This window comes from Schistocerca americana, chromosome 11, assembly GCF_021461395.2.
Source record: "Schistocerca americana isolate TAMUIC-IGC-003095 chromosome 11, iqSchAmer2.1, whole genome shotgun sequence".
NCBI lineage: Eukaryota > Metazoa > Arthropoda > Insecta > Orthoptera > Acrididae > Schistocerca > Schistocerca americana.
In genome coordinates, this window is record NC_060129.1 from 32,476,423 (window position 1) to 32,620,601 (window position 144,179).

At 41.5% G+C, this 144,179-nt stretch overlaps 1 protein-coding gene across 2 annotated transcripts; it reads right to left on the reverse strand.

Annotated features, from left to right (window-relative positions):
• Positions 1-5,868: 5,868 nt before the first annotated feature.
• LOC124553775 (zinc finger protein 708-like) lies at positions 5,869-98,936 on the reverse strand. 2 transcript variants are annotated; one of them, XM_047127710.1, is made up of 7 exons: positions 98,690-98,936; positions 96,948-97,036; positions 82,488-82,550; positions 60,292-60,384; positions 59,325-59,417; positions 33,750-33,787; positions 5,869-10,274 (listed from the first exon to the last, which is right to left on the reverse strand). In XM_047127710.1, exons 2-7 carry the CDS (start codon positions 97,017-97,019, stop codon positions 8,363-8,365), a joined length of 2,271 nt encoding a protein of 756 aa, XP_046983666.1. In that variant the 5' UTR covers positions 97,020-97,036; positions 98,690-98,936; the 3' UTR covers positions 5,869-8,362. The 2 variants fall into 2 exon arrangements, with proteins under 2 accessions (XP_046983666.1, XP_046983667.1); XM_047127711.1 differs by lacking the exon at positions 5,869-10,274 and adding an exon at positions 33,462-33,571.
• Positions 98,937-144,179: the final 45,243 nt, after the last annotated feature.

Genomic DNA, 144,179 nt, shown 5'->3' on the forward strand with positions numbered 1-144,179 from the left:
GGTGCTATTCTGTTATTCTGCGCAACAGATTAATCTGAGATGTACCCTTTACCCTGTGGCTCCTGCAAGATGCAATTTCCACCCCCACATTACTACAGAAGTCAGACAGACGCTCCTAACGTTCCATAGACAAATGCCTCAAAAACTTTCAGCAATAAATATCTTCTGGAGTCGTCCGCTGTAAGGAAATGACACAAAAATTCACAAATTTCTTACGTAACTAGTGTGATACTTGGATACTGGAGTAGCGCTAGTTAGTGTAAGAAAAACATAAAACTAACGAAAACTATTATTTATTTTGCAAAAATTCTGTGAAATCACAATGGCACTTTTAGTTATGAAATGAACAAGTTATTTTGGGGCTCTTTTCGGAATGTTAAGTTACCTCTTAAGGATAGGATTCGCTAATGAAATTTCTATACACAGTTTAAGATTGTTTCCAGCTCAGATGGTAGAGCACTTGCCCGCGAAAGGTCCCGAGTTCGAGTCTCGGTCGGGCACACAGTTTTAATCTGCCAGGAAGTTTTTTAAGATTGTTATTGACTTGGCAGAATGGCTGAGAGTCGCACCTACTCAACTTGAATAATTATCTGTTAGAATATTGCTAGGTACGGTCGAGGCTGTCGCATGTGAAATGCAGTGAATTGTATTGTTGTGGAGGAAATATGGGGCTTGGAAGAGCTGTAGCGCACAATACCGTAAGCTGTGATGACTGCTGTCTGCGCCACTCGCTGACAAATAAGATAACTCTCGTTCTATCTGGATTGACCTTTGCCAATCAAACTCTCCCTACACCTTGATGAAGTCAAGGACTCCTATTCGCCGCTAGTCAGATAACCAGTCCACCGTGATGCCACTCAAAAATTCGCTCGCAGGTGTTTAACTATAACTCTGTCCGTTCACACCGCAGAATAAGTGTGGTGGCCATCACAGTGAACAACACTTAATTGCAAGGACTCAATACCGAGTCGCACTCCGATTCGCTCTCGACAGAGGTGCTCTCCCAGTGAAGTACTGAAGAGAGACTTGTTCCTCGCTCTTTGAGTACACTTACGAGCGCACACACTCTTGTTACGTGTTCTCGCTCCAAGAGCAGCAACGGAACAGCCCCTTGCCAGACTTGAAGGGGTATAGCTTTCGGCCTCTTCCATTACTCCTTCAGCTCAAGGCATCAGAAATATAGTCTGCCAATCAGCATTGCTCTTCTAAAATGGGAGAATGACGTTTTGTTTAAGGCGACCAATCCAGAAATCTGTAGCATCGGCGTTTGGCGTTTGCTGTCTCCCTGCGAAAACCTCTGAAACTGTGTGCTATGTTTGTAAAGAATGTGTAGGCTGGGTGCTCTCATACAATGAAGCGGAATTTGCTTTTAAGCCAAACATGGGGTCGTTCTACCCTTTCACTCGGGAAAATGCTGTCTGCTCCATGCGCAGTCGCCATCCGACGTAGATAGGCTGAATCGTCCTCTGAAGGGACCAGCCTCTTGGCGTGCAGTCCGCCTATCTCAAACTAAAAGCTCTTGTGACCACCGTGTCTTGAATGTGTGTCTGTACGCCAGCCTCGAGTATCTCAATCCCGGTGCGCCCTTGTTATTTGCATATTGTGTACATGAATTCATACAAAACTGACTTTATCTTATCGAGTTTGGGTTCGAATGAAGTGTCTTGATGCAGAATATGATTGTGAGGGCGGAATATGTAAGCAATGAAGGTCAGGAGACCACTACGTCTGACAACAACTTTTATGATGATCTAGTACTCTAACTTTTAAACTAATGGTGTAGTGTTTGTGTACATGAATAATTTGCAAAACACGTTGCACACCAGGACTGGACAAATAATATACATGTATGCAATCTGACGATATGCATGAACTGCTACCATCATCTCAGCATTTGTAATTCCAGGTCGCTAACGAAAGGAATGGAGAACTTCACTCTCGCATTTCGAACATAAGCAAGCTTAACTACGCTTAGCCACACTTGTCTCAATTCAACCAGGTGGTGGTCTTCAAATCTACAGTGAACTGTGACAAGGAAAGGAAAGAAGCATCTATCATCTCCAGCTGATATCCATCGTTTACATTTCACACAATGATTGAGAAAAGCCTTTGCGAAAGTTTCGTGGTGTTTTGTGACAAACTAATTACTCAGCGTTTGCAGCACTATAAATAAAAGTTTTGACATCATTGTGTCATGCAATTAATAAAATTAATGTCATTTGCTCAGAAGGTCCTGTAATGATTGTACTTCAGTGTTGTTAATTTATACTTACCGTTGCTAAATGGCATATGTTTTATGGCCAAATCAAAATAAGATGTAACACTACTGCCCCCAAACTGTATACTGGCGTTGTCCATGATTACTGGACGACAGTATGCAGTAGCAGTGCATTTTTCGAACGGACATAACATAAATAATCAAATTTGACGTGTAAGTACCGCTGAAACTACTTTTTGTCCTGTCTGGGGATCAAATCGTCGTAAAGTTCTGCGTCTTACGCCACTACAAAGGGCAGTTACAACGTTTCATCACTGTAGGCACATGCAAGTTTGATCACTGCTTCAGATGAGGTATTTCTCATTCAACGTATATATGTATATCTGTAAAGACTTTACTACCAAAGGTGTGTCCAAAAGAAATGTTGGTGGAAGAATATTTAGATAAGCTCTGATCATGTTTAATTGTCTTGAACACTTGTGTTCTGCGTTCATATCTGTTACTTCCATTCTTCAAAGTATGATCCCACCCTTTTATGCATCCTCTGGTAGAACAGGACGCCAGTATCATTTCACAACATTTTACACACTGTACCTTCTTTATCTTCCCCCCATGAACCATAGACCTTGCCGTTGGTAGGGAGGCTTGCATGCCTCAGCGATACAGATAGCTTTACCGTATGTGCAACCACAACGGAGGGGTATCTGTTGAGAGGCCAGACAGATGTATGGTTCCTGAAGAGGGGCAGCAGCCTTTTCAGTAGTTGTAGGGCAACAGTCTGGATGATTTACTGACCTGGCCTTGTAACACTAACCAAAACAGCTTTGCTGTGCTGGTACTGCGAATGGCTGAAAGCAAGGGGAAACTACGGCTGTAATTTTTCCCGAGGGCATTCAGCTTTGCTGTATGAATAAATGATGATGGCGTCCTCTTGGGTAAAATATTCCTGAGGTAAAATAGTCCCCCATTCAGATCTCCGGGCGGGGACTACTCAGGAGGACGTAGTTATCAGGAGATAGAAAATTGGGGTTCTATGGATCAGAGTGTGGAATGTCAGATCCCTTAATCAAGCAGGTAGGTTAAAAAATTTAAAAACGGAAATGGATAGGTTAAAGTTGGATATAGTGGGAATTAGTGAAGTTCGGTTTGATCCCGGCCTGTCTTTTTTCCTTTAAGCTAATATTCTGCTTCAACCAACATTCAACTAAATCTGAATGAGGCCCTTCCTCCACTACTTCAGATAGGATGCCAAACGGATTTGCTACATGAATTTTATAAGTTTTATCAATTGTTTCCCTTTTTCGCCCTTTGCTATCTACCTTTTCCTAGCGCCCAGAGTCCTTTTCGTCCCTTAGCTTACATAATTCCAAATTCGCGATTTATAATTGAGCCTTAATGGCACAAATCTTTGCCTCCTGTTCTGCGATTTTTCTATCCTTTCTATGTAACCTACACTGCCATGCAAGAGTTTCATTATCTACCCTCGTTTCCTCTCCGCTGCACTCTCCCCAATGAAACCACAACCTACACTCTATACAGAACACTCCCTCTTTCTAGTTTCTATGGCAACCACCACACTTATCACACGTGGTTTGATAGTAAAACTTAACACAAAAGCAGAAAATAACTACAACAGCACAATAGTATTGTAAGCTGTACTAATATGTAACTAAACATTAATGTAAACAAACTTACAAATTTCCTTCAGAAACTTTTAATTAACCACACAAATTCTGGATGAGAGACACGAATTAACTTAACTTCGAAGTGCTAAGTCTAGTCAAAAACAAATATCTACACTTGTACGAAAGATACGCTTAAGTATGTAAACAAACTCGCGACTGTTGGCCTTTACAAAATACTTCCTTTTCGATGTAATTACGTTTAGAAAAGCGAAACCTTCAATAGATAGATTAGATAAGAAGTAAATGCACTAGTATAAAATGTAATATTAACTAAATTAGCTCTTATTTCAATATTAATCGCTTAACTTAGTAAGAGCTTTGTACATGCACATCCGCCTGGCTACAGGGCTGTCAACCTAAGTACATGAAATAACATTTCATAAAAGAATGAAAGTGTTACAGTTGTCTTAATGAGATTAGTTTATTACGGATATATATTCAGTTTGTAATGTATCCTTTAATAACTTTGTAATTTTAACTTTTATTCTACAAACTGCAGAGATTATAGGGAAAGTGATGAATCTTATTAATATTATTGAGCTAGACCACCTTTTGTATGGAAATAACCAGCCAGCCTTCGATGATGCACCCATTTGATGCAGTGTTACAGCCTTTCATGATCTGCGAGGCTAGACCTTCATAACTAGTAACATTTGCTGGCCCCAATGCAGTCATTCCGAACCACAATACTCCATCACTGCGCACTGGCATCACCATTGCACCAGCTTAGCCACTGCCTAGCTGATGTATCTTGGCAGACCTCATACTGTCCCTGCTGACTCAGTACATGGTCGGCACACCTGTTGCCTTGGCACCACCACCACACCACTGTATCAGCGCATCATTCAGTTGACTGCATATATTTCTACAATAGCAAAAATTATTTCTACAATAGCCAAAATTGGCCAATTTGAACTCTAAATTATTGTACTATTACTTGTCGCTTCTTAAATACTTTGGAGTTTTCTATTCTTGTCCAATTTTTTTACTGCATTTTGGAAATTATTTGTGTCCCCTATTAGAATGTTGCATCCCTTAGCAAGAACCACCGGTCCAAAGGAGCATTTTCTAACATTAAACTACTACTTTTGCAATTTTGAAATAATTAGCCTGCTGGTATGGAGGGGGAGTGAAGTGTGCATGGTAGATTGATAGACCGAGTGGGGGAACACTTTATGAAATACGTTTCACTGCAGAGCTGTGGTTAGGCAGGGGCTGGTTCTGTATCAGTTACCGCTGTATGTGCCTTGTTCACATTCATACCATTCTGACAGTGAGGATGCTGATGGGGAGAGACTCCCAAGAAGCATCGCTAGTGAAGGAAACCTTCTAGACAACCATCCAGCAACCAATCAGACTGCTGTTAATGGTCACATGGGGCCATACAGCATAGCTGGGATCAATTTGGCTCACTATTGGCAACCAGCTTTCCGTCTGATCAGAGATGTGCTTCTATCCCATTCTCCAGCATTATGCCCTCAGTCTGTCAGTGGCCTTAGAAGTAAAGTTCTGATGTAAACACCAGTCAGTTGTTTTAAAGTACTGCATTTTCTTTAAACAATGTGCTAGATTACCCTGTGCTCCTGGATCCACAACCTACAACTGACTTGTCCTTGGCAATTCTTATACAAGTTTATTCTGTAGTGATTAGCTTAGGCTATTATTTTAATAGGTGCAGTTACACATTTAATTTATGGATATGTACTGTGTTTATGTAGACTCAGTTATTTGGGTGGTTTTCCAAACAACCACTGAATGTGCTTATTTTCTGCTTACATTTCGTGTACCAGAGAAACACCATATGACCCATCCTTAGCTGACGCCTACAGATATTCAGTCCATATTGTGTACCTTTCTTAACATGTTACTACAAATTTTACAGTTTCTTAGAGATTCATAATATGTATAGTCGTCACACTTTGTAGTACATTTTCAGATTCATCTGAATATAAAGCTATTGTCCAGAAACCCAGTTTTTCTTTCCTTTTATTGGAAAATAATATATAATACAAATTTAATATTTAATACAAATGTATATGGATGTTGGCTATTATGAATAACCTATACAGCAGTTGTGGATGTACTATCATGAGAAAGATGGGATACAATGTAACCACATCACTACAAAGTGTCACAGCTAAAGTGTAGCAACACAGAACAGTGCCAATCAATTACAACTATCTCCCATTGTTACACATATGATTGAACATACTAAACCACTTTCAACAATAACAAATAGGTAGAGAATTAAAAACAATCGTTCTGAAATTAAAAATGAAGCATAAGTACAGATTTCCAAAAACCTCATGTATATTTACACAAATTAAGAAAAATACCCACAATGGAAACATCTTTGAATATAACAAGAAATATTTGGTGCTCACGTTCTGAGCTCTCACAAGTATTGTTCTTGTGTATACAAATAACTGGAATCAAATCATAACACCTAATGTTTGTTTACCTTTTTCATTTTTTTTTGTAGAACTTACACAGTATTAAATGCTGAACAAATAATTAAGAGCTTTGGTGCATAACACTTATCTACATGATCTCTGAATCATGTACAGAGCTTTGTGAAACAAAAATATTTCACAAAAAAATACAGCTATTGTGCACTGGTGTAAATGGCAACCAAGCATGACAAATTTCTTAGATTACAGTTTCGCATCTGACCGATTTACGTGAAGATGCACTAACGGGCAAAAATGTCATGAACACTGCCCATGAGGAGAATGAACGCCACATATTGTATGCACATGATGCAGTAAGCAGATTACAAGTATATAAGCAGACCAGAGATTTACAAGGAATTGTTCTACCATTTAGACGGGTTGCAAACATGTAAATCCAATGACATAAGTGACTTTAGCAAACGTGAATTACAATGGCATGGCAGTTGGGAACGAGCAGCTCAAAAGTGGTGAAGCTGGTTGGCTGGATCTATGCTACTGTTGTGAACATCTGTGGAAGTGGCTGAAAGGTGATAAATCCATAACCTTATGAAAAGATGTAATACATATACACTTCAACACCAATCATGGAAGTCAGATGCTTGCCTGCTCTGTAAAGCTGGACATGAGGCAATGTGTGGCATATCTAATGAGGGATAACAATGCTGGAGCAGCCGTACACGTTTTTGAACCCACAATTTAATGTACATTGTTGAACATGGGGCTCCACAAGATATGGTCACTGTATGTTTCCATATCGATCCACCAAAATGTTAAATTGCAACTGCAGTGGGCAAGGGATCACTGAGGCTGGAATGAAGGTCAACGCAAACGTCAACTGTCAGGATGGGTGACATTTCCTGTTACACCAGGTCAGTTGTACGTCCAGATATGCTATATAGGTGAATGGCGCCAGATGGAGGGCGCATTACGCTATGGGGGCAGTCACTTTGGCTCCTTTGGGACATTTGGTAGTAATAGAAGGCATCATGGTAGTTGCAGACTATGTGACCTTTATTGCAACTGCATTGCTGATGAGCTCTCCCATGCTGAAGGTATCTTTCAGCAGGATACTTGTCCATGTCACATGTGCAGAACAACTCCACATTGGTCTGAGTAACATGGTAACTAACACCGATGTCTTGACCACACCATATAGCTGATATCAATGTGTGGCATACAACTGGTGCAACATAAACCCAGAAACATGTAAATGATGTGTCAAGTACTGTGTTCCAACGGTGGACAAACATGCTATTAATCAGGTTGCTATATTTGTTGTTACATGTACTTATGAAGGATTAGTACTAACAGAACATAAATGTACACACTATTAATGACACAGCAAATCCCTTGAGAAAACATATCCAAGTAAAACAATTATTATAATTGTGTTTCTCCAGTTTTGAGGTTACCAGCCCGAATGAAGCAAGTGCCATGAATATATATTTCTAAAATACATAGATACAAATACTACATGATGACTGTGGAATAATAAACAGCAAGTCATCACATTTCCTTGGCCTTATACTGAATATTGCATAGTACTTATGATTACCGACAAATGTAAGGATTTATCACAATTCACAATCTTCTTATCTCAAGATCGATAGGAAAAAGCAGCAAAGCTAATGACAAAAACACATTTGATTCATGTTTCTGGAGTATTTAGGATTACCATTTCTTGACATGTAAAGCGGCAGATACGGATTTATATAGTGTCACATTATTGTACATTTTTTCACAATCCTACCACATTTTAATTTTATTTCACAGGCAATACAATTTACTGTCCCCCTGCCACATCCATTGTTTTATAGGCCTTTAGAGCACCAACCAGGAAAATCTGTTTGTCGTAATTTCTTTTTGATGTGAAGTAGTGCATGTGTGTTAAGAGTTCCCACCTGAATGAAACTTTTGTCACATCACATTTGTGAGGTCTCCTACTAATGTGTTCTAATGTATGTGTCTTGAGATCACCTGATCTAGCAAATGATTTGCCACAAATCTCAATTGTGCAGTTTCTTTAAAGTGTGAATTAATATGTGACTCTGGAGATGACCTGAATGGGCAAAAGATTTCCCACAAATCTCACATTTGTAAGGTTTCTTTCCAGTGTGGATTATTGTGTGTCTCTTGAGAGAACCTGATGTGGCTAACGATTTGCCACAAATATCGCATTTGTGGGGTTTCTTTTCAGTGTGAATTAATGAGTGTGTCTTGAGATCACCTGACCTAGCAAAAGATTTCCCACAAATATCGCATTTATGGGGTTTCTTTCCAGAGTGAATTAATGAATGTTGCTTGAGAACGCCTGACCTAGCAAAAGATTTCCCACAAATCTCACATTTGTGAGGTTTCTTTCCAGTGTGAATTAATTTGTGTTGCTTCAGATGACGTGACTGGGCAAACGATTTGTTGCAAATCTCACATTTGTGAGGTTTCTTTCCGATGTGAATTAATACATGTGTCTTGAGATTTCCTGACCTAGCAAAAGATTTCCTACAAATATCGCATTTATGGGGTTTCTTTCCAGAATGAATTAATGAATGTTGCTTGAGATCACCTGACCTAGCAAAAGATTCCCCACAAATCTCACATTTGTGAGGTTTCTTTCCAGTGTGAATTAATGAGTGTGTCTTAAGATTACATGACCAAGCAAAAGATTTCCCACAAATCTCACATTTGTGAGGTTTCTCTCCAGTGTGAAGTAATAAATGTCTCTTGAGAACGCCTGACCCAGCAAAAGATTTCCCACAAATATCACATTTGTGAGGTTTCTTTCCAGTGTGAATTAATAAATGTCTCTTGCGATGGTGCCCCCTAGCAAAAGATTTCACACAAATTTTACATTTGTGAGGTTTCTTTCCAGTGTGAATTAATGCGTGTTTCTTGAGACCACCTGACATCCTGAAAGATTTCCCACAAATCTCACATGTATGAGGTTTAATTCCAGTGTGAATTAATGTGTGTATCTGGAGATTGCTTGACAAGGCAAAACATTTCCCACAAATCTCACACTTGTGAGGTTTCTTTCCGGTGTGAAGTAATACATGTCTCTTGAGAGCACCTGACATCGTGAAAGATTTCCCACAAATCTCACATTTGTGCGGTTTCTTTCCAGTGTGAATTAATTTGTGTGCCTTCAGATTACCTGACCGGGCAAACCATTTGTCACAAATATCACATTTGTGAAGTCTTTTCCCAGTACAAATAGAACCATGTCTCTTGAGATCACCTGATCTAGCAAACAATTTGCCACAAATACCACATTTGTTGGGTCTGTTTGCAGTAAGTAGATCAGCCTGGACACTGACATTAACAGCTATAGACGAAGTTCCATAATTACTTTTTTTCTCTCTATCATTTGTCATGTGTGTGTTACACATGTCATTAGAGGGCTTCTTTGACACTTTCCAAGTTTCCTTACATGACGACTGCCCACTGTGCTCTGTGACAGAAACTTCTGGCTCGCTATCCAAGAAGGTACTGCTTTGATGCTCATCACTATGGCCATATCTTTCATGACTGTCAGCAGTTAAAAATTGACAATTATCACTCATTCTCATATGCTTTTTCAAGCCAGCATTACTGTCAAATACCTCACCACACCACTTACAAACATACAAATGTGGTTGTGTTCCATCATTGTGCATAAACACATGCATAATGAGTCTGTATTTTGAAGGAAAGCTCTGTTGGCAGAAATTACAGCTATATACATGTAATTCCTTTTCCCTCGTACTGCAGTCATATCGGGTGGCAACTGAGCATTCCTTATCAATAGTCACATCTTCTGTATTGGTACTGAACCCATGTGTTGACTTCTCCATGTCTATCACCAACTCTTCCTGGACAAGTCTATGGTGACAAGTTTCCTCACATGATTTGCTGCAGATCCCACCAGTAGTCTGAGTAAATCTGAAGAGTGAGAAGGATAATGCTAAATAAGATATACAACAAAGAAACAATATTTGAGTGACCATAAATCCAGTACTATAGGCCACAAGTCATAAAAGTGAATAAGAAATTACATATTCAGTAACTGTTACTGATGTAAAATTACAATATTCCACCAGAAGCAAAAGACTGATGAGGTAAAAATGGTTTAAAACGAAAGTAACCAGATGAAATTCAATAATGATTAATCTGAGTCACAGCCTACTTGATCTGAAATTTTTAGATGAGAATTAAAATACTTCACTTTCATGTGTTACAATCTTTCTAAAATACAGTGCTAATAGTTAGTAATCTACACCAATTTATTAAAGGTATCAAAAAATGTATCAGTTACAAGTTTTAATTCAAAATTCTTAAGTTCATGGGATTTCAGATTTATTTAAGAGAAATAATTTTTAAATATTACTCTTCCATTATCTTACCTCTGTAAGTGCATTCTCATTGTTTTGTCAACACTTTCACCATTAGAAACGATAGATTTATTTCACCTAGTAAACATTTTTTTTGTTTGATTCCCAATAAGTCAATGACTAGTGCAAGCATCAATATTTTGATTAGGTATCTAGAATGGATGCTGATCAGCTGGATAATGACGGTTCATGAACAAGAATCAATGTCACATCAATCAAGGGAGAAAATTTGCATACTGATGAATGAAAGTGAATGACAAACTTTCAGATGGTTTTAATCTAAAACTGTTTTTGGCACTGCAACTTATATGAAGCCTTGCACAAATGGAAATACTGTCTGAACAGATGGAAATGGTTGCAAATTTTCCAGTACACTTGGAGTGAGCCTTTTTGAAAATTTTTACATCTTCCCAACATCTGGTCACCTAGCATTGCAGAAAACTGTTGACTGAACGACACACATAAATGGCCACATCATCACCCATCGAACAATGAAGGCTAACACTACATATCGAGTGGCGGTGATAACAGCTGATGCATGAGCTACACCTGTAGTACCTGGGTTTCATTATTATACCTGCAGTTAAACCGTTTCCCACAGAACAGAAACACGTGATGCACTTCAGGCCCCCGGTATGTACATCGTGTTGGACATGAAAGATTAAAAAATACTGAGGGCATGCATGCTTCAGTAGTTTCCTTGTATTCTGATTGTGACATCTGAATCTTATTGCAATGTGTTTGATGTATAGTTTTGTTTGGTATGGTATCTGACAAAATTCGAGTGTTTTTAACTACTAACTGGGATCACACGTTTTTTCAAAGTAACTGGTATTATAATAAAGTGTCAGATTCCAGAAGTTAACAACTGTAGAGGACAAGTGGTTATTTTTAAGAAATACTGTGCGAAATTGTGATTTAGTGAGTTTCAGTGCGCGATGTGCCAGCCTCACGGCAAACAGCTGATGAAGGCCGGCCAGCATGTTATGCAGGTGACACAGTTTTGCAACGAGCGTCAGTATGTGTGTGCGTACGCGGCAGCCATCAGAACGCAGCATTAGCAGAATTACGTAGGCGTGGGCCGCGTGTGGCAAAGTTGCGTTAGCCAACTCATCAAGAACCCTCTAATAAACACGCCGCTGTGTAACCGGCGGATTCAGCAGCGGTCTGCACTATTTAAGGACATCAGAGGTGGACGTCGGCATTCGGTTCGACCGATTAGGCGTTCGGTTGCTGTTAAGTCGTCATCACTGATGCTGTCCATGTCCCTGTCCCTGAAGACCCGCCGCCGGGGGGCGTTGCCCGCTGCTGCACCGTCGACTCCCGGCGTCATCAAGAGCCACCGCGTCTGCGAACTGGGCTGTGCCTCATGCTGCTAATCTCCTACCTCCTGCACAGCTGCTGACCAAGCACAGTGTCGCATTCCCCGGACTGCAAGCATCAGCACGTCTCCACCACAACACAAGGGGTGGGGCTGCACTACCGGAAAATGTATTGGAAGAACCAAAATAAAGAGGAAGAGTGTTAAAAACAGCCACCTTCTTCTACCCAGCCACGCCCTACAACCCTGACCATGTCACCCGCTCCAGTCATCCTATAACAAGTGGTGTCAGTCATGCAACCTGAGCATCACACACTCCTGTTACAATTGGTGACAGTAGTGGTGTTCTCCCTGTATTTGCACGAAATTGTGGCTGGTAATCGATGAGGGTATGTGGCATTTGAGAAGGGTAACAATGGATCAGCAACTCCTGCAACATGACAAGTGCCAATTTTTCGTTTGGTGGTTTGTCTGAACCTGTAGCATAGTCCGTCTTCACTTCTTGTTCTTCTTTCTGGGCTTACTGTAGTCTTGATTCGATAGCTGGTAGTAATGGAGCAGTCTGTGTCAGCCGAAGTGGCTATTCAGCAGCTAATTGAGTGAGTGTCGGAATTAGAGATAGAGCTTGCTCGGTCTAAAGAAGCGAGCAAAGAATGGTTTCCTGTTAACGCAGTAATTCTTGACACTAACGCTGCGTCTTTGGTCACCCCTTTCTCAGGAAAAGCTGGGGAGGATGTTATGATTTTTTTTTTTTTTTTTTTTTGAGAACCTTAGCACGGCCGCTAAATTGGGAATCTGGGGTGCAGAAACGCTTTTGGAAGTGGCTAAGTTGAAAGCAACTGGGGATGCCAGAGTGTACGTTACATGCCATAAAGCATTAAGGGATGCTCGGACATTTAAAATATTCGAAAAAGGGTTGCTGGAAAGATATCAGAGGAAAAATACATCTAGATATTATCGGGAACAATTGTATAGAATGTACCAAAGGAATGGGGAATCAATAGAAGCTTTTGTAGATCGAATTCGAAAAATTAATGTTAATGCCTATGAGCTAACGGATTCTCATAGGGTTAATGAAGCCATTCTGCAGGAAGCTGAGCAGAGGGCACTAGACGCATTTTTGCAGGGAATACAACCCGAAACCTTCCACAAGATTAGGATGGAATTCCCTAAGACTTTCAAAGAGGCAGTCGGAGTCGCTGTGGCGTTACAGGAAGTTGAAGCAGTAACAGACGCAGGACAGGAAAGCAGTGTTTAATGCAGAAATAAAAAGTTGTGGATGTGGCCGGATGGGACACATTAGACGTGTTTGCAAGGAAGTGCAGTGCAGGAAATGCAGATGTTGGGGTCATATGGAGAGTAATTGCAATGGATCCTGGCAGAAACATGATAGGAAACCGCAAGGTGAGCCTCATCCCCCTCAGTTAAATGGGGCATGGGGTGGTGTGTCCACTGTGCAACACCCCCGGTAAGGATTAATGCTAGTGCAGAATCAGTGGCAGACTTTTTTCTGACCGGCTTGGTGAGGGGCAGACCATGCAAATTTTTATTGGATACCGGGTCTCAGGTATCTGTGGCGAGTAGAAATGTAGTCGGTAAAGTAGAATTAAAACCACCACACTGGGCGTTAAGTGGCGTGGGTGGGGGACAGGTGAAGTCACTCGGATCAGCGGTGTTAAACTTCCGAGCGGAAATGAGGAACTTCCAGGTGAAGGTAGAAGTTCTTCCACTTGTTGGCAGCAGCTACAATGACATACTCTGATTGGATTTCCTGGTTGTGCACCATGCAAAAGTTAACCTGGAACGGCGTACAGTAGAACTGGATGGAATACAATTTCGCCTAGGTTCTGCAGCCGAAAAACCATTACTGTCGCAAGGAAATGCCCAGATATCGGGTGGGCCATCTAAACTGCGTACAAGGTCCCTTAGGGTTAATTCGCGGGATACTATACCGAAAGGTGTGAGGAGGGCTATGCGAGAGGCATTCAATGAATTCGAAAGTGAAGTTCTATGTACTGACTTGGCAGGAAATCCTAAGAAATTTTGGTCTTATGTCAAAGCGGTAGGTGGATCAAAACAAAATGTCCAGACACTCTGTGACCAAAATGGTACTGCAACAGAGGATGACAGACTAAAGGCCGAAATACTAAATGTCTTTTTCCAAAGTTGTTTCACAGAGGAAGATTGCACTGTAGTTCCTTCTCTAGATTGTCGCACAGATGACAAAATGGTAGATATCGAAATAGACGACAGAGGGATAGAGAAACAATTAAAATCGCTCAAAAGAGGAAAGGCCTCTGGACCTGATGGGATACCAGTTCAATTTTACACAGAGTACGCAAAGGAACTTGCCTCCCTTCTTGCAGCGGTGTACCGTAGGTCTCTAGAAGAGCGTAGCGTTCGAAAGGATTGGAAAAGGGCACAGGTCATCCCCGTTTTCAAGAAGGGACGTCGAACAAATGTGCAGAACTATAGACCTATATCTCTAATGTCGATCAGTTGTAGAATTTTGGAACACGTATTGTGTTCAAGTATAATGACTTTTCTGGAGACTAGAAATCTATTCTGTAGGAATCAGCATGGGTTTCGAAAAAGACGGTCATGTGAAACCCAGCTCGCACTATTCGTCCACGAGACTCAGAGGGCCATAGACACGGGTTCACAGGTAGATGCCGTGTTTCTTGACTTCCGCAAGGCGTTTGATACAGTTCCCCACAGTCGTTTAATGAACAAAGTAAGAGCATATGGACTATCAGACCAATTGTGTGATTGGATTGAGGAGTTCCTAGATAACAGGACGCAGCATGTTATTCTCAATGGAGAGAAGTCTTCCGAAGTAAGAGTGATTTCAGGTGTGCCGCAGGGGAGTGTCATAGGACCGTTGCTATTCACAATATACATAAATGACCTGGTGGATGACATTGGAAGTTCACTGAGGCTTTTTGCATATGATGCTGTGATGTGTCAATAGGTTGTAACAATGGAAAATTGTACTGAAATGCAGGAGGATCTGCAGCGAATTGACGCATGGTGCAGGGAATGGCAATTGAATCTCAATGTAGACAAGTGTAATGTGCTGCGAATACACAGAAAGATAGATGCTTTATCATTTAGCTACAAAATAGCAGGTCAGCAACTGGAAGCAGATAATACCATAAATTATCTGGGAGTACGCATTAGGAGTGATTTAAAATGGAATGATCATATAATGTTGATCGTCGGTAAAGCAGATGCCAGACTGAGATTCATTGGAAGAATCCTAAGGAAATGCAATCCGAAAACAAAGGAAGTAGGTTACAGTACGCCTGTTCGCCCACTACTTGAATACTGCTCAGCAGTGTGGGATCCGTACCAGATAGGGTTGATACAAGACATAGAGAAGATCCAACGGAGAGCAGCGCACTTCGTTACAGGATCATTTAGTAATCGCGAAAGCATTACAGAGATGATAGATAAACTCCAGAGGAAGACTGCAGGAGAGACGCTCAGTAGGTCAGTACGGGCTTTTGTCAAAGTTTCGAGAACATACCTTCACCGAAGAGTCAAGCAGTATATTGCTCCCTCCTAAGTATATCTCGCGAAGAGACCATGAGGATAAAATCAGAGAGATTAGAGCCCACACAGAGGTATACCGACAATCCTTCTTTCCACGAACAATACGAGACTGGAATAGAAAGGAGAACCGATAGAGGTACTCAAAGTACCCTCCGCCACACACCGTCAGGTGGCTTGCGGAGTATGGATGTAAATGTAGATAGATGTAGGTACAGGGAAAATAATCTGGGCAGATGTTGGAGCTAGCGTGCCGGTAAATTCGTTGTGTGTCGTTGAACCTTTGAAATTGAGCCGCTGGATAAAATGAAGTGTTTTACACGCTGTAGCGTGACCTCTGTGTGGGAGATAGAAGGCAAAAGGTTGTGACTGTCAGTATTGATAATTTTGGCCTTGAAGAGGTGCAGTTAGCATGGGGTACCGTAATAGCGAATCTGAAGATAATAGAGGAAGATGAACTGGATAAGGATTTCACAGCAGATTACACAATGCCGGGAGAGTCTGTCAGCTGGTCCGCACTGAGGGATAAAGTAGCACATTTAGAAGGGCAAGACAGAGAAGTCATGGAGAACCTTTTGACGGAATATAAACAGTTATTTAATTCTCATGGTCCACTGCCTGTCACACCAGTAGTTCAGCATTACATCCCCAATGGGAATGAAGCACCTGTGTAAACGTCCATATAGTGTTCCAAAAAGTTTACAGCCTGTCACAGAAGAATTTATTAACAGCTTAGGGATGGGATAATAGAAACCAGTAGTAGTCCCTGGTCCGCTTCTGTCGTAATAGTGGGTAAAAAAATCACCTGATAGGGGCAAGGCATATCGTTTTTTTTTTTTTTTCAAATAACTTCCGGGAATTCAGCCAGGTAACACTTTCAGCGAAAGTGTTACCTGGCTGAATTCCCGGAAGTTATTTGAAAGTTGTATACGCCAGGAGAAACTCAGGTCTCACATATCGTTTTTGTTGTGGTTATCGTTTCCTGAGTCAAAAAACTGTATCAGATGCATACCCAATGCCTAATATCACTGAAACTCTGGATAATTTGGGTCACTGTCGGTACTTCACGACGTTGGATCTTCGAAGCGGGTACCACCAGTTGGTGGTCGCCCCAGAAGACCGACCGAAAACAGCTTTTTCAACACCTACAGGTAATTTTTATTGTCGGCGATTGCCTTTTGAACTCAAAAATGCTCCGGCAACATTCCAACGGTCACTACATAGCGTGTGACGAGGGCTGAAACCTAATCAGTGTATGGTATATTAGGACGATATAATTGTTTCCTCAAAGGACGTGCAAGAACATGTGCGCTGTTTGCGCGAAGTTTTCGATCGTCTGGAAGCAGTGCGGTTAACTCTTCATATGGAAAAATGTCATTTTTTGTTGCAAGAAGTCCGTTATTTAGGTCATATTATAGGACAGGAGGCTGTCCGCACGGATCCAAAACTTGTAGAGGCGGTAATGAATTTTCCGACACCTACAAAAGTAAAGGAGTTGCAGTCTTATTTAGGTCTCGCCAATTTTTACAGGAGGTATATTCCACAATTTCCGGAAATTGCAAGGCCCCTCACGCAGTTGTTGAAGAAAGGAGCAAAATTTCGCTGGTCAGCAGCATGCGGAGAGGCTTTTCAAAAGTTAAAAAAGATGTTAACATCTAGTCTGGTTTTGGCTTTTCCAGACTTTAGTAAAAAGTTTATATTATCTTGTGACTGTAGCAATTTTGCTTTGGGTATAGTATTATCTCAGGAAATAGATGGAGAGGAGCACCCAATAGCATATGCTTCCAGACATTTAAACAATGCAGAAAAAAATTACTCAACAACTGAGGAGTTATTGGCATTAATTTTCGGAATAACCTATTTCCGGTGTTATTTGTATGGACGACGTTTCAAGATGATTACTGACCATGCAGCACTTAAGTGAACTATTAAATATTGCAACATATGGTTTCATACATATGAAAGTGAAGCAACTGAACATTAAGAATGAAGAAAAAATCCAAATAATATGCAAGTAAGGTTTCAAATAAATATTTTCGTATGTTTCTCAAAGTACTACAAATAAAAATTTTAATTAAAATTTTTTTACTGTGCCGATCTTTCATTAACAACCAAGTACAAGATAAATTTCTGGAAAACCTCAAGGATAAATAAATTTTGATGTTAATTATTTATCAATTGTTTGAGAGACCTCCATGTAGGCATTGTGTAGGAACTGGGTACTTGTGTCATATCCTTAAAATTTACTGCACAGCATTTCGTGTGGCAGGTACATAGATAAACTATTCATCTACATCTACGTGATTACTCTGCTATTTACAATGAAGTGCCTGGCAGAGGGTTCAATGAACCACCTTCAAACTGTGTCTCTACCATTCCACTCTCGAACAGCACACAGGAAAAACGAGCACTTAAATTTTTCTGTGCGAGCCCTGATTTCTCTTATTTTGTCATGATCATTTCTCCCTATTTAAGTGGGTGCCAACAGAATGTTTTCGCAATCGGAGAAGAAAACGTGATTGAAATTTCATGAGAAGATCCTATCGCAACGAAAAACGCCTTTTGTTTTAATGATTGCCACTCCAATTCATGTACCATGTCTGTGACACTATGTCCCCTATTTCATGATAATACAAAACGAGCTGCCCTTCTTTGTACTTTTTCAATGACATCCGTCAGTCCCACCTGATGCGGGTCCCACACTGCACAGTAATACTCCAGAACAGGGTGGACAAGTGTAGTGTAAGCTGTCTCTTTAGTAGACCCGTTGCACCTTCTAAGTGTTTTGCCAATGAATTGCAGTCTTTGGTTTGCTCTAACCACAATATTATCTGTGTGATCGTTCCAATTTAGGTTACTTGTAATCCCTAAGTATTTAGTTGAATTTAACGCCTTCAGATTAGTGTGACTTATCACATAATCGTAATGTAGCTCATCTCTTTTAGGACTCATGTGAATAACTTCAGACTTTTACTTATTCAGCGTCAATTGCCACTTTTTGCACTATACAGATATCTTATCTAAATCATTTTGCAAGTCGTTTTGATCATCTGATAACTTTACAAGATGGTAAATGACAGCATCATCTGCAAACAATTTAAGACTGATACTCAAATTGTCTCCTATGTTGTTAATATAGATAAGGAACAATAGAGGGCCTATAACACTTCCTTGGTGAACGCCGGATATTACTTCTGTTTTACTCGATGACTTTCCGTTTATTACAACGAACTGTGACCTTTATGAAATGAAATCACGAATCCAGGCGCACAACTGAGGCGATATTCTGTAGGCACACAGTTTGGTTAGAAGACGCCTCTGAGGAACAGTGTCGAAAGCCTTCTGGAAATCTAAAAATATGGAATCAAGTCGACATCCCTTGTCGATAACACTTATTACCTCATGAGTATAAAGAGCTAGTTGTGTTTCACAAGAACGACATTTTCTGAAACCGTGCTGACTGTTTGTCAATAAATCGTTTTTCTTCGAGGTACTTCATAATTTTTTAATACAGTATATGTTCCAAAACCCTACTGCAAATCGACGTTAGTGATATAGGCCTGTAATTCAGTGGATTACTCCTACTTCCCTTTTGGGTATTGGTATGACTTGAGCAATTTTCCAGTCTTTAGGTACATATCTTTCTGTGAGCTAGTGGTTGCATATAATTGCTAAATATGGAGCTATTTTATCAGCATATCCTGAGAGGAACCTGACTGATATACAATATGTACCGGAGGCCTTGCCTTTATTAAGTGATTTAAGCTGCTTCGTTACTCCGAGGATATCTACTTCTATGTTTCTCACCTTGGCAGTTGTTCTCGATTGGAATTCAGGAACATTTACTTCGTCTTCTTTGGTGAAGGAGTTTCGGAAAACCGTGTTTAATAACTCTGCTTTATTGGCACTGTCATCAGCGACTTCACCGTTCTTATCGCGCAGTGAAGGTATTGCGTCTTGCCACTGGTGTCTTTATGTATGACCAGAATCCCTTTGGGTTTTCTGCCAGATTTCGAGACAGAATTTCGTTGTGGAAATTATTGAAAGCATCTCACGTTGAAGTACGCGCCATATTTCGAACTTCTATAAAACTTTGTCAATCTTGAGGATTTTGCATTCTTCTAAATTTGGGATGCTGTTTTCGTTGCTTCTGTAACAACGATCTCACCCACATAGTGTACCATGCGTGGTCAGTACCATCACCTATTATTTTATGTGGTATATATCTCTGAATTGCTGTTGATACTATCTCGTTGAAAACATTCCACAACTTTTCTAAACTTACATGATCAGATCAGGGTTGGAGACTGTCTTTTAAAAAGGCTTAGGAGCATTTTTATCAGCTTTTTTAAATAGATATACTTTGCATTTCTTTTTGATGATTGCAGTAATGATGGAAGTGAACATGTATTTTATCAACACACATACTACAGCCTGGACAATAACACTGCTGATGGTTTACACCACATCTGTTAAAGATTTTGGCATGATAGCTATTACCTCTATTTTATTCCTTCCTTTGTTCTCTCAATTCTCCAACTAAAGAGCTGTCAGTATGAACAAAAACAGTCTCTTACATTCGATCTATCTACGCCGATAACCTTCTACCCAACAACTAGTTGGGTTGGGGGATCAATGGGACTTCACAACCTTTACTCAGTCTTTTGGCCGAGGCTGGTTGCGAAGTGCCATTACATATACAGGGTAGTATTACGATGGGGTCGCCACTCCCAAAGACTAGCCCTCCCCACCTCCGGGACATAATTAGTCTACCCAAACTGTTTGCACCAAGTGTAATCCATTGTAAAATGCAAATGTTTGCAAGCTGTGTAACTGAGGCAGAATGTGGGGACCAGCCTGGTATTCACCTAGCAGGATGTAGAAAACCACCTAAAAATCACATCCAGGCTGGCTTTCACACTGGCCCTTCATTGCTAATCTGCCAGGTGGATTCAATCCAGGGTCAACACGCCTACCGGAATCCAGGAAGTAGTGCGTTAGTGCTCTCCGCTACCCTGGTGGGTCGTTTCTTACATTACCATGAAAATATTACATTTGGTTCCACCTACTAAGGAAAGATTGTCAATGCACTTGATGCCAGGGTTGGAGACTGTTGTGAATGCAAGCAAGCCTATTAAAGCTTTTTCTCAGAAACATCAATATCATGCAAAGAAGGTACATTCTTTTGAACATTTTTATATTATCAAGATTTTGTTTCATCACTGTTGAATCTCATCTAAAATACCTTCAGGGAAAGTACACCTGATTTCTAGTTCAATGTCTCTATTCCTGCCCAACGAATTACCACTCTGTCACAGGGCAGGAATCTGCAAAGCAATGTTATATTGCCTAGCATTAACATTGATCGGATTGTGCATCTATCCATTTGAGTTTCCCCTACCATAAAAGCAGGAATCATGGTGATATCTCTGTTATCATTATCATTTCCACAACGACCACTACCACCACCACCAAGCCATTTTCTGAATTTGTATCACCAATTTCCATCATGTAATCTTGATGAATATTACTGTCATCCACAACTTCATAGATCATTTATCCACATTTACGTTGAAGTTCTCTTACTCTCGGAATTCATGTATGATGCTGATGATGGATTTGTTGGGCGCTGAACTGCATGGTCATTAAGTCCCATTTTTTACACAGTCCCTTCTTCCACGGCCCCTTCCTACACAGCCCCTTCCTACACAGCCCCTTCCTACACAGCCCCTTCCTACACAGCCCCTTCCTACACAGCCCCTTCCTACACAGCCCCTTCCTACACAGCCCCTTCCTACACAGCCCCTTCCTACACAGCCCCTTCCTACACAGCCCCTTCCTACACAGCCCCTTCCTACACAGCCCCTTCCTACACAGCCCCTTCTTACACAGCCCCTTCTTACACAGCCCCTTCTTACACAGCCCCTTCTTACACAGTCCAATGTAGCCACTGTCACGAATGATGATGATGAAATGATGAGCACAATGCAAACACCCACTCATTAGGCAGAGAAAGTCCCCAACCCAGCCAAGAATCGAACCCAGGATCCCATGATCCAGAAGCAGCAATGCTAGCTACTAGACCATGAGCTGTGGACAGAACTCATGGAGAACAATAAGTCCGATCAGGCTGGTTTGAATGGTTACAGAGACATGGGGCACACTGCACATTGTAAAAGACACTGACGCAGGTCACCATAATTATTATACCATAATAACAATAAACAAAAGCTGTTGATAAAAACCCCTGCTGAGTGGCAATCATAGAACGAGTGTGGTATCTGCAAGACGTCATAGCAACTTTATTATGAATTTACTGAGGGTAAATTTGTCTGAAAAGCACCTTGTTTTCATAACAAGAAGTCGATCCAAGGTATTTTAAGTGATTATAATGAAACTGACAGTGTTCCAGGTGCTGCAGTGTGCACTCTATACATTGCAGAATGCTGTAACATTGTAGGATGTATATGAAATGGTGTCCTCACCGAGCATGCTGAAAAATAATTTTTCACTTTCTGCCACCAGGTGAAAATATGGCGCTAAAAGGAAAGAGAATGAGGTATTAGATAGGAAAAGATAAGAACCATAGTGCAGGTAAAATAACTGCGGTTTAGCCTGAAAGACTAAACAATCTACTTCTAGAATATATAAATTATGGTAACTAAATGGAAACATAGATCGATTACGACTGTTTACAGCTTAAGCTGGTGAAGAGAATGCAGATCACATGAACAAAACATTATCGATCTTACCTAGGCTTCGAAAATTATGCATTGTTGAGTAAGTGTGGAGAGAGTTGTTCATGAGCTTTACAGACCTGCATGCAGAATATATCTGATAATACGAGGAATGGATTATGCATGGCAGGCTGATCACTTGGATATGCAAAACTACTTACTATCACATAATGGCTGCAAGTATGTTCTCACAGTCACAGACACACACACACATTCCAATTTCGCTTGGGCCTTACCTTTGAATGTAAAGGCAGGGAAGGAGGTTTGAGAGGTTTCTGAACAATTGTTGCAGACAGGACTAAATCGACTGTCCATCAACCTTGAAGGCATATGATGGAAGTGAATTTTACAATAGACATTTCTAAGCACAATTCGAATGATGTGGGATAAATCACTATTCAACATTCTCATATTTGGAAACTAGTATTGCCATATGGTTGAACTGGACCATCAAAAATGGAATGTGAAAGCAATTTAATCTTCAATGTATGTGCAAATGGTTGAACATACAGCCACAAATCATTGACGAGTATAATCCCATTATTCACCATAGAATTAAGAGCAAACCTATTGAAGTCACAAACGAATTACAGGAAAAATTTGAACGCATTATGTTCCTCATAGAGCGGGTCATAAGATGTCAAAGGAACTGGGCACTGATGAAATGGCTTAGTTTCTCATCAAAGCTCAACAGCTGTGTAAACACCCAGAAATTGCTATGTAATTCGAAAAGCAAAGCTCAAACCGTGCTGTAGTGTGAGATGAGTGCTAGGAAACGTATCAAAAAAGTTGGAGATGGTATTCTCGAGAATCTGCCATCAGAAGTTTGTATCTCTAGATACAATTTCTGTGGAGCTGGAACAAAATTGAAATAGCACCTAGCTTGTGGTGACAAGGGTTTTAATGCCTTGGACAATGCATACAAAGTGCACATCATCGCCTACACTACCGACAAATATCACCGTATTGCAGGTATTTCAAGGACCGGATATTCATGTAGCACAACCTATTTCTGAATATGTGGTTGATAAGGCAATGTTTGCTAGAACTTAAATTAGATACTGGACTAACCTTCAACCAATACTGAATGCAGTTCACTGTATTCTAAAGAAGAAGAAAAACCTATGGGATGTTTAAAAAATTGGTGACAGCTGCAAAAGGTGCCTTGAGGAAGAAAGGAAGGAAATGATGTGTTAAAAGCCCAGGTTCCTACAAATACCAAAGACATCTGGTGGAATAATTCTGTTTCTGATACCTCCATTTGCTGGGCTGTCAGCTACTGGTTTCATTAACAAAGAGAGCTGATATATTTCAAGCAGTACAGAACGCCCGAAAATGCGAAAATTAATTACAAGCAGCTAAAAGGCATATGACCATGGAGGCTATCGCTATAGGTAAAGGCCTATATTTACAATACAGGAAATGGCTTTGGTTGTACATAAAAAAGCCCCACAGCAATGGTACTGCAAAAAAGGATTAAAAACACAGATCTGGCAAAACTCGTCAGATAACTTAAAATCATGAGATTTTACAGTGTCTTTATGAATGATATGCTGCCTGAGACAATGTGGAAATTCAAGAAACATGGAACTGTCAATTTAGATGTTGTTTGGGGTACGGAGCTCTTGGTGATTTAAGGCCACCTGAAGAACTGTGTTGTCACTTCACCAATAGGAACTAGCTGCTGTACAATGTTCGACGCTCCCATGACTTCAGTTCATACCTCTGAGGATATTTCTGCCTGATATTTTTCCTCAAAATTGCATAAAAACAAGCAGTATGTAAGTCTCCACATCATTTGAAGCTGCGATGTAATTATGTTCACTCTAATTCTAATTGGTTTAAATTGAAAGCAACCCTACTTTCCTCCAATATATGAGCAGGGGGTAGTGATGTACAGCATTGACTGGCAGGAAACACACGAAAGCAAAGCTAACTTCACTGATTTAATAATAAATTGCATCTAGGGAATTGGGAAGTTGTGTCAATACCTCTTGGCACTTGCAACATTGACAATTCATATGTATACTTGAAACGTTTTGTTAAGAGATTTGAAGTATGGGGTCCACGCAAACGTTCATATGTTTAAATCAGAGATAGAAACAAAATACATTGAGGACTTCAGTCACAAATATTTAATAGGATGGCTACTAGGTTTCTCAGAGGGACAAGTGATGGTGCATAATACTGAAAATTTGAGTTATCAACTGGTGAACCAACTGCCAGTCAGTACAATTTGTGTAGAGTGTAATATTGCAATGAATTTTGTACCTTGACGACAGATTGGTCCATACTATTTATGTATTTTTTTCCTACAGGGGGTCCTGCATATAAAAGTGAAGAAAATGAAGTCCACAATGAACATGGGTTGCTACACGAAGCCAAGGTGGCGAAGGGTTCACAACCATAAGGAATGTGGCAGGTACTGTGAAGTTAAGCTGCAAAGAAGAAGCCAAAAGCAAACTCCAAGAGGTAACTGAGATGAATGGCATTACCTGTACTAGCAGGCAGAGGAGTAACCGAATAAGAGGGAACAGGATGAGTGGTGAAAGAGAAATGGCATGCCTATCCACTGAGGAAGACATCATCATGCCAATATGACTAGTTGTGCAGCATCTTCTGCATAGACTCTAAACCGGGCTCGGGTGAAACCCACCAGTGGTGAAACATACTCCATTATGGTGGAGTGTGTTGAGACAGCAAATGATGGACAGAGATGCAGAGGAATGAACTGAACACCCACAGTCTAGTTATGACTGGACATGGGATTTTTTTTTAAAAAAAATGGAGAAGGGTGGTCTGAACCACTCCCCTGGAAGTACCACTTAGGAGATGTAGGACACTGAGGAACTGGGTACCATGTACAGCCAGGTAAGAATACATGGGAGGACCAAGGAAGTTTCCTACCAAACATGAGCCCCAGGAATTTTCTAGTTTCAATGAATGAAAGAACAAAAGGTGCAAGATGTAAAGATGGTGTAAGAAACTCATTATGCCGTCAAATATTCATAGAAAAGGTTTTGGCAGTGGAAAAGTGAAAACCACTGCCCATGCTTCACGAGAAAAGACGATAGGAATGATGCTGAAGACGCCACACAAGGAGACAGGTTGGTGTGGAACTGTAAAAGACTACAAAATCCTTGGTGAAACTGGAGATGCCTGTTGGGTAATTCCATAATATGGGTAATGGGGATAGGAAAGAAAATGATACCCAGAACGAGCATTCAGGCACCCCGTTTTCCTGAATAAATGTGTCTGACAAAGTCAAACCATATAAACCTTGAGAAAACTTTGTGTTTTCAAAACTTCCTCTAGTAAATGGGGCAGATGGCCTCTAAAGCGCCACATGTACGGACTACAGAGGATACCAGCCCTCCAGCAGATGTATCAGGATGTGGAGAGCACATCTCTGCAAGTGAATCACATCGCTGCATGCCTCAGTCCACCAGGGACCAGGACACGCTACAGGAAACTTGAAGTGCACGGTATGGAACATTCTTCGGCGGTAAGGATAACATTTGGAAGATACTTTATGTGGTCATCACAGCTGTGTAAAGGTCTTGAGGGAGGGGTAAAGCCCCCAGTCGGCCTTAGAAAGCTGCCAATTAAATTTCCACTCAGGTATTGGTGCATGGATAGCACAGAGGAAGTGATCACTTGCGTATGTTAGAGGGAATGGGTCATTCCAGGTTGATATGGCGTGCATTGCTGTGCTCTGATCTTGTTTAGAGCACATGCTATAATCGATTATAGTTCGCTGTTTTGGTGCTAGTGACACTCCGGTGGTGATTTGCTATTACGTCGCTGGCGTGTGTTCATGGTGGCTGGCGGAAAGCGAGATGGTAGTCTGTTTCCGGGTATTGCACGGAACATGAAGTTCACTCTGCTAATCTGCTGGTGAATAGCGCTAAGGTGGTTGTGCCTCCCAATACGAGCAAAGTGGTCTGGGGCGGAGGCACCTCGCCACTGTGCTGGCCATGCGGTGGTGATTAATTGGAGTCGGTGTACTTGTTCTGCCTGCCTGTCTGATGTGGAGGTCCGGTCATATTTTCTGCTGGAAGCTCCAGTAGCGGTTTCTCAACTTCATTCTGATGTGGGACGGCGTTGTTGGAAGTTTTTGGTGTGTGTGTGTGTGTGTGTGTGTGTGTGTGTGTGTGTGTGTGTGTGTGTGTGTGTCACGTTACGATATTTGTTGGTACTAATTTACTTGCTCAACTGGAGTATCGTATGGTTATTCTGCTGAGTGGGTCGTTACTCACCCAGTCTGCTCAGTGGAACCTTTGGTGTGGCCTGTATGTTTCTTTTTGAAGGAATTCACATAGGTGGTTCCTGTTACCTGCCTGGGGTTGCGTTCATGTATGGTATATTTGGCATTTGATGTGTTGGGTAAAGTCTGCGTAAGAAAAGCAGTTTATCTTGTGTTGATATTATCTGTCGTGTGTTACAGAACATAACCAAGGTGCATAAGTGATGGGCAGATGTGATAGGCATGTCAGGGAGCTCTCAGCGTTTATTTCAGGGACTGTTTCTAGAGGGAAGCCTGTGAAGTGTTGAGAACTCACTCATCTGTGATTGCGTTGGGAGTTGCCCTTGCCTTTTGTTTGTATCAAATTATTAATTTCTTCGGAATACACATGAAAGATCAAGCGACATATATTTGGAGTGGCGTTGTTTTAGTTGCAGCTCGCGCAATCATCTTATTCGGGCCTGTCCGGTGCCGCGGACACCCCGTGATGCTAAATGACACCAGGGGAAGAGGAGAAGGATTTGGAGATGCAGGAAGATAAATTGGCCAGTTAATTGCCGGGCCATTCGTGTTGTCTCTCGCCCCTCCTCTCCTTACATTTGCGTGAAGATTGGGGATGAACAGATTTGTGCCCTATTGGATACTGGTAGTGCCCATTCTATAATAGATAAGAACTGGTATTTTGAGTTTAATACATTGGCCCATAGTTCAAATTCGCTTCTTATTGAGGTAAAACGTCGTGTGGCCAATCGCCAGTTGTTGCCTATCCTCGGGGAACGTAAGGTTAGCTTATCTGTCGAAAAATTTTCTTCGCCGGTGAAGTTGTCGGTCGCCGAGCAGTTAAATATCCCATTGATCTTGGGATGTGATTTCATATACAAAGCGGGTCTTATTATAGATTGTTCTAAAGGCACATTTCATTTTCGGTTCCAACCTGGAACGAAAATTGCCTTCTGTGATTGTAGACAGGGAGGAGGTTGCCAGGTGTTCTCTGTACAGGAACGACTCCCTGTTACGGCCCATTTAAACCATAGCCTGACTGACGCATTACAAGCGTTGTTGATGAATTACCCTGATGTGATGACTGATAAGGTCGGGGTAACTAGCTTGATTCAGTACAAGATCCGACTTATTGACAACACTCCTGTGTAAGACACCGTATAGACTGTCCCCTCTGAAGATGTGCATTTTGAAAGACAAAATTAATCAAATGTTAGAAATGGGGGTCGTTCATTATTCCACATCTCCGTATGCTTCGCCTGTGTTCTTGCTCCCTAAGCCAGGTAAAATGAGAAGGTTATACTAGAGTTGGTACCCTTGCCTGATCTCCATAATTGTTTCACCTGGTTTTGCGGCGTGAAAGTATTTACTGTATTAGATCTAAACCAAGCGTATTTTCAAATTCCCCTTAGTGAATCTTCTAAACCCGCCATGGAATTTACCACCGATTGGAACTTATTTGAGCAACAAAGTTCCATTCAGTTTGGCTACGGGTGCCACTGTTCTTTCAAGACTTCTGGACAGAGTCTTGGGTGATCTGAAGTTTCAGCGCGTCTATAATTATTTAGACGATTTGGTAATTTACAGCGCGTCGTTTGAGGAACACCTTACACATGTGCAGTTGGTATTTGAAAGATTGCATAATGCAGGTCTGACGGTTAAGCCTTCCAAAATAAGTTTGTGTAATACTAGTATTGTCTTCTTGGGGCATGTTGTCTCAAAGAGGTGTGGAGGTAGATCAGGAATGCACATGAGCTATTAAAGAGTTTCAGCCTCCCTGCGATAAACAATGTGTTGCCCGTTTCGTAGGTATGTGTAATTTTTTTTCGTAAGTTCGTCCCTGATTTTGCCTTGTTAGCGGACCCCTCAATCAGTTACGAAAGAAAAATGCTAAGTTCCATTGGGGCTCAAAGCAACAAACTGCTTTTCTCACTTTGAAACAGGCCATCGCTAATCCTCCAGTCCTTGCAGTACCTGATTTCAATTCGTAATTTACTGTGCAGACTGATGCCTCCCGGGGAGGAATTACCACCGTATTACTACAAGGCCAAGAAGGTAGTCGATGGCCTATTGCTTATGCATCGCGTCGTTTATCCGATCCAGAACAAATGTACTCTGTTTATGAGTGCGAGACTTGGGTGGTGGTGTTTGCCCTCGAAAAATTTTCATTTTACCTGGAACATCGCCCGCTTGTACTGGAGACCGACAATCAGGCTCTCAGTACAGTGGGCAGTTCACATATCTGCCTTTTGATTCGAGGTTAGACACATTTGTGGTGCGGATAATACTGTCGCGGATGCTTTCAGTAGGATGTTCATGGATGGGGAAACGGAGGAGGGAACTGAGATAGGAGTGGGGGCCTTACTGACGGATGTTCTGGGGTTATTTTGCGACATACCCCAGAAACAAATTGATGATCTATATTGGGGACCGTTATATCAGTGTCTTAAAGAAGGTGAATAGGTACCGGGTCTTCAATTTCACAATGCCATTTCATGTAAACAGCAAAAGGGTTCTGGGGAGTACAAATTGTGTATCCCTAAGGAGCTCGTAACTATGGTTATTAAATTTTTCCACGACACTGCGTCAGGAGGGCATATGGGATTTAGTAAAACCTTGAACCACGTGCGAGAACATTTGTACTGGGCGGGTTTGTATACAAACAGTAGGAGTTTTGTTGCGAAATGCAATGAATGCAAGTGAGGCAAACCTGATTTAGGACCCCGTACTTGATTTCTTCGGTCAGAAAGGGAGTCCAGACCCATGGAGCGTCTCTATTGATTACATCGCCCCCTACCTCGAACTAGGAAAGGTAATAAGTACATGTTGGTGGTAGTTGACATATTTTCGCATTATTCCTGGTTGTTGCCGACCAAGGGAGTCATGGCAGATATTACTGATCAGCAACTTGTTCGTGTTTTTTCTTGGTTTGGCCCTCTGAGGACCTTGGTTAGTGATAACGCCCTGGCTTTCATGTCAGGGTGATTTAAATATTTTCGTTTCTCTCAAGGGGTAAAACATAACCACAACACCGTATTATCCCAAGGCCTCCTTTGCTGAATGAGTCAATCTTAACTTGAAAGCCACCTTGTGCATTTTTCATACTTGTTCCCCTAAAAGCTGGGACACGTCATTGCCAAGCTCAATCAGGTGTTTCACTCAGCGCGTCACGAGTCAACCGGCAGTACACCTAATGTGTTGATGTTTGGGCATTCGATAAATTCCCCTGTGTCTAACTTGACGAATATTAATGGTTTACTGCCCAGGGAAATTACTCCGGCACGCCTTCGTGAGAATAGGGACACAGCGAGGCGTAACATTCTGCATGCGCACAATAGACAAGCCAAACAGTATAATCATGGTAGATGCCCCTTTAGAGGGAAGGTGGAGGGGCTTAGTTTTTGTCAGTAACACATCCTCTTTGGGACATAATTATATAAAAGGTAAGCAGCAGCCTCCTTTCTGTGGACCCTATTGAATAGAAAGGATTTTAGGGCCGGTTAATCTTTTGGTTAGGCAGTTGAGTTCTTGGAAGTTCTACTGCATCCATATAAGCCAAGTTAAGCTGGCTAGGGAACACGTGTAGGCTTGGCACAGGCGTTGTGTCAGAGGGAGCTCCATTCAGGGCATTTTTGCTCCCCCCCCCCCACCACCCGTGGGTTTTGGGGGGAGGAGATTGATATGGTGTGTGATACTATCCTGTGATCTTGTTTAGAGCGCACGCTATAATCGATTATAGTTTGCTGTTCTGGCGCGGGTGGCACTCCGGTAGTGATTTGCTATTATGTCCCTGGCATGTATTTGTGGTGGCCGGTGGAAAGTGAGAGGGTAGTCAGTTTCCGGGTATTGCACAGAATGTGAAGTTCGCTCTGCTTGACCTGCTGGTGACTAGCGCTATGGTGGTTGTGCCTCGCAATATGAGCAGAGTGGTCTGGGGCAGAGGCGACTCGCCGCTGTGCTGGCCATGCAGTGGTGATTAATTGGAGTTGGCGTACTTGTTCTGTCTGCCTGTCTGATGTGGAAGTCCGTTGGGGTCGTATGATACTCTGGCCTGGAGGCAACTAGTTGCTAAATTTTCGAGTCGCCTGCCAGGTTAGGGTGTGGGCTCGGTTGGCTCTTCACATTTTCTGCTGGAAGCTCCAGCAGCGGTTTCTGAACTTCATTCTGATGTGGGATGGCGTTGTTGGAAGTTAATGGCACCATGGTTATGTTCTGTTGGGATGTTATATTGTTATTTGATTTTTTAATTTTATCTTGTGATGATATTATCTGTCGTGTGTTACAGAACATAACCAAGGTGCGTAAGTGATAGGCAGTTGTGGCAGGCATGTCAGGGAGCTCTCAGCATTTATTTTGAGGACCATTTCTAGTGGGAAGGCTTCAAAGTGTTGAGAGCTCGGTCGTCTGTGATTGTGTTGGGAGTTGCCCTTACCCTTTGGTTGTATCAAATTATTAGTTTGTTATTATGTTTATTGGTTGTGTGTTGTGCTTCTTTTATTTTATGGTGCCAAGTCCCATTATCTTTTATATAAATGATTTTAAATTGTATTGTCAAGTTAACTTATTATTGGATTTTGTCTCTTGGGTAAACTCTAAAAGCTGTTTTGATATTATTGGGTGGAAATCCTTGGATAGTTGTCCTATAAGAACACACATTCCAAAGATGACAGGCGAGCTGGACAGTGCAGAACGAGAGGTCCAAATGGTAATAAATGCGCATGGAATCTGAAGGGAACGTGGGTGCTCCAGTGCTAAGAGATGATTCAGAAGGTCAGCTAAGAGGGAACCTCTTGGACAGGCTCTCTAAGAGCCCCAAAGAAGATGGTGGGCAGTAAAGTCGCCAAGCAGCAAAAAGGAGTGAGGGAGCTGACAAATGAGCTAGAGTAAGTCCAACTTGGTAACAGCAAATGATGGAAGGGTGTATATGTTGCAAAGAGAAAAGGTGAAATGAGGAAGGGCAATGCTGACTGCAACAGCTAGCAGTCGCATGTTAAATCAGATGGATGGCCAGCATGGCTACCACGTGAGGTGGAATGCCGTCCTTGGGGGAAAGGTCACAGAGGACCAGAAGGAAACATGAAAGGTCAAATGGGTTGTGAGGACAATTTTTTTTTCTTGGAAGCAGAAAACAAGCGGACACTGCAATTCCAAGAGCAGCTGTAATTCCTCCTTGAATCTAATGCCATGAATGTTCCATTGGAGAAGAGTCATCATGGGAATTGGGGAGGAGGGAACAAATTAAGGTTAGCCATCTTGGTAGCTACTGAGTGACACCCCTAAAAAATTCACTGCTACAGGGGGAAGAGGCAGCAGAATCCTGTTCCATGAGATCTACAAACATATAGGCACTCTCCCGGGGTCAGTCTGAATTCCATGGCAGAAAATTTGTAGGCAGTGGGCAACAACAAAATGGAGGTCAGCCAGGTAAGGGTACATGTGCCAACACCACTGAAGAGGATCTCCAAGTCAGGGAAGGAGAAGACCATTTGTTTTTGTTTCAGTTCTTAGAACTTTCTAGTTGACAGATGAAGACTTGTTTTTAGCTGTAGAAAGTCTTTGCAGGAGTACTGTTTCTGTCCTTTCAGCCTGACAGTTGTGTAGCAGGTTATTTCGCCACCAAAGGTAAAGATTTGATGGCTTGTTGCATAGCTGTAGGAGGGGACAGGGATGCTATTGTGACCTGCGTGATTTCACGACTGCAACATTGAATTTTAGATCAGGAGTCTGGGTGGGCATATCCTCCATTATGCATGGCATTGCAAAAGCGATACTGTAAATGCCAGCTGGTAAAATGCATGCATTTTGAGTAGCTAAGAACTGCAAGTGACGGTGGGGTTTGGTGTCCTTCACTCAGATCTGCTGGATGGCGTGCTCATTAAGACAGCAGAGAGGAGGCAAACAGCTGCCCTCATGAGCATCTCTGCCAAAAGTAACACACTTGGCCATGTTTTGACAGGACACCCATTTTATTATAATGTTGACACTTGTAGGAACTCAACTGGTTTCGAATGTATGGTTGGACTGTGTTTACTTTATAGCTTGCCTTAATCTTTGAGGCAAAAACTACTTGAGCAAATGGTAGAAAATGAGTGCATGTGGGCATTAACTTTGCCTCATTCTTTTCATAAATGAGAAAAAAATTTCACAGAGCCTCCAACTGCAACACCTTCCAGAATAAGGCACGCATGAACCATAGTAAAGAACTGACCCTTTCCAGTACGTGATACCATGAGGAACCAAGGGCCTTCAAATTTATAGCCTCATTCTGTTTATGTTTAGTAGACACACACTAAGATGGTGATTGATACATTGCAAAAAAATCACCCATGATTGCCAACATCTCCAATGGCATACTCTTTCCAACTGGGAACCACCTCAGAGGGGGATTCACCTACCGTAAATTACTGTTCACACGTCAGGTCACACCTCCCGAACTCCTGACAGAGGGACCAATTGGCATTTGGGAAGGTAACAGCTCAGGCACTCACCCTTCTGGGCCTGACCTGTATAAGAGGGTACGTGAGAACCCTGCCCGTTGACCTGGAGCTGCCAATTATGCATTACCTTGTCACCTGTAATGTGTCTAACGAATGGGACAGCCTTCAGAAACACACCAGGACAAAGGAGAAATGGAGATAATGAGGATTCACCAGCTAAATCTTCACAACTTTACTGAAACTGGCACCATTTACTTACATTTCTTCTTGATGGTGGCCTGTAATGTCACCACTACAAGCTTGTGTGTTACCTGAGCACCACTGTGGCACCACATTGAAACAGATGTTCAACACTATATTCATTAATCTGAAAGGCTGAGAATCAGCTCCAATTTTTGGATATATAGCCATTCACCCTTTCTTCTTACTTGTTCTACTGCAGTATATTAGCTTGTGCCCATCAAGAAGAATCTGTTCAATTTGCAGTGATTTTCATGTGACGTTCTGCATTAAACACGATACAGCTGCTGATATGCCACCTGAACTTTTATTTTCCTGTATGGATATCAGACGTTTGCTCTATTTATCTAGGAATAGTCACATAATGGTTGTTGTGAGGAATAGTACTAATGAATAATTACAGTAGTGCATTTTATATCTGAAGTACTCTCACAGTTAATAAACAAAAATTTATATTTCTGAAAAAGTTCTGCAGTGACTTATGAAAACTTACCTTGCACTATCAGATGCATATCTTGTTGAGGTTCCCACCTGAAAAATTTGAAGAAATGGCCAGTGATTTACAACTGATGAGCCAGTAAATAAATAGAATTCTATTAACGCCCCACCAACATGTGATTGGTCCACAATATGCTGTAAGTTAGGCTTGAAAATATCATTAAAGAGGACATGATAAACTGTTGCAGTTAATGAAACAGAATGTTAGTAAGAATTCTTTCTCCATTTTCTCACTGTGTTCAGTACTGTAAATAACTACACAAGCCAGTAATTTGTTTGTAGCCATACTTCCTACTAGACACTTCACTAAGGAAAGTGACCAATAACATCTTTAACCTGTCATGCACTTACGCCTTGTGTAAAATTTTCTTTCAATTTCTTTCCATTATTTAAACTGCCATTCAATGACAGATGAATCCATCATCATAAGTGACACATTTGGGCCTTTGTGCTCTGGGCAGCCCAGACCAACCTGCAGAGTTGAGGGGTGACTTCTAAACCGAACCGTAAATTCACAACCGGAACTACATACAGGCTTGGACCATTAAATATACAAACATTAATAAATATTGGCAAACTCAAAATAGTTTCAAACATTGTAAATGCACAACAAGTTAAAATTGGCATTACAAAATAACACATTCACAGATGAAGAAATATCACAATCAGAAAACTGTAGATTCTTAACAGAGAACACAGGGAAGAAATTTGCTTAACTACTCCAGAACTAGGATCTGCATTCATAAATGGTAATTATGATGCAAACGGTGCCAAATTTTTCATTACCTCCAGAAAGTCTCTCTCCTGCAATAATTCAATATTTAGGTGAGAGTTACACAATAATTAATGCACATGCACCAATAAATCAGGATAACAAGAACAATGCAGAAAGTCTAACAGTCCTAAGATCAATGATGAGAAGCATCTGATGAAGCACCAGAGGAAAACATACAAATTTTATTAAACATCTATCCTCAGACTGGTACAGAATGGAGACGAGAACATTTTCTGCCTAAACTGCTATTAAATTTATTTATTCACAACTGGAATTTTGACTGTTATGCCATTCTCAAGTGACAGCACACTATGAACTAAGTCAAAGTTATTAAATGTCATGCCTAGTGCTTGGGGAGTGGATATTAAGATGTACAGTATGATATGACTAACAGAAATTAATACACGAAGTACTACCATTGTCTAGATATACAGATTACGAAGATTCCCATCTTGTAATGAATATGGAATTTGTAAACATGGTTAACACAAGGAAAGTATTACCTCAAAAGGAATTATAAAGGATTCAGACATCACACTGAGCTACCACGTGAGAATTGTACAGCTGCCAAATTAATTTTGAATAAGTACATTCCATAACACTCCTGCTCCTGAGAGAAAATGTTTTAATTTACGAATGTCTGCCTGACTGGATGTAAGAAAAAAGGAAAATTGGCAAGAAAAAGACATTTAGCATACACCACTAAAAAGATATGAGGACAACAATAATATGATTTGAGAAAATCAGACAGCTTATGTGCCAGTAGCAGAGCACAATTCCAAAAACATGAAGAATTCTAGAGTCAGAAATAGATATCTGTTGAAATTGACCATTACCACTGAATAATTAAAGTAAGATTCCTGGCCTAGAATAACTGATAACCATGTGCTCGTAGGATTCAACGAAATTCCATGAAAAGTGCAAGGAGAAAACTACAGCAGTAATTCTGAAATACGAGGTATATCAGAGATGGCTTAGGGCAGGATGGGCCTGTGGAGTGCAAATTGATAAAGGACTGAAGGAGCAAAATACTATTGGAATACATCCGTAAAATTTTAGAAGCAAGACTGCTTTTATTCAAAATTCTTAAAGAAGCTGAAATACAGAAGACAACACAGGTCGTCTTAAAAGAACTACAGCCTCATTTGAGATAAGGACAGACTTTAGCCAAGGCAATGTACTAACTCCATTATTCTTTCAGACTATACTAGAAAAGTGAATATTGAACAGATGGAGCAGTTGTCAGTATCTAATACCCATAAGTTGACTACTACTTAGTTAGAAAATTGATAATGTCAAAATTGTTTGTTCAACTTTTGTAGATAATTTAGCAATGCTGACAGTGTAGAAAAACCACAGAACAGAGAGAAAGAAATACAGTAGGAAAAGCATGACTACCCATCTCTTCTGATAAGAAGCAGTGAAGCAGTATTGGGTAACAACAGGACTGGGAGGGTCAGGGGAAGACAAATTGAAGGATGTATGAGAAGTCATGTAGCCAAATGGTGGGAAAACGGAACCACAAGAGGAAGACTATGAAAGATGGACTTTGCATTTCAGTTAACAGAAGACATTTATAATAAAAATTCATTCTACAAAATTGCAGAACCTACAACTTGCAAGGCAGTCATTTGGCCAGAATACTCATCTGTACCACAAATACCTGCTTTAGAATCAACAAAAGATAGTGAAAAGAAAAGGTATTAGGAAACAGAACACCAGCACAAACATTTAAATTCAGAAACAATACAGAAATATACATAAAGATGCAGGAAAATAACTGGAGACAAAATTTGGCAAACAAGGCTAATGAGTCTTAGCATACTGAAAAGAAAAACTGTGCAGCAGTACTAAAACCATAAAAAAAGAACTTATTGGCTTACAGGAGTGCACAAAGACCTACAAGAAACTTGTATAAATTAGCAAGATATTTAAAACCAAACCAAATCCAGAAACAGGATTGAGCTGGTAAATTGTCCACAGCATAACAGTTCCAAAAAGACAAGATAGAAACTGGACGTCAGGTGCGTGGAAAAAAAAGTGTGTACAGATCAAGGAGTAGCATACATAAATGTAAAACCTTAGCTTGACTGTAATTGATCAGTAAAAAAAAATTGTTGCACATTTGTACCTTCTCAGTAAAGCATAGCAATTATGTATGTACTGCAAGCAAGTTGTAGCAAGCAGGTCAAAGAGTCTCTGCAAATATGCAGATAATAGTATTTCGAGTGTTTTGTTAGGCTACAGGAGACCTCAGAAATATTTTGCAGTGGTGGTGTCATGCTGTCAGTACTGCTTGCATGCAGTCACAAAAGAGCAATGCATGTAAGTGTCACTCCATCAAGAGCTGCATGCTGCTGTGGTTACATATCTAGTCAACAAACAAGATCATGCAATAACAATATAAGTATATATTCCTTTAGCTTGAAAGTATGTAACTTGCCTTGATGGTATGGTATCCATTAACAACTATGACTGAGGTATTTACTCAGTGATTGCTTACTTGTAGAGAACTAGAAGTATAGCAAAACAACACCTGCTTGATGTGAGACAAGCTGTTTTGCATGTCTTCAAGATTGGGAGGTAGCAGTGCAGTACTTCTAGGGACTATGGCATACCACAACCACAAACAAGTGTGCATAGTCAATGGCAAAAACAGGAAACAAAAGTAACCAATAAGCCAAGGTCAGGTCATCATTGAAGAGCGAGGAGGAAGGACAAAATGGTTCAAATGGCTCTGAGCACTATGGGACTAAACTGCTGAGGTCATCAGTCCCCTAGAACTTAGGACTACTTAAAACCTAACTAACCTAAGGACATCACACACATCCATGCCTGAGGCAGGATTCGAACCTGCGACCGTAGCGGTCATGCGGCTCCAGACTGTAGCACCTAGAACCGCTCGGCCACTCCGGCCGCGGCCGGCAAGGATGGACAGAGAGAGTGTGTGTGTGTGTGTGTGTGTGTGTGTGTGTGTTGGGGCTTATGGGCGCTCAACATCGAGGTCATCAGTGCCCTGACACACATTAAAAGGAATGAATTTGGACAGACCTAATAAAACTGAAGCACTCACTCAAAGAAATCAGGAAAAGAAGGAAAATGCTGCACAAGAAAGTAAAACCCAAGGAAAGGGAAAACATAGCAACAAGAATGCCACAGGAAATTGTCATTGGCTGGCCACTTACATAAAATATGGCGAGCTTGTCACATAGTGAACAAGTTAAAATCCTCTCCCTAAAATCTTTGTAAAAACATTTGACATGGCACAGAATTTTAAAACTTTAACCACATTGGGCCGAGTGTTGCCTAAAAGAGATGGCAGGTCCGCCGGCAAGTCAGCTGTGGCCCGCTGGTCAGAAAATAAAACGCAATCCAATAAAACGTGGCACACAGAGACCTGGACGCCGCAAGCATCACACATTGGAGGGTCCTCTCGCTGGAGCAGGAAGCCATGCGTCATAGGGCTGTGGCCTATTCGAAGCCGCGTGAGGAGAACCTCATCCCGTCGATGGGGCTGAAAGGAAGTACACCACACACATGTGGTGGGCTTGACTATACGGAGCTTATTGTCAGTCACTTCCAGCCACTCATCCTCCCACCGACGCATGATTCATGAGCTCAACAGTGAGGTGAGTGCGTGCAAGGGGATAGCACACTGAGATACTTGTGGATCGAGACACGCCTCCTTGGCTGCTAGACCTGCCCTTTCATTCCAGCAATGACGACATGACCCGAAACCCAGCAGAAAGCTACAACCTTCCCCAGTCCCTGTAGTCGGAGGAGGGCATCCTGGATGGTCTGGACTATTTTGTTTGCCGGATACAAACGTTGTAATGAGTGAAGGGCACTGAGTGAATCGGAACAGACAAGAAATTTAGGAGAGGAAGAAAGCCTCATCTGCTCCAGTACCCGCAAGATCGCAGACAATTCCGCATCAAAGACAGTAAAAGTCTGAGGCAGTCGGACCTTGAGGACACAATCCGGAAAAACAACTGAGCAACCAACGGAATCCCCTTGTTTTGATCCATCCGTAAAAACAGCTACATAGTCGTGGCGCTCAGATAAAATGGCAGAAAATGCTGCATTAAAAACGGTGGTAGGAGTGCAATCTCTCTTGTACTGCAATAAATCTAAAATCACTCCGGGCCTTTTCAGTAACCAGGGTGGCAGGCGGTTAAAACCCAGGATTTGGGGTTGTACAGACTCCACACCAAGGGATTCTAGCACACATTGGAGCGTCAAGGATCTGCAAATAAGACGGCCTTGCTGACCCATATACTGTGCACCCATAATCCAGCCGTGAATGCATAAAAGCACGATAAAACTGAAGGAGACACGCCCTGTCCGCTCCCCAAGACCTGTGGCTGAGGCACTTGAGGATGTTCAGTGCCTTCAGAGTTCTGGCTTTCAAGTCACGTAGGTGGGCAGCCATGACAACCTGGAGTAAAAAATTAGGCCCAGAAAACGCACTGTGTCTCTAAAATGTAGGACAGTATCCCCCATATGCAAGTCAGGCAAAGTAAAAAGACGACGAGAACGATTAAAATGAACACAAACACACTTATCGGCAGAAAACCGAAAACCCGTCTTTGCAGCCCATTCCTGTAACCGCCGCACTGTTAGCTGCAACTGACGGCTCACGGTTGCAACACTGGAGGAGGAACAGAAAAAAGCAAAGTTGGCCACAAACAAGGAGCACTATACTGGACTCCTCACTGTAGACGTTATACTGTTGATGGCTATGGCAAAGAGGGTAACGCTTAAAACACTGCCCTGGGGGACACCGTTCTCTTGCACAAAGCGATCAGACAGTGTGTTACCAATGTGGGTCCGGAAAAACCGCTGAGACAGGAAAGACCGAATGAAAATGGGGAGGTGGCCACAAAAGCCCCATTGATGCATTTGTGCAAGAATACAGTGTCTCCTAGTAGTATCATATGCCATACTGATATCAAAGAAGATACCAATACAGTGATGCTGATGGAGGAAATCCTGCTGAATAGCCGCCTTCAGGAGGGTCAGGTTGTCGACCGTGGACCGAAATTTTCGGAATCCACACTGAAAGCGGCTAAGGAGCTGTCTGGTCTCTAACAGCCAGACCAGACGATGGTTAACCATCTGTTCCAGGGTCTTTCCGACACAACTTGTCAAGACGATACTACGATAACTACTGGCACATGTGCGGTCCTTTCCTGGTTTGAGGAGAGGTATGAGGATTGCGTCCCTCCACGAGGTAGGGAACACTCCTGTCTGCCATATGAGATTAAAACATTCAAGGAGGATTTCCTTTGACGCCGCTGGCAGATATCGCAGCATGGAGTACCGGATGCAGTCGTAACCTGGTGCAGTGTCAGAAGTCTTATTAAGTGCCGATTCAAGTTCCCACATGGAGAAAGAGAAGTTGAAGGCCTCAGAACTGTTCGACCGAAAGTCCAAGTTCGCTCTTTCGACAGTCGCACGGTAGCGACAAAACGCTGGATCCTGGGTTGCAGTGGCAGTACTTTGTGCAAAATGCTCTGCCAGCGTCTGAACAATGGCTCTGGGTGTCGTTTGGAAGTATCCCTGGTTCAGGACTGCAGCTATTGGTAAACGGCTGCGTTTACCGGAAATCCTCTGGATGGCTTCCCATACTTTTGTGGAACAAGCGGAACGGTTGATGGAGTCCAGGAACTCCTGCCATGACCTTTTCTTGCCCTCTTTAATGACACGGCGTGCCCTGGCTCTCGCGATTCAAAAGGCAGTAATATTGGCCGCTGTTGGGCGGCATTTAAATCGTCGAAGAGCCGCAAACCTGTCCCGGATGGCTGAATGGTACTCTTCTGTCCACCAAGGTACAAGGCGCCGCTTAAGAGGGCCAGAAGACCGTGGTATGGACAGATCAGAAGCATGATGGATCACAAGTGTGATGTGATCCACCCATTCCTGTACGCTGTTGTGGCGTTCAAAGACAGCCAACCGAGTGAACAGTGGCCAGTTTGCTCTGCCAATCATCCACGATGGCGGCCTCTGCTTCATCAATACACCATCCAGGAGATGAATGCGGATGGGGAAGTGATCGCTGGAATGAAGGTCGTCAATGACCTCCCAGTGAACAGAGTCAGTGAGGGTTGGAGAACAGAAAGATAGGACAATGGCTGAGAATGACCCAGTAGCAGTAGAGAAATGAGTCTGAGTACCTGTGTTGAGGATGCACAACACTTGGGATGTTAGGAGGCTTTCCAAAATTCGACCTCGAGCGCAAAGAGAAGTGGAGCCCCACAGGACATGATGGGCATTGAAGTCTCCCAGGAGGAGAAATGGGCGGGGGAGTTGGTCGATAAGATCTGTGAGAGCATCTAAGTTCACTGCATCCAGAGGGGGTAAATAAAGGGAGCAAATGGTAAGCCTCCGACGTGAATGAATTTCAACTGCAACTGCTTGCAGGTCAGTATCCAGGGGGAGAGCAGAGGAGTGGTGGTCATTATTGACAAACACGGCGACTCCACCTTTGGCCCTTTCTCCAGTCAGGTCATCTTTGCGATATAACGTATAGCCCCTTAGTACAGGAGCATCAGAAGGTTTGAAATGCATTTCCTGTAAACACAAGCACAGGGGACGTTGCCGTGCTAGGAGGTTAAGTTCCTCCACATGTGCCCGGAATCCATTCACGTTCCACTGTATAATGGGAGCCATCTATCAGGGTGGGAGTACCTTCAATCTCACTTTCTGTCAGGGAGGAGAGCCCACAACAGGTGGAGGCTCAGTTTTGGGGCGAGATGATTGCCCCAATCTGACATCAACCTCCATCGTCTCTGAAGAGGAGTCGAGAGAGACGTCAGAGAGAATGACGTCAACATCAGCAGACTGATTAACTTCAGTCTCCTTCAGTGGCGAGTCTTCACCTTTGGCTTTGGTTTAGATTTTCTGGCCTGAGGTGGCATTGGAGCCAAAACCTCAGAAGCAGTAGGGGGTGTAGCAGCGCTGGGCAGTGCACAAGACTGGACCTGGGAAGGGGCAGGAACTTCCTTAATGTCAGCCACCACAGCCTGGTCAGAAGGCCGGGGGGAGCAGCAGGCTTCACAGGAATGGCAGCAGCACATATACATTGACAAATGCAGGTGCTAGTGCTGACAGTAGCAACCTCCGTTTGTGTAGCGGCATCGGTTTTCAAGACTGGCTGTTTCAGAACAGAAGAAAAGGAGGCAGCGAACGTGGGCGGCTGCATGGAGTTTTAGATTTTCTTTGCCTCACCATACGGGATGCGTTTAGTGGTTTTAAGTTCCTGGATCTTCCGTTCCTCAAGGAAAACTCTGCATTCCCTAATCCACACAGGGTGACCCCCAGAGCAGTTGACACACTTGGGAAGAGAGGAGCAACCAACTCCCTCATGGGCGGCTTTACCTCATTTCTCGCAAGTGGTTCCCCTTTACAGCTGAGAGTAGTGTGGCCAAAGTGTTGGCATTTAAAACACCACATGGGGTTGGGGTAATAAGGCCATACACTGAGGCGTAGGAAACCTGCTTTCACATGCTCTGGCAATTTGGTGCTGTTAAACATAAGGATAAATGAGTCAGATTTCATGAGAGCACCATCCACCCATTTCATAACGTGTTGCACGTTGACAATTCCTTCCTGGGACCATTCAGACTTCAGTTCGTCCTGGGGAATGTCAACGAGATCTCTGCAAGTCACAACACCCTTGCTGTAGTTCAAGGTGTTGTGAAATTCAGTCTCTATCGCAAACTCCCCAAGAAATTGTGCCTTCTGAAGGTTCTGGACTTGCTGGAAGCTAGATGTTTCAACCAGCAAGGTGCCATTTTGCAAGCGCTTTACAGACTTTAACGTGCTAGCAATACCTTCTAAGCCCTTCTCTATATAAAATGGCGAAACTTTTTCAAAACTCCCATCTTTTCTTTTAATTATGAGAAACACGTTCTGCGAAGCAGCATGCATTCTGTTACTACTACCTGTATCAGGAGGACTGGGTACATGAGCCCTCTTGTTAGATTGGGTGTTAAAACCTATCAGCGGCCCACCCTTTCCTCTGGGAGGAGGAGAAGAAAAGTTCGAGGTTTCCATCTCGGTCCCACGAGCAGCTAGGGAACTAGAAGTCCACATAGACAGAGCCCCGCATGCCTAGGTAAGCCTTATACCACTGAGGTGCAGCAGGTTCCCCAGAGGTTGCCCGCTAACGACTGTTCCACCTCAACAGCCATGCATCTCATCAGCGCGCAGCACACCTTGAGATTGAGGGGTCGTTTATAGAGGTTTATTCCATCCTCTCGATCCGGGCGATCAAGCCAAGATCCCCATTCCCTGAGACACACAACGTTCCACAGCCGCGCCGCACGGTGGTCGCCGAAGTATGTCCAGAGCTTACGGTGACAGGGGACTAAAGGTGCTTACCAGTCCCCAGCTCAGGAACCCCGGGGGCGCCAAGCCCGTACCCATCAAATGAATGCTGAGCCCCTGGGGGCAAAGGAAGGACAGAATGATTTGTAAGCGATCAGCTGCTGCTCCAAGAGAAACATCTCAACAAATCAGGGATGACCTGAAGCAACATAATGGACTGATTTGATGCACATCTACTGTAAAAAGTCACTAAGTAACAGATGATTTACATGATAAATGACATAAAACCACTCATAAATTCAAAAAAATAAGGACAGGATAGAGTTTGCAAGGAAACCTCTAACTTGGAATGCCAAAGATAAGTCTAAGATTTCATGGAGTGACAAAAATTAATTTAACATATTTATTTTGTGATGGTGTCCAGTATACAGGGTGAGTCACTAAGAATTGCCACCAAGAATAACTCTGGAAGTATGGTAGGAGTTGAGAAGTTTGTGGGACAAAAGTTTCATGATACAACAGGTCCATAATATGACGGTTTTTACTTGCTTCAGAGATATAAAGGTCAACTTTCTTTTCTTAAATGAGATGCTATAGTTTGTTACATATTTTCTGATAGCAGCTGTAGATACAAATCCAATGATGTGTAACAGTAAGGTCAAAAAGTGGTCCAAAAAAAAGTGGTCCAAAAAAAAGTGGTCCAAAAAAAAGTGGTCCAAAAAAAAGTGGTCCAAAAAAAAGTGGTCCAAAAAAAAGTGGTCCAAAAAAAAGTGGTCCAAAAAAAAGTGGTCCAAAAAAAAGTGGTCCAAAAAAAAGTGGTCCAAAAAAGTGGTCCAAAAAAGTGGTCAAAAAAAGTGGTCAAAAAAAGTGGTCAAAAAAAGTGGTCAAAAAAAGTGGTCAAAAAAAGTGGTCAAAAAAGTGGTCAAAAAAGTGGTCAAAAAAGTGGTCAAAAAAGTGGTCAAAAAAGTGGTCAAAAAAGTGGTCAAAAAAGTGGTCAAAAAAGTGGTCAAAAAAGTGGTCAAAAAAGTGGTCAAAAAAGTGGTCAAAAAAGGTCAAAAAAGTGGTCAAAAAGGGTCAAAAAGGGTGGCATGAACGTCCATTTACAGAAGGTGTTCAAAGTGATGATCATTGGTGTGCATGTAGTGGCTGAAATCTTCTTATGATGTGAGTGGTATTCCTTATCACATTGGCACTTATCGAAGCATAACCTCTGGCAATTCTCTCTCACATATCTTCAGGTGTAGTTGGAACATCGTTATAAACAATGTCTTTTACAAATACCCACAAGGAATGCTCCAGAGGCATCCAGTCTGGTGAACCAGCTGGCCATGACACATCACCTCCATGTACAATCCAATGATTTGCGAACTGTCTCTGCAACTCATTTCTAGCCATCAGCGAAAAATGTGCTGGGCACCCATCGTTTTGATACCACATTATGTTCCTTGTTCCTAAAGGTATTTCTTCCAATAACATAGCTAATGTTTCTTGCAGGAATGTGGTGTACTTCCTACTAATAAGACTGACTTCGATGAAATAGGAGCCTATAATTCTGTCCTCCAGAATCCCACACTGTATCATCGCTGACCATGGTTTTTGATGTGCAACTTGCAGCATACAATATCGATTTTCAGTTGCCCAATAATGCATGTGATGCAAATTAACATTTCCATGGTTCATGAATGTAGCCTCATCAATAAATAAAATTAAATCAATAAATGTGTCATCCCTCTAAATCTGAAGTTGAGCCATCAGCAGAATTTAATGTTGGTGAAGAATGGTACGGTAAGGATGATGTTTATGGCAATGCAGAACACGTAAAACACTACTCTGGCTCATGCAAGATTCCCTTGTGATTTGACACAAACTAGATCAAGGATCTCTAACCACAGTGCAACAGTACCAGCTCACTGAATTTCTTAGGCATTCTCCATAAATGAGAAGCATATCAACTTGTTCTTCAAAGGAATACATCATTCACATTTGCTTGATTCAATGATACTAGTCTTACCGTTCCTGTTAGTGTTTTATTGCAAAACCATCGAAAGGCTTTTACACGTCAGTGGCATGTTAGATGGATATGCCCTATTTGGCGAATATTTACTATTAGTACGAGATAGGAGAGAGAATTGTAAGAGCAAGTGCTTTGATAAGTGCTGATGTGATAAGGAATACCACTCAATCCATGATAAGAAGATTGCAGCACTGCACTGATACCAATAGTCATCACTTCCAACACATTCTATAAATGGACATTCGTGCCAACTTTTTGATCTTTGTCAACCTTCAAAGACCTCATTGTTGCACATCATTGGATTCATCTCAATAGCCGATATCAGCAAATAAGTACCAAACTATAGGATCCTATTAAAAAAATTAAAAATCAAAGTTGACCTTCATGTCTGAGGCAACCCAATCTAGCAACACAACACCAATGTCATATCATGGCCCTCCATTGTCCCATGCAACATTTGTCCCACAAACTTTTCAGCTACTCTCATATTTTCAGAGTTATTCTAGGTGACCATAGTTACTCACCCTGTATACATCACAAGAAAGCTAAAGGGACAATCAGGTACAGATCACTAAGCATCCGTACCAGATCTGTACCAGATCGGTCTGACGGAGGAGATAGAGAAGATCCAAAGAAGAGCGGCGCTTTTCATCACAGGGTTATTTGGTAACCGTGATAGCATTACGGAGATGTTTAACAAACTCAAGTGGCAGACTCTGCAAGAGAGGAGCTCTGCATCGCGGTGTAGCTTGCTCGCCAGGTTTCGAGAGGGTGCATTTCTGGATGAGGTATCGAATATATTGCTTCCCCCTACTTATACCTCCCGAGGAGATCACGAATGTAAAATTAGAGAGATTAGAGCGCGCACGGAGGGCTTTCAGACAGTCGTTCTTCCCGCGAACCATACGCGACTGGAACAGGAAAGGGAGGTAATGACTGTGGCACGTAAAGTGCCCTCCGCCACACACCATTGGGTGGCTTGCAGAGTATAAATGTAGATGTAGATGTAGATGTAGATGTAGATGTAGAAGCATGGTGGTGGAAGTGTCATGGTGTAGGGATGTTACGTGTACAGTCACATTTTACAAAAGAATACGATTCCTTGTAGGAGACACAATATGTCACATAATTGGATATTTCAGCTGGTCCACAATTTGGAACACACCTCTGTCTATTTTCTAATTCTTTTCAGACCAAAACTGAAAATTTTTGAGTACCTAAGCCAGAGCCTGGGTCTAAATCCAACTGAACACCTCTGATCTGTGCTGAATTGATGTGTTCATGGTAGAAGCTACTTAAACAAGAATCAATTTGCTGGTATCTCACTGGACCCATGATCTGAACTCCCAATTAACCTGTAACAAAAGCTTGTAGATTCAATGGCAAATTGATGTGCGACCGTGATCAAAGCCCCTGGGTATGCAACAAATACCAATTTATTCTTCAGATCTCAAAATAGTTTTATTCTTATATACTTAGACCTACAAATTATTTTTGACTCAAAAGAATTACTTCTCTCTTGATGCAACATAACCTTGTTTAAACTTGTACTAAATAGATCACGAATTCATATTTTTGAATTACCTAATGGAAGCTTTTTCTGTTACACACTTACGTTTACGTAATTGTAATTAATGCTTTCTATAAAACAATTTTGAGTGATACTGTAATTGGACTGTATTTAGACGCATGGTGAGATGAAAGGAACAGATAGTAAACAACAGTGGTAGAGTACAAATACTGTTTTGTTCTGCAGATCACTATATGCAATCTGATAACCCTCTGGGCAGCAGCAACAATTCTTAAGTACAGTGTCTGATGTGAGCTCATCAGATAAAATCAAAATGCATTCAAAGAAAACAACTAGCATATTATTTAGACTGTAACGTGCACCTTAATTTTCAAGCAATTTTTAAGGAAAGTACATTTTTATAATTTTTTATTAGATTACAAAGTCTGCATAAAAATTTTACTTTATAACCAAAATGACCTTTAAATTCACTGAAATTCATTATCTGAACTGTCCTCTTTCCTCAGTATCGTTGTCCTCTTATATCTAAGATGGTCTTCACTATCATCAAGAGCATTATTTATGCTGACCTACTGAAAGATTTAACAATGACATTTTCTCCCAGCCTACATCATAACTGCTTTGTTTACTGACACCTGTTTGTTTCTAGATCATTTTAGAACTCCCTTTGTCACGAATTCTTGTTGGGCTTAAACCATCATCAATTTGTTCCAATCCTCTTCCATATGCAATTTAAATACACTGAAGTGCCATGGAAACTGGTATAAGCATGCATATTCAAAGATAGAGATATGTAAACAAGCAGAGTATGTCACTGCAGTTGGCAATGCCTATATAAGACAACAAGTGCCAGACAGTAGATGTATCAGTTACTGCTGTGACAACAGCACATAATTCAGATTTAATCAAGTCTGAATGTGGTGTTATAGCCAGAGCATGAGGATAAGACACAGCATTTCTGAGGTAGCAATGAAGTGGGGATCTTCTCATATGACCATTTCATGAGTGTACAGTGAATATTAGGAATTTGTTAAAATATAAAATATCTGACATCGCTGTGGCCGGAAAAAGATACTGCACGAAGGAGACAAACAACAAATGAAGAGAATCATTCAGCGTGATGGAAGTGAAATCCCTGTGCAAATTGCTCTAGGTTTTAACGCTGGGCCATCAAAAAGTATCAGCGTGCAAACCATTCAACAAAACATCACTGATACGGCCTTTTGGAGCCAAAGGACCACATTATTGAGTGTATCAGCGATGTCTTGCAACAAGGTCTTCAGAAAAGATTTCCACTCCCTCATACGCTTTCTGAATTATGGTCAGCACTGCAAGATTCATGGTATTAATCCTCCCCCAGCACTACTTCAGACATTAGCCGAGTCCATGCCATGTCGTGCTGCAGCACTTCTGCATGCCCACTGGGGACCTACATATTAGGCAGATGTACCAAATTCTTTGGCTCTTCAGTGTCATGTATTTGTCAAGACATCAAGAAAATGCAATTGTGTAGTAAGCCCTCCTGCAATAACAGCAAGTTCTGTATGTAACTGTCTCAATCTCTCTTTCACCGAATTTTATAAATGACTACTAAAGTGATCTAGCACAGGAAGAGAACTATTCTTCAGTGAAGTGATTTTCCTTTGCTTCAACACACAGTTAATCCTTAATTTCATACCAGCCTCATCCATCCAACCTTCGTCACATATGTTAACAACACCTGGCAGTATTTCATAAGGTTTTGACATTGTTCAGCACTTGGAAATGATCACTGGATTAAGTTTAGTGCCATGAACACAATACAAAAGAACAACAGTGTAGTGCATTTTTTCAAGTTCACCTGTTTTAATAGTTACCGTTTTAGCACTTTTCATGGCAACAACTTTGTTACTTGGCACATCAAGTCTTTATGCACTATTTAACTTAGTTCCATACTGGATTTCTTTCTATGTTGTATAATAATGTGATGGAAAGGTAATACTCTCTTCATACTCTTGTGGAATTTTATGAGATGTTTTGGTCTTGGTTCACATGCTATGTCCATGACACTTTATAAACCTGTAGCACCAAACATTTTCACCCTTAGTATCTGTTAAGTTCCACTGTAGCACTAGCTTACAAGCATGTATTCGAGACATTTTTGTAGTAATTCGAATACCATTTGGATGGTGAGCTTGAATCCATTTCAGTACAGCATCTTCTAGTTTTCGCCATTTTGTATTCAGTCCCCTATTTGCACATTTGGCCTTCCTCATGTTTTTCTGTTCTTCTTTACTAGCCTGCCAATAGCAATTTTTTTTTCTGTTGCTGGAGGACTGGAATGCTGCTCAGCTGCTGTGTTTCCACATTGTTCTGCATATGCTTTTACTTTCTATTTATAGCCTGCATCATATGAGTACCTTTTATTTTTTCCACTGTGAAGCTAGCTACTAAAGAAAATATTCATCTGTTACCAATAACACAAATCACTTTCAATTCAAGTTTGCTGGCACTGTACACTGCCATGACACATCACAGGCTAGACAGTGCTCTGGGTTTGTGATTGCTGGGTGTGTGGGAGACACTGTTAGCAAGCTTGTGAATCCCTGTAACATGTTTGTTACACTGGTGCATTTCTGCTGCCAATTGAATCCAATGTTACTAGATAGAAATAGATTTCTTGCAGCATTGAATATATGGCCACTTTTAAGGCAACTGGGAATTTTGACTGAAACACTGGACTTGTTATATTAAATTTGAGTATAACACACCTCAATTTTGGAGGCAATTTTTTTTGAAGAAACAAATTAATTTTATAAACCGTAATATATGGTATCAAGTCTTTGTAAGCACCAATGGAAATTAATTTGAACAAATAATTAAGGTAACTGAAAATTTGTCATGCATTCAAACTTTCAAATACTACACGTGAGATAGTAATGTGAATCTACCATCAAATGCACAGGATTGATTGACACTTAACATTTCCCATTTAACATTGAAACACAAACATCTATACATTTAATATTTTGCTCTGGTGAACAATGTTCCTCCTAAGCCAAGAGAATTGCACATAACCTGCTATCCATTGGGAATACTTGCCTGTGAGAAAAGGCAGACAACTGTGAGGCAGTATTGAAATTCATATTCATACAACTTTTGCAGTTGTATCTTTGAGCAATTTTAGGACTTTCCCAAGGTCGGTGCTATGATGGCAAGTAGAATTTTTGTCACACATTTAATCTTAATCATAAACTCATTGACAAACAAAAGATGAATGCGGCCAAAATAAGTGAGGGACAGCAATAAACAAAGGATGCAACAAATCAAATATTCTAACTCTGCTGACTGATCTCTCAAAAAATCAGATGCATAGCCAACTGCTAATTTTTCACTTTTCAGCAATAAAATATTATTCACAAATATTATATAGAACAACACTAAAATTGAATTCAACAGTACTACATCAAACTGTGCAGCCCAACTTCAGGAGTTAAATAGAGCCCTGTATAGTTTTTCATTAATTAATTTTATAAACACTGATTACAATAATGCTAAATTGTACTACTGGTAAGCCAAAACTGCCACAAGCATAAACAATACATCAAACTGTACAGCAAATACATAGTTTGTCTGGAACTCAACTGGATCCAGGGTATCTAAAATTTGACTAAAACTACTCAATTAATTTGACCAGAACTAAATATACTCCACAATCCCATACACCAAAAGACAGCATATTTTACACTACACCATTATCCTTATCGAATGTGTATTAGATACGTTTTTGACAAATTAACTATTACGCAGTGTGATCAAGACGTGTCAAGTTCAACTGGTTGTAATTCGAACTTGGTAAGTGCTACGCAGTAACCTAAAGCACCACATGTAAATGAGCAGGAAATTACGATCTCACCTGATATGACATGTTTGTCTGTATAGAAATATTTCCTTGTATTTACTTACTGTAACAGTTGCATATGATGGCAGTTAATCATGTTTTTGCTGATATTTAATGTAATATTTATCTCAGAATGTTTCGTAAGGTTCTAAAGTGACCAGCATGGGAAGGTCCTTATCTCAACCCAGGCTTCACAAAATCCTCACTAGAGTACCAACTAATCCACGAGGTACATTGAGGAAGGAGGATGGGGAATATACAAAGACAGCACATGAGACACTGGAACTGCTCCTCAAAACTCATTTTCCTCAATATGCTCTGGCAGATAACATAGACCAGAATGCAACCCCTGAAAGACAATGGTTCTCAGGCACTCGAAGAGAGGACTGGGAATCGGCCAAGGAGTGTGTCAATTTCAGTAAAATCCAGTGAGTGGTGAGAACATTCCTACCGTTCAAGTCACGTGGCCCAGACAGAATCTTTCCAGCTCTCTTGAAACAAGCATGAGAGAATCTTATAAGAGTCCTGTGCAGGTTACTCAGGGTTAGCCTAGCAGTGGGAGTCATTCCCAATGCCTGGAGGGCAGTGAAGGTTGTCTTTATTCCAAAGCCAGGGAGAATTGATCATACGAAGGCCAAGGATATGAGACCAATCAGTCGAGTTAATGTACATGCTGGGGAGAGGAGGCTAACTAGGGCTCCTCTACATTCAAACCAACACTCATAACCAGGTAAATCAAGTGAGACAGCTCTCCACCTATTTGTTGGGAGGGTGGAGAAAGCACTTTGCTTTCAAGAAATAGCCCTCTGCATCTTCCTGGGCATCAAGGGGGCTTTTAGTAACACAACCTTCAATTCCATGGCTAGGTCCACAGAGGTGCATCCTAGTGACCACTATATGTAGGTGGACTAGGGCCATGCTTAGTGGAAGGAGAGTAGGGGCCACATAATGAATGAAAAAATGGTAATTAACACCACTAGAGGTTGTCCAGAAGTAGTAGTTTTGTCCACTTTATTGTGGAATCTAGTGGTGAACAAACTCATTGAGAAACTAAATTCCAGACATTGCTTTTGCCATGGATACGCAGATGACCTCGTCATAGTAATACCTGGAAAATTTGCTGACACGGTTAGGGATATTGCACAAGGTGCACTGCACATTGTGAAAGATTGGTGCATTAAATAGGACCTAAACATTAATCCTAACAAGACGTGTGGTATCAATCATAAAGAAGCATATCCAACACAAAAGCTGGAATCTAAAGCTTTTCGATGAAACTCTCCCTGTGAAGGGGATAGTGAAATATCTAGGGGTAATCTTAGATGAGAAACTAACATGGACCCCTCACATTAAAAGCATCTGCTCCAAGGCGAATTGTACTCTAGTGAGTACCAAAAGGCCTTGTGGCAAAAACTGGGGCCTAAGATCCTGACGTATGCACTGGACACACACAACAGCAGCTAGACTTAGAATCTCCTATGGGGCCGTAGTGTCGTGGAAGAAGGTCCAACAGCAAGTTGCAGCTAAGGAGCTTGCGAAGGCGCAGATACTGGCACGCTTTGCCACAACAGGCAGAATTAATAGCACACCAACCACTGGGTTGTAAGCCATGCTGGACATGCTTCCACTACATCTTTGGGTTAAGATGAAGGCAGCAGCTGGTGCATACAGACTCAAAACTGGTAAAAACTGGATCACATTGTGATATCCAGACACACACACTTACATAGTGAGGCAAATATAGAACTGGCTTGGGAAATGCCGCCCGACTATATAACAACTCCCAACTGTTTCAACAAGTCTTACAATACAATAATTGGAAGCAGGGAGCAGTGGGAAAACAGTTAGACACCATACAGGGGACGTTGTCTAGTTCACTGATGGGTTGAAATCAGACCAAGGCGATGGGGCGGGGGTATACAGGGTTCAGCCAAGACTGGAGGGCTTCATCTCTCTAGGAAAACTGGTCTCTGTATTCCAAGCTGAAATTACTGGAATTGAGGTGTACTTGGAGGAGAATATATATAGTTGCTACAAGGACTGTAGCATCTACATCTATTCAGACAGCAAGGAAGCCCTGAAATTATTGGGAGCTCCTGCAACACAATAGAAGATTATTGCATAATGTCACAGGGCTCTGGTGGAGTTAGGGGATGCAATAGCGGAAACTTAATATGGGTCCTTGGTCACTCAGGGATCAGTGGCAATGAACAAGCTGACAGACTGGCCAGGATGGGGGCAAAGATTCCATTCAGTGGACCGGTACCTGTCCCGATAATCACAAATGCTGTGATCAAACTAGAACTATGGAACTGGCTTAGAAGCAGCACATAGAATACTAGACCAAGGTCTATAAGCGAAAACATGGTAAGGTAATGATTCCAAAGCTGTGTTAAAAAGATGCTCTGTAACCCTGGGCATGAGGAGAAAGAGATTAAACTCATGGTTGGACTGATGATCAGTCATGGGAATTTAAAAAAACACCTACATACAATGGGTATAATGGAAGAAGACCGTAAATGTAGCATCTGTGATGAGAGTGAAGAAACTGCATCACACCTAATCTTCCAATGCATGACATTGGAGAGCAAAGAGAGAGAGAATTTTCAGTGCAACTAGAAGTGAAGAAATTGTGTCTAACAAAGAACTGGTAAGAGACTCCTTGCACTATCTAAGGGCACTGGTTGGCTTTACTAGATATACAGGGAGCAATACTGCACAATGAACTGTTTCAGTGCAAGGTTAGACCAAAGATGTCTTAGCTTCTCTGCCAAAATCAAAATAAATCCATCATCCTTAGTGAATTGGTGTTCAGGTATTTTTGACAAATTAACTATTATGCAGGTTTTAAATAAGCAGTGCTGCTGTACCTCATAGTCTTTGGTAATGTATGTGTGTTTCTCACATAGTCTGGGCCAGTGAGCTGTTACTGTTAAGTCTGCATAGGGTTTGACAGAAGTTGAATGGAAGTCTCTGGGCAGCCAACCAGTTGTGCCATTTCAGCTCTCTAAAACTGTATGGATGGTAAGATTTTGAGCAATACGTGAGGATTTTGACATTTTCTCACTACATTCAATTGTACGTTTTTGTGACTGACGAACTTTCACTCTACGCAACTGATAGTTCTGTTTTGTACTGAGCTTTGATTGACAGTGACAGAGCATCACTGATGATTAACACTCAGTTGGAATGTAGATTTTAGTTCTGATTTCACATTAGCTTATGTAACTGGGGAATCTGTCAAATATTCATAATTATTCACATAGTTGAACTGCATTATCTTCAATCTGAAGTGTTCAACCTTGCTATGTGATCCTATATAATTCAATTTAATGATTTTAAGTATGGCCATTTCTATTTTTGTGTCTTACATTGACAGTACACACCACTCAACTTAACTTTGCCACTGTGTTTACATTTCCTTATTTAGTTTTCACTGCATTTAAATTCAGTTTAAACAACATGTTTAAGTATACATTAACTATTGCAATATATGCCTAACTTCATACTTTTAGATGTTGCTTGACTAATAAAATCTATTGTAGGCAGCTGGTGGTTTTAACAGGGTAGATACTGAGTGGTAGATGGCATTGACCCATGCATGGGACTGCAGAAATACATTCTGAAATCAGCTCTGTTCACTACCCTGAAACTCAATACATGATACGACCCATTTCAAAGCATTAACATTACACATCTTGATTGAATTTTCACACTAAGGAATCAGCTCACAGTGTCAGTAGCTGGACTGAAATCACTATCAGTTGCCCTATTGGCACACAAACTGAAGATAACAGACAAAAGGCCAAATATTCAATTTTCTCTTTAAAATCTATTTCATCGTGGAATATTGTAATGGAGTTCCTCCTTTCTGTACTGGCATCAACATCAAAATGACAGATTTTGAGATCAATTTTTGTTGATTTTATACTGTGTAACCACTTAATAAGAAAAAAGGCATCTGGGCGATATGAGATGGCTGTACAACACTACTCATATTACACTAAACTTGTTCCTTCTCTAACAGCAGCATATCAAACATCTCTCAGCCCATGGAAGTTTCCTAGTGGTTGGAAGAAGGTACCAATCAATCATATTCTAAATTAGTGTCACCTGATAGATGCACATAGTCATAGCAAAATGAAGCATGTGCATGAATAATGCTGTATGGCACATTTCCAAGTTTTTAGGAAATCGACACAAACTGTTAATAATAAAGTAATAGCAGATATTTATTGTTTGCAGATGCAGACTGTTGAAAATAGTTGGTTGGGCTTTTTAAAATTGCACTAAGGATAGGTTTTAGAAAATACATAACTATTAAAATGGGAAGACAGCATATAGCAACTTATGTACAGCATTACTGTATATCACACTCTACTATAACTATAAGGTTGCCTCGAGTCTCAAAGTTTTACGTAAAAATATTATAACAAGATACAAACTAATATTTATAGTAAACTGATTACTTTGGTCTTAAAAAAGTAATAGAACATAAGTTTGTTATCAAGTTGAGACCCAAAGCTGGCACATTACACTTAGTTGGCACACTGAATGTTTTCATAAAATGCCTGGATTTTGATTCCCTGTATTTCGTCACATCCAATAGATTGCCTTTCTTCTCCTTACAAGTTTCAGTACCCCATTGTAGAGCAACCAAAAACCAAAATGCAACAGAAGGTCTTTTTCTTCATGTTTAAAACTATGTTTCACAATACAATGTCTTTCACCTGGATGAAACATTCTTATGCCTTGAGGATCATCACTGCATAGCTTCAACCAGAGCACAGAAGTAATTTTCAAAGTAGGTGGCATTTTGAGAACCAGCTCAATGGATCCAATGTCCTTGAAGTCTTCCATCATCTCCTAAATGGTAAACTTTGAAGGTTCTACAGAGGCCTAAGCAATGACATGCTTCCATTCTAAAGGAGCCATAACTTTTGACACTTTCTTTCCTCAATCACTGCGAAGTTCCTGTCACAAGGCAACTATGACTCTAACATAAGAACTTTTTATGTATTTCTACACAGTACTTGCAGTTGACCAGACAGGAATATAGTGCTAAAATTCTCCAGTTATTGTTCTGCCCAACATGGTGGTCAGACCACGTAATTAGTTTGTGTCCCATACCTTCTTCAAGCATCACAAATTTAATCAGATAGGAAACTATTTTGGCTGAACCAAACCTTGCACCAGATCCATCACCTAAATTTACCGTGTTAGTTAAGTACCAAAGTCATGAACCATTAAATTATATGACAGCAGCTGTTTCTGGCAGAATGCCATGGAATGTGCCAATGTATGACAAAGTAGAACGTCCACACATGTAACATATATATTGTTGTTCCTTTGTAGCCATTTCTGTGTTGTTTTTCAGCAGTTTGTATGCTCAGTTTGCTTTTGCATGACAACTGACTAAGTTCTATGTTGTGCATTTGTATCTCATCTGAAGCTGCGATCATAAAGAATCATTAGTTTCCGCATAAATTGAGATTGTGGTACAGACATTCTTTCGAAGAATTATTCTTACTTAGAGAAACTCAAACTGAGTTCTTGAATCAGAGACCTGTCATTTGATATGACATGTGGCCTACACAAATATTTTTCTCAACCATCTTCAGGAGTGGTCACTCCACTTCACAGTTTATGTTGAAGAGTGAGTTTTCATTGCTGGGTGATGCAAAATATGTCAAGCAATGTTTTTTGACACACTTATTTTGACTGGACTTCATACTTTAAAGTAGCTTCTTTCAATGAAGTACTATCTGTCTTGCTTCCTTTTGTCTGGCTGGCACACCTATTGACATGGAGTTTATGAAGTAAATTGAATTTCATTGTGCATCAATGCATGGTATTCTTTGTACAGCCTTAATTTACATATTTATGCCCTAGAATCCTTATTTTGAACACACTTCTGTATTGCACACATGGTCTTGAATCATGCTGTCAATATTACTACCCAATATTCAACTGAATTATCATACTCTACATTCTCTTTCAATAATATAGCAGTGTGTATTCTACTTTTTCATCGCGGATAATGACAGAACTGCAGTTTTATTCATGGTATTAGAATTATGGGACAAATTTCAATGTCAGATCAACAACAAGTAATGGAAAATCTGGGAAGGAATGTAACAATATTATAAAGAGCAAAGTTGATTGGTTGGTTGGTTGGTTTTGAGTATAAAGGGACCAAACTACAGGGTCATCAGTCCCTTTTTTCCTGACGGAAGCAAGACTCAATGTATAAAAAAACTCAGCACAACACCTAAAAAGAAAATGAATGGAATGAACAAATAATGTGGGAAACATACACCACAAAGAAAAGCAGAAGGTATTAAAATCATAGAGCATATGGTCTGCACTGGCTGATCACAATAATAAAAAGAGGATGAGCCAGCCACTCTGCAACAAATTAAAACGTCCACCTCAAAAAGACAAGGCGAGATGAGCACATGTAGGGAAAAGATGACCACAAAGACAAACAAATGCAAAGGAAATGTGACAGAGTTACAATGGAGGGAAGGTGGCGACCTCAGCTCTGGCTAGAGATGGGGCATGAATGTTATTCATTTGTTCATTCTTTGATTTACACATTGCATTCCATAAATGAAGATGTGGATGGGTGTGGGATAAGCCAGCTTGCAAATCTTAAGGCAGAAGCTCCCACAGGAATTTACCTCTGTGAAGTATAGTGACAACCAGCTGTTTGTGACAAGTGCTAATCTACTCACATGGCTAATTATGAGAACTGTTAATAGATTATTTTGTATGTATGTATATGTACATTTACTACTATGAAAAATATCATTGTTGCTCCTACTACATTGGTCAGGCACTTATTTTACCTAGTTTCTCCACAAACTTCTATACTCCGCTATCCACTTAATGGTGCATCATGAAGGGGACCCCATAACCCTGCTGGTCATTTCCGTTCCCATTCCACTCACAAATACAAGTGAAAAAGACTGTATATGTGCCTCTCAATCAGCCTTGACTTCTCAAATTTCACCTTCATAGTCTTTATGTGCTGTGTATGTTGGAAACAACAAAATCATTCAGTAGTTTGCTTCAAATGGCAGTTCTCTACATTTTCTCAATAGCGTTTCTCTAAGGAACATCACCGTCCCTCTGGGAATTCTCATTTGAGTTCCTGAAGGATCTCCATTACACTTGTGTGTTGCTTGAACCTACAAGTAACAGATGTAGCAGACTAGCACTGAAATGCTTCTACAACAAAGTACTACTTTATCTTGCTAGCTTGCTCTAGCTTCTCATGCAATTACCTAATAAAATTCCCAATTCCACAATTAACACAGAATCTTGCTGGCCATGTGCCAGTATCAAAATTGTCAGCCCTATTTTTCTGCTACATTATTAAGCCCTTGCATTTTATGCTCCTGAGACCACAAAGGTTGCATGTCACTCTAGCTGACAGAGCTAAGATATTCACTGCACAACTACATGTATTACTCAGGATCACTGTTATGGTCACACATCCTATTCGTAGATTTCTCAGGTGTCTACCACTCTTTAATCTAAGTTAAATATTTTCAAAGTAACAAGTGGGGTACACGTCAGTGATTTCAGTGTCAACCACATGACATGGTTTTCCAGACCACACAACCAGCAACACACTGTTCTGAACACTTGCTATGGAAGCAGCACTCCATGCAGTGGACACTATCCCTGAACCTCTGGCCCTGGTGCCATGGAGACATCTCTATCGATCTGTGATCTCTTGGGCTGCAAACAAAGGTCAGTATGGTCTTTTGTATTTTCATGGTAAGTGGTCACCAACTACAATCCAGCCACTTTGACAAGTACAGCTATGCCCTAGGACACCTTACAGATCGCTGTTTTAGCCAAACTACCCATATGCATATCCCTTACTACTATGTGTGGCTTTCTCATTTCTGTAAAACCCTTCTTGTGGAACAACACTACTACTGTTTCACTTACTGTCCTGTCTACTTGTGATGCCAATGCATCCCTTTCATTTGTTTAAAATGGTATAACATGAGTCTCTGTGACATTAAGTCTGGCCTGTTAGCTGTGAATCAGCTACACTCCTTTACATACTCTCTGAGCTGTCCATAGCATGATAGTTTGGATCCTTGACCTGTATGCTTGTGTAATCACCACACATTCCAGTGTCTGATGAAGCCAACATTTCAGTGCCTGAAAAAATCCTTTATAACTTCAGAAAGTTTGTTTATGAACAATGAGATCATGAGTGAGCCAGTACCTAACCTTCAGCAATTGTATGTGGAATGTTCCCCAATCTTTCTCTAATTTCATTCCTGTGACATGTTTATTAATGTGAGCATCTCCTTCCCTTAGCAAGGTCATAAAGCATACTTAATAAAATTATCTTTTTTCTTTAGATCTGCCAGGACTCTAATGGTGAGGTCATACATGGCTTCAGCTATGTACAATCATTCACCAAAAGCCATATACAGAGTTTTTCTAATACTGAAAATTTTATAATTAATACAACAGGTACCACAGAAGCTGCCACAATATGTGCCAACGTATCGGGGCTGATCTAGAACACACAAATTTTATCTCTGTTTTCCAAATCCGAATTTTTTTTAGGAAAACTCAAGAAGAACTATGATTCACACAAAAGATAAGACAGCCAATGTTCTTTTGAATTCTATTTATCAGAAGTTGTTGAAAGGAGGAATATTTCTCAAATGACCTACACTATTGGAACTTACACTTCATCTAAATGTAAATTTCATGACCATCACAGACAACCATTATACAATGCAGTTAATATCAACAAAGGCTACAGAGAACAGGATTATACCAGCCACTAGTCCCGTTCCACTTCTATTTAAAACAGTGAGAATGTAAGAGGTGATATGACATTCAAGTGCAGGAGTACAAGAATACTCTACAATTACGAACAGCAACAAATTCCAGAAGACTGAATCTGTGACAATTCCACTGCAATACAACTTTTACTCTACACACTTACCAAAAGACTTATTTGACTACAAACAATACATCAGACATGTAAATACTTACAGTATTCTCAGTTATATTCATTTCCAAATTTAATTCAGGATCCTCCTTGATGAAATCAGTGGACCAAAATATTCCCAATGGATCTTCAACAGACTGAAAGAAGAAAACAATCTGTGAATTATAACTATTTGCTATCTTCTCTGTGTATATGACAGCTCTCAATATTCCTTTCTCATGAGTATAATCCAACTTTGCAGATTCTTATCGATTGGGAAGTGTGTGTCAGAATGCATCCAAATCAGTTCTATGGGCCCTGATTTTGCTATCAGCCATTGTGCAGTATTTATTTGGCATACTGTCACTTTCTATTCCTGTCACATAATCCACTCTGATTTCAGAGGCACTATGGCCTACTCTATCGGATGGTTGTACTCCCATATACAAATCTGATATACGTGTGTGGCAACATTTCAAAATTAAATTCAGATAATATAGAGATGCAAATAATCTTCTAGCTGTAAACCCATAAACAGGACATTTTGGTCATTAATCAAATGAATATGGCATCATATCAAAATTAGCCAAATTTAATGTTATTTACACAGCTTCTTGCCATATTTTTTTAGGGAAAAATGCAAATTTGTCATGTGTACTGGAGGGAAATCTTAATGCAGGATTTCAGTAATGATGTAAATACTACAGTGAATAGTGACTAGTAAATCTAGAATATACACCCGTCACATGTCTTAGTTCCACATCTGTTACAGCACTGTGACACTGACATATAACAACATTAACAATTACTTACAAGAGGAAGTCTTCCTTGCTGCGTTGACACCAAATATGTACTTAAGGCATTCATTACATAGAATCATAACCAAAACTTCATGCAAGGGTAACGGTCCGTAAAGATATAATTGTTAGAAGTGCTGTTAAAATACTATTGGTAATAACCTACAAATAACACATCTAACTAGAGTTTCTTACTACACTTCCTACACATTACAGTGCTTGTGTGAAAACTTACATTATGCTCAGATCCAGCAGCATGTTGTTTCAGTTCGGGATCTTGCTTTACCCAAACACTAGGGTCGTCAGCCCTTAATGGGTCTTCAAGAAACTGAAAAACGAAGAAAGTGAAGTATCAGGACATCTGTGTCTTGTTCCTACATGGCACTGTCATACAGAGAGCGAGGGGGGAAGATAGGGAGAGAGTGAGTGAGGGAGGGAGGGTTGGAGTGAGGGCGGTAGGGGCAGAGGGAGGGAAGGAGGTGGGGAGAGAGTGTGGGAGGCGGGGGAAGAAGGACAGAGGAGGGGGAAGAGGGGGCAGAGTGAGGGAGGGAGGCGGGGGAAGAGGGGGCAGAGTGAGGGAGGGAGGCGGGGGAAGAGGGGGCAGAGTGAGGGAGGGAGGCGGGGGAAGAGGGGGCAGAGTGAGGGAGGGAGGCGGGGGAAGAGGGGGCAGAGTGAGGGAGGGAGGCGGGGGAAGAGGGGGCAGAGTGAGGGAGGGAGGCGGGGGAAGAGGGGGCAGAGTGAGGGAGGGAGGCGGGGGAAGAGGGGGCAGAGTGAGGGAGGGAGGCGGGGGAAGAGGGGGCAGAGTGAGGGAGGGAGGCGGGGGAAGAGGGGGCAGAGGGAGGGAGAGACATGGGAGAAGAGGGAGGGAGGGAGAGACATGGGAGAAGAGGGAGGGAGGGAGAGACATGGGAGAAGAGGGAGGGAGGGAGAGACATGGGAGAAGAGGGAGGGAGGGAGAGACATGGGAGAAGAGGGAGGGAGGGAGAGACATGGGAGAAGAGGGAGGGAGGGAGAGACATGGGAGAAGAGGGAGGGAGGGAGAGACATGGGAGAAGAGGGAGGGAGGTGGGGGAAGAGGGAGGTGGGGGAAGAGGGAGGTGGGGGAAGAGGGAGGTGGGGGAAGAGGGAGGTGGGGGAAGAGGGAGGTGGGGGAAGAGGGAGGTGGGGGAAGAGGGAGGTGTGGGGAGGGAGGGAGGTGTGGGGAGGGAGGGAGGAGTGGGTAGGGAGGGAGGGGTGGGTAGGGAGGGAGGGGTGGGGAGGGAGGGATGGACGGGGAGGGAGGGATGGACGGGGAGGGAGGGATGGACGGGGAGGGAGGGATGGACGGGGAGGGAGGGATGGACGGGGAGGGAGGGATGGACGGGGAGGGAGGGATGGACGGGGAGGGAGGGATGGACGGGGAGGGAGGGATGGACGGGGAGGGAGGGATGGATGGGGAGGGAGGGATGGATGGGGAGGGAGGGATGGACGGGGAGGGAGGGAGGGGTGGGGAGGGGGGAAGTTTCTTATGAATGTGTTTACACTAAGTGACATGCACATAGCATATCCAGTCAGCAAAATCTTAAAAGACCCTATCTTGGACGTTGCAAATGGCAAAAGTAAAATTAGATTCAATGCTAAAGTGTACAACAGCATGAGAGCTAATGCTGACAGCCACTTTGCTCATTTTTTTGAAGAGGCAAAGGGAGTTATTGAAGAGATAAACGTGGAGATGAGTGTTCCTTGTCATACAGGCAGACAAAGACACAGGGGAAACTGCAATCATAATGGTGCTATGACATATTGGAAAGTAACTTTTTATTCCAACACTGGACCATGTTACGACTGGCATGATAGCGCATTTTGCTGAAGAAAATATTTATCATTTAAAATGCAACATCCTTTTGCCATCACAACTACTGGAACATGATGGTAATGATCTGGCACACAAACTAAATCAGTGCTTAACTGAACTACTGTATTTTGAAGAAAACTCACACTTTGTGATTAAAAAGAGACTACTGGGACAAACTCTTCAATACAAGCAATGAGCACAAATGCCCTTAATGATTGTGATTTTGTTATGCAAGCATTGTCTCTGTCCTAGATCTGACTATCCTACTTTGCACACACTGTACAAAATATTTGTCTATTGCTACAGTAGAAAGAAGTTTTTGAACAGTGTGGTGTACAATGACATGGTCGAGGTCGACAGTGAAGGAGGGTTGACTTAATGGCTTACCTCAGTTGGACACTCACCCTGGCATTGCTTGTCCTGCTGACAATGTAATTAACCAATTTGTCAGGAAGAGTAGGTGCATAGAATTCATCATTTACGGTACAGAACCACAATTCTAACTTTTTTAACATCATAAGACAGCATTGTCTTGTATATGTGTATAATCAGTTTAAATAAAACTTTCTTACACTTTCCATATCACTTTATTACCTTTTATTACAGTAAAAGTAAAGGTAGCTCAAGATATCTGTAGTGAACCCTCCTTGAGGTTTTTCTGTATCCACCACTGTCTGATCTGGTGCAAGTGCCATTGGCCAGCTGTGAACTGTGGCTCGTGTGCAACAACAAAATCTGTTGGTTGGGCTCAGAGGGCATCCTAGGCTCACTTTTTGGCTGTTGGCTGAAGAGGCAATGAACATTTGTTAATGAGGCAAGAGAACATATTTTAATTTGTGGAGTCAAGCTGCAGATGAACTACTATCACCTAATTTGGAGCTGAGTTTATGACTCAGATCAGACCTTTTCTTAGTTTTGTGATCTGCACTACATATTCTCTGGAAAATGGTAGGGTCTCTGTGTAGCAGCAATGAGTACATTTCAGAGATGTAATCTCGCATTTACTAAAGTGTAATGCATAGATTCATGCAGTCTATTACACAGTTGTCTTTTGTTTGTTTTGAATGGTCAACAACTGCTTGTCTCAGAGGCTCAAACTGCAGTATGTGACACCAGCAGAGCACTATAAGGGATGCATAATTACCAACTGAAAGATAAGCATATTTTATTCAAACCAGTAGAAGATACCAGGTATCGGTAGTCAATCACTTAATGCTCCCAGTATGCACTGTTGCCCCTTTCAGATGCATTGATGAAGCTGCACAATGAGTGAGTGTTGACCATAATGGCACAGAGAGAGGAGGAATATCACACTGGCTGAATGTTTGTCCCCATTGTTGTTGGTTGATCCCAGCAAACAAAATTATACCATATTGTGACAATTGTTTTTACCAAGAAATGATCACAAATACGGAAAGCCGATATTACACATACATGTCCACAATTCTGGCCAAATGATTGCAGTAAGGAAAACATGTGCAGATTGTTGGAACAGGATGTGACAATACATTGACATATCTGAAAGAATGGACACCACATATATAATTAAGGTGATGTCAGCCAATGATCCTTTCAGTGTAGATGCACACCACACTTGAACCAGTGAGACACCATGTGTAATGAGGATCATAAGCATGAGCACTGCATCAGTGGTATGTAAGTTTAAAATTTGGGTCTGACAGAAAGCATGCTAGAGTAGTCCACACAGATATGATGACCACTGTGTCCAGATGGCATAGTTGTCACTGCAACTGCCCAGTCCGCATGAGACTCGGGTTCAATTCCTGGTCCAGCACAAATTTTCAATCCTCCCCATTGATGTAAATTAATGCCCACAGACAACTAATGTCTCTACCTCCTTTGTCCCTGACTCATTGTGGCTGCAGGATCAAAATACTGCCTGTCCCCTTGGACATGTCCAAAAGAACAGACAACACATGCATATTTGACATGTTGGGATTAGATATGAATAAAAATTAGTTTTGCAGTGATAGTGACTCCGTCCATTTATGTTTAACCAAAAATATGTAACTTTACTTCGGGCTAACTTTCATGACCTTTTTTAGTCAACAATCTCTGCTCCTTGAATGTAGCATTATTGAGCAGCCAAATTCTGCCTGAAATAACACCCATAGCACTAAAAATCAATTAGCATGTATGCATTGGGTTACTGTTACTTGAAACAAAAATGAAGCCGGTACATAATTTGACTGCTAAAAATACCATAATTTAATCAGGGTTGTTTCAGAATCAAGTTACATATGAAGGGCTTATTTCAATAGAGGTACAAGTCCATTTTTGTTCATCTTCAGATACAGAGTCCTGAAGTTAAATGAGTGCTGAAAAATCTGCAGTTGAGAAACCACAAATATTCAAGCATATGGCTTCTTGCTAGACATGAACCTTTCTTTCTGTTTGTTTGGATCATTAGTTTCAGAAGCATTATAGGCAGAAAAGTGGGTGTAATGGACTTGTACCACTATTGAAATAAGCCCTTCATATGTAGCTCTCTCTCTCTCTCTCTCTCTCTCTCTCTCTCTCTCTCTCTCTGTGTGTGTGTGTGTGTGTGTGTGTGTGTGTGTGTGTGTGTGTTTTTATCTCATCTCATTTTATGATTACATTCCTTCCATGATTTTGTAGTAAAGAGGTGCAATCCCATATTTTACTAACTTTAAAGTGTATTCGTGGTCTGTTGCACAGCTCTTAATCCTTTTGAATGAACAGCTACACAGCGCAATAGTGAATTAGCCTTCACTGGTGAAACATCAGAACAATAGCAAGCTAGATATATTGTTTCTCTGTGTGTTTTATTGTTAATTCTTGAATAGTAGTACTGGAATGGGTATAATGTGTGCACGCTGTGTGCGGATGGAGGAGCTGGCTTCCGTTCACCAACAACTGAAGATGCTTTTTGCCACATTCAGCAGCATTCAGGCTGCTGCCTATTGTAGTAGTGGGGGCCGAGAATCTGGCTCATCACATAGAATGCCTAAGGTGCCACCTATTTTGCCCAATGGCTCTGCTGTCAAGACACCTTGTGATGTACCCAATGTGGCTGAGTTGTCCTCACCAAATCGTGAGGGATGGGTCATAACAGTTAGCACTGTTTGAGGCAGAGAGTGAATGTAGAGGCTGCCTCACCCATTGACCCTGTGAGTGGACTGGCAGGTGTTCATTCATCAGGGTCCAGACAGCCCAAAGTGAAGAAGTTTTTTAGTTAATGAGGAGCTCCAACATCAAATGCATTATGGAGCTCCTTAGGAAAATGGCATCCAGGACTGGAAATGAATCCTATGCCTACTGAATGTGTCTGCCAGGGAGCCTCATCCGAGATGTGGAAAAAGTCCTGCCTGTGCCTACCAAACACACGGGGTGTGGCTGTCTACAAGCTGTGGCTCATGTTTGGGTTCTGAAGCCATCTTCATTTTGTATTGAGAGGTAGCACAAATGACGAAGGGCCCCTGTGTCACACATAAGTGCATGCAACACACACAGTTTGTATCAGCATTCCCAGAATTGATTCAAGTCCTTCGGTTTGGCGTGAGTGGAGGGTCCCAACCAAAGGCTTCATCGATTCTCTGGCTGTCTGAACTGCAGACCGCTGGAAATGCGTTATGAGGTGGAGAATTGTAGGAATACTTCGTGGGTCAGTGGTGCACTACACAAAGCAAGCTTTTTTTAGGCTAGGCAGTAGTTTGAGGTCCTCTGATGAATGCACGTTAGTCAGACCGCATACAAAGTAATGACCATACTACCATCAACATGTTAACAGTAAATTCTTGATGTATTTGTAGTCCCTGAATTTAATGCCCTCCAGAAAGTTGTCATGATCAAAATACTCTTGGAACTGAAAGCTGGCTGAAACCTGAAGTACAAACCCCTTCAAATATTTAGCAAGGCAAGGAATGTACACTCAAGAGACAAGTGAGACACCACTGAGATGGGAGTGCCAGAAGAGTTGAGGGGAGAGGAAGGAAAAAAATGGATATGGATAAAATGTATGCAATAAATGAAAGCACATGCTATTGGTGATAACCCCTCAACCACTAGTGAAAGTAGGATTCACAGATTCAATAATATTTTTGTATTTCCAACATATAACTATACTTAAAATACGTTTTGCGACAAATAGGTAGGCAGTTATGGAAACATTCAGTTTCATTCCACAGGTTGTGTGTGTGTGTGTGTGTGTGTGTGTGTGTGTGTGTGTGTGTGTGTGTTTTTTTTTTTTTTTTTTTTTTTTTTTTTTGGTGGGGTTTAAGGGCGCTCAACTGCTGAGGTCATAAGTGCCCAGTCACTGTTGTTAGAGCACATGGAATCTAGTAAAACTCAAGGGGATTGGGGGGAACACCAGAAGGACCTGACAAGGATGCAGATAAAATAAGTAAAAAAGGTTCTATGTCTTTGGACAAGCCAGTTAAAGTTATAAAACGCAGAATACGAGCAGCTGCTCGAGCATCATCAGCTAAAACATCTGGTAAAGTAGATGGCAGGGACAGGACAACACGAAATTGACTAAAACGGGGACACGACAATAAAACATGGCACACTGTTAATGCCTGACCACAAGGGCACTGCGGGGCTGGGTCACCAGAGAGCAGGTAGCGGTGGCTAAACCGGCAATGCCCAATCCGCAACTTGGTCAGAAAGACCTCCTCTCGCCGAGATAGTCAGGAGGAAGTTGTCCAAGCAGTTGGGAGCAGTTTTACTGCCCGGAGCTTGTTTCCTTGGAGGGATGATCAAGCATCCCACCACAACGACACAAGCCTCTTACATACATCCCCACGAACGTCAGATGACGGGACACAATGGGAGGCTGGCCGAGGCAGGAGGACTGCAGCCTTGGCTGCAGCATCCGCAGCCTCATTCCCAGGCACTCCTACATGTCCGGGAACCCACAGAAAGCTGACAGAACCACCATTATCAGCAAAAGAATGGAGGGACTGCTGTATCCGTTGAATCAAGGGATGGACCGGATAGGGAGCTCCAAGGCTCTGAAGAGCACTGAGTGAGTCAGAGCAAAGGACATACGATGAATGTTGGTGGCGGCGGGCATACTGAACGGCCTGATGGAGAGCAAAAAGCTTGGCCGTAAAGCTGGAACATTGGTCGAGGAGCCGGTATTTAAAGGTGGCGGCCCCGACGACAAAGGCACAGCCGACACCATCGTCAGTTTTGGAGCCATCGATGTAAATAAAGGTGTGACCGGCAAGTCGAGCACGAAGTTCGACAAACCGTGAGCAATACACTGCAGCCGGAGTACCCTCCTTCGGGAGTGAGTTGAGGTCGAGATAAATATGAACCGGAGCCTGGAGCCAAGGTGGTGTCGGGCTCTCACCCTCTCTGAAGGTGGTAGGGAGGGCAAAATCCAATTGCCGAAGCAGGCAACGGAAGCGGACTCCGGGAGGCAGCAGGGCAGACACATACAACCCGTACTGACGGTCGAGAGAATCGGCGAAGGACTGGCAAGAGGGGTGGTTGGGCATAGACAACAGCCGGCAGGCATACCGACACAGCAGTACGTCGCGCCGGTAGGTCAATGGTAATTCGGCAGCTTCAGCATAAAGACTCTCCACAGGACTAGTGTAGAAGGCTCCGGTCGCAAGACGTATCCCCCGATGGTGGATGGAGTTGAGCCGGCGTAAGAGGGATGGCCGAGCGGACGAGTAGACGAAGCTCCCATAATCCAGCTTCGATCGGACAATGGACCGATACAAGCGAAGCAGGACAGTGCAATCCGCTCCCCAAGATGAACCGCTAAGAACTCTGAGGACATTAAGGGAATGTGTACAACGGGCCACCAAATAAGAGACATGTGGAGACCAACACAGTTTCCTGTCCAACGTGAGCCCTAGAAACTTAGTTGTTTCCACGAATGGGAGAACAACGGGACCGAGATGTAAGGATGGCGGAAGGAACGCTTTATAGCGCCAAAAGTTGATACAAACAGTCTTCTCTTCAGAGAACCGGAAGCCATTTGCCACGCTCCATGAGTAGAGGCTGTCTAGACAATGCTGAAGGCAGCGCTCCAGGAGGCATGTTCTCTGGGCACTGCAGTAGATCGCGAAGTCATCGACAAAGAGAGAGCCTGAGACATTAGGTGGAATACAATCCATAATTGGATTGATCGCGATGGCAAAAAGGGCTACGCTCAAGACGGAGCCCTGAGGCACTCCGTTCTCCTGGAGGACAATACGGAACCCACACGTACCCTAAACTTTCGATCTGTTAAAAAGGAATCAATAAAAAGGGGCAGGCGACCGTGTAGGCTCCACCTGTGCATAGTGCGGAGGACACCTCCTCTCCAACAGGTATCATAAGCCTTCTCCAAGTCGAAGAACACGGCTACCGTTTGGCGCCTTCGCAAAAAGTTGTTCATGATGAATGTCGACAAGGTCACAAGGTGGTCAACAGTGGAGCGGCGGCGACGAAAGCCGCATTGGACATTAGTAAGTAGTCGTCGAGATTCAAGAATCCAGACTAATCGAGCATTAACCATGCGCTCCATCACCTTACAGACACAGCTTGTAATAGAAATGGGGCGGTAACGAGAAGGAAGGTGTCTATCCTTCCCGGGTTTGGGTATAGGAACAACGACGGCGTCACGCCAACACATGGGGACCCGACCTTCGGTCCAGACGCGATTGTAGGTACGAAGAAGGAAGCTTTTGCCCGCCGGAGAAAGGTGTGCCAGCATCTGAACGTGAATGGCATCTGGCCCCAGAGCAGAGGATCGGGACAGTGCAAGCGCACGTTCGAGTTCCCGCATAGTAAAGGGGGCATTATAAGTTTCCAGATTCAGCGAGTGGAAGGAAGGTTGCCGAGCCTCTTCTGCCTTTTTCCTGGGAAGGAAGGCAGGGTGGTAATGGGCGGAGCTTGAAACCTCCGCGAAAAAGCGGCCAAAGGCGTTGGAGACAGCCACAGGATCAACAAGGACCTCATTACCTGAGGTCAGGCCAGGTACCGAGGAGTGGGCCTTAATGCCCGACAGCCGGCGCAGGCCACCTCAAACGATGGAAGAGGGAGTAAAACTGTTAAAGGAGCTGGTGAAAGAGGCCCAACAAGCTTTTTTGCTGTCTTTGATGACTCTACGGCATTGCGCTCGGAGTCGTTTGTATTCAATACAATTCGCCAACGTAGGATGGCGGCGAAAGGGGCGTAAAGCACGTCGTCGAACACGGATAACGTCCCTACAAGCCTCGGTCCACCAGGGGACGGAAACGCGACATGAAGAAGAGGTAGTACGAGGAATGGAACGTTCGGCAGCATTGATGATAACAGCCGTGACGTATTCGACCTTACTGTCACAACTGAGAAAATCGTGGTCCGGAAAGGTCGCCAGGGAGGAGTAAAGTCCCCAGTCAGCTTTCAGTATGTTCCAGCGCGAAGGACGTGGGGATGGGGTGTGGTGCAGGAGACGAACGACACAGGGGAAATGGTCGCTCGAATAGGTGTCAGAAAGGACATACCACTCGAACCGATGGGCAAGAGTGGTAGAACAGATCGAGAGGTCCAAGTGGGAATGGGTATGAGTAGAGTCCGAGAGGAAAGTCGGGGCACCGGTATTGAGGCAGACAAGATTGAGATGGTTGAAGACATCCGCCAAGAGTGAGCCTCGTTGACAGGATGCAGGAGAGCCCCAAAGGGGATGATGGGCATTGAAGTCGCCAAACAATAAAAACGATGGGGGAAGCTGAACGATCAGGTGCATCATGTCAGCCCGACTAACAGCAGATGACGGTGGAGTGTAGATGGTACAAACTGAAAAAGTATAAGCAGAAAGAGAAATACAGACAGCTATTGCTTGGAGTGGGGTGGTCAATGGGATGGGATGGTAATAGACATCGTCCCGAACGAGCAACATGACCCCACCATGAGCTGGGATACCGTCCACAGGGGTGAGGTCATACCGCTCCGAGGTATAGTGGGTAAAGGCAATACGGTCAGTCGGGCGCAACTTGGTTTCCTGGAGACCAAGGACGAGCGGACAGTGCAGGCAGAGGAGCAGTTGTAATTCCTCCCGATTAGATCAAATACCTCTTATGTTCCAATGTAACAAGGCCATCGCTAGTCAAAAAGTTGGGGAAACGAGACGGGGGAAGAGCTGGTCACGTCGATGGCCGCGGAGGGCCAGGTTGCGAGGGAACAATGCTACAACCGGCGGGAGCGGATCCGGTTCCATCGAGTCGTCGCCAGCTGCGGCCGCTGTCCCTGGTTGTGTAGGCCAGCTGAGCGCCTGGCAGCAGAGCGTCCCGGGGAAACTGAGGACGGCCGGGAGCAGCGACTCACGGATGGAGCGTCAGCCGAAACGCGCCGGGGGGCAGAGGGGGATAGAGACTTCTTCTTGGAGGCCTTCTTGGAAGGCCGAGGAGGCACAGGGATGGTGGGCTGGACCCGAAGAAGGTCCTCACGCGCGGGGTCCATTTTGGAACGCCGGACCTCGGAAGCTGGGGTCCGGAACGTTTCCCCGATGGACGCCTGAGAAGAGGATCGCTTCTCAGGTGGCAGGGGGAGAGGAGGAGGAGGAAGGGTGGCCCCTGGGGCAGAGGGGGTGGGGGCCACGGGGGAGGAGGATTTGGAAGGGAGGGATTTGGGAGGCGGAGGCAGAGCCCCCTGATGGGCGGAGGAGGCGGATGGGGGACAGGATAGGGGTGAGGATACCGCGGAAGGAGTGGACACAACTGAGGCAAACGAAGTGGTCAATGGCACGGGATGGAGGCGGTCATACTTCTTCCCGGCCTCAGAATAAGAGAGCCGATCCAAAGTTTTGATTTCTTGTATCTTCTTCTCCTTCTGATATGCGGGCAGGCTGAGGATCTAGGCGAGTGGACGCCAGGACAATTAATGCACCGAGGTGGTGGGGTGCATGTATGTTCCTCATGAAGAGGACGTCCACAATCGCCACAAAGGGGCTCAGCTTCACACCGTGACGACATGTGCCCAAAGCGCAAACACCTAAAACAGCGCAAAAGCGAGGATAAAGGCCCCGGTGTCGATGCGACGGTCTTTGGGGGCCGCGCTGGACTCGCCGGACGAAATGCACGCCGCGGCGCTCCAGGCTGGTCCTGAGCTCCTCATCAGATTGTATCAGGAGGTCACGATGAAAAATAACCCCCTGCGTCCTATTTAGTGCCAGATGTGGGACAATGGATACTGGGATGTCCCCTAGGCGGTCGCACGCCTGGAGCGCCGCCGACTGTGTGGCGGAGGTGGTCTTGATAAGAACGGACCCTGAACGCATCTTGCTGAGAGCCTCGATTTCCCCGAAGACGTCCTCAATGTGCTGAACAAAGAACATGGGCTTGGAGGTGGCGAACGTCCCCCCATCGGTTCGAGAACAGACCAAATAACGGGGGAAGCACTTCGCCCCAAGCCGGCGGGCCTGTCCCTCCTCCCATGGAGTGGCCAAGGGGGAAAGGGCAGGAGAACCAGAACTAGAAACGGTACCTTTTCTTTTGAAAGACTCGGCCGCAGAGCGACCTGATACGTGTTGACATTTCATCTGCGAAACGTCCACCCCGATACCACCCACTCCGACCAGGGGCTCTCCCCACAGGCGCCACCCAGCTGCAGCCAGGGCCACCTGGCAGGATGACCATTGCTGGGAGTCCTGATGCCCCAAGGAGACGGGCATCTACTCCTTGGCCGACGTGGGGAGGGTGCAGCTCAGGTATAGGCAGTACGATCCCTGTGTTGTCAGGGGGCTACAACCTAGAGGGTACATGACGACCCCACCACAACGAGCTGGGTACCGTGCTGGATTTCTGGTGCCATGGAAAGTCCATCATGATCGCTGGTGCAGATGGAGATGCACTATGGGCGTAACTTGAACAACCCATCAGGCGTTTAGGCCCAATTTGAGGAATAGTGGGTATGGTTACAATGCCGGTGCAATGCTGAGTGCCAAGGTCGTAGTGCACTTAGGACCAGTGGTACACCACGTAAGGTGTCCTTCCCCAAAAGGCTCGTACTTCTGTAGAATTTTGAAAAATGGAGGTCAAACCCCAAGGGGGACCATCACATAGAAGGCCGAAACGGTTGAAACTCCTTTTAGTCGCCTCTTACGACAGGCAGGAATACCTCGGGCCTATTCTTACCCCGGACCCTCAGGGGGGAGGTTGTGTGTGTGTTAGCTATGACTGACTGACATAATCACAAGAGAAGGTATCTGTAAAGTTTACATGTGGTAATGGCAGGTACTTCACACCTATCTATTTGTACCATTGAGTTCTAATATATCTTACTGCTTGCATGTAATTTAAGGCATAAGGTAATGATTAACTGCATGGCACAAGTGCTGAGTCATTGAAAGGCACATCAACTTAGCTAGCTTTCCCACAGATACTACTTCAGAACTATGGTCATTTTACAGGCTGACTACATTGTGGCAACACTGTGAAAAAGCAGAGTAAACAGTTTCACATGACCGATAATTATGGGATCCATTTCCATTCTTGCAGATGAATTGATTTTTTTCAAGAGCCATCATAAAGGATCACAAAATCATTCAAGAAGACTTTTGCACCAACTTGGTATGCCTGTAAATTTGCACGTATTTCCTGTGACTTTTCTTACAAACTGGAATGATCTTTGACTTTTTCTATACGTGACAAACCACTGTTACATAAATGAACAATTCGGATGGCAGAAAGGTGTCTGTTCAGCACTGTTTTTTGTGTAACTGAATCTGCTAACTACACTTTATGGTCATGTGACCTCTGATGTGTTCAGCATCTACTTTTGGAGTGCATTCCATATGGAATTATATGGATTATAGCTCTGGACTTTACTGCTAAATGCTTCTGCCTTTTTCTAGTACTTGGTGGCTCAATGGGTAATTGTGACACTACAAATCCAAAGATCCTTGATCACTGAACGGCAGGTACTTTGTAACTAGTTGGGTAAATCAGTTCAGAGGTGGAAACAGAGTAACAGCAAATGGTAGTCAGCAGGACTGTGTGTAACAGAGAACTCGAGTGTTCAAAATCTCCACGCTGATGACAGGTTTACCTCTAGTTTAATTTTATGTTTGCCTTTCTGTCATGTATTCTCCTCATGACACAAGCAGATGACCGATCCTTGGCTCTGTCATATACTCCAGCGAACAACGTATTAGCCTTACAAAGGGGCTTTCCAAACTTATAAAGCTTGAGAATGCATTTCACATGGAATCTGCAGCTTTATTAGCTCCTTTCTGGCTGCCGTGCATGTATGTCTGCAAGAAAGTTTGCAAGCCACCAAATGGTGCATCGTTGATGTCATCTTGTACCACTACTACTACTACTACTACTACTACTAGGCTCTTCTATGGTGTTCTATATGTAGCATCCTTTACAGATGAACCACATGAACCACAGTTTTCCCAATATAAAAAAGTTGATGATTTCCCATCCTACCACCATCCTTATGTGCTTGTTCCACTTCATATCACTTTGCAATGTTATGGTTCAAATGGCTTTGAGCACTATGGGACTTAAATTCTGAGGTCATCAGTCCCCTAGAAATTAGAACTACTTAAACCTGACTAATCTAAGGACATCACACACATCCACGCCCAATGCAGGATTCGAACCTGCGACCGTTGCGGTCGCGCGGTTCCAGACTGTAGTGCCTAGAACAGCACGGCCACTCCGGCCGGCCCCTGCAATGTTATGCCTAAACATTTTATTGACCAGACTGTCAATCTGTGGAGTACCAATGTTGTATTCTAACATTATGGGATTGTTTTTCCTACTCATCTGCATTCACTTGAATATTTCTACATCTGCCATTCATCACAACAAATAAAAAGTTTGTCCAAGTCATCTTGTATCCTCACAGTCACTCAATCATGACCATTCCCCACACACAATGCCGTTAGCAAACAGACACAGAATACTGCTCATCAGATCATTTCATACATAGATATGGCACTATTCTCTGTGGCACTATTCATGATGCTCATGTCTCTGAGAAACAGTCACTGTTGAGGTCAAAGTACTGGCCTCTGTTACTTCAGAAGTCTATGCGCCATTCACATCTCAGGGAACCTATTCCATATGCTCATACCTCTATTTACAGTATGCAGTGATGCACTGTTCAAACGCTTTCCTGAAATCTAGGAATATGGAATCTAGCCTGTTGCCCGTCATCCATGGTTCACAGTATGTAATTTGACGGAAGACCAAGATGAATATTGCACAAAATCAATGCTGATTTGTGGATAAAAAGTTTTCTGTCTCACAGAAATTAATTATATTTGAACTGAGGATATGTTCAGGAACTCTGGAGCAAGTAAGCGTTATGATATTGTTCTGTAATTTTACAGGTACGTTCTTTTACCATTCTTATATACAGAAGCCACCTGAACTTTTTCCCAGCTGCCTGAGTCTTTGCACTAGGAGAGAGATTTGCAATAAATGCAAGCTAAGTATGAGGCCAATGCTGTAGAGTACTCACTGGACAAATGATTTGTGATTCTGTTTGGACATGGCAACTATTTTGTTTTCAACTCTTCCAGTTGCTTCGCTACTTCATGGATCCTATTACTATGTTCCCAAACAGGGGTCTGTGTGGGAGTGAAAGAACATGTTCGTATGATCCTCCTGCACAAACTTGACAACTAAATACACAGAGGGGTTAGTTATCATCATCTGCTTTCCTCCAAAGCCACACCAGACTGGTCACTGACTGCCTGGATAGAAGTCATTGACCTGAAATGTCTCATGTTCTCTGTAAAATCTGTTGTCCATGTATGATGGTGGTAGTTGTATGCTTCACACATAGATCTTTTTACAGACAGAAGAATTTCCATTAGCACTTGCCTGTCACCACTGTGCACACTGTGCATACTTTTTTGAACTGAGTGTACAATAGTCTGCTTCCTCAGTCTTTTCTGATGGTGGTGGTTGTTGGGAAGTTTAAGGGGGACTAAACAGCTAAGGTCATCAGTCCCCCATTCCAGAAAAAGGCGAGACAGAAATGCATGAAGCAGGTAAAACTCCAAGGGGAAGGAGACTCCCCCCCAGGCCCTAAAAGAACACAAATGCGGTAACGAACACTACAGACACGAAGACACCAGACAAAAGGAAACAGAACGAAAGAAGATGACTGGAGACTGGTTGACTGACCATGACAACAAAAAAGGGAAAGAGTCAACCAACCGACTACACACTAAAATCTGCAACCAAATATGAGAGACTCGAGGACAAGAGACACACAAAGGGAAAGGTGCAGGACCACTCTAAATGGAACCATAAAAAGGACTAGCACAGATAAAACATAAAACACTGTCAGCCATGGAGGCATCGTCACGTAAAATCAAAGGCAAGGTGCCCGGGAGATTAAAAGACTGCCGAAGGGTGCGCAGTCGGGGACACTCCAATAAAACGTGGGCGACCGTCAGCCGGGACCCACACCGACACAGGGGGGGATCCTCCTGACGCAAAAGATGGCCGTGCGTCAGGTATGTATGGCCGATGCGGAGCCGACATAGGATAACAGACTCCCTGCGAGAAGACCGCAGGGAGGAGCGCCACACATCGGTCGTCTCCTTGACAGCCCGCAGTTTATTCGGGGCTGTCATGCCACGCCACTCAACAGACCACACCCCAAGCACCTTACGGCGCAACACCAGCTGCAGGTCGCGAGCTGTGAGGCCGATCTCCAAAGCTGGGGCGTCGATCGCCCCTTTGGCCAGCCTGTCAACACGTTCGTTCCCCGGGATGCCAACATCACCTGGCGTCCAAACCAAGACCACCGAACGACCAGAGCGGGCAATGGCGGAAACAGACTCCTGAATAGAGGACACCAGAGGAGAAGAGGGATAGCAGCGGTCGATGGCCTGAAGGCTGCTCAGGGAGTCACTGCCGATAACGATGGACCTACCTGAGCAGAAACGCATATGCTCAAGAGCGCGTAAGATGGCCACCAGCTCTGCAGTAAAAATACTGCAGCCAGCCGGCAAGGAGCGTTGCTCAACATGGGCAGCATGAGCAAAAGCGTAGGCAGTGCGACCATCAACCAGGGAACCATCAGTGTAGACAGGCTCACAGCCCGGAAATGAGGCGAGGAGCGCAAGAAAACGGCGACGGAGGGCCACAGGCAGAACCGAGTCCTTGGGTCCCTGCGCCAAGTCCAGACGGACGGACGGACGGGGCAAACACCAGGGAGGCGTAGGTGCACGGACCCGGAAGGGAGGCAGAAGAGGGAATGACCCCAGTTCCAACAGCAGGGACCAGACGCGGACAGCTACGGAAAGCCCAGACCTAGGTCGCCGTTCGGGCAGATGGAGGACCATGGCAGGGAAAAGCAGGCGACGATTGGGATGGCCTGGCGAGCAATGCACGTGGACAGCATAGTCAGCGAGCAGACGATGGCGGCGAATCCGCAGCGGGGGAACCCCGGCCTCCACCAGTAGACTATCCACGGGGCTAGTGCAAAAAGCGCCAGTGGCAAGCCGAACCCCACAGTGGTGTATGGGGTCTAACAACTTCAACACTGAGGGTGACGTAGACCCATAGGCCAGGCTCCCATAATCAAGCCGGGACTGCACAAGGGCTCTGTACAATCGCAGCAGCGTGCAGCGATCTGCACCCCAAGACGTGTGGCTAAGGCAGCGAAGGGCGTTGAGGTGTCGCCAGCATTTTTGCTTCAGCTGAGTAACATGAGGAACCCATGTGAGCTGGGCATCAAACACGAGTCCCAAGAAGCGGCAAGTGTCCACCACTTCAAGCAGGTGGCCGTCGAGGTAAATTTCAGGATGAGGGTGGACCGTCTGACGCCTGCAGAAGTGCATAACTCGAGTCTTGGCTGCAGAGAACTGAAAACCATGAGTCAGAGCCCATGATGCTGCCTTGCGAACGGCGACTTGCAGCCTGCGGTCGGCGACTCCCATAGTCGTGGAGCTAAATGAGATGCAGAAGTCGTCGGCATACAAAGAAGGAGACACCGACGACCCCACTGCTGCAGCCAGACCATTAATGGCCACTAGAAATAAGGAGACACTCAACACTGAGCCCTGCGGGACCCCATTTTCTTGTATATAAGATGAACTAGAGGTGGCACCGACTTGCACCCGGAAAGAGCGGCGCAATAAAAAGCTTTGAAGAAAAGCCGGGAGCCGACCACGAAGACCCCACTCATGCAACGTGGCGAGGATGTTATGCCTCCATGTGGTGTCATACGCCTTCCGCAGATCGAAAAATACAGCAACGAGATGCTGACGTCGGGCAAAGGCCGTACGGACAGCAGATTCCAGCCGCACCAAATTGTCCACTGCAGACCGGCCCCGACGGAAGCCACCCTGGGATGGAGCGAGGAGACCGCGCGACTCAAGGACCCAACACAAACGCCGCCCCACCATATGTTCGAGCAATTTGCACAAAACGTTGGTGAGGGTAATGGGACGATAGCTGTCCACCGCCAGTGGGTCCGCACCGGGCTTCAAGATGGGGACAATAACACCCTCTCGCCATTGCGACGGGAACACGCCTTCGGTCCAAATGCGATGAAATAGCGCGAGAATGTGTTCTGGCAGTCCCTGGAGAGATGCTTCAGCATCTGCGCGTGGATGCAGTCTGGGCCTGGTGCTGTATCAGGGCAATCGGCGAGGGCAGCGAGGAATTCCCTCTCGCTGAAAGGAGCATTGTATTTTTCAGAACGACGCATGTGGAATGAGAACGGCGTCCGCTCGGCTCGCTCCTTTAGAGAGCGAAAGGTGGGGGGATAAGATGCAGTCGCAGAGCTCTGAGCAAAGTGCGCGGCAAGCCGTTCAGCAATGGCGGCAGCGTCCGTGCAGACAGCGCTGTCCAAGGAGAGCCCAGGGACACCTATAGGGGTCTGGTATCCATAAATCCGCCGGATCCGGGACCACACGAGTGAGGGGGGAGACATGGGAGCCCAAGGATGAGACATACCTCTCCCAGCACTCCTGCTTACGCCGTGCAATAAGACGACGGGCCAAGGCACGGAGCCTCTTAAAGGCGATGAGGGTCTCGAGAGACGGGTGCCGCCTATGACGCTGGAGAGCCCGCCGACGGTCGCGAATAGCCTCAGCAATCTCCGGCGACCACCAGGGTACAGCCTTCCTCCGAGGGAGGCCAGAAGATCGGGGGATGGCAGCCTCGGCCGCTGAAATGATGGACATGGTTAAAACACGGACCACCTCGTCAATGTTACCCTGTAGGGGAGACTCAGTGGTTGCAGCGTAAGTAAAAGTCAGCCAGTCTGCCCTGTGGAGAGCCCAGCGGGGCAGGCGCCCAGAAGAATGACACTGGGGCAGTGACAAATAGATGGGAAAATGGTCACCACCACACAGGTCAGGATGCACTCTTCAGTGGAGGGATGGGACAAGTCCAGGGCTGCAAATAGAGATCGATGGCCGAGAACGAGCCATGGGCCACACTGAAATGCGTGGGAGCACCGGTGTTCAAGAGGCTAAGGTCGAGCTGAGCCAACACATGCTCCACGGCCCGACCGTGGTCATCAGAGACAGTCCCACCCCATAGAGGGTTGTGGGCATTGAAATCGCCCAGAAGAAGCAATGGTGGCGGGAGTTGAGCCAGCAGCGCAGCCAAGACATGTCGGGGGAGCTCCCCATCCGGAGGAATGTAGACAGAGCAAACAGTAATAGCCGGCGAGAGCTCAACCCTGGCAGCAACTGCCTCTAAAGGCGTCTGAAGGGGTACTGGCGAGTTACAGACAGAGTGGTGAACAAAGAGGCAAACCCCACCTGACGCTCGTTGACAGGCAGCACGGTTCTTATAGTATCCCCGATAACCACGAAGGGCAGGGTTCCGCAGTGCAGGAAACCAAGTTTCCTGCAGAGCAATGCAGAGAATAGGGGAAACACTCAGAAGTATCCGGAGCTCAGGCAGGTGGCGGAAATAAGCGCCGCAGTTCCATTGGAGAATGGAAGCAGGTAGGGACTGGGAGGGCGTGAATGCGACTAAGAGGCAGACAGCGCTTCAGAGCCAACTGCCGCCACTGGGGGAGAGTCAGCTGAGTCCATAGGAGAGGCCCCCAAGGGTTCCGTGAGGGCGAGATCCGCGGCAGAGGCGAGGATCTCCACCTCATCCCCGGAGCCAGGACTATGTACAGCAGGTGGTGCTGAAACCGCCGGAACGTCCTTCTTCTTGGACACATGCCGTTCCTTCTTCTCACGTCGGCCCTTAGGGTGAGAGGGCTGGGAGAGCTTCTCTGAAGGAGCGTCGGAGGCTGACGACGACGCAGAAGCCCTACGACCAGCAGGTGGCGGAACCTTCAGCCACTGGCTGACATCTGGCTGGGTAGGAGAAGAAACGGAGGAAGGGAGAGCCCCAAGGGACCCCTTTCGCGAGAGAGGAACCGGCGGAGGCAACGCCGGTGGAGAAGGAGGGGGAGGGATCGAGCCTCCCAGTTGTGGAGCAGATGTCACTCCCGAAGTAAGCGTGGGGGGAGCGACAGAAGAGGGTTTGCCCCCAACTGCTAAGGGGGCAACAGAGGAAGTCTTGCCCCCAGACACGAGGGGGGCAGACAGAGATACACGGCCCCGAGGGCCCACTGAAGGCGGCACAGATGAGGCGACAACCGTCGCTCGCGTGGGCGACGATAACGTGGATGCAGCATAAGATGTTCGAATGGAAGCAGGATACAACCTTTCATATTTCAGTTTTGCCGCTCGATAAGTAAGCCGGTCCAGGGTCTTAAATTCCATGATCTTCCGCTCCTTATGAAGAACGGGGAAATCCGGCGAGCATGGAGAGTGGTGCTCCCCACAGTTGACACAGACAGGCGGAGGCGCACATGGAGAATCGGGATGAGAGGGGCGTCCGCAATCTCGACATGTAGCGCTGGATGGGCAACGAGAGGACATATGCCCAAACTTCCAGCACTGGAAGCACCGCATCAGGGGAGGGACATATGGCTTCACGTCGCAACGGTAAACCATCACCTTGACCTTCTCGGGCAAGACATCACCCTCGAAGGCCAAGATAAAGGCACCGGTGGCCACCCTGTTAGTCTTGGGTCCTCTATGTACACGATGGACAAAACGTACACCACGTCGTTCCAAGTCGGCTCTCAGCTCGTCATCGGATTGTAACAAGAGGTCACGATGGTAAATAAGCCCCTGGACCATATTTAAGCTACTGTGGGGAGTGACGGTAACAGGGACGTCACCCAGCTATTCACACAAGAGCAACGCGCGTGACTGGGCTGGGGAGGACGTCTTGAGGAGGATGGACCCATTCCTCATTTTAGACAACCCCGCCACTTCCCCAAACTTATCCTCCAGGTGTTCCACAAAAAACAGAGGCTTCGTCGTAAGAAAGGAGTCACCATCAGTCCTGCTGCAGACAAGGTATTGCGGTACGTAAGGCTCCCGCTTGGCACTAGATCGGCGTCCCTCCAATGGCGCAGCCAACGAGGGGAACGACTGAGGGTCATATTGTGCAGCATCGAAGTCTACTCTACCACGCTTAGAGACGCTGGTGGCCGTGCGACCACCAGCTTGGTGTGATTTATTGCGCTTCATTGTGCCACATCCGCCCAGATGCCACCTACTCCGAACGAGGGCTCTCCCCAAGGGCGCCACCCAGCCAAAGCAACGGGTACCTGGCCGATATCCCATTGCCCAGAGTCCCCGTGCCCCAGACAAGATGGGCACATACTCCTTGGCATGCATGGGGAGGAAACAGCTCTGGCATCCATAGTGCGATCCCAGCGTGGTCAGGGGGCTACCACCAAGAGGGTACATGACGACCCCACCACAACGGACTGGCTACCGTGCTGGATTTTAGGTGTTGAAGCCGGCCGAAGTGGCCGTGCGGTTAAGGCGCTGCAGCCTGGAACCGCAAGACCGCTACGGTCGCAGGTTCGAATCCTGCCTCGGGCATGGATGTTTGTGATGTCCTTAGGTTAGTTAGGTTTAACTAGTTCTAAGTTCTAGGGGACTAATGACCTCAGCAGTTGAGTCCCATAGTGCTCAGAGCCATTTAGGTGTTGAAAGGGTCCACAGTTGTCGTAGGCGCTAAGAAGAAGAGTGCGCACAAGGCGAGAAGGAGACAACCCAGAAGATGTTGGGCATAGTCCCCCCCCACATGACAATAGGTAACATGCAAGATGGTGGAGCATGATGGACCAATAGAAAAACACCACGTAAGGTGTCCTTCCCCAAATGGCACGCACTAACAACGGAAATTTGGAAAAAAAAAAAAGGAGGTCAAACCCAAGAGGGGACCATCACAGAAGGCCGAAACGTTTGAGACTCCTTTTAGTCGCCTCTTACGACAGGCAGGAATACCGCGGGCCTATTCTTACCCCCAAACCCGCAGGGGGAGGGGGGGGGGTCTTTTCTGAATTCTGACATTAAACCACAGTGGGTCTTTTCTGTCTGTAGTCCAGTTACTCACCACATACTTATTCAGTGTGTGATTTACAGTAAATGACATTCTCATTGTTTAAATGGGATGCTAACAACTACTTACCGGCTCTTCCTAGCAAATCTATTCTCCTAGCATTCTTAAAGGATTCATTAACTTCATTTACCATCCAGAATGAGATTTTCACTCTGCAGCGGAGTGTGCGCTGATATGAAACTTCCTGGCAGATTAAAACTGTGTGCTGGACCGAGACTCTAACTCGGGACCTTTGCCTTTCGTGAGCAGGTGCTCTACCATCTGAGCTACCCAAGCATAACTCACACCCTGTCCTCACAGCTTTACTTCTGCCAGTACTTCGTCTCCTACCTTCCAAACTTTACAGAAGTGAACCTTGCAGAAGTAAACCTGTGAGGACGGGGTGTCAGTCGTGCTTGGGTAGCTCAGATGGTAGAGCACTAGCCCGTGAAAGGCCAAGGTCCTGAGTTCAAGTCTCAGTGCAGCACACAGTTTTAATCTGCCAGGAAGTTTAATTTACGATTGTTGCTGTGCTGGCATCATGATCACTATCCCCTCTCTGTACTGATACCATTCGTAAGGGCAAGCCTGTTTGTAGTTACAGTGTCTAAAATATTTCAATTTTGCATGGGCTGTTAAACTAGCAGCTTACGACAGCTTTTAGAAAACTGTTCAAAAGTACTTCACAAGACTGCCTGTCCATACCAATTGCAATGTATGCACAGACATCTTAGTCTCTACTCAGTAGGTTAGGATCACCTACTTTTTCTGCACTACTTTGTGTAGATTTTTCTTGGATGATTCTGTAACTGTCACAGCAGTAACACGTGACGAATAAATACATCCAATGCAGGAGTTCACATACATGGAACCATTAAGGGAACTGCTCATTAAAACAGGAAATCATAGCTTAAGTCTTGGTACCAATCATCATAACTTCTTCAATGCAATCTCATTTAATTCTTATTTGTGCTTATAATGTAAAGAAGCAATTCTACAAACTCAAAAGTTGAACTTCACCTGCTGAAAGATAATGTTTAAATCCAGATGGGTAAAGTGTAACAAAATATTCTATTTTACCTGTTTCCTCATTTCCAACCTGGGGCATACTGTAATACTGTAACTCTTGTCCTCTTTACCCTAAAGTAAAAACCGGACTGATAAACTGAATACACACAAGCAATTGATTACCACAGCTCAGCAATGATTAATTGCATGTAGTCATATAAATTCTAAAATTACCTCTTTATTCGCACCCTCCTCCAACTCTTCTTTTACATTCATGCTGCATGGGTAAACTTGGGCCTGTGGCAAAAATAACAAACTGTAATAAGTACATTTAAGCAGTCATAGTCCTCCCACATTATATAAAATGTATCACGCAGATAAACCCCAACTGTCATACTACTTTATAACTAAATAGAAGTTATGGTTAAGTGTTCTCTTCTGAGTTCAAAATTCTGACTGATCAGTTCACTATGCTACACTTCAATGGGAGGAAGCAAAAAATTGTAAGGCTGATAAATGACAATGCCTTTGAAAATTCATTATGATCTCCAGCTTCAGCCTTCTCCCTATGCTATTGTTTTCAATCATATTTTCTAGTTTCATTATCTACATATGCATATAATGGTGCTGTAATCAAATAAAATAACGTGGCTACTACCTAAAACAATGATATCAATGTTGTTCAAAAATCGTTGTTGTTCATATCAAATTACAATACAGCTTACACCAACAGTGTGGGGGTGCAGAAACTGGACTGTCAAGTGCCACATCTCTCGAACTACTTTTATGATCAGAATCATAAAATGTCTAGAACAATTACATCAAATCGTTTTGTTGCCCTGAATGCTTATTTATGATAAAATTATTAAACACACACACACACACCCTACCTTGGCACACTACGTAATACTATTTTAACTTCATGAATTCCTTTTGATGGGACAAGCACGTTTCTAACAGTACAAAAAGAGAGAGTAGGCTACAGGCTACACCAATCCTATTCTGTGGATCCGAACTATGGGTTTTACTAGCTGATCTCAAAAGAAGACAAAGTTCTGGAAAGATTATTTATGGAGCAGCATCAGCATACCAAGACTGAAAAACCCATAATGTCAAAGGAAGTGCTGGAATGAGAACAAATGAAATAGTGATAGCATAGGAAGAAAATCATTAAACTGATATTGGGATCTGTTGAGAACATTAAATAATTAGCAGCCAAATAATAATTTTTGATTGGAAATCGCCTTACGGATAGAAACTAAGTAGACAATTTAACTTTAAGAAAGAGCGTATCGACAAAACAATGAAGCAAAATGGTGTATGCAAAGAAGATGCCCTGAAGAAAGATGCTGGACAGAAAATAGAAAGAATACAGCAACATGTTAATTGATCTTTGTATTAATTAACTGTCTACAATAATACTAATACACAAGTACAAATAATGATGATGATTATGATTTTAATAATAATAATAATAATAATAATAATAATAATAAATGAAAAGCACCAGTTTGCTTAATATGACTATGATTTTATTATTATTACTATCTGAGCCATGCCGGGCTACCTCCTTGAATTCCCATCCTGCACTTAGTGATGTCACTTCTTTTGCTTGGAACTCGTGGCGCCATGGGGAACAGTAGAGCCACGCAGGATATGTAAACAGTATGTGCCATTCAGCCACAATTAACAGAATGGAGTGACTAGTAGCCCTTTAAAAGTTCTGTCAAGTCAATAGTTGCAGGCACAGGTGTTAACAAAAGACGGAACATTGGTGTGGTCTTGGCTATCTGTATTTGCTATTGGTTCTACTCTGTGGAAGTCACATTACACAACAATCTTTCTCATCTGAAAAACTGCCCAATTTGAGTTGTGTTGCATGACTTAATACCTCGTGGCATTGCCTTGGAAGGGGTTAGGATAGTGTCTAGCAAGCAGACAAGCTTGTTATGCTATTCAGTTCCCCGCATTCAGCGGTGGATTCAATGATTTGGCAATCCTGAACACTGCTTTAAGTGTGACCATGTTTAGCCTTAGACGAAGTTTTTGATGAGAATCATCTGACGAGTCCATTGATCTGCCCAACTATCGTGGCCATGTGGTTGTATTAAGTGAGAATGACAGTGGAATTTAGATACTCCTTAGTCTGCTCCAGTTTTCTACTGTTGTGGCACACTTTGATTGTTTTGGACTTGGACTCAGGGCATGCTTATCATGCTGTGGCTGTTAATATTACCTCTGTACATCAGCCTCATGGAATTCACCGCTGTCAGCTACTGATAGGCTGACTTCACTCAAGTTACATAAATCACTATTTAAAATTTCTACTAAAATTTTGTACATTTTGATTTTTTGGGGGTTTGTTGGGTCGAGTGCATTTGTTGTACATACTGTCTAGCACTGTTATAATGGTCACGTGCTGATCATATCTATGTGAATCTCACGTCATATTCAGATGTCATCCAGACTTGTGAAAATATAGCCTGTTGGTAAGTAACAGGCACATTTGAGGCTCACAGGCTGGAACAAGCAAAAGTGTGTAAAAGTGTTACTGAGCTCTCATTGTTTTTTGTGTTTGTTCAGTGGCTATTTGTGAGCTGGAGAGTGAAAGAAATTTATTCCGTCTCAGGGCTAGTTACTGCTTACTACATTTAATTGTTCAACTGTTTGTTATTTGAAAGTTGTCATGGAGTGACCTTTTAGCACCTGTTATTTATTTACTGCTACAAGTTGGTTCTGACTACTAATTACTGGTTCTCCTATTTAAAGGGCGTTCTTGAGCTGCTATGCATGCACATTCACATACTGAATCACTTACACATCTTCTACGGTATACCTTAATAGAATTTTCACTGTGTCTGAAGACAGTTATATCGATCTGTGCACGCTCATTCTCTTTTTAATTACTTAACTGCTCACTGGTGCAAGATTTAGAAACTTGCTCTGTCTGTCTGCCTGAAAGTAGCTCTAGAAATCAGTGCACCTGTTTACTTTATTAAATTATCTAGATGCACTTGGAGGTGTATTTTAAGAATTTCCTTTTTCTATTGGTCCCGAGGCAGCTATAAATTGTTCTGTTTTCCAGTATAGCTATTCAGTTTTAACCTTTGAGATGAGTTATGCTTCTGTGTTGTCTTAAAGAGCCATCTGTTTCCAGATAATTATTTGTCCATTTGTTGAAGCATTTTTTGAGTTGCGGTTTGTGAAGATGGAAATTTTGAATCTAAAATCTAAGAACTGGTGTCAACACAGCCTTTGTCTTTAACTATTGCCTTATTTAAATTGTCACTAAACTAAGGTTTGTAATGCCTTCAATCTGAAAAGTTCAGAGTGTTGTTTGTAATCCTGCAAATGTATCTGATTATAATTATTTTTCTTAAATAAATACATTTTAATAAACAATGGAGACTCATGTGAATCCCAATCCATCCAGTCCTTTCACTTAATTTCCCCTTTTCCTGTTGGATGTTGCAGATATACCTAAGTTGAAACAAGGCCATAGGAGTAGACAACATCCATTAAAACTACTGATACCCTTGGGACAGCCAGCCTTGAAAAAACTCTGCCATCTGATCAGCAAAATGTCTGAGACAGGCAAAATACCCCCCAGACTTCAAGAAGAATATAATAATTGCAACCCCAAAGAAAGCAAATGTTGACAGGCGTGAAAATTACCAATCAGTTTAATAAGTCACAGCTGCAGTTGGGAAGGGAGTGAGACAAGGTTTTAGCCTATCACTGGTGTCGCTCAGTCTGTATATTGAGCAAGCAATAAAGGGGCTAAATGAAAAATTTTGAGTAGGAATTAAAATCCACGGAGAAGAAATAAAGACTTTGAGGTTTGCCGATGACATTGTAATTCTGTCAGAGTCAGCAAAGGGCCTGGAAGTTGAACAGAATGGACAGTGCATTCAAAGAGGGATATAAAATGAACATCAACAAAAGCAAAATGAGGATAATGGAATGTAGTCTAATTAAATTTGGTGATAATAACAGAATTGCATTGTGAATAAGACAATTAAGGTAGTAGATAAGTTTTGCTATTTGGGGAGCAAAATAACTGATGACAGTCAAAGTAGAGAGAATATAAAATGTAGACTGGCAATGCCAAGGAAAGCATTTCTGAAGAAGTGAAATTTGTTCACATAGAGTATACATTTAAGTGTCAGGAAGTCTTCTCTGAAAGTATTTGCATTGAGTGTATCTATGTACGGAAGTGAAACATGGACAATAAGTAGTTTAGACGAGAAGAGAACAGAAGTTTTCAAAACGCGGTGGTACAGAAGAATGCTGAACATTACATGGGTAGATTGTGTAACTAATGAGAAGATACTGAATAGAATTGGGGAGAAGAGGAATTTGTGGAACAACTTAACAAGAAGAAGGGACTGGTTGGTAGGACACGTTCTGAGCCATCAAGGGATCATCAATTTAGTATTGGAGGGAAGCATGGAGAGTGAAAATCATAGAGGGAGACCACGGCATGAATATACTAAACAGATTCAGGAGGATGTAGGTTGCAGTAGTTACTCGGGGATTAAGAAGCTTGCACAGGATAGAGCAGCATGGGGAGCTGCATCAATCCAGTCTCGTCACTGAAGAGCACAACAACAACAGAAGCGGTGGGTGTGCTTTGCAACCAGTTTACAATACTCCTTTTGTGACGTAGTGCCTCGCACGAGCTCCACTGGACCCATGGGTGCCCACATGGTTGTTTCCCGGAGTATAATGAAGGCCCCAACAGTGCAAGAGTCTAGGGGCTGTTCCCCTTGTGGGTGACGGAAATGCACACTCCCAAAGGCATGATGAAGGTATCAGGATTCTTCAGACCACGCAGTGCTCTGCCATTGTGCCAACATCCGGCGCCAATAGTTACATGCCTATTTCAGTTGTTGCCGATGTCATGGCGTGGGTCACCAGCTGCACAGGCTCATCATTAGGAGTGTTTGGAGCATTGTGCATTCAGGCACAATTGTACTCTGCCCAGCATTAATGTCTGATTTTAGTTACACCACAGTTTGTTGCCTGTCTTGTTTTACCAAACTGCCCAGCCTATGATGTCTACCATCTGTCATGAGGGGTACTTGCCCAACCCCATAATGTCTGGCCATGGTCTCACCTTTGTTTTTCCATGTGTTGAAGACAACTGCCACAGTACTACTCAAACACCTGACAAGCTGTGCAGCTTCCAAAATGCTCATACCAAGTCTTCAGCCCATCAAAATCTGCTCTCAGTCAAACTCTGGTTGTGTGCATTCCCTATTTTACAACAAGACAAGATGCTCACTGATACTCCAGGCAACATGCTTGTGTCTGACTAGAAGACAAGGTGAGATGCTATTGCCTGGATGAGTTTATACTGATAGCAGATCAGTGGTCATAATGTTTTGGTCGCTGTGTATATGGATTTAGTATTATGACTTCCAAATGGATGCTGGGCAATGCCAAGGGACCATTCCGCAACATTTGAGGCAATTGTCAAATGCATCAATTTATTACAAGGGTGTACGAGAAAATAATGACTAAAATTTTGATTCTGTTCTTAATGTCAGCTGTCATGCATATTACACTGTTGATGTTACCACTTTGCTGAGACAATATGGAGCACCCTCCTGTCGCAGTGTTTAACATGTGTATTATTTAACTGTGTCAGCACGTGAGAAAACCCTCAGACAACATAGCACCAATTCAAATAGTTCATCCACATGTGGAGCACCCTCTCTTTCAGCATGACAATGCCAGACCATACATAACTTTTTTGCACCTGCAACAGGCCGACACCTTTGATTCATAATTATTGATCATCCTCCATATGGTCCCGGTTTGACCCAAAGAATTTTCAGCTGTTTCCAAAACCTAAAGAACACCTTCAAGGACTTAACTCTGATGGTGATGAATTAGTGTGAGCAGAGGTGAGGCTGTGGGTCTGCCAATGAAGTCAAACATTCTACTTTGACAACACCAACAACCTGGTGTCTCACTGGGAGAAAGATGTTCTGTGCCACGGTGATTATGTTTGAAATAAATATATAAACTTTAAGAATAAAGATGTAAAATGTTAATAAAGTTTGTATTAATTAAAATGCTTCAATCATTTCCAAATAAAAATTTTGTGCCATCCTTCCAGCATGTGCTTATTCCCAAAATATACACCAATTAAAAATTAAGTTTTAATTAATTTGGCAAGGAAGGTGGCTTTCTACATCTACATCTACATTTATACTCCACAAGCCACCCAACGGTGTGTGGCGGAGGGCACTTTACGTGCCACTGTCATTACCTCCCTTTCCTGTTCCAGTCGCGTATGATTCGGGGGAAGAACAACTGTCTGAAAGCCTCCGTGCGTGCTCTAATCTCTCTAATTTTACATTCGTGATCTCGTCGGGAGGTATAAGTAGGGGGACGCAATATATTCAATACCTCATCCAGAAACGCACCCTCTCGAAACCTGGACAGCAAGCTACGCCGCGATGCAGAGCGCCTCTCTTGCAGAGTCTGCCACTTGAGTTTATTAAACATCTCCGTAACGCTATCACGGTTACCAAATAACCCTGTGACGAAACGCACCGCTCTTCTTTGGATCTTCTCTATCTCCTCCGTCAGACCGATCTGGTACGGATCCCACACTGATGAGCAATACTCAAGTATAGGTCGAACGAGTGTTTTGTAAGCCACCTCCTTTGTTGATGGACTACATTTTCTAAGCACTCTCCCAATGAATCTCAACCTGGTGCCCACCTTACCAACAATTAATTTTATACACTCCTGGAAATTGAAATAAGAACACCGTGAATTCATTGTCCCAGGAAGGGGAAACTTTATTGACACATTCCTGGGGTCAGATACATCACATGATCACACTGACAGAACCACAGGCACATAGACACAGGCAACAGAGCATGCACAATGTCGGCACTAGTACAGTGTATATCCACTTTTCGCAGCAATGCAGGCTGCTATTCTCCCATGGAGACGATCGTAGAGATGCTGGATGTAGTCCTGTGGAACGGCTTGCCATGCCATTTCCACCTGGCGCCTCAGTTGGACCAGCGTTCGTGCTGGACGTGCAGACCGCGTGAGACGACGCTTCATCCAGTCCCAAACATGCTCAATGGGGGACAGATCCGGAGATCGTGCTGGCCAGGGTAGTTGACATACACCTTCTAGAGCACGTTGGGTGGCACGGGATACATGCGGACGTGCATTGTCCTGTTGGAACAGCAAGTTCCCTTGCCGATCTAGGAATGGTAGAACGATGGGTTCGATGACGGATTGGATGTACTGTGCACTATTCAGTGTCCCCTCGACGATCACCAGTGGTGTACGGCCAGTGTAGGACATCGCTCCCCACACCATGATGCCGGGTGTTGGCCCTGTGTTCCTCGGTCGTATGCAGTCCTGATTGTGGCGCTCACCTGCACGGCGCCAAACACGCATACGACCATCATTGGCACCAAGGCAGAAGCGACTCTCATCGCTGAAGACGACACGTCTCCATTCGTCCCTCCATTCACGCCTGTCGCGACACCACTGGGGGCGGGCTGCACGATGTTGGGGCGTGAGCGGAAGACGGCCTAACGGTGTGCGGGACCGTAGCCCAGCTTCATGGAGACGGTTGCGAATGGTCCTCGCCGATACCCCAGGAGCAACAGTGTCCCTAATTTGCTGGGAAGTGGCGGTGCGGTCCCCTACGGCACTGCGTAGGATCCTACGGTCTTGGCATGCATCCGTGCGTCGCTGCGGTCCGGTCCCAGGTCGACGGGCACGTGCACCTTCCGCCGACCACTGGCGACAACATCGATGTACTGTGGAGACCTCACGCCCCACGTGTTGAGCAATTCGGCGGTACGTCCACCCGGCCTCCCGCATGTCCACTATACGCCCTCGCTCAAAGTCCGTCAACTGCACATACGGTTCACGTCCACGCTGTCGCGGCATGCTACCAGTGTTAAAGACTGCGATGGAGCTCCGTATGCCACGGCAAACTGGCTGACACTGACAGCGGCGGTGCACAAATGCTGCGCAACCAGCGCCATTCGACGGCCAACACCGCGGTTCCTGGTGTGTCCGCTGTGCCGTGCGTGTGATCACTGCTTGTACAGCCCTCTCGCAGTGTCCGGAGCAAGTATGGTGGGTCTGACACACCGGTGTCAATGTGTTCTTTTTTCCATTTCCAGGAGTGTATGATCATTCCACTTCAAATCGTTTCGCACGCATACTCCCAGATATTTTACAGACGTAACTGCTACCAGTGTTTGTTCCGCTATCATATAATCATACAATAAAGGATCCTTCTTTCTATGTATTCGCAATACATTACATTTGTCTATGTTAAGGGTCAGTTGCCACTCCCTGCACCAAGTGCCTATCCGCTGCAGATCTTCCTGCATTTCGCTACAATTTTCTAATGCTGCAACTTCTCTGTATACTACAGCATCATCCGCGAAAAGCCGCATGGAACTTCCGACACTATCTACTAGGTCATTTATATATATTGTGAAAAGCAATGGTCCCATAACACTCCCCTGTGGCACGCCAGAGGTTACTTTAACGTCTGTAGACGTCTCTCCATTCATAACAACATGCTGTGTTCTGCTTGCTAAAAACTCTTCAATCCAGCCACACAGCTGGTCTGATATTCCGTAGGCTCTTACTTTGTTTATCAGGCGACAGTGCGGAACTGTATCGAACGCCTTCCGGAAGTCAAGAAAAATAGCATCTACTTGGGAGCCTGTATCTAATATTTTCTGGGTCTCATGAACAAATAAAGCGAGTTGGGTCTGACACGATCGCTGTTTCCGGAATCCATGTTGATTCCTACATAGTAGATTCTGGGTTTCCAAAAACGACATGATACTCGAGCAAAAAACATGTTCTAAAATTCTACAACAGATCGACGTCAGAGATATAGGTCTATAGTTTTGCGTATCTGCTCGACGACCCTTCTTGAAGACTGGGACTATCTGTGCTCTTTTCCAATCATTTGGAACCCTCCGTTCCTCTAGAGACTTGCGGTACATGGCTGTTAGAAGGGGGGCAAGTTCTTTCGCGTACTCTGTGTAGAATCGAACTGGTATCCCGTCAGGTCCAGTGGACTTTCCTCTATTGAGTGATTCCAGTTGCTTTTCTATTCCTTGGACACTTATTTCGATGTCAGCCATTTTTTCGTTTGTGCGAGGATTTAGAGAAGGAACTGCAGTGCGGTCTTCCTCTGTGAAACAGCTTTGCAAAAAGGTGTTTAGTATTTCAGCTTTACGCGTGTCATCCTCTGTTTCAATGCCATCATCATCCCGTAGTGTCTGGATATGCTGTTTCGAGCCACTTACTGATTTAACGTAAGACCAGAACTTCCTAGGATTTTCTGTCAAGTCAGTACATAGAATTTTACTTTCGAATTCACTGAACGCTTCACGCATAGCCCTCCTTATGCTAACTTTGACATCGTTTAGCTTCTGTTTGTCTGAGAGGTTTTGGCTGCGTTTAAACTTGGAGTGGAGCTCTCTTTGCTTTTGCAGTAGTTTCCTAACTTTGTTGTTGTACCATGGTGGGTTTTTCCCGTCCCTCACAGTTTTACTTGGCACGTACCTGTCTAAAACGCATTTTACGATTGCCTTGAACTTTTTCCATAAACACTCAACATTGTCAGTGTCGGAACAGAAATTTGCGTTTTGATCTGTTAGGTAGTCTGAAATCTGCCTTCTATTACTCTTGCTAAACAGATAAACCTTCCTCCCATTTTTTATATTCCTATTAACTTCCATATTCAGGGATGCTGCAACGGCCTTATGATCACTGATTCCCTGTTCTGTACATACAGAGTCGAAAAGTTCGGGTCTGTTTGTTATCAGTAGGTCCAAGATGTTTTTTCCACGAGTCGGTTCTCTGTTTAATTGCTCGAGGTGATTTTCGGATAGTGCACTCAGTATAATGTCACTCGATGCTCTGTCCCTACCACCCGTCCTAAACATCTGAGTGTCCCAGTCTATATCTGGTAAATTGAAATCTCCACCTAAGACTATAACATGCTGAGAAAATTTATGTGAAATGTATTCCAATTTTTCTCTCAGTTGTTCTGCCACTAGTGCTGCTGAGTCGGGAGGTCGGTAAAAGGAGCCAATTATTAACCTAGTTCGGTTGTTGAGTGTAACCTCCACCCATAATAATTCACAGGAACTATCCACTTCTACTTCACTACAGGATAAACTACTACTAACAGCGACAAACACTCCACCACCGGTTGCATGCAATCTATCCTTTCTAAACACCGTCTGTACCTTTGTAAAAATTTCGGCAGAATTTATCTCTGGCTTAAGCCAGCTTTCTGTACCTATAACGATTTCAGCTTCGGTGCTTTCTATCAGCGCTTGAAGTTCTGGTACTTTACCAACGCAGCTTCGACAGTTGACAATTACAATACCGATTGCTGCTTGGTCCCCGCATGTCCTGACTTTACCCCGCACCCGTTGAGGCTGTTGCCCTTTCTGTACTTGCCCAAAGCCATCTAACCTAAAAAACCGCCCAGCCCACGCCACACAACCCCTGCTACCCGTGTAGCCGCTTGTTGCGTGTAGTGGACTCCTGACCTATCCAGCGGAACCCGAAACCCCACCACCCTATGGCGCAAGTCGAGGAATCTTCAGCCCACATGGTCGCAGAACCGTCTCAGCCTCTGATTCAGACCCTCCACTCTGCTCTGTACCAAAGGTCCGCAGTCAGTCCTGTCGACGATGCTGCAGATGGTGAGCTCTGCTTTCATCCCACTAGTGAGACTGGCAGTCTTCACCAAATCAGATAGCCGCCGGAAGCCAGAGAGGATTTCCTCCAATCCATAGCGACACACATCATTGGTGCCAACATGAGCGACCACCTGCAGATGGGTGCACCCTGTACCCTTCATGGCATCCGGAAGGACCCTTTCCACATCTGGAATGACTCCCCCCGGTATGCACACGGAGTGCACATTGGTTTTCTTCCCCTCTCTTGCTGCCATTTCCCTAAGGGGCCCCATTACGCACCTGACGTTGGAGTTCCCAACTACCAGTAAGCCCACCCTCTGCGACTGCCCGGATCTTGCAGACTGAGGGGCAACCTCTGGAACAGGACAAGCAGCCATGTCAGGCCGAAGATCAGTATCAGCCCGAGACAGAGCCTGAAACCGGTTCGTCAGACAAACTGGAGAGGCTTTCCGTTCAGCCCTCCGGGATGTCTTTCGCCCCCTGCCACACCTTGAGACGACCTCCCACTCTACCACAGGTGAGGGATCAGCCTCAATGTGGGCAGTATCCCGGGCAACCACAGTCGTAGTCCGATCAGGGGATGTGTGGGACGAGCTGGCCGTCCCCGACAAACCCCCACAGTGATGCCCATTGGCAACAGCCTCAAGCTGTGTGCCCGAAGCCAACACTGCCTGAAGCTGGGAGCGAAGGGATGCCAACTCAGCCTGCATCCGAACACAGCAGTTGCAGTCCCTATCCATGCTAAAAACTGTTTTGCAAAGAACGTCTGAACTAATCTACAGAGAGCGCAAACAAATCAACAAAATTTAAACTGTTATTAAAATACAAGATTGCCTAGTAAATGCAGTAATGCTGCTACTTGCGCACTGCTGACACTGCTCGGCGGCGGAAGGAGACTATGCGAATTTACACTATTCAGGTACTAAAATGCGATGCTACACTCTCAAATACTATAATACGCCCGAAATTTATGAATTAAACAATGCAAGTACCAAAAACACGCAAATAAATTAAGAATTAAACTATGTAACAAATGAGTGAGCTAGTAGTATACAACTTGCTGCTCAGCTGCTTATCCAACGGCGGCAGGGAGCACTTTCAACTGATATAATGTCTACATTTATCTGTTAAGGTCATAGGGAAGTTCAGTCCATCAACTAACACAGCACACAGTGTATGAGAAGACTTCTTGTAGGTAAAAGTTAACATTATGGGCACCACTTGGATTTTTTGGTTAACTTTAGGCTGCGCTACTGGTTAATTTTTTACCACATCCTTTAATTGGCTTTCACATTTCTAGGCTTTGTCAGCTCACAGCCACACTACCACCTTTGAACATAGGCTAGGCCTTGAGCTGCACTATGAATCAGTCTCCCACCACAACCAATATTTCAAGGGGGGAGTGAGTCTAGCACCACATTTTAACCTTGTAGCCTTTGAATAGTTCTCCAGTTTAGGTCCAAGGCCAAAGACTCTTAAAATTGATTTTCATTTACATGACTTGTGTTGTGCATACATATCATTCTGTATGCCAAACCATCATTACGTCAGGGGTGAAAGCCAAGGCTTTAACTATGTTGGGTCTAACCACTCTTTTACTGTATTTCATAAAATTTACTAAATTTGCTTTCCTACCGTTTCCTCACTGTGATGGTTTAGAATTAGTGTTGTGATACAGCTTGTCAAATTAATTGCAAGCTGATCACATAGTTTGTACGAACTATAATGAAGCACTCACATATATTCAAATGCAAATGCTGCATTAATGCTATCACAGTACTTCTGCAGTTGCACCTAAGATGTATGCTGAAGCAGACTTTTTCAGCACAGACAGTACACATGTAGTTTGTGTGATTGTGTCAGTATCCTCAATTCTGGTTGGCAGAATAAAAATACAAGTGGCACCATGTGAATTTGTTTCCCTGCTGATGGCTGAATACCCTACAAACAGTTGCACTGCATCAGATTTTAAGGGACATGTATATGTAAGATTATTTACACCAGTAACTTTAACACTGTGGCCGTTTCACAAATGATATGAGTAACAATGTGCAGCAAACACAGAAAGTGCTTATGAACACACCTGTCAATATTTTATGTGTAACCCCATGGCTCCATCAAAACTTCGCTACCAACATACAAATTCATTCTGCTGTGTAACAATTTATGCTTCCATGTGATATTTGTCTGAAATTTAACTTTACTGCTGACAGTTCTACTTACATATTGTTCACATATTCGAAGCCAACAAAATGTATTTCTCAGATTAGTGACCATGTGAGAGTCACTTCAAAATTATTTACAAATTAATGTATTTTGGAAATACAGAAGCGTCCGATTCCACCCGTCTGCTTTGACCCACGATGTCAAAACTACAACTTCAATATGGCGCCTATGACATCATCATGTAAACATGACCACGAACACGAATATACATTGAAAAACCAACACACACACATTCCACAAAAAAACCTAATGAAACTAATGTGACAAGCGTGGGAAATTGGGGGTTTTTGGGTGGGGACAAAGTAAATATAAACAAATTTACACACACACCACCATACCAAATCACACAAAATGACGAAAAAACCGACAAAACAAAACTCCCCAAATTATCCTCTGGAATCTGACACTTCCCTTGACCTATATAGATCAACTGCAGCTCCCAATCCCACAAATTGGAATCTAACACTTCCCTTGACCTATATAGGTCAACAGATACTAACAATACCAAATCATAAAACCCAAAACTACAACCACGACCACAATCATAACTACCTCAAAAAACACAACAAACCAAGAAAATTGGAATGAAACACTTCCCTTGACCTGTTATCCTTACGACATCTCCCTGGTCTGAGACGCCGGAACTTTAGTAAGCCTCATTTCTTCACGACACACTGAACACTTTACAACTTCATCCGAAACTCTGAATAGTTGAAGAAATTTTATTAGAGGCAACGCACTGTCCCCCATCATCGCCGACAATTGAAAACTGTTGACCTTATCGGTCATATCCATTCCTACCAAAGACATAAAAAAAGCCATTTACCAAAATTCACATATGATGAACAGAAAAAACTACGATAACATCGACATAACAAAACCAAAATTGTTAACTCACTGAAAAATATTCCGCTGAAAGCACAGGCACTACCGATACCACACACGTGCAATGCTACCACGCAAATGAACCCCATAAGCCACGTAACACACTACCCATAAACACACTACCAGAAAGAACCACTGACCACAACAATACACCACCTATAAACGTGCCACACATGCAAACTAAACCAAACACATCACCTAACACACAACACGTAAACACACAACAGAGGACCACCGATCACATCAAAACAATAACTACAAACACGCCACTCTCATGAGCTAAATTCCACTAAGTTGTGATGTCACACACCACAACAGCCTTACGTCATGGGTCAAAGCCAACGGGTGGGATCGGATACTTCGCTCAACCCTTTATTTTACATCAATAAATAAATTACAATTCTCATTCCATATCACGATACACTGCAATAATTCGTTAACTCCCGCCATACCATTTACAAATTTAATGACACTCCTAACATTCATTCACTATAGTCACAGTTATTCTTAAGTTGTCTTAGGTAGTCATTTAAAAGAAGCGTATCAGAGCAGAATATACCAATCTTATGGCAACCACTTTATCAGTATAATTGGGTTGTGCATTAAAAAAGTTTTCCATGTTTACTGAACACTAAATTGAAACCCTTCCTCAATTCTATGTGAGGTTTAATACAAGGCTTACTTCAATGCTCTGTGCAAAATGTCATATTTAAGACTGAAAGTTCATCAATTTAGAAAACAAAATTATTCATGTTTCCAGCTGTATGACATCAATTGTATGTATTCACATATCATAATACACACAGAAATTAACGAAACACTTAAGAAATACAAGTAAGCCACTTGCCATGAAGCATAACTCAGTTTGTACTTCATCTGTTCCCTCTTTTTTTATCCACAGAGTTGGCTCCTGGTCCATGGCTTCAGTTCTACAGTCTGAAAAGAAAAAGCAATCAGATAAGAAAAGTTTTACTCAGTTTCTGTTACCATGAGGTATAGCTCAAAGGCAGTATTTTCACTCATATATTGCATGCAGTAAATGGCTGATTACACAGGAAACAGATTGAAAGTGGCTGAGGAAAAGTGTGTTCAGTTATATAAACTCATTTACATTTCTAAGGTCATGAAGAGTGAGAACAATCATAAAGTAACATGCACTGGAAACTGAGCATTTAAAGTTGCTAGGCAACTGCTCCTTTGTAACACTGGCTCATGGATACTGTCCTGCAGTGACAATTATGGTAGATGTGCAATTTTGCGTGCGTGCATTAACTTCAGCATTGCAAACAATCAAGGCAGTCTATAGATTGCAGCGATATTACTTAATAACACCAAATATTTCATTCTACATTTGGTTCATTGTGTTAATTTCAGTGTGATAGGGGCATGATGAAAATCCGGACGTACGGATTGTTTATAAGTGAATATGCATTTCCAACATAGGCATTACCTTGAATCTTCCTTCATCTGTATTCTTTCACGGAAGTATGCTCAATTTAGTACAGTAAGCATCATCATTTTAGAATCTTTACCTGCTATTTAAGAAAACCATATACCTGTACCCTAGACTGCACACTGCAACACGTAAGTTCTCATTCTTGATTACCATCAAGATTAAACATTGGTTAGCATTTTCTAACAAAACTGATTTACTGAAACGACTTCATGCTAACTGTAACTGTGATGAATGAGCTATTGAGTTCTGATGAAATGTAATGGTTTATGTTAGACAAATTACAGTTAATCTGTACCTTTTATTTCGCCAGTTCGTAAATAATGTTACAGTACTCATACAGAACTCCATTAAAACCTACACACTACAACAAACTGGTATTTACACATGATTAGACGAATACTAACGACACGAGTAATCAAAGCACAGTGAAAACTAACAAAATGCAACAGAATTACAGCATTTCCTTTCATGTGAACATACTCAAAACACGATGTGCTGTATATAGTAACTGTGGGCACTTGAAAAAAATGCTTACATTAGCCCTAAAATATGGAGCCGCTATATGTCTACATCACATCACAGAAAATTATCATCACAATCATTATTACTGCTAAGTAAGTCAACATAACCGTACTAACATAGCCAATGTTCGAATTTCACTGTCCGCCTTTTATCGTTAGTCACGAAGTACATGATGGAGATCACTGTATAGAGAAACTGTTCCTGAGAACAGGTCACCCTCTCCGCCGTTTCCTTTACAAAGATACACGTAGCGATTTTACCGGACAGGCCAAAATCAAGCACTAACAACTCAGGCATTTAGTTGTTATGAACATAACCTGAAGAATTACAACATTCACACACCGTCACTAAGCACACTATAGGTGATGTGATCACAATTAAGTACAGAATAAAATCTCATCTTTCTGTACCAATTAAAAATTTAAAAAAAAGAAAAAAAGGCAGCAGCCTCAAACACAGCTACCACAGCGTCATCACAAGATATTCGCGAACTATTACAGTCATCAAACTCAACTGTTCCTGTGGTAGAAATTAAGTACGATGTTAATTTACTCGTGAATCACATTTCTTCACTTACTCTTGTTTGCACTTTATAAACGCTTACAAATTACCTGGAGAATGTCACACAAATTCCCACAACACCACGAGGTTGCCGCGGACTACACAGTACAGTTGTGGCGATTCGTGAATGAGTCGTTCATTTGAACGACTCCAAATAAAGAATCGTAAGAATCGAATCGTCATTCGGACGATTCGTCATTCAAAAGAATCGTAAGAACGATTGCGCGTTTTCGAGTCGTGACGATTTCAAGTTCCAACGATTCATAGATTCTTAGTACGCTATGCTTCGAAGGCAACTTCCGAATCACGCCGAGTCGTGCCGAATGATTACGACCGCCAGATGGCAGTCACGTGGAGGATGCGTGTGAACAAAGGAAGCTCGGAACAAACAAACGAAGTTCGTGGGCCGTAATATTACTCATGAAAACCAAGCTGTAGTGATGGGCTAAACTGCGATTTTCCGATATCAGTGATTTCTGTGAATGCTACTTTTCAGTATCTGTTATTCTTAACTGTGATTTGTCGCAGTTAAGAGTCGCAGTTAAGGAACCTAAGTCGCGTATCCCTCCGCCACTGCTATTTCTGCTACTTCCGCGATTTCTGCGACTTCTGCTACTTCTGCGATTTCTGCTACTTCTGCGATTTCTGTGACTTCTGCTACTTCTGCGATTTCTGTGACTCCTGCGATTTATGCGACGTACCACCGTATGAAAAAGTTACATCTGTCCACACAGAAAATTGCATCTCAACAAACCTGTCATTGGTAAGTATGTTTTACGTTTATTCTTCCGTTGGCTTTAATTTCGTATTAAAGAAACAACTGTGAAAATATTAATAGTGTAATTAATATGTAAGTAGCCGCACAGTACCGTAATAGTTCGTGTTTAGAAAATGAATTCTAACATATTGTTATGTTCATAGGTACCTGAACTACATTTCAGTCACTCAGTAAAGAGATAATTCAAAATATCATTGTCAACAGATCTGAAGAAATTGCCAGTCTTTAGACCGTTTTCGTCAGACGAGAGGTTAGTTTCTAAGCGTTTTGATGGACTTAATTGCTTCAGTGAGATAGTTCTTGCGAATGTGATATAGCAAATATTAGCAAATGTGATATAGCAAATATTAGCAATCTACTGTGTCAATTATATTGCTAGTAATCAGTGACAGCAAAAATTGTTTAATAGTCCTTTTTTTTTTGCAGACGCAGTTCTGACTGATTACTGGTTGCTGTACATATCTATCCACATCACGGCTGTTGAGAGAGACTCGTGAAGATTCAAGACAGCTCTTAGAGGATTTGCAGTTTAAAAGTGAAATAATTATAAAATAAGTGTGCGACTGATTAAAGTGTTTTATTGAAGTTGTTGTGCGATTTTAAAGGAATAATAAATGTTAAATACATTGAGTGAATAATAAAAATCTCATTTTCCACATGTTAAGCCGTCCTATACCCGTAATTTTCCGCCACTTATTTATTGGTAAACACTTGTTGGAGAGTGACATGCCGCCCCCCCCCCCCCTTTCTCCACAATCTTGGTGTGACACTGACCTGTAACATATCCCGAAGTCTACAATATGCATTTTGAGGCTGTTGAATAGCTTAAGTGCATTACTTGAAAGTGGCACAGGAAAAGCTTACTTATGTAGGTGGTAGTAGTGTCGGCAAAAAGTTCTTGTGTGTGAAATTGCCATGTAGAACACCAGGTGTAAAACTTCTCTCCCGAGTCTTGAACTGTGTCGGAACAAAAGTGAGGCATTCATATGACTGTTTTCATTTCTCTACACTTATACAGATGTCTGAGTTCTGCTGTGTTAAGTCCTGTAGGGATGTGGAGTATTAACCAAAACTGTCATATTGGAAGCAGAATCAAACACATTTGTTACGTTACTTGATGTTTTCAGGAGAAAAAGGCAATGTTGCTTCTTATTAATATAATACATTCAGAGTCACAGCAGTATTTGACCAACCATAACTGATGCTGAATGTGCATGTCGTCATATAATATGAAGGGCTTATTTCAATAGTGGTACAAGTCTGTCTATAATGCTTCTGAAATTAGTGATCCAAACAAACATAAATAAAGGTTCATCTCTAGCAAGAAGCCATATGCTTGAATATTTCTGGTATCTCAACTGTAGATTTTTCAGCGCTCATTTAACTTTACGACTCTATATCTCAAAATTAACAAAAATGGACTTGTACCACTACTGAAATAAGCCCTTCATATGCACACACAGCACATCGATCTCGTGAGGCACAAGGTTCTCATAACGAAGTACGTACGTCGGTCAACAGATGACACTAGGAAAAGTATGTTAACTGCGCTTTTTAGTTGCTACTTGCGACTCTTAGTTGCGATTTGTCACAGAAATCGCAGTTTGACTCGGTAGCGAATAGCGTAGTATGAACTTTGCTCAACAGATGGCAGTGCTAACTGCGCTTTTTAGCTGCTACTTGCGACTCTTAGTTGGGACTTGTCACGGAAATCGCAGTTAGACTCCATAGCGTACCGCAGAGATGGGCGTAGTACGAACTTCGATCCACAGATGGCACTGTTAACCGCGCTTTCTAGTTGCTACTTGCGACTCTTAGTTGCGACTTGTCACGGAAATCGCAGTTAGACTCCATAGCGTACCGCAGAGATGGACGGAGTACGAACTTCGGCCAACAGATGCCACTGTTAACCGCGCTTTTTAGTTGCTACTTGCGACTCTTAGTTGCGACTTGTCACTGAAATCGCAGAAAGCAGTGCTAAATTCGACCAATAGATGGCTCACGTCTTTGAACTTGAAATACTATTTGCGACTGCTAACTGTGACTGAAATCGCAGTTAGATTCTGTAAAGTTGCTACTGTGATATCTGTGACTTCTCAGTCACTGTGATTTCTAACAGATACGCGATTTCCTGCCCACCACTACCAAGCTGACACTTGGCGGTGGCTGGCGGGAAGAAGCGTAAAGGCATTTCACATTTACTATCGCTACCGTCAGCCACCGCGCCGACGTCAGCTTTGTTTGCGCGAGTAATACACGAACTAGTGATGACAGAAACGATATACAGCGAGTTCACAGCTCCCAATACACACGATTAAAATCAAGAAATCCAAGTATGATAAATAAATACGTACCTCTTATTTGTTGAAGATGCAATGCAAAACACACACACCTTTACCCACGAGCAATAGCACTTGGATTATGTATATTTCGCGTATCTCGAAAACGGTCCTAACGATTTGGATGAAATTTTGTATTTAGACTGGTGTTTGCTTTTTGAGTTCACCTACATAGTTCCATTCCTTCGTAAAAAGTCAATTTTACAATATATATGGTTTTTATGTTTATCTGTATATAGGTGTCTTTACTTTTACAGCACGCAAAATTTTCTGTGTGGGAGGGCTGTCAACTGCGTTGTGAATTACAAGGGTGATGTGGACGTGGAAAGACATCTTAGCACAGAAAAACATAGGATGATATGAGCCAAACCACGTCTCCCACACTGCTAGATTTAGTTACTATAAAACAGACGTCTGTAGTTAGATACGTTCAAGCCACACAACCAAACTAGCATACCACGTAATTTTGCACCAGCTTTCGCACAAATCGACTCCTCTTCCCTGGCATACTGTAATAAAACAATAGATGCAATCAAATCAAACGTGACCTTTCATCAATTAAGGCATTACACGTATAAATCGACTTGTAACGTCATATGCATATTTACTCATAAATAAACTATTTCTGGCATATCTTGTCATGACACAGTTCGATTCCAAGCCCATTGACAATTTCAGACATGTCCTGCCATCTGTGAGTAAGATGTAGAACTTTTTGCATTCCGTAACAATCGTGCCATCGCAGACTAGAATGAATCGTTAACGAACCGTAGGAATCGATTCGCAATGTGAGATTGAATCGTAGGAATCGAATCGGGAAAAAGAGTCGTGTTGCCCAACTCTACTACACAGAACACGAAGCAGTGGTGGGCAGAAAATCGCGTATCTGTTAGAAATCACAGTGACTGAGAAGTCACAAATATCACAATAGAATCTAACTGCGATTACAGTCATAGTTAGCAGTCGCAAGTAGCATTTCACATCCAACACCGTGAGCCATCTGTTGGCCAAATTCCGTACTGCTTTCTGCGATTTCAGTGACAAGTCGCGGCTAGAAGTCGCAAGTAGCAACTAAATTGCTCAGTTATAGTGCGATCTGTTGGCCAAAGTTCGTACTACGCTATTCGCTATCGAGTCAAATTGCGATTTCTGTGACAAATCGGAACACGAAGTCGCAAGTAGCAACTAAAAAGCGCAGTTAACATTCATTTCCTAGTGTCATTTGTTGACCGACGTGCATACTTCGTTATGAGAGCCTTGTACCTCACGAGATCGATGTGCTGTGTGAGCATATAAAGGGCTTATTTCAATAGTGGTAAAAGTCCATTTTTGTTCATTTTGAGGTACAGAGTCCTAAAGTTAAATGAGCGCTGAAAATTCTGCAGTTGAGATACCACAAATATTCAAGCATATGGCTTCTTGCTAGCGATAAACCTTTCTTTCTGTTTGTTTGGATCATTAATTTCAGAACCATTATAGACAGAAAAGTGGAGGTAATGGACTTGTACCACTATTGAAATAAGCCTTTCATATTATATGACTACATGCACATTCAGCATCAGTTATGGTTGGTCAAACAGAGCTGTGCCTCAGAATGCATTATATTAATAAAAAGCAACATTGCCTTTTTCTACTGAAAATATCAAGTAACGTAACAAATGTGTTTGAATTTGTTTCCAATATGACAGTTTTTGTTAATACTCCACATGCCTACAGGAATTTGCAATGATAACACAGCAGAACTCAGATACCTGTATAAGTGTTATCAAATGAAACCAATAGTATTGAGTCATATGAATGCCTCACGTTTGTTCTGACACAGTTCAAGACTCTGGAGAAAAGTTTTACACTTGGTGTCCTACATGGCAACTTCACACACATGAACTTTTTGCCGACACTACTACCACCACGTACACAAGTAAGCTTTTCCTGTGTTACTTTCAAGAAGTGCACTTAAACTATTCCTGTTTTAACTGGAAGATCTGTGCTTCCCACTTTCATATCAACAGCCTCAAATTGCATATTAGACTTCAGGATATGTTACAGGTCAGTGTCACATCAAGATTGTGGCGAAAGGGGGGGGGGGGGGCGGCATGTCACTCTCCAATAAGTGTTTACCAATAAAGAAGTGGCGGAAAATTTACGGGTATAAGACGGCTTAACATGTGTAAAATGAGGTTTTCATTATTCATTTACTGTATTTGACATTTATTATTCCTTTAAAATCGCACAATTTCAATAAAACACACTGCAAATCTTCTAAGAGCTGTCTTGAATCTTCACGATTCTCTCTCAAGAACTTTGCTGTGTTTAGATAAGTACAGCAACCAGTAATCAGTCGAAACTGCGTCTGCAAAACTACAAGGATTATTAAACATTTTTGCTGTCACTAATTACAAGCAATGTATTTGACAGAGTAGATTGCTAATATTTGCTGTAATGAAAGCCACTCAATGAGGTATATTTCACATTTCCGAGAACGATCTCACTTTAGTAATTAAGTTCATCGAAACGCTTAGGAACTAACCTCTCATCTGGCGAAGACAGTCTAAAGACGCAGTGACAAATTCTCCACATCTGTTGACAATTATATTTTGAGTTATAACTTTACTGGGCGACTGAAATATACCTGTGAACGTAACAATATGTTAGAATTCATTTTATAAACACGATTTATTACGGTACTGTATGGCTACTTACACATTAATTACACTATTTATATTTTCACTGTTGTTTCTTTAATACAAAATTAAAGCCAACGAAAGAACAAACGTAAAACATACTTACTAATGACAGTTTTTTTGAGATGCAATTTTCTGTGTGGACAGATGTAACTTTTTCATGCAGTGAGAATTCGCAGAACAGCAGAAGTAGCAGAAATCGCAGTGGTAGTGTGCGGAGGGATACACGACATGGGTTGTCTAAAACTGCGACAAATCATAATTCAGAATAGCAGATACTCAAAAGTATCATTCACAGAAATCACTTATTTCGAAAAATCGCAGTTTAGCCCATCACTAACACGAACTAGCCTCTAGCGACAGCGAAACACAGTAAGTGACATTGTTCACAGAAGTTACCACATCCAGTTGAAGGCGCTGAGAGTATTGTCTTAGAAGACGAAATTTTTGGCGGGCAGAAAGATCTGTGTTTGTTATTGTTTTCGGCCAGGCGGTAGATGTCGCGTGGAACTTTTGTAGTAACTCAGTAATAGGCTTTGTGGTATTGTGAATTCTAAGAGACGAAAAACGGAACGCAAATTTGTTGGAGAGAAAACAGGAAACCTAATATACATTCGCATTCTGGGAGGCAAACAGGCTGATCGGTTAAAATGATTGTGGTGAGTATCGTATTTTCCCATAGAATATAAATATATATGATTTATTTAATACTGTGGCATATGTACTCAAGCCGCACGTGTAGTGTTGTACTCATGATCGTTATAAACGGCAGATTTAGCTCCATAGCTGTATTGTATGCAACGTAGTACTGTTGTATTGGCTGTTGGAACGCTTCTTCAAATGTAACTCTCGTTTAAACATGTTGAGATGTTAATTAATGGAGTTTTGGACTTTATTTTTAGTCACTGAAGTATATAGCGATGAAACTCGCTAAAAACAGGAAGAGAAATGCAGCAAATCAAGAGATACTGTGGGAAATTCACATTTGCAAAATAAGATGCCGAAATAGCAGGTAAGGGTTCATATGAATGTCTCGCCTGACATTCAAAAAATTCTTAAATCAAATCAGTGTCTAGTAAATTCACTCTTGATTATTAATCATAAGGATCATTAGGGAGTAAATGGTTTAGGATATGTTAGAATGGACAATTTTTAGATCTTAGCTTCGCTACTTGGAAAGAAAATGCTGTAGGATAGATTGAATAAAAGTATTCTGTTTGTGGGCCAGTACAGTGAGAAAGAGCTCCTAAGTGCAAAGCAGGCAGTGCTGGCCTTTTTGGGTTGTACCAAAAAGACGCAAACTCTGAACAAATGTTCCAACAATAATTAAGTTTCATTCTTGATAATGTAGTCCTGTTTTCTTGCCAATTGGCAGTCATTACCTCATCTCTGTTTCCTACCTGAGGCTAACTTCAGGTTATTCGCACAAGGTCAGGTGCTGATGCTACACCCATCTGCTTTGACCTGTAATGTCATGGTGAGCCTTGAGGTTTTTGAGTCTTTGTGTGTGTTTGTAGATTGTGTTGTAGTATTTGATGGTTCTCTGTTGTGCTGTATGTTTGTTAGTGAGTAGTTTGACATGAATTGAATGTTTCATGTTGGTACTGAAATAATTTGTGCTGGCTTTCTGTTGAGTAACTTTGAATTTGCATATTTGAGCTGAGGGATTCATTTTTATGTTTGGAAATATTAGTGCCGTGTGTTTCTTGTGGTTGTAGATTTAATTTATTTTTAATTTTTTTTCCTTCTGTGGTGAAGATGATATAGATATTTATGAGTAGCTCACTGCTTGTTGCAATGGGCGAAGTTTTTTGTGTATATTGAAATTGGTGGTGGTGAAAGGTTTCATGAAATTTTGAGATTTCCTTGTTAGTCTTCAGTAATTGTTGGAATGTTATTGCTAGGTGTCATGGGTCCTGATGTACCATCATTGTTTAGGATACATTTCTGATAGTAGTCATGTGAACATGGTTCGGTTTGTTGTACTGAGAACTTTGGTTTAGATAGAGTAAATGGAAGTGTTGTATCTAGGGCTTTGTTTGAGGTAAGAGGGTGAAGTGAAATTTGCAACACCATGTTTTAGAGTGGTTGGTTCGTGGTATTGAGGGCTTTGTTGGAGCTATGTAGGTCAAGTGAAAATTGTGTTGATTTTTTGGTTCTGTATTGGTTACTGTTATTGAGGCCTACATTAGAGATATATAGGCCACGTGTGATTTACAACACCAATGGTTTCATTTTTGTAATTTTTTTGTTAAATTTTGAGAATTTTGTGTGCTTGATTTTTGGGTGAATACTTGATTTGCAGTGATGTTATTATTGCCAGCGAGTGGAAATTGTGATTGTTTATTTATGTCATGCCACATTAGTAAATGTATGTATTGTGAAGGTGCTGTGAGAATGCTTAACGCCTTGAAGATGCACCCACAAAATGACAGTTATTACATACTAGTGTCTATCTCCAGCTTCTCACTTACAATTTGATGCAACATGTGATCAGATTAGCTGGATCTGTGCTTCAGCATTTGCTACCTTATTATTTGTTCAGATGTAGAAAGATTTTACTCATGGGTACTCCATTACATGTTGATTTGTATCTAATTGGTGACAGAGTGGTGTACGCTACATACAAAATTCATGTTGCTAATCAGTACATACTTAATTCTTTTGTAATTTGACATGTAATGATGATATTCTACTTATGTTGATCTTTTCTATACTGCCAGGTTCTATCAAAAAGTATTTCATAATTCATTTGGCATACCTTTGATTTATTTTCAGAAACACATCACAAATCCAGTACCTCAGCAGAACTACAGGATTGTACAACCAAACGTTCTCTGCCACCACCCTGTATTTTTTGGGATGGTTACTAAGGATAGGCCATGGTGTATACTGAAGATCATTATCTTATATTTTACTATCTGTGCCAAGTTAATGTGTCTGTTAATATATTAATGTTATGGCACTGTCAATAGTAGTATCACAGACACACTTTAAGAAAATGAAAGTTTACATTCCACTGTGGAAACCCACTGTCATATAATGTTTATTGAAGTGGATGACACTTGTATCTCTTGTGTTGGAGTTACTGTTGCAATGAATGTGATTTTTTTGGTATGGCATGTAAAAACAACTTCAGTAAAATAAATTTGCTTATTGCAAAAGGAGTTATGTCTTTTACATATGTTGTATTGTCCCATTTTATGTGTGTGTTGTTCACAATCCCTGCTCCCATCCCCACCCAGAGAAAGTAATGAAGATACAATGGAGAGCAGCGCACTTTGTTACAGGATCATTTAGTAATCGCGAAAGCATTACGGAGATGAAAGATAAACTGCGGTGGAAGACTCTGCAGGAGAGATGCTCAGTAGCTCGGTACGGGCTTTTGTTGAAGTTTCGAGAACATACCTTCACCGAGGAGTCAAGCAGTATATTGCTCCCTCTTATGTATATCTCATAAAGAGGCCATGAGGATAAAATCAGAGAGATTAGAGCCCACATGGAGGCATACCGACAATCCTTTTTTCCACAAACAATACAAGACTGGAATAGAAGGGAGAACCACTAGAGGTACTCAAGGTACCCTCTGCCAAACACCGTCAGGTGGCTTGCGGAGTATGTATGTAGATGTAGATGAAATATTTTTTTTTTTACTGAGTTGCTTACATTTCTTCAAAAGTAAATCTGTGTAAAATATGAAATTAAAATATTTTATTATTGGCTCAGCATGGAATGTTGAATGTTTCGTTATAATATATTCAATCACTCAACATCTATTCACATACTGTGAACTGTTAGACATCAGCAGTATTAGGTACAAATGTAATACCTATTGGTAACATGAAATTTTATGCTGGGCTGCAAATTGATCCTACATGTCTCTCTTGTTGTGAAGAAATTTCCATGAAGTTCTGGGTTTGCAGTCGGATGTTACTGAACCTGTGTTCTGACTCCATAACATCCAGCAATGTGAACAGGATGAAGACATACTGAATATTCATCTGTCCTCGAAACCTCGGCAAAGATTCACTGTTTGTATGTTTGTTGTTGTTGTGGTCTTCAGTCCTGAGACTGGTTTGATGCAGCTCTCTGTGCTACTCTATCCTGTGCAAGCTTCTTCATCTCCCAGTACTTACTTCAACCTACATCCTTCTGAATCTGCTTAGTGTATTCATCTCTTGGTCTCCCTCTACGATTTTTACTCTCCACGCTGCCCTCCAATGCTAAATTTGTGATCCCTTGATGCCTCAAAACATGTCTTACCAACCGGTCCCTTCTTTTTGTCAAGTTGTGCCACGAACTCCTCCCCAATTCTATTCAATACCTCCTCATTAGTTATGTGATCTACCCATTTAATCTTCAGCATTCTTCTGTAGCACCACATTTCGAAAGCTTCTATTCTCTTCTTGTCCAAACTATTTATCGTCCACGTTTCACTTCCATACATGGCTACACTCCATACAAATACTTTCAGAAACGACTTCCTGACACTTAAATCTATACTCGATGTTAACAAATTTCTCTTCTTCAGAAATGATTTCCTTGCCATTGCCAGTCTACATTTTATATCCTCTCTACTTCGACCATCATCAGTTATTTTACTTCCTAAATAGCAAAACTCCTTTACTACTTTAAGTGTCTCATTTGCTAATCTAATTCCCTCAGCATTGCCCGATTTAATTTGACTACATTCCATTATCCTCGTTTTGATTTTGTTGATGTTCATCTTACATCATCCTTTCAAGACACTGTCCATTCCGTTCAACTGCTCTTCCAAGTCCTTTGCTGTCTCTGACAGAATTACAATGTCATCGGCAAAGCTCAAAGTTTTTATTTCTTCTCCATGAATTTTAATACCTACTCCGAATTTTTCTTTTGTTTCCTTTACTGCTTGCTCAATATACATATTGAATAACATCGGGGAGAGGCTACAACCCTGTCTCACTCCATTCCCAACCACAGCTTCCCTTTCAAGCCCCTCGACTCTTATATCTGGTTTCTGTACAAATTGTAAGCAGCCTTACGCTCCCTGTATTTTGCCCATGCCACCTTCAGAATTTGAAAGAGGGTATTCCAGTTAACATTGTCAAAAGCTTTCTCTAAGTCCACAAATGCTAGAAACGTAGGTTTGCCTTTTCTTAAATTTTCTTCTAAGATAAGTCATCGGGTTAGTATTGCCTCATGTGTTCCAACAATTCTACGGAATCCAAACTGATCTTCCCCGAGGTCTGCTTCTACCAGTTTTTCCATTCATCTGTAAAGAATTCATGTTAGTATTTTGCAACTGTGGCTTATTAAACTGATAGTTCGGTAATTTTCACATCTGTCAACACCTGCTTTCTTTGGGATTGGAATTATTATATTCTTCTTGAAGTCTGAGGGAATTTCAGCTGTCTCATACATCTTGCTCACCAGATGGTAGAGTTTTATCAGGACTGGCTCTCCCAAGGCCGTCAGTAGTTCTAATGGAATGTTGCCTACTCCCGGGGCCTTGTTTCAACTCCGGTCTTTCAGTGCTCTGCCAAACTCTTCATGCAATATCGTATCTCCCATTTCATCTACATCCTCTTCCATATCCATAATATTGTTCTCAAGCGGTTCTGGGCGCTACAGTATGAAACCGCACGACCGCTACCATCGCAGGTTTGAATCCTGCCTCGGGGATGGATGTGTGTGATGTCCTTAGGTTAGTTAGGTTGAAGTAGTTCTAGGTTCTAGGGGACTGATGACCTCAGAAGTTAAGTCCCATAATGCTCAGAGCCACACTCAGCTGATGATACACAGCTTCTTATTCGTCATGTGTTCAGTTCTTTTCCTTTGATTCTTTCCACACATCACCTCTCCTCGGCTTGTAACTTCAGATTGATCAATCTGTGTGAGTACGAAATGGGCTCTGAAAAGGAACACTAAGTTCTTCTAGATATGCTGTTTGGTTTGTCATTTTGGATATGGCATGATCTTGAAGAAATTGAACAAGCAGAAGTAGCAGCCGTTATGACCAGTGCTTGATGTGTAAAGTAGTAGTAGTACCAGTACTGTGACCTACCATGGACTGTTTTTTAATTAATGTATTAAAACATTGTTTTAATGGTTTTGTATCAGTATGATATACCATCAAAATCAAGCACTTGTTATAACAACAAAAGCAACTGTCTCGTTTAAAATAGTCACACTGACTGTACCTGGATTGCCCTGTCATCTCACAGCAATAAAAATGGAAGATTGTTTGACAATATTATAGAAAGGATAGGTGCTACTCATTATATAATGGAGTTGCTGATTCACAGTTAGGCACAACAAAGATTGTCAAACAAAGCTTTCAGCCAAACAGGCATTCACCACAATTAGACAACATATATTTAGTATCTCCACTATGTCGTGAGTAGCAACTACCCTTTTCATAACATTGACATTATTACATAATGGATTTTCCATTGTGTGATGATTAGTGTTTAATGTACCAATGATGACAGCAGTAAGGATAGACTATCAGGTGTCTACTGACAGAGCTTATCTCTTACTATGTGGTCTCCATCAAGATGGACACAATCTTCCTCAAGGCTTTTTGCATCAGATCTGTGGCTGAGTAGGGGCCAACTGAATGTTGCCTCAAACTAAATTAGTGATAAGTAAAGCAAATAAACAGATGAAATTTGTTCAATGCATAAATTTGAAACTAATATTAAATTGACAGATTCTTTGACCAAAAGTTGGCTTACACTACACAAAGTGGTTTTGCAGTAGAACTTTTCTTCTTTATTGAAATTCAAGACAGTCTATGTTCATCAGTATGTTTGAGAATTATTCCCAAACTAAATGTATATACAATAAAGATTTTAGTGGCATCTGAAGTATAGTAAGTTTGATTTCATGGCTATTATTTATTTCCATTTATCTGCTTTCCTATCCTGATTTTCTTCAGCTGCCATATGTGGCACAGCTGTTTCTGCCAGAATGATGGATTTTCATTTTCTTAAAATGCAAATGAAGGTGGAAAATATACTGCATAAGTCAAACAAGGTTAAAAAATATGGAAATTCCATGTAACTGCAACAGATTGAAATACTGCATAACTGGAGCTTCAGTAGTTATGCGAGGCTATTTGTCTGTATGGAGGCTGAGCAGCTGGAAGACTGCAGTGAAGTGTAGGAAGGCTTGCAGAGAATCAACAACTGATGGAGTGTCTTGCACTGCGAATATCTGTCAAGACAGATTTCCATGTTAATGAACCACTTTCTAGTGAGCAATAGTTTGCCAATGAAGAGATCATTCCAATTTCCATCAGCTGAAGTCTTGGTACAAAAACTGCTCTCCACACAACAATGACCAGTGTCTGTGCAAATTTTTTCCATTTATGCAAAAGCAAAATCAGTTGTGTTGTATTTGTTTCTTCAGTGACAGTACGTCTATAGGTAATAAGTTTCCAGTAATATTACAGTGAGAGAGTACACAATATGAAATGGGTTGTTGCTAAGACTGTGAATTCGTTTGTTTATCAGGTGCATAGTACAATGGTGTAATTTCTTAACCAGAGGCCATCAACTGGTTTGGACATAAACCTACAAGAATGAAGTCACTTTTTTTGTCTTAGATGAATACAGTTTGAAATAATGTATCACATCATACAGATATATTACTTACTTGATTTATGCTTCTGGAGCAAAGGTTGTGAGAATTTCAGGTTTTCTGATGCAATAAATCCATCAGTTTAGTATGGTCTGGGCAACAATTCACTTACTTCTGCAAACATGTTTGGGAAAAATAACTTCTTAATAGAGACTCTGCTTCTGTGTATTTAACAAGATAATATTAATGACAAAATTTCTGTGATTGAAATGGAAATGTCTAGTTGGGGGCACTGACTTCATTGTGTAACTTAGGCCATAGCCATTGTAAATGTAAATGATGTGGTTGAGAGATGGTTATGACAGTTCACTTCATGGTGTATGGCTGGTGAGTGCCATGACTAGACTTTTGTGAGGGGATTTTTCTTTTTTTGTGTGGGTGGTGGAGGGGAGGGGGGCTCTCGTGTGAAAGTTTACACGGTCATCTCATACCTTTAACTGAGTAGGCTGATGACCAAACAAAAATATAGTACCACTGTAGTTTATTTGTTGCAGTAAACGTGATGCAGCCACAGGGTTTCAATGGCTCTCTGATAGCTCTCCTGCTATGCAGTGCTGTGGTGGGAGACCTCAGCAACATCTTTTGATGCATCTGGCTGCTGGTGTTAAACACTTTTCCAGATCACTGAACCCCATTCACAAGAGTTTCACTGAGATATTGATGGCAATGATACAATTAATTTTGAAACACACACTGCCTGAGAAAGGAGAGAAATATAATTATGATTTTGGCTGAGAAGTTGCTGAACATATCAACAATGTTTTGTGTTCAGCAGCTGTAGAAGACTGTTATCATAAAGACTGCTATGCTAAATTAGTGTCTAACCCCTCCAAGGTTTGAAATGGGGACCACACTCTTGGTACCAAGTTTGATGCCACTTTGCAAGAAGTATGCAATTTTCTAGATTCTTCGGAGAAATCCCAATTTTCAGTGTAGGATTTATTGTAGAAAGTCAATGAATGACTCCCAGACTGAGATACAATTACTATTAAAATGCTTCGAATACAAATTGACTGTACATTACAGTTATGGAGTCATTTCACAAATATTCAATGATCTGAACTCAGGGCAAAGGCAACCTATCCACATTCCTTCAGAACCTCAATACCATTTCTCTTATCTGCTTCACCTGGTCCTCCTCTACACAAATTACCACCTTCCTGGAAGTTGACCTTCACCTTTCTGATGGCTCCATCCACATCTCAGTCAACATCAAACTCACTAACCACCAACATTTCGACAGGTGCCATCCCTTTCTCACAAAAAAATTCCCCCACATACAGCTTAGCCACCTGTGGACGACATATCTGCTCTGAGGATAACTCTCTTGCCCTGTGTGCTGAAGGGCTCACAAAGGCCATTGCAGACAGCAACATTCCCCCAATCTTGTCCACAAACAAATTTCCACTGCCATATCCTCACACGCCTGCAATCCTCCCACCATCCTCATGAATCAGCTAAAAGGAGTGCCCCCTAATCACCCAATATTACTCTGGACTGGAACAAGTGAACCATATCGTCACCAGGTCTTTATCTCTCTTTCTGCCTTGAAAGAAGAACATCCTACCCAAGATCCTTCGCACCCCTCCTAAAGTGGTGTTTCATTGTCCACCCAAACTACACATCATCCTACTGAATCTCTGTGCCACTCCCACTCTCATCTGCTTATTACAGAGATCATATACATGTGGCAGACCAAAATACAAGTTCTGCCTCATCCACACACCTAGCACCTACTACTCTAGTCATGTCACTGGCTTATCCTACCCCATCAGAGGCTGGGCCACCTGTGAAAGCAGCCATCACATACAGCTCTGGTGCAATCACTGCACAGCTTTCTGTATTGTATGACTATCAACCAGCTGTCCACCAGGATGAATGGTCACCCCCAAACTATGGCCAAAAGGAAAGTTGACCATACTTGTGGCACAATGTGCAGCTGAACATAAAATGGTTGATTTTAATGGCTGGTTCACAACCCAAATTATATAGATCCTCCCCTCCACCACTAGCTCTTCTGAAGCACACAGACCAGAATTATCCTTTCAACATGTTCTGTGTTTCTGAAATTATCCCGGCCTCAACCTACAGTAACCTGCTGTCTTCACACCCCCAACCCAACAATTTTTGTCCCCTCCATCCTGTTACACCTCCCAAGTTAAATTGCTTTCAGCATGTGCCCCTTCCCACTGACTGCTACAATTATGCCAGCTCATATACCTGCCACCCCTCCCTCCCACATCCCTAGCTGGCAAACTGGCCATCTCCGTCCGAGCTACTAGCTACCTATTACATGATCTCCCTGCCCTTCCACCTCCTTTCCCTCTACCCACCCTGCTTGACACTGCCACACCGCAATCAGCTCATCTGCCACAAAATCAAAATAGCACTTACACTGTCAGCATGGGGAGAGGGAGAGAGAGAGAGTGAGTGTTTGTTTTTGTTAGTCTAGCTCATCAAAGGATAACTCTTAAAGCTAGCAAGTTTTCTTTCTTTTGTTTGTGACTATCAACAACTCAATACTTCTGTTTTTCAGTGAGTGGTCTCCTGTAATCCTAATGTGTTTATCTTGGTTAAAACATGCATATGAACTTCTTTGAACAGAATTTCACTATAAATATTTGTTGTCATAATAGATGTCTTCAAAAGATTAACTGTTTTTCATAAAAACAGAAAAATGAAGGACAAAAAATTGAATTAAGGGGTGGTGGAGGTAGACACTCACCCACTAGGTGAGGGAACTTTTCTGTTTCTCACCACTACATCCAGTTTGACTATTTTCCTAAAGTTTCAAAAGTTTATAATTTATTTCCCCTATTTTTTTTAATTTGCCTGGGCTATAAGAAGGGCAGCAAGCTTCAGGTTGTCCATTTATTATTCTTAACTGTTTTTTTTTTTTAAATGTTATCTCAAAGAAATAACACAGATAAATAACTATCAACTATATTCCCCTAGTAACACAAATTTAGAACCATGGGTATGGCATGTCATTAACAACATGGCTTAACACTGTATCTTACTTTTATAGATATTAGCAAACACAAATCGCTCCATTACTATCCAAGCCCCCACAAAATTCAAGGTAAGGACATTACCATACTTACCCCCCCCCCCCCCCCCCCCTCCTTCAGAGGGAAGAGCAAGCAGTTTGACAGCATGCTAACTACCCTTTCCAGCCATAAGTTTTAAAAACTTTTATTTTTTTTATTTATATCCCTTTTCTTGCAAAAAGCGGGTAATTTCTCGTGTTCAATCTTCCCACTGTAAGTTATTTCTTTAGGTTGCTGTTACAAATTTTACACACAAATAATACCTATAGCTAAAGAAAAGACAAGAACAATGAATTTATATGTGGTACATGTATAGCTAAATAAAATATTATAAGAAAATTGGCAAGCCTTAGCTGGGACTAATATTTTCCTTTCCAGTATTGTAGCCCAAATGGTCTGCCATGGTGTTGCACAGATGACGCAGTCTTTGGTGTGTTTTATCTTCTTCGAAGTTGCTAATATAATGATTCAGTTCTTCCTGCTGTGCCAGTTACCCTTTGTATTGCATTACTTCATCAGTTACCACTGTTTCGTCAATTTCGCTGTTCACATTGAACTGTCTCTATCCTCTCAGGTTGTGCAGTTGACCAACATCACCTTTTTGCCTTTCATATCAGAGTGATCATTGTAGATGTCCACCTGGGGTGTCAGTGTCTCTCATTTGTGCAGTGACCTGCATCAATCACGATTCTGCTTGTGCTCGCCAGTGGTGGGCGATCAGTAAGTGGCAAGCCTCCTTCGGTAGGGGCCAGGCTGCTTCCAACTCAGCAGATCGTATGCTCCTCACAATGAAATTGTATAGGATTCCCAATGAAGTACGTCAGTGAATGTGAGGATTCTCGTTGTAAATACATCAAATCTATGTTCACCTACAGTATATTAATGAACTAGAAATATGTAATTTAAAAGAGGTGTCTTATTTTAAATATGATTTGACAGAACTTTATAAAATAAACAAAAGACTGTTCCCACACCTAAACATGAGAAGTAACATCGTTCACAGATGTTACCTCATCCACTTCAACTACTGAGTATTGTCTCAACAGTGTCAGACTATGCCCAAATACTGATGCTGCATGCTTGAGGAATGAGTGTAAAATACAGCAGAAGACATCATTAAGTGCTTTAAGAATGACTACAGATTTTTGGCTTATTTAAGATACATGGGCAGGAAGAGTATGTTACGGCAGTGCTCAAAAAATGACTGTATTCCAATCACGGGATGTTAAGTAAAATATATAAGATTTGTAAAATGAATATCTTACGATGTGCACATTTAAGGTAGTTTTATTTTTCCTATCAACAAATGAAGAATAGTTCTTGGTACATTTCTTGAGATTCATACTTTGTGGCCATTATTTGGATGCAGTTTTAAAGTCTTATTCTGAAGTGTGTATAAAGATTTTTCTTTAATTAACGCCTCATTTCTGAAGAATTTGCTTCTATTCTTTATTAACGTAATAAACATGCTAATCAACAATGGTTAATGTAGTGTCTATTCTTGTTAGCAAATAACAGTACTCACTGTAATTTGTAGTGTTGATAGCATATCTACACATGGTAATGTGATCATTACAATTACATTTTTATAGATTTATTATGCACCAAGAGTAAAGATGAGCAAAATGTGGAGTTATAATTGTATTAAACATTACAGTATTGATTGAGATTTTATTACACTGGCATTCACTGTCTAATGTTCCACGTTCAATTTGGTTTGCAGGGACCAAGGGCATAAGGTATATTGCATCAGTAACACCACTGACAAAGTACTGCCAAAGGATGGGAATTTTGCCTTGAGGGAGTATCCTGTACAGCCTGCTTCCTGTGTTGAAATACATATCTAATACTCTTTAATTGTGGGAAAGCAATTTCTAAATAGCCAACTTTTTTAATCAGTGATTTTGTAACACTGAAATAAAAAATATTGCAAACATACAAATCTGCTAGGAGTGATAATACTACACAGGAAACATAAATATTTGGAACCCATAATGATTAAAAATTATTTTGCATTTAATGTTTTTTGTGTAAACATGCTGAAGTCTGTGAGTTATGTAATACACCAAGGAACATGTGGAAGACAATTGTGCCCCAGTTTCCTTTCGTCAGAACACAATAAATAATGAGACCAATATTATTTTAGGCAAGTGGCCTTGCTGCAGTGGTAACACCAATTCCCGTCAGATCACCAATGTTAAGAGCTGTTGGGCTCAGCTAGCACTTGGATGTGTCACTATCCGGGTCTGCCAAGTGCTGTTGGCAAACGAGGTGCACTCACCCCTTATGAGGCCTATTGAGAAGCTGCTTGACTGAGAAGTAGTGACACTGGTCACAAAAGCTGACAATGGCTGGGAGAGTTGTGTGCTGACCACATGCCTCTCTGTATCCACACCCGGTGATGCATAAGGGCTGAGGATAACACAGCAGCCAGGCAGTATCGTTGGGCCTTCAAGGGCTGTTCAGATGTTTTTTTTTTTTTTTTAATACTTTCTTGAACATGCTGGAACCATGTTATAAATGGGTCTACATCGACTGACTGTTATATCAAATGTTTGTTGATAGTAAATATTGGAACTGAGAATAGTTAATTGAAAGTAATAATGGAATATAATAATTATACAAATTTATATTTGATACCCTTTAGAAGCAATCGTGACAATTTGTACTGATGCACAAATCCATGAGGATATCACACTTAAAAGGATTGGCTGCAACTGCAATTAATTTATTCAGGAAACTTGGATACATTTTGTTATACAGCACAGCTTCCATTACATTTTGTTATAAGGGTCAACTTCCATCCATTTGAACCTGTTACAGCAATCACACCTAGGTGCACCTCTTTAATTTTTATCCCACCCACTTCCCTCCAGTACCAAATTGACTTGATGATTCCTTGATGCCTTGGGATGTGTCCCAACAGTCAGTCCCATTTTTTAGTTGTGCCATTAATTTCTTACCAGATTTATTCACTACCACCTATTTAGTTATCCGGTATACCCATATAATCTTCACCATTCTTCTGTAACACTACATTTCAGATGGTTTATTCTTATGCTAATTGATTTTCAGGTTGTGTAAACGCCTAATTTATCACCCTAAATGAACATTGACATAACGAGATTGAATAGGCATTTTGTTGCAATGACTGATCTGTAGTGTAAACAGAGGAATAGGTTAGGGTGACTAGGTGACAGTTCGGTTACATGTGGCCAAGCTGAATGTAAAAGCAGAGTGTTAAGAGTAAAGTATTGTCCCATACCTGTCCAGATAGTATTGTATGAGTGGGTACAGTGGAAGTGGTGGGGGTTTCGTTGTGTGTGAGCTCTGTCTGGTAGGGGGGATTCAGTTCAATGAACAAGGCCTACTCAAAAGCAGAACTCCTAAGCTACAGTTAGCGAGTCTGCAAAAGATCATACAGACAGTTCATCACAGTGTGACTAATAATATAACTGACTGAAGTGGCTAATAAGAAAATCACCCTTTCAACAATTAATGCAACTGCTGATAGTGTACTAAGCACACTGCTTAGCAGATTACTGCATACCGAGATGGTCACTCCTACGTAACAAAAAGGTAGACACACCTGGGGCTGTGTGGGTGCCAAGCTATTTGGAGCTAGATGTAACATATTGATCTGTACAGCAACATTATGTCTATGTTCATGCCACATTTAGTGCACTTTTTGTTACAAAAATGAACTGCAAGGTAAATTCAGAAAGCACATACAGGATAACAAACAAGTATCTTGTGAGTGCATGACATACATTGTATGTAATCTAAAAAAAAAAAAACAGAAAAAATGCACTGGGGGAATGTCATACTGTCTTTTATCCACATACAATAAATAGTTCCAGTTTATTTCATGATAAATAGTTGAGAAGACCTAACTGGTATTATTACGTGACTTCAGTATATCACTGTTTGTTTATATTCCATGCAATGACTAAAAATTTAAATATTACATTCTTTGGTCATGTTTTCATATTTACTGTCACTGCTACAAATGTATACACAAATCCATGAAAAAGGAAACAATTACATTTCTTTCAAAGGACAGTATTGCAAATGTTCAGTTATATTAGTAGGACATTGCAAAAAACAAATACACAGAATTTGGATGAAAACAAAGAAGTCATTGAATTAAAGTTTGCCATAACAAGAAAGGAACAGTGTTTTATTTTGAGTGGTTCTGAGCAAATTTCTTTGCTGGGAGCATCTGGATTCAATTCAATTGAGGAGGTAGCTTCTGTTGCATGCACACAATGTCCTAATAACAGAGGACCAATGTATAAAGTGAAGACAATGATGTGCTCCTGCCTAAGAATCCACCTTTACCTCTTTGTGGTGATGACACATGATTACTCTTATACATAAATGTCAGGTCACTAAAAAATAAAATTGGTAATCTTAGTATTCTGTTAGGTGTAAGCAAGAAGACTACATTATGTGTTAATAACACAGGCTCAGTGAAGATAAGCTACAACTGTACCTATCACAGGGCATGGTCCTGGCATACTGCGGCATATCGAGCTGGCATCCACCACTTGCTCTAATTACACCCCAACTGCTACCAATAATTTTTTCTCTCTTTTCTGTCTCTGGGTGTCTTTTGGTTCTGATTTTCAGTAATATTTGTATGTTATGTGGGCATAAATCTGCCCATTTGTTATTTAGTTCACGTTTCATTAGTACAGTTGTAGGCAAAAATACAATTATTCTTGTTTAAAACCATGTTAATTAAAAGTTATGTCTGATTACAATTTTTACTATAGTAAATAGCAGTGAAAATATTTTGAGCTAATAAATAGATTTGGTAAGGATGATACTAAAAGGTATCAGATAGATTATATAATGGTAAGACAGAGATTTAGGAACCAGGTTTTAAATTATAAGACATTTCCAGGGGCAGATGTGGACTCTGACCACAATCTATTTGTTATGACCTGTAGATTAAAACTGAAGAAACTGCAAAAAGGTGGGAATTTAAGGAGATGGGACCTGGATAAACTAAAAGAACCAGAGTTTGTACAGAGATTCAGGGAGAGCATAAGGGAGCAATTGACAGGAATGGGGGAAATAAATACAGTAGAAGAAGAATGGGTAGCTTTGAGGGATGAAGTAGTGAAGGCAGCAGAGGATCAAATAGGTAAAAAGACGAGGGCTAGTAGAAATCCTTGTGTAACAGAAGAAATATTGAATTTAATTGATGAAAGGAGAAAATATAAAAATGCAGTAAGAGAAACAGGCAAAAAGGAATACAAACGTCTCAAAAATGAGATCGACAGGAAGTGCAAAATGGCTAAGCAGGGATGGCTAGAGGACAAATGTAAGGATGTAGAGGCCTATCTCACTAGGGGTAAGATAGATACCGCCTACAGGAAAATTAAAGAGACCTTTGGAGATAAGAGAACGACTTGTATGAATATCAAGGGCTCAGATGGAAACCCAGTTCTAAGCAAAGAAGGGAAAGCAGAAAGGTGGAAGGAGTATATAGAGGGTCTATACAAGGGCGATGTACTTGAGGACGATATTATGGAAATGGAAGAGGATGTAGATGAAGATGAAATGGGAGATATGATACTGCGTGAAGAGTTTGACAGAGCACTGAAAGACCTGAGTCGAAACAAGGCCCCCGGAGTAGACAATATTCCATTGGAACTACTGACGGCCGTGGGAGAGCCAGTCCTGACAAAACTCTACCATCTGGTGAGCAAGACGTATGAAACAGGCGAAATACCCTCAGACTTCAAGAAGAATATAATAATTCCAATCCCAAAGAAAGCAGGTGTTGACAGATGTGAAAATTACCGAACTATCAGCTTAATAAGTCACAGCTGCAAAATACTAACACGAATTCTTTACAGACGAATGGAAAAACTAGTAGAAGCCAACCTCGGGGAAGATCAGTTTGGATTCCGTAGAAACACTGGAACACGTGAGGCAATACTGACCTTACGACTTATCTTAGAAGAAAGATTAAGGAAAGGCAAACCTACGTTTCTAGCATTTGTAGACTTAGAGAAAGCTTTTGACAATGTTGATTGGAATACTCTCTTTCAAATTCTAAAGGTGGCAGGGGTAAAATACAGGGAGCGAAAGGCTATTTACAATTTGTACAGAAACCAGATGGCAGTTATAAGAGTCGAGGGACATGAAAGGGAAGCAGTGGTTGGGAAGGGAGTAAGACAGGGTTGTAGCCTCTCCCCGATGTTGTTCAATCTGTATATTGAGCAAGCAGTAAAGGAAACAAAAGAAAAATTCGGAGTAGGTATTAAAATTCATGGAGAAGAAATAAAAACTTTGAGGTTCGCCGATGACATTGTAATTCTGTCAGAGACAGCAAAGGACTTGGAAGAGCAGTTGAATGGAATGGACAGTGCATTCAAAGAGGGATATAAAATGAACATCAACAAAAGCAAAATGAGGATAATGGAATGTAGTCTAATTAAATTGGGTGATAATAACAGAATTGCATTGTGAATAAGACAATTAAGGTAGTAGAATATAATAATTCCAATCCCAAAGAAAGCAGGTGTTGACAGATGTGAAAATTACCAAACTATCAGTTTAATAAGTCACAGCGGTATATTGAGCAAGCAGTAAAGGAAACAAAGGATAAATTCGGAGTACGTAGTAAAGTCCATGGAGAAAAAATAAAAACGTTGAGGTTCACCAATGACATTGTAATTCTGTCAGAGACAGCAAAGGACTTGGAAGAGCAGTTGAATGGAATGGACAGTGTCTTGAAAGGAGGATATAAGATGAACATCAACAAAAGCAAAACAAGGATAATGGAATGTAGTCTAATTGAGTCGGGTGATGCTGAGGGAATTAGATTAGGAACTGAGGCACTTAAAGTAGTAAAGGAGTTTTGCTATTTGGGGAGCAAAATAACTGATGATGGTCGAAGTAGAGAGGATATAAAATGTAGGCTGGCAATGGCAAGGAAAGCGTTTCTGAAGAAGAGAAATTTGTTAACATCCAGTATAGATTTAAGTGTCAGGAAGTCATTTCTGAAAGAATTCGTATGGAGTGTAGCCATGTATGGAAGTGAAACATGGACGATAAATAGTTTGGACAAGAAGAGAATAGAAGCTTTCGAAATGTGGTGCTACAGAAGAATGCTGAAGATTAGATGGGTAGATCACATAACTAATGAGGAAGTATTGAATAGGATTGGGGAGAAGAGAAGTTTGTGGCACAACTTGACCAGAAGAAGGGATCGGTTGGTAGGACATGTTCTGAGGCATCAAGGGATCACCAATTTAGTATTGGAGGGGAGCGTGGAGGGTAAAAATCGTAGAGGGAGACCAAGAGATGAATACACTAAGCAGATTCAGAAGGATGTAGGTTGCAGTAGGTACTGGGAGATGAAAAAGCTTGCGCAGGATAGAGTAGCATGGAGAGCTGCATCAAACCAGTCTCAGGACTGAAGACCACAACAACAAACAAGGATGATACCACTGATTGTAAAGACTAGGGTTCCTACTTTTCATTAAAATAGTTAAAATTGTGTGGAAAAAGTAAATTACAAGATAATTATCAATAATGTTCAGATGTAAACACATTTTACATTGCAAATTTTGACTCTATGCATATTGGATGTCATCTCTGTTTGCTGTACTTCTGTTCCTCCAATTTTTATGCACATGATGTCTTACTTTATTAACTGATTGGGCCATTAGTTATGAAAATTGTGTAATCTCCCACGATGTTCAGTATTGCACTTGTACCCATAAACGTATTAGTGCCACTGCAGATGCGTAAAATGCTTCCATATACTATTCCAAAGTCCTAGATCACTACACTTTTTACTAACCAAATTATTGTTAATAATTATAGTCTATCCTGAGTAGTCCTTTTTTTTTCATATGATCTTAAGAAATTGGTCATCATCCAACAATGGGACGATGAAAACAATATATGAAAAAGTGAAACGGGAATTGTGGTGGTGTGTACATTTTTGAGCAAACACCATCCTGAACTCATTAAGGTTTTCCACTTTATGATTTCAGAATGATGTGCTACAGGTGAGGCATCATAGAAGAGACTACACAAATCAGGTTGGTGGGCTTACAGTACTTGTGCAATACAGTGTCCTTAGTGTGGATGATACAAGCCTAAAAAATGCAATGGAAGCAGCTGCACTGTTACAGCCCATGTTACAAATCGTAACAATATTTTTTTTACTGTATGCCAGACATTAATATTGAAGCATTTGGGCAGTCCCTGAGTAAAATTTACTTATTTTTTGCAAAATGGTCTAAGGAAAGCATATATATTCTTGGAGACATAAATACTGATTTAAGACTAAGGCAACCACACAATTCAGTTTTCTTAAAATGCTAAGATTGGATGACTTGAACTGCATTGATGATAGTTCATAACAATTGTTCTGTCATCGCCAGGGTTCAATAATGATACTTCAGAGACAGGCAGGGTTTCGACTAACTCCTATCGTGCCCTGAAATGATAAATACCCCCCCCCCCCCACCCGCACACACACATGTACAGACGTATTCCACTGCCTACCCAAATTACACGTTGTCTGGCCCTATTCCACCCCCACTCTGAACCAATTGTCCCATGGGGCTTCTCCTGTAATAGATGCAAAACCTGACCCATACAACATGCTTGAGTCCTATCCCTGGCATCTTCCATCCCATGAAAGGCAGGGGCAAATGTGAAAGCAGTCATGTGATCTACCAAGTTATCTGCAACCACTTTCTGTCATACTACATGGTCATGACCACTTCCAAGTTGTGTGTCCACATGAATGGCCAGTGCCAAACAGGACAAGAGACAACTAGATCACCCATTTGCCGAGCAAGCCACCCAATGTGATATGCTTGAATTCAATAACTGCTTCACTGAGTGGATTCTTTCCACCCACACCACCACCCTGATCTCAACCTTCCCTGCTCCCACTCCAACCCTACACAACCTTCTACCCCACCAGCACACTGGCAGAATCCTTTTCCCTTCTCTACTTTACTCAACTTCCCCCACAGCCCCAGCATAGCCTGCAGATGCTGCAACTAGTAGCTCATTATCCTGTCTCTTCTATGTCCCAGAATGCTCCCACTCTCTCTTTCGCACTTGCTCAGTTTCCTTTTCCCATTTTCTAGATTCACCAATGACTCGAAAATATTGTTGTTCACATTTCACATGTGGGATTTCACAATGTTTACACAAACAATTTTTGTCAGTTCTACCTAAGTACATAAAATGCACACAATTTCATTTTCATTGTAAGTGTCAATCACTCATAGTGATATCTCAAACTGAGATCATGATTTAATGCATAGTTTACTGCAACAGATGTGCAACTGGTGCCACTTGCAGGATTGTAGGATTCAGTTTTTGGATTCTGCTATCTCTCAATTGTACAATCACAGTTCTTTTATTTTGGATTATGCGATACAGTACTGAGAAGTTCACAATCCATGTTGCTTATTCACAAAATTTCAGTTACTGCTCTTAAAATATCTTGGCAGGCTGTTCTACCACTTGTGTTTATTCATAAACTTTTGTGTGTCTGAAGTAATGGTATTGTGATCAGGTATCTTATTACACATATTTGATTTATCTTAATGGTACATGGAAAATAAAAAGTAACTGTGAAAATAAACACCTTTTTTATGTTTTCTTGTATCATGTCCTGACATGAGGTCCTTCCTACACAAGATTATACCTACTTAACCCAGAGTCCTTTTTTGTAACTAATTGTCTTAGGTACATATCACGAAACATTTATGCTGGATAGCACCTTTGTGGATTTAGATCTGGTGCAAGTGTTCCTGCTCTCATTTACAACAGCAGTGTTCTGTTACTGTGTGTACTAACCCAAAGAAATACTATTATTAGAACATACTACTATTTTGTCCAAAGGAAGGAATTATGATTAATCCAAGTGCTATAATGCTACTCCCCGAATTAATTAAAATTTTCTTGACTAACACAAACTGAATTCAATACTATTCATCTGTGAAAGACAATTTTAATCCTGAAAGTTATGCGAATGCAGTGAAATGTTTCATGTACTTTTTTATTTATTCTATTTTGCCTTCAGCTGTATAACACCATTTAGCCAAGGTTTCCTGTACTTGGAATGAGTTTATTGTTTATGGATTCATCGCCTCAACAAACTCATTGCATTAGTATGTAGACTACTCCATAATTTAATTGCAAGATATGCATATTAACACTTTGTATAGGTATCTATCCCCCATTTGTAATTTTAGTTTTCCTAAATTTGCCTGATGAACTTATAATTGACTTAACAGTAACTCTTACAGTCATATCTTGTATAGGAAGAATAGAAATATTTACAAAATGGACTCATTCCTCATACGATTTGTTTACTTCACGAAATGGAAACAAACACTTCAAGTGTCAATGAGTGCACTGTACAGTATAGCTCTTAGTATTGCAGTTTTGGGCAACCTGTTTTTCCAGTTGGAAAGGAAGTCAAACAAAATGCTTTTCGTAATGTGCACTTCTCTCATACTTGGTTGTATGGGTAGCCACATTTTATGTTTATTGCGCCATTAGGAAGCTTTTCATCATCATTAGGGATTCTACAGTTGCCCAGCGAAAAGCTAACCACACCATTTAACATTACTGACCTGGTTATATTGCTGATATTCTTTCATAATGCAGATTACTTCACATTTCTTAGTGCCATAACACACAATGATTAAGATTAACTTCTGCTATAACTATTTTATAGTTCAAATAGACCAAGTCAGCTACTACACATGAACTCTAAACAGTGGTAGGTTCTTTCCATGGCAAAGTCTTCATCCAAGTCTACAAAAAAGTAAATCTTCAGAAAATAGCATTTGAAAGAACTCAGTCACTGAAGCTTTACTAACACTTTAACACAGAGAAGTTATGTGGATGACTACAGACAGATTTTCCAAACAAATTCATTAAATAATTACAACCAGTGACCGTAACAGTAAGAGCTGCTCATATTAGTGACTTTGACATTGAAATGTGGAATGGATGAGTGCACTCTATGGATTTTTACATTGAGATATTAAGATGAAAATAGCTAATCATGACTCTGCCATAGAGAAGTTACTGTAACGATTACTAGGACCTAAATTCATATTGTTGTATAAAGAGAACAATTTTGAAATTAGAGGCAATGATATTATGGGGAAGCAACTAATAATTTGGTTTATCTATGTGATAGATGATTGGGAAATAAAAAAAATTTTGGGCAGATTATTTTATTCACTTCATGTGCACTGCCATGGGAATTTACCAAGCCTCTTGTAAATTTAACAGGATAGTAGTTGTCTCAATCTCTTAAGTGTCAAATTACTCTGATAACCAAAGCTATTTTCTAGTTCAGAAAAATTACAGCAAGAAAATTATAACTATACCTATGATTTTATAAACATACTTAAAGGTCCAAATAACAATATTATTTCCTGGGTGTGGAAACTTTAATTATGAATCACATTTTAGTTAGCGACTTTTCACAAATAATAAAATGTTTACTGATAGAGTGAAATGAGGGCTTTCAAATAATTTATGTCATTCTGGAAATAAACAACTGTTAGCTCACAATATGTTCATCTACATCTACATCTACATCCATACTCCGCAAGCCACCTGATGGTGTGTGGCGGAGGGTACCTTGAGTACCTATATCAGTTCTCCCTTCTATTCCAGTCTCGTATTGTTAGTGGAAAGAAGGATTGTCGGTATGCCTCTGTGTTCCTGAGCATATGGCTTCTGAATAAAGCAAATTACATATTTCTCTTAAAAGAACACATACAGAGTTGGCATTAGAAAAACTCAGTTAAACTGATAGATAATGAATTTTACTGAAACATCACCTAAATAGGAATTTTGGTGCTTTATGTAAATGTGGTACATCTACTACCAGCAAAATATAAAAAAGAAATAACAAAGTTATCTAAAGAGTATATTTATTGCAAATGGAGTTACTCCAACTTGCTATGTTTCAAGTTCCTCATCTGTACAAGTGAATTATATATTCTGCTCCCCCCACCTTAAAAAAGTGAGTGTACAGTTCTCAAATCCAAAATCGTGCATAGCAATCAGTGTTTATGAAGGTAGTGTTGATTGCTTTAGCACTGTAGATAATCGATCTGTATTATAAAAACCTACCCAACCCAGCACACAGCTGCAAGTTTCTGAGGGGAACACGGTATTTAAAAAAAAAAGGTGTTAAATAATAATAGAGCACTTGTATACATAGTACACAGATCTACAAAAGCAAACTTAAGAGAGCAGTGTACAAGGTCAGTCAAATTAATAAGAAAAAGGTGGAGAAAAGTAAGTAAATGATTCATTATATATAGAAATACTTCCCATAGTTGTTAACACATTTATTCCACTGTAATTGCCTTACAATGGTCAATGCCTTTGTGGAAAAATGTTGCCAGGCACACACCTCTTTATCTGAAGCAAGGGGACAGCCATGAATGTCTTTCTTCAGCACTTTAAAAATATGGAAATCACATGGGGAGAGATTGGGACTTTATGGAGAACACGTTTCCCAGCAAAACTTCTACAACGTACTCTATACAGCCTTGCCAGGCATTTTATTGGCAGGTAGCTTAAACTATGCTGCTGAGTTTTGTCTGGGAAGGCTTCACATTTCCATATTTTTGGAGCCCTAAAGAAACATTCTTGGCCATTCGTTTGGTTCACACGAAGAGGTGCACACATGGGTAGAATAATGGTTTCGTAGAACACTGCAAACATTTTCCCATGAAGCAATTGACCATCTTGTCTCACAGGGGCATAAGTGTATTCACAGCTCTGGTGATTACTTTTGAAATACTAAACAGTTAACTTACTTTTTTCCATCAGTCTTGTTTTCATGGAGCTTTCATCTTGTGTACTCTTTCTGAAGTTTTGCATCAGTGTAATGAAATGTATTACAATAAAAAAAGGCAAATGTGTCAGGATTCATATCCCACGCAGAGCCAATCACAAAATATTTTGATTTCATTCATCACTTTCCAAATTATTTTTTAATTCTGCTATGTTGACTCAAAGATAAATCTATAATGGCAGATCTATGATTAGGTAGGGATTTCTTAATTAACACATACTGAGGTAGAGTTTTCCATGTGAGCAGTGAAAACATTCCCCTCTCCCTCCAACCCCCCCCCCCCCCCCCCTCCATCACACAAAAATTCATAAAACCAATTTTGTTTATCAGTTTCTTTTTGGGTGGCGGTGGCAGTGTGCGTAAACACAATGCAAACACACATTCCTTACCACAGTCTCTGCATGTTGCGTTTATGTGTTGTGTTGTGTGCTGTCTAAATCTAATGAAGACCTGTTTAGCCGAAAGCTATGTTTGACAGTCTTTTTGTCAGATGGATGGCAGGTAGTGGGTTGTAAACTGTCCTATGTAATTACATATTTAGGTTACTGTTTTCTTCGAAAAAATACTTGTTTAACGAAGTAAATATCAAGTTTCTTATAAGCTATCTAATATAACTGAAGTAGCAGCAGCTTTCTTTCTAATACACTAGAACATGTTTAACTGGCATAAACAGAACTAGCATTCAGCAGTATTGTGATCGTTTCTTCTTAATATAGTGTACAGCTTAAGCAATGTTTGGTTGTCTTTTGTCAGTGTTTACCTTCACTTGCTTCCTGTAGGTTCACCTTCTTGGTGGCAGAGTAGAAGAAGTTTCTATTCTTGTTCACCTTCTTGGTGGGATGTAGAGAATATGATGAATGAGTAGAATAAATTTCTATTCTTTTGAAATTGTCATGGTTTATTTATGTCAAGCCACATTAGTAAATGTATATAATTCGTAGGTGCTATTAGAATGCTTAATGCCTTGAACATGCACCTGTATAATGACTGTCAGTAAATCTATAGCATCACTACCTTCAGCTGCCCAGTTGCAATGTGAATGCAATACATGATCAGATTAGCTGATTATAAGTTCCCCATTTAACAACTTAATATGTGCTCAAAGGTATAATGAACCCATTTTAACACATTCTACAGTGATACACAGCTTCTTATTTGGTATGTGTTTAGTTCTTTTTCTTTGATTCCTTCCACACATCACCTCTCCTCTGCTTGTAACTAGATTGATCAGACTGTGAGAGTACATAATGGGCTATGAAAATAACACTTATTTACAACTGTTTCTTCTAGATATGTTCAGTTTTGTTTCACCTTTTGGTGTGACATGATCTTGAAGAAATAAAACAAGTATTAACAGTTTTGACCAGTGCTTGATTTGTAAAAAAGAAGCGGTACCAGTACTGTGACTTACCAGAGGTATCGGTATGGCATACCACCCCAAATCGAGCACTGGTTAAACAACAAAAGCAGTTGTTTGGTTTATAATAGTGATGTCAGTAACTGTATCTGGATTGCTTTGTCTTGTCACAGCAATGAGAGAGGCAGATTTACGTTATGAAAAGGATAGTTGCTACCCACCACATAATGGAGTCACTGATTTGCATAGGCACGACAAAAAGACTGCCAAACATAGCTTTCAGCTAAACAGGTCTTCATTAGATTTAGACAGCACACAATACAACGTGCACAGATGTGGCCACAATCTCTGGCTGCCAAGGCAAGACTATGAGCATCTTGCACTGCTGCTCACATTCTGGCTTTGGCAGCCAGAGACTGTGGTGTGGTATGTGTGTTTGCATTGTGTTTACGCACACTGCCACCTTCACACCCAAAGAAACTGATAAACAAAATTGGTTTTATGAATTTCATGTGGTGGAGTGGGTGGGGGGGGGGGGGTGGGGGGGGGGGGGGGGGGGGGGGTGTTGGAGGCAAAGGGGAAGGTTTGCACTGCTCACATGGAAAAATCTACCTTAGTATGTGTTAATTAAGAAATCCCAACCTAATCAGGATCTGCCATTATAGATTTATCTTTGAGTCAACACAGCAGAATTAAAAAATAATTCAGAAAGTGATGAATGAAATCAAAATATTTTGTGATTGGCTCTGTGTGGGATCTGAATCCTGTCACATTTGCCTTTTTTTGTTGTAATACATTTCGTTACATTGATGCAAAACTTCAGAAAGAGTACACAAGATGAAAGCTCCATGAAAACAAGATTGATGGAAAAAAGTAAGTTAACTGTTTAGTATTTCAAAAGTAATCACCAGAGCTGTGAATACACTTATGCCCCTGTAAGACAAGATGGTCAATTGCTTCATGGGAAAATGTTTGTGGTGTTCTATGAAACCATCATTATACCCATGTGTGCACCTCTTCGTGTGAACCAAATGAATGGCCAAGAATGTTTCTTTAGGGCTCTAAAAATTTGGAAATGTGAAGCCTTCCCAGACAAAACTCAGCAGCATAGTTTAAGCTACCTGCCAATAAAATGCCTGGCAAGGCAGTATAGAGTACGTTGTAGAAGTTTTGCTGGGAAACATGTTCTCCATAAAGTCTCAATCTCTCCCCATGTGATTTCCATATTTTTAAAGTGCTGAAGAAAGACATTCATGGCTGTCCCCTTGCTTCAGATAAATAGGTGTGTGACTGGCAACATTTTTCCACAAAGGCATTGACCATTGTAAGGCAATTACAGTGGAATAAATGTGTTAACAACTATGGCAAGTATTTCAATATATAATGAATCATTTACTTACTTTTTTCCACATGTTTCATATTAATTTGACTGCCCATGTATGCTGCTCTCTTAAGTTTGCTTTTGTAGATCTGTGTACTATGTATACAAGTGCTCTATTATTATTTTACAGCATATTTTTTTTTTAAATACCGTGTTCCCCTCAGAAACTTGCAGCTGTGTGCTGGGTTGGGTAGGTTTTTATAATACAGATCGATTATCTACAGTGCTAAAGCAATCAACAGTACCTTCATAAACACTGATTGCCATGCACGATTTTGGATTTGTAAACTGTACACTTACTTTTTTAAGGTGGGGACAGCAGAATACATAATTCACTTGTACAGATGAGGAACTTGAAACTTAGCACGTTGGAGTAACTCCATTTGCAATAAATATACTCTTTAGATAACTTTGTTATTTCTTTTTTATATTTTGCTGGTAGTAGATGTACCACATTTACATAAAGCACCAAAATTCCTATTTAGGTGATGTTTCAGTAAAATTCATTATCTATCGGTTTAACTGAGTTTGATAATGCCAACACTGTATGTGTTCTTTTAAGAGAAATACGTAATTTGCTTTATTCTGAAGCCATATGCTCAGGAAAATATTGTGAGCTAACAGTTGTTTATTTCCAGAATGACATAAATTATTTGAAAGCCCTCATTTCACTCTATCAGTAAACATTTTATTATTTGTGAAAAGTCGGTAACTAAAATGTTATTCATAATTAAAGTTTCCACACCCAGGAAATAATATTATTATTTGGACCTTTAAGTATGTTTATAAAATCATAGGTGTAGTTATAATTTTCTTGCTGTAATTTTTCTGAACTAGAAAATAGCTTTGGTTATCAGAGTAATTTGACACTTAAGAGATGGAGACAACTACTATCCTGTTAAATTTACAAGAGGCTTGGTAAATTCCCATGGCAGTGCACATGATGTGAATAAAATAATCTGCCCAACTTTTTTTTATTTCCCAATCATCTATCACATAGACAAACCAAATTATTAGTTGCTTCCCTATAATATCATTGCCTCTAATTTCAAAATTGTTCTCTTTATATAGCAATATGAATTTGGGTCCTAGTAATCGTTACAGTAACTTCTCTATGGCAGAGTCATGATTAACTGTAGAATTCTTAATGATGGTGAAAAGCTTCTTAATAACACACTAAACATAAAATGTGGCTACCCATACAACCAAGTATGAGAGGAGTGCACATTACGAAAAGTATTTTGTAATCAACTTCCTTTCCAACTGGAAAAACAGGTTGCCCAAAACTGCAATACTAAGTGCTATACTGTACAGTGCACTCATTGACACTTGAAGTGTTTGTTTCCATTTCGTGAAGTAAACAAATCGTATGAGGAATGAGTCCATTTTGTAAATATTTCTATTCTTCCTATACAAGATATGACTGTAAGAGTTACTGTTAAGTCAATTATAAGTTCATCAGGCAAATTTAGGAAAACTAAAATTACAAATGGGGGATAGATACCTATACAAAGTGTTAATATGCATGTCTTACAATTAAATTATGGAGTAGTCTACATACTAATGCAATGAGTTTGTTGAGGCGATGAATCCATAAACAATAAACTCATTCCAAGTACAGGAAACCTTGGCTAATTGGTGTTATACTGCTGAAGGCTAAATAGAATAAATAAAAAAGTACATGAAACGTTTCACTGCTTTTGTGTAATTTTCAAAGATTAAAATTGTCTTTCACAGATGAATAATATTGAATTCAGTTTGTATTAATCAAGAAAATTTTAATTAATTCAGGGAGTAACATTATAGCACTTGGATTAATCATAATTCCTTCCTTTGGACAAAATAGTAGCATGTTCTAATAATAGTACTTCTTTGGGTTAGTACACACAGTAACAGACCACTGCTGTTGTAAATGAGAGCAGGAACACTTGCAGCAGATCTAAATCCACAAAGGTGCTATCCATCATAAATGTTTCGTGATATGTACCTAAGACAATGAGTTACAAAAAAGGACTCTGGGTTAAGTAGGTATAATCTTGTGTAGGAAGGACTTCATGTCAGGACATGATACAAGAAAACATAAAAAGGTGTTTATTTTCACAGTTACTCTTTATTTTCCATGTACCATTAAGATTAATCAAATATGTGTAATAAGATACCTGATCAGAATATCAATAATTCAGACACACAAAAGTTTATGAATAAACACAAGTGGTAGAACAGCCTGCCAAGATATTTTAAGAGCAGTAACTGAAATTTATACGGGTAGTGAATAAGCAACATGGATTGTGAACTTATCAGTACTGAATTGCATAGTCCAAAATAAAAGAACTGTGACTGCACTATTGAGATATAACAGAATCCAAAAACTGAATCCTACAATTCTGCAAGTGGCACCAGTTGCACACCTATTGCAGTAAACTATACATTAAATCATGATCTCAGTTTGAGATATCACTATGAGTGATTGAAACTTACAATGAAAATCAAATTAAGTGCATTTTATGTACTTAGGTAGAACTGACAAAAATTGTTTGTGTAAACATTGTGAAATCCCACATGTGAAATGTGAACAACAATATTTTCGAGTCATTAGTGAATCTAGGAAACGGAAAAAGGAAACTGAGCAGGTGCGAAAGAGAGAGTGGGAGCATGCTGGGGCATAGTAGAGACAGGATAATGAGCTACTAGTTGCAGCATCTGCAGGCTATGCTTCGGCTGTGGGGGAAGTGGAGTAAAGTAGAGAAGGGAAAAGGATTCTGCCAGTGTGCTGGTGGGATAGAAGGTTGTGTAGGGTTGGAGTGGGAGCAGGGAAGGTTGAGATCAGGGTGGTGGTGTGGGTGGAAAGAATCCACTCAGTGAAGCAGTTATTGAATTCAAGCATATCATGTTGGGTGGCTTGCTCGGCAAATGGGTGATCTAGTTGTTTCTTGGCCAGTTTGGCACTGGCCATTCATGTGGACACACAACTTGGCAGTGGTCATGACCATGTAGTATGGCGGAAAGTGGTTGCAGATAACTTGGTAGATCACATTACTGCTGTCACATTTGCCCCTGCCTTTCATTGGATGGAAGATGCCAAGGATAGGACTGGAGCATGTTGTATGGATCATGTTTTGCATCTATTACAGGATAAGCCCCATGGGATAATTGGTTCGGAGTGGGGGTGGAATAGGGCCAGACAAAGCGTAAGTTGGGTAGGCATTGGAATACGACAGTATGTGTGTGTGTGTTTGTGTGTGTTTGGGGGGCGGGGGGGGGGAGGGTATTTTTCATTTCAGGGCATGATAGGAGGTAGTCGAAACCCTGCCATTCTCTGAAGTATCATTATTGAAGCCGGGTGATGACAGAACAATTGTTATGAACTACCATTAATGCAGTTCAAGTCATCCAATCTTAGCATTTTAAGAAAACTGAATTGTGTGGTTGCCTTAGTCTTAAATCAGTAATTATGTCTCCAAGAATATATATGCTTTCCTTAGACCATTTTGCAAAAAATAAGTAAATTTTACTCAGGGACTGCCCAAATGCTTCAATATTAGTGTCTGGCATACAGTAAAAAAAATATTGTTACGATTTGTAACATGGGCTATAACAGTGCAGCTGCTTCCATTGCATTTTTTAGGCTTGTATCATCCACACTAAGGACACTGTATTGCACAAGTACTGCAAGCCCACCAACCTGATTTGTGTAGTCTCTTCTATGATGCCTCACCTGTAGCACATCATTCTGAAATCATAAAGTGGAAAACCTTAATGAGTTCAGGATGGTGTTTGCTCAAAAATGTACACACCACCACAATTCCCGTTTCACTTTTTCATATATTGTTTTCATCGTCCCATTGTTGGATGATGACCAATTTCTTAAGATCATATGAAAAAAAAAGGACTACTCAGGATAGACTATAATTATTAACAATAATTTGGTTAGTAAAAAGTGTAGTGATCTAGGACTTTGGAATAGTATATGGAAGCATTTTACGCATCTGCAGTGGCACTAATACGTTTATGGGTACAAGCACAATACTGAACATCATAGGAGATTACACAATTTTCATAACTAATGGCTCAATCAGTTAACAAAGTAAGACATCTTGTGCATAACAATTTGAGTAACAGAAGTACAGCACTCAGAGATGACATCCAATAAGAATAGAGTCGAAATTTGCAATGTAAAATGCGTTTACTTCTGAACTTTATTGATAATTATCTTGCAATTTATTTTTTTCGACAAAATTTTAAATATATTAATGAAAAGTAGGGATCCTAGTCTTTACAATCAGTGGTATCATCCTTATCAAATCTATTTATTAGCTCAAAATATTTTCACTGCTACTTACTATAGTAAAATTTTTAATCAGACATAACTTTTAATTAACATGGTTTTAAACAAGACTAACTGTATTTTTGCTGTTGGGTACTGAGAATACAACTGTACCAATGAAACGTGAACTAAATAACAAATGGGCAGATTTATGCCCACATAACATACAAATATTACTGAAAATCAGAACCAAAAGACACCCAGAGACAGAAAAGAGAGAAAAAATTATAGGTAGCAGTTAGGGTGTAATTAGAGCAAGTGGTGGATGCCAGCTATATGCCGCAGTATGCCAGGACCATGCCCTGTGATAGGCACAGTTGTAGCTTATCTTCACTGAGCCTGTGTTATTAACACATAATGTAGTCTTCTTGCTTACACCTAACAGAATACTAAGAATACCAATTTTATTTTTTAATGACCTGACATTTATATATTAGAGTAATCATGTGTAAAGGTGGATTCTTAGGTAGCAGCACATCATTGTCTTCACTTTATACATTGGTCCTCTGTTATTAGGACATTGTGTGCATGCAACAGAAGCTACCTCCTCAATTGAATTGAATCCAGATGCTCCCAGCAAAGAAATTTGCTCAGAACCACTCAAAATAAAACACTGTTCCTTTCTTGTTATGGCAAACTTTAATTCAATGACTTCTTTGTTATCATCCAAAAATTCTGTGTGTTTCTTTTTTGCAATTTCCTACTAATATAACTGAACATTTGCAATACTGTCCTATGAAAGAAATGTAATTGTTTCTTTTTTCATGGATTTGTGTATGCATTTGTAGCAGTAACAGTAAATATGAAAACATGACCAAAGAATGTAATATTTAAATTTTTAGTCATTGTGTGGAATATAAACAAACAGTGATATACTGAAGTCATGTAATAATACCAGTTAGATCTTCTCAACTATTTATCATGATATAAACTGGAACTATTTATTGTATGTGGATAAAAGACAGTATGACATTCCCCCAGTGCATTTTTTCCGTTTCTTTTTTTTTAGATTATGTACAATGTATGTCATGCACTGACAAGACACTTGTTTGTTATCCTGTATGTGCTTTCTGAATTTACCTTGCAGTTCATTTTTGTAACAAAAAGCACACCAAATGTGGCATGAACATAGACATAATGTTGCTCTACAGATCAATATGTTACATCTAGCTCCAAATAGCTTGGCACCCACACAGCCCCAGGTGTGTCTACCTTCTTGTTACGTAGGAGTGACCATCTCAGTATGCTGTAATCTGCTAAGCAGTGTGCTTAGTACACTATCAGCAGTTGCATTAATTGTTGAAAGGGTGATTTTCTTATTAGCCACTTCAGTCAGTTATATTATTAGTCATACTGTGAAGAACTGTCTGTATGATCTTTTGCAGACTCGCTAACTGTAGCTTAGGAGTTCTGCTTTTGTGTAGGCCTTGTTCATTGAACTGAATCCCCCCTACCAGACAGAGCTCACACCCAACGAAACCCCCACCACTTCCACTGTACCCACTCATACAATACTATCTGGACAGGTATGGGACAATACTTTACTCTTAACACTCTGCTTTTACATTCAGCTTGGCCACAAGTAACAGAACTGTCTCCTAGTCACCTTAACTTAATCCTCTGTTTTCACTACAGATCAGTCATCACAACAAAATGCCTAATCAATCTTGTTATGTCAGTGTTCATTTAGGGTAATAAATTAGGTATTTACACAACCTGAAAATCAATTTGCATAAGAATAAAGCGTCTGAAATGTAGTGTTACAGAAGAATGGTGAAGATTATATGGGTATACCGGATAACTAAATAGGTGGTAGTGAATAAATCTGGTAAGAAATTAATGGCACAACTAAAAAATAGGACTGACTGTTGGGACACATCCCAAGGCATCAAAGAATCATCAAGTCAATTTGGTACTGGAGGGAAGTAGGTGGGATAAAAATTATAGAGGTGCACCTAGGTTTGATTACTGTAAGCAGGTTCAAATGGATGGAAGTTGACCCTTATAACAAAATGTAATGGAAGCTGTGCTGTATAACAAAATGTATCCAAGTTTCCTGAATAACTTAATTACAGTTGCAGCCAATCCTTTTAAGTGTGATATCCTCATGGATTTGTGCATCAGTACAAATTGTCACGATTGCTTCTAAAGGGTATCAAATATAAATTTGTATCATTATTATTTTCCATTATTATTTCCTATTAACTATTCTCAGTTCCAATATTTACTATCAAAACACATGTAATATAATAGTCAGTCTATGTAGACCCATTTATAACATGGTTCTATCATGTTCAAGAAAGTATTTAAAAAAAAAAAAAAACCATCTGAACAGCCCTTGAAGGCCCAACGATACTGACTGGCTGCTGTGTCATCCTCAGCCCTTATGCATCACTGGGTGTGGATACAGAGAGGCATGTGGTCAGCACACAACTCTCCCAGCCATTGTCAGCTTTTGTGACCAGTGTCACTACTTCTCAGTCAAGCAGCTTCTCAATAGGCCTCATAAGGGGTGAGTGCACCTCGTTTGCCAACAGCACTTGGCAGACCCGGATAGTGACACATCCAAGTGCTAGCTGAGCCCAACAGCTCTTAACATTGGTGATCTGACGGGAATTGGTGTTACCACTGCAGCAAGGCCACTGGCCAAAAATAATATTGGTCTCATTTTTTATTGTGTTCTGATCAAAAGAAACTGGGGCGCAATTGTCTTCCACATGTTCCTTGGTGTATTACATAACTCACAGACTTCAGCATGTTTACACAAAAAACATTAATTGCAAAATAATTTTTAATCATTATGGGCTCCAAATATTTATGTTTCCTGTGTAGTATTATCACTCCTAGCAGATTTGTATGTTTGCAATATTTTTTATTTCAGTGTTACAAAATCACTGATTAAAAAAATTGGCTATTTAGAAATTGCTTTCCCACAGTTAAAGAGTATTAGATATGTATTTCAACACAGGAAGCAGGCTGTACAGGATACTCCCTCAAGGCAAAATTCGCATCCTTTGGCAATACTTCATCAGTGGTGTTACTAATGCAATATACCTTATGCCCTTGGTCCCTGCAAACCAAGTTGAATGTGGAACATTAGACAATGAATGCCAATGTAATAAAATCTCAATCAATACTGTAATGTTTAATACAATTATAACTCCACATTTTGCTCATCTTTACTCTCGGCGCATAATAAATCTGTAAAAATGTAATTGTAATGATCACATTACCATGTGTAGATATGCTATCAACACTGTACAAATTACAGTGAGTACTGTTATTTGCTAACAAGAATAGACACTACATTAACCATTGTTGATTAGCATGTTTATTACGTTAATAAAGAATAGAAGCAAATTCTTCAGAAATGAGGCGTTAATTAAAGAAAAATCTTTATACACACTTCAGAATAAGACTTTAAAATTGCATCCAAATAATGGCCACAAAGTATGAAACTCAAGAAATGTACCAAGAACTTTTCTTCACTTATTAATAGGAAAAATAAAACTACCTTAAATGTGCACATCGTAAGATATTCATTTTACAAATCTTATATATTTTACTTACCATCCCATGATTGGAATACAGTCATTTTTGAGCACTGCCGTATCATACTCTTCCTGCCCATGTGTCTCAAATAAGCCAAAAATCTGTAGTCATTCTTAAAGCACTTAATGATGTCTTCTGCTGTATTTTATGCACATTCCTCAAGCATGCAGCTTCAGTATTTGGGCATAGTCTGATGGTGTTGAGACAATACTCAGTAGTTGAAGTGGATGGGGTAACATCTGTGAATGATGTTACTTCTCATGTTTAGGTGTGGGAAGTCTTTTGTTGATTTTATAAAGTTCTGTGTAATCAAATTTAAAATAATACACCTCTTTTAAATTACATATTTCTAGTTCATTAATATACTGTAGGTGAACACGGATTTGATGTATTTACAATGAGAATCCTCACATTTATTGACGAACTTCATTGGGAATCCTATACAATTTCATTGTGAGGAGCATACGATCTACTGAGTTGGAAGCAGCCTGGCCCCTACCGAAGGAGGCTTGCCACCAACTGATCACCCACCACTGGCGAGCACAAGCAGAATCGTGATTGATGCAGGTCAGTGCACAAATGAGAGACACTGACACCCCAGGTGGACATCTACAATGATCACTTTGATATGAAATGCAAAATGGTGATGTTGGCCAACTGCACAACCTGAGAGGATAGAGTCAGTTCAATGTGAACAGCGAAATTGACGAAACAGTGGTAACTGATGAAGTAATGCAATACAAAGGGTAACTGGCACAGCAGGAAGAACTGAATCATTATATTAGCAACTTCGAAGAAGATAAAACACACCGATGACTGAGTCATCCGTGCAACACCATGGCAGACCATTTTGACTACCATACGGGAAAGGAAAATATTTGTCCCAGCTAAGGCTGGAACCCAAGGAAAAAACCCCAAGGCATAATATTATTTACTTGCCATTTTCTTATAATATTTTATTTAGCTATGCATGTACCACATATAAATTCATTGTTCTTGTATTTTCTTTAGCTATATGTATTATTTGTGTGTAAAATTTGTAACAGCAATCTAAAGATATAACATACAGTGGGAAGATTGAACATGAGAAATTACCCACATTTTGCAAGAAAAGGAATATAAATGTAAAAAAAATAACAGTTTTTAAAACTTATGGCTGGAAAGGGTAGTTAGCATGCTGTCAAACTGCTTGCTCCTCCCCCTGAAGGGGGAAAGGGGGGGGGGGGTTAAGGATGATAATGTCCTTCCCTTGAATTTTGTGGGGGCTTCGATAGCGATGGAGCGAGTTGTGTTTGATAATATCAATAAAAGTAAGATACAGTGTTAAGCCATGTTTTTAATGACATGCCATACCCATGGTTCTAAATTTGTGTTACTAAGGGAATATAGTTGATAGTTATTTATCTGTGTTATTTCTTTGAGATAACATTTTTTTTAAAAAAACAGTTAAGAATAATAAATGGACAACCTGAAGCTTGCTGCCCTTCTTATAGCCCAGGCAAATTAAGAAAACTAGGGGAAATAATTTATAAGCTTTTGAAACTTCAGGAAAATAGTTCATCTTTTGAAGACATCTATTATGACAAAAAAAAAATTATAGTGAAATTCTGTTCAAAGAAGATCATATGCATGTTTTAACCAAAATAAACACATTAGGATTACAGGAGACCACTCATTGAAAAACAGAGGTATTGAGTTGTTGATAGTCACAAACAAAAGAAAGAAAACTTGCTAGCATTAAGATTTATCCTTTAATGAGCTAGAGTAACAAAAACAAACACTACCTCTCCCTCCCTCTCTCCACGCTGACAGTATAAGTGCTATTTTGATTTTGTGGCAGATGAGCTGATTGCGGTGTGGTAGTGTCATGCAGGGTGGGTAGAGGGAAAGGAGGTGGGAGGGCAGGGAGATCTGGTAATAGGTAGCTAGTAGCTCGGACGGAGATGGCCAGTTTGCCAGCTAGGGATGTGGGAGGGAGGGGTGGCAGGTATATGAGCTGGCACAATTGTAGCAGTCAGTGGGAAGGGGCACATGCTGAAAGCAATTTAACTTGGGAGGTGTGACAGGATGCAGGGGACAAAAATTGTTGGGTTGGGGATGTGAAGACAGCAGGTTACTGTAGGTTGAGGCCGGGATAATTTCAGAAACACAGAATATGTTGAAAGGATAATTCTGGTCTGTGTGCTTCAGAAGAGCTAGTGGTGGAGGGGAGGATCTATATAATCTGGGTTGTGAACCAGCCATTAAAATCAACCATTTTATGTTCAGCTGCACATTGTGCCACAAGTATGGTCAACTTTCCTTTTGGCCATAGTTTGGGGGTGACCATTCATCCTGGTGGACAGCTGGTTGATAGTCATACAATACAGAAAGCTGCGCAGTGATTGCACCAGAGCTGTATGTGATGGCTACTTTCACAGGTGGCCCAGCCTCTGATGGGGTAGGATAAGCCAGTGACGTGACTAGAGTAGTAGGTGCTAGGTGTGTGGATGAGGCAGAACTTGTATTTTGGTCTGCCACATGTATATGATCTCTGTAATAAGCAGATGAGAGTGGGAGTGGCACAGAGATTCAGTAGGATGATGTGTAGTTTGTGTGGACAATGAAACACCACTTTAGGAGGGGTGCGAAGGATCTTGGGTAGGATGTTCTTCTTTCAAGGCAGAAAGAGAGATAAAGACCTGGTGACGATATGGTTCACTTATTCCAGTCCAGAGTAATATTGGGTGATTAGGGGGCACTCCTTTTAGCTGATTCATGAGGATGGTGGGAGGATTGCAGGCGTGTGAGGATATGGCAGTGGAAATTTGTTTGTGGACAAGATTGGGGGAATGTTGCTGTCTGCAATGGCCTTTGTGAGCCCTTCAGCACACAGGGCAAGAGAGTTATCGTCAGAGCAGATATGTCGTCCACAGGTGGCTAAGCTGTATGTGGGGGAATTTTTTTTGTGAGAAAGGGATGGCCCCTGTCGAAATGTTGGTGGTTAGTGAGTTTGATGTTGACTGAGATGTGGATGGAGCCATCAGAGAGGTGGAGGTCAACTTCCAGGAAGGTGGTAATTTGTGTAGAGGAGGACCAGGTGAAGCAGATAAGAGAAATGGTATTGAGGTTCTGAAGGAATGTGGATAGGTTGCCTTTGCCCTGAGTTCAGATCATTGAATATTTGTGAAATGACTCCATAACTGTAATGTACAGTCAATTTGTATTCGAAGCATTTTAATAGTAATTGTATTTCAGTCTGGGAGTCATTCATTGACTTTCTACAATAAATCCTACACTGAAAATTGGGATTTCTCCGAAGAATCTAGAAAATTGCATACTTCTTGCAAAGTGGCATCAAACTTGGTACCAAGAGTGTGGTCCCCATTTCAAACCTTGGAGGGGTTAGACACTAATTTAGCATAGCAGTCTTTATGATAACAGTCTTCTACAGCTGCTGAACACAAAACATTGTTGATATGTTCAGCAACTTCTCAGCCAAAATCATAATTATATTTCTCTCCTTTCTCAGGCAGTGTGTGTTTCAAAATTAATTGTATCATTGCCATCAATATCTCAGTGAAACTCTTGTGAATGGGGTTCAGTGATCTGGAAAAGTGTTTAACACCAGCAGCCAGATGCATCAAAAGATGTTGCTGAGGTCTCCCATCACAGCACTGCATAGCAGGAGAGCTATCAGAGAGCCATTGAAACCCTGTGGCTGCATCACGTTTACTGCAACAAATAAACTACAGTGGTACTATATTTTTGTTTGGTCATCAGCCTACTCAGTTACAGGTATGAGATGAGCATGTAAACTTTGACAGGAGAGCCCCCCTCCCCTCCACCACACACACAAAAAGAGAAAAATCCCCTCACAAAAGTCTAGACATGGCACTCACCAGCCATACACCATGAATTGAACTGTCATAACCATCTCTCAACCTCATCATTTACACAAGTTACACAATCAAGTCAGTGCCCCCAACTAGATAACTCAATTTCAATCACAGAAATTTTGTCATGAATATTATCTTGTTAAATACACAGAAGCTGAGTCTCTATTAAGAAGTTATTTTTCCCAAACATGTTTGCAGAAATAAGTAAATTATTGCCCAGACCATACTAATCTGATGGATTTATTGCATCAGAAAACCTGAAATTCTCACAACCTTCACTCCAGAAGCATAAACCAAGTAAGTAATATAGCTGTATGATGTGTTACATTATTTTAAACTGTATTCATCTAAGACAAAAGAAGTGACTTCATTCTTGTAGGTTTATGTCCAAACCAGTTGATGGCCTCTGATTAAGAAATTACACCATTGTACTATGCACCTGATAAAAAAACGAATTCACAGTCTTAGCAACAACCCATTTCATATTGTGTACTCTCTCACTGTAATATTACTGGAAACTTATTACCTATAGACATACTGTCACTGAAGAAACAAATACAACATAACTGATTTTGCTTTTACATAAATGCAAAAATGTGCACAGGCAAGGTCATTGTTGTGTGGAGAGCAGTTCTTGTACCAAGACTTCAGCTGATGGAAATTGGAATGATCTCTTCAGTGGCAAACTATTGCTCACTAGAAAGTGGTGCATCAACATGGAGATCTGTCTTGACAGATATTCGCAGTGCAAGACACTCCACCAGTTGTTGATTCTCTGCAAGCCTTCCTACACTTCACTGCAGTCTTCCAGCTTCTCAGCCTCCGTACAGACCAATAGCCTCGCATAACTACTGAAGCTCCAGTTATGCAGTATTTCATTCTTTTGCAGTTACATGGTATTTCCATATTTTTTAACCTTGTTTGACTTATGCAGTATATATTCCACCTTCATTTGCATTTTAAGGAAATGAAAATCCATCATTCTGGCAGAAACAGCTGTGCCACATATGGCAGCTGAAGAAAATCAGGATAGGAAAGCAGATAAACGGAAATAAATAATAGCCATGACATCAAACTTACTATACTTCAGTTGCCACTAAAATCTTTATTGTATATACATTTAGTTTGGGAATAATTGTCAAACATACTGACGAACATAGACTGTCTTGAATTTCAATAAAGAAGAAAAGTTCTACTGCAAAACCACTTTGTGTAATGTAAGCCAACTTTTGGTCAAAGAATCTGTCAATTTAATATTAGTTTCAGATTTATGAATTGAACAAATTTCGTCTGTTTATTTTCTTTACTTATCACTAATTTAGTTTGAGACAACATTCAGTTGGCCCCTACTCAGCCACATATCTGATGCAAAAAGCCTTGAGGAAGATTGTGTCCATCTTGATGGAGACCACATAGTAAGAGATAAGCTCAGTCCGTAGACACCTGATAGTCTGTCCTTACTACTGTCGTCATTGGTACATTAAACACTAATCTTCACACAATGGAAAATCCATTATGTAATAATGTCAATGTTATGAAAAGGGTAGTTGCTACTCACGACATAGTGGAGATACTAAATATATGTTGTCTAATTGTGGTGAATGCCTGTTTGGCTGAAAGCTTTGTTTGACAATCTTTGTTGTGCCTAACTGTGAATCAGCAGCTCCATTATATAATGAGTAGCA

Coding starts and splice junctions, on each gene's coding strand:
- LOC124553775 (XM_047127710.1), bottom strand. CDS start 97,019: ATGGACCAGGAGCCAACTCTGTGGATAAAAAAAGAGGGAACAGATGAA. Junction 59,418..60,291: donor CTGCTGGATCTGAGCATAAT/GTAAGTTTTCAC, acceptor TTCTTCTTTCAG/TCTGTTGAAGATCCATTGGG. Junction 10,275..33,749: donor TATGCATCTGATAGTGCAAG/GTAAGTTTTCAT, acceptor CTCACTCTTCAG/ATTTACTCAGACTACTGGTG.